The sequence below is a fragment of the Rhipicephalus microplus genome, chromosome X (genome assembly GCF_043290135.1).
Source record: "Rhipicephalus microplus isolate Deutch F79 chromosome X, USDA_Rmic, whole genome shotgun sequence".
In the NCBI taxonomy this organism is placed as follows: domain Eukaryota; kingdom Metazoa; phylum Arthropoda; class Arachnida; order Ixodida; family Ixodidae; genus Rhipicephalus; species Rhipicephalus microplus.
In genome coordinates, this window is record NC_134710.1 from 327,921,787 (window position 1) to 328,065,965 (window position 144,179).

At 47.1% G+C, this 144,179-nt stretch overlaps 1 long non-coding RNA gene across 1 annotated transcript; it reads right to left on the minus strand.

The window, feature by feature from the left end:
- Positions 1-3,798: 3,798 nt before the first annotated feature.
- On the minus strand, positions 3,799-102,616 carry LOC142777244 (uncharacterized). Its single transcript, XR_012887987.1, has 2 exons — positions 101,854-102,616; positions 3,799-4,532 (listed from the first exon to the last, which is right to left on the minus strand). It is a non-coding gene; the product is annotated as an uncharacterized LOC142777244 (long non-coding RNA).
- Positions 102,617-144,179: the final 41,563 nt, after the last annotated feature.

A 144,179-nucleotide genomic window follows, 5' to 3' on the forward strand; every position in this document is an offset into this window, starting at 1 on the left:
ACCAGATTTAAATATCAGTACTACATGAGCAGATTTTCAGTTGCCTGGTTATTGAGCAGAGTCAAGAAATGGCTTAAAAATGAATGCAAGCCAGTTATCTGAATGCTGTCAGGTTTGTTTAAGCACTTTGGCACTGATGCCATAGGGACCGGGACTGGTATTGAAAGGAAGCCGAATAATTGAGCTAGCTTCTCCATTCTCCGTTATTAGGAGTGCTGGAAAAAGGTGTTGAAATGCCAGTTTTGGCAGGGAAAGAGAATCGTTCAGAGGAAGTTCATCAGTGAATGCTTCAGTAAAGTGCTTATTAAACTTTTCTGGAGAGTGTTCTACAGATAAGATGCTGCCGTCTTGCCTCAATAATAGTGGTGTTGAGTGGTCACTTTTAGGGTTCACAATTTTGCAAAATTTTCATGGTCTGTTTTCGTGAGGTTAGGTAGCGTGTCATTAAAGCATTTGTCTTTCGCTGGAAAAATGGCACGTTTTGTGTGAGCTAAAACGTTTTAGTAATCTTTAGGAATATCCAGGACAGTTCGAGTGACCAGCGTTTCTGTAAACCCTTTTATTTTTGTTTAAGGCATGTTTTACGTCTCGTGTGAACCATGGGTAATCTGATCTAGAACTGATTGTTAGTTTCGGGACGCAGGCAGCTTCCATTTTCGTCGTAAGATTGTCTCGGAACAAACAGTAGCTTTTATTAATTGTACGGTCGTCACGGCGTTCAAAAAAAAAACAGCTGCAAAAGTCTGTAACATACTCTTCATTTTTGTTACGTTGGTACGCGCATAGTTTAGGTTATTGTTTTTTAGTTTTGAATTTTTTTGCAACGGGAAGCGAAACCAAGTAATGGAGAGCCCCGTGATCACTGATTTCTTTCAGCACGCGTGTGCTACAGATCTCAGGGTTGTTAGTTTGGACTAAGTCTAAAACCCGATCCTTTCGCGTCGGTTTATGTATAAGTTGGGTTAAATTGTGTTAAAGAAGCAGCTGAAGGAAACAAATGCAGTAAGATAGATTGTTGTGATGAAGGGCAGACAAAGTGGGCAGTCAATTTCTGGGTAATTAAAGTCACCACCTAAGAATAGGAGTGAATGAGAAAATTTGTGTGTAACTTGCTCAATGGCGTCACCAAGAAGTTCTGAAAACTCTGAACTGCTGTCGGAGGATCGATAACAGCCGCCAATAATGCAAGCGACATGACCGATGTGACATGAGGCCCAGGTTACTTCAAGGGGTGATTCTACTGGAATTTGAGACGGGTGGTATAATTCCTTCATCGCGTCAAGCACACCGCCACCTCGGGAGCCATTTCTGTCTTTGCGGAAGATGACGAATGAAGATGGTAACGAATGTTCGCTGCTTGTAATATCCTCCGATAGCCACGTTTCGGTACTGATAACAATTTATGCAGAGCAGGTCTGCATAATGGCTTTTAAGATGTTGGTTTTATGGTATATGCGATGAAAGTTATTCAAAAGCATCAAAAATGAACCAATAGGTGGAGGACGCTCATCGAGGGCCGCTGAACATGATTTGGCAGATCGTTTGGATCTGAAGATGCCTGTACAACCAAACCAGTCGCTTGATCAAACTGATAAACCTTTCCTTGAAGGTGAAGCTTGTTAAAACATACTGAAAATTGGGCGTTATCAGGGCGGTTGCTCCTGGCGAAGTCCCGAAGCTTTCCGCTTGCGATCTGAACACTCGGTGAAAAATTTTCAAGTCAAAGTTTTGGTGTCGCCAGGTTTTTAAGCTTGTACGAATTGCGCGGGGCATCCATTTTAGATATAAAGTTCAGAAACTTAATTATGATCGGACGCTGAAAGCCGGGACGGTGTTGGCCAAAGTGGTGTGCTCGTTTGATAACTCCAGCGGTAATCTTAAGGTGACCAGTGAACGAATTTTGGACGATTCGTTCTGTCTCTGTGTAACCATCGCAATCACCTTCAGGAAGGCCTTTGACTATAAGGTTGTTCGTTCTCATTCTGTAGTTGACATGCTCAACTACTTCAACTAGCTGTCTGCTTGTCCTGCTTATATTCGACTTGACTTCATTCACAGGTTAGGTGACAGCGTCAAAGTTGTATTTGAACTTTGCCACGCTGTTCAAAGTATTTTTAATGCTTGTGACACGGGTCTTCAGGGCTATAAAGCGCTGTTTGATATCATTTAAGCTTTGGGTTGTCTTGTCGTGACATTCCTTTATGAGGGTAAGCACTTCATCATTTCTGGGACCTGGATTAGATTATACGTCTCCCGCTCAAAGTAAAAGCAAAGTAAGACACGTTGACGCTAAGAAGAGAGACGGTCTTTCGCATAGCGTAGTAACAACGGTTAGTTTCACATGATACTGAGTGTGGTGGAAGCTTTTGACACGGTGCAAGCTGTAAACGTACCGATTCAAGCATGATAAGAACATAAGTCAACACCGATTGGTACAAGAAGTACGGGAATTTACAGTCACAGAAGTTATTAACAAAAAGATTAACCAAATAAAAAGGCTGCCTACAACAGTAGAAGGCACAAGTTAGGCATCTGTCACTCGTGGCCGCGAATTTTAAGTGCGAACAGTCTGTTCAGCGTTAATAAGGGTGATGGTGGCGCTGCTACTTTGTGATGTCAGGGAATGCGTCACAGTCCTTTCCGTTCCCTGCAGGGCCCTGCATGAGCACAGAAGCTTTGAGGGCCCTGCACGAGGACAGAGGCAAGTGGCAGCGTGGCGGGAAGAAGGGAAAACGCGTGACGTACGGGACGGTTTTTTTTTGCAAGTCGATTCGTTTCGCCCACGTGGCCATTTTGGTGACATCACCAAAACACCTTGATTGCCACGGAGCAGTTTTTTTGTTTTTATCCGCAATCCGCTTTAAAGCTAGACAAGCTGGGGCGAAGTAAAAACTGTGAACGTTACGGCTGATGAGATGGCCTAAAGAGCAGTCCCCTGAAAAAGCCTCGGATATGAACATTCCTTCCTCCGTGGAACAAACGAACGTCCGCAAGAAGCTCGTTTTGTGTCTTATCCGTCGGCATCAGGTTTTTGATTGTTAAGAGGTAATTGCAATTTGTTTCGCGTCAATATTTCGCGCATAGAAAGATGTAGAGGTCATTTCGATGGCACAGTGGTTTGTGCTTCTTATTTTGTTAAATCTCCTCACTATTGGATAGCCTGCCCAGTGCCATAAAGTCGGGTGTTGAGACCCTTTATTCCTTATGTTTACTGTTGGCAAACGACTGCATCCGTAGCTCTTAGTTTGTATGAACAAGTACGTAGTATGCGTGCTGCTTATGTAAGTAAAATATGTTGGTGTGGTTTGTGATGAAATTGTACAAAAACAGAACTATGTAGTTCACTTGCTTGCCTGTCATTTATGGTGACAACAAGTTATATCTGTAGACAAGTTATTGCGTTAGTGCTGCAAAACATCCGTGCATGTTCAATTAGTTTGGCCTGGACAGGCAGTGCGAACGCATTGTTCCGTGTATTTTTGAGCTTTCAACTTTATAAGCAAACTCGCCTGTGTCTTGATTACCATGTAGGTGGTTGTTTTTATTGGTATCCCTTTGGTCCTTTTCCCATTTCCCAGTACAGCACGCGAAATCATTGAATCACAAAAAGAGAGCAAGACAGTTTTCTCTGTACGTTTTCCTGTGTCATGTTCGTGTTATAGTGCCCGCAACAGCCTACTCTCTTGCTCGTGGTATTTATAGCACCATATGACAATTCATGACAATGCAAACTGTCATGCAATCATGCTGTGGGCAAATGTGGGCACAGCTTAGCCAGACGGACACAGGAAACACCCATAGATGAAGAGACACCACTTTATATACATATCGACACAGACGCGGGACTACACTACATGACATATATACATGTACATAAAACTAGCAATGTTCCACACTCACACCACAGCAGTTAATGTCGGTGCTTTAGGCGTGGAGTTTTCGAAGAGCGAAGCTCCGAGCTCTCGTCCGGCGCACCCCGAACAAGGGTCGGTTTGCAATGGTGCACGTAGCCAAGTCGGTGGTTCAGGCCGTGTGGTCGAGATCTCAGTGGGCCGGAAGAGGGCCACATGAACTCGGCGCCAGGACGGGAGTAAAAAGCCTCCTCTGGGTCAGTACCGGTACATGGCCCGGCTCATCTGATACATTCCAGGGAGAAACCCAGTGCAGCAGTGTTGGCGCTGGTACAGCACCGGGGTCGTCAACAGAAACAGTGCCACGAAAGGTGGCTTGAACGGTACCAGCCAAGAACGGCTACCAGCCAAGAACAGCGACAGGCCAGTACCAGGGACAACGCCAGCCACTCGCCAGGCACCTCGCGGGGGAATCGCAGCCGTGTACAGGTGGGGTGATGCCGGGCCCAGTAGTCCCTCGCAATCGTGGAAGCCGGGATGGGCCCCTGAATAGCAGCGTCACATCGAGACGTCGGGACATGGCCCGCTGCTCGACCGCCTGATGCGTTTCTCTGCGGCTCACCAAGAGATTACGTCGCTCGAGATCTTCGCTCGATCACCGCGCACACCATCGTCGCCTTCCTGCGCTTCACCACAATCATCATTATTTGCAATCACGGCGATAACTGCGCACCTAAAATCGGCTTTTTCGGTTGTGGTAAATAGTCTCTTACCACACATGCGTACATTTTTTAACGTTACACCTGTTTGTGATACGCTTTTCAGAAAAGCTGGCTTTCCAAAAATATTTCAGCAATAAGCCAGCCCGACACTAGCTCTGAAATGTGTTTAGGGGCAGTGAACAAATGAACTAAGAGACACGCTGAAAAGGGTATGTCAGGAGGGCCATCTACTATTGTGCACACAAAAACACTTTCGGAACGCCAGAGTGCACCAAACTTTACCTGTTGACACTTGTATCACGAGTGTTTGTATGCAGCAGCCTATATTGAGTCTGAGTGTTTTTTTATTTGTCGAGTAGCCAGATTGGAAGATGTGTATTTGAGGATGCCATTGGTGTAGCACTGAATTTGCAGCGGGACTGTGCGAAAATTAATTCCTAGGTAGTCTGAACTGCCGTATCTCACACGACACTCTTTCCCCCTAGCCAATAAACAAGCTTAACCAAGGCAGCTTTAAAAGCAACTTTTAGGTGCCTGTTCCTGCGCTAAGCGACATCGCCGCCAGTGGCATAAGCGCGCAAACGAATGCATGCCACAGAAATTCAGCAAGCAAAGAAAAGGATTGGTGTATGTAGTAATGAGTCATGCTGCAGACATCAGCAGGCATCATTCTCGCAAAAGTGTAGACAATGACTTCAGATCCTGCCTCAGGAAACCCTATTCGGACAACACTAGCTGGAGATTTTCATTGGTTGCAGTCTCAGAAACTGTAAACGGTAAAGTGCGACAACATGATTGAGCAGACACACTTCTTATCGATTTATGTTCCTTCCCTTGACGCTCATGACAAGAAGATACTTCACAATCTTTTTTTTTGCTCTATAATTTGTCGAGGTAACAACGAACCTGCTGAAAGATGGCGGACAAGTTGTGTTAGAAAAATTCACCATCTTCCAAACAAAGTGTCTTTTGATAGGAAGGGTACCAGAATCTTGGAATAACTCCAATGTTACCTTAATTCATAAGAAAGCGAACGTCAAGGGCTTCTTTAATTATTGGCCGATCAGCTTACTGTCCGTTCTTTACAATCATTAAAAAATATTAGCTAATATAATTAAGGCGACATTAAAGTTCAATCAACCAAACCACCAAGCCGGATTTCGTACAAGCTACTCCACAACAGACCATAATCATACTATGTATCGGGTAATAGAGAAATGCACGGAATACAATCAACCCGATTTAGGGCTTGCATAGATTACGAAAAGGAGTTTGTCGCAGTCGTGACATCAGCAGTAATGCAGACAGTACGGAATCAGGGCATCGACGAACCCTACAATAAAATACTGGAAGAATTCTAGAATAGATTCACGGCCACCGTAGTTCTCCATAAAGAACACGACAGAATCCCAACAAAAAAAAGAGTGTAAAGCAGGGAGACACAAGCGGAACCATCAGAGTTAAATAACTAGAAGAATGAGGATGGGGTGGATAATATTCGGCAAACATTGTCAAATTATGAATGGTAATCTACTGCTAACGCTCAATAGGAAGGTATTGCCACGTTTCTGCAATTCCTCAAGTTTTGTTATCACCCCGCTACACTACGTTCAGCGCAAACCACGCATATGATGCTCGAGAAGCTTCGAGGCTTTAGTACATCATTTTGTCAAGATTACGCCTGCTTTGGGAACGTCACAGATTATTTGGGAATCGACGTCGCCACTAGTGATAACGCTAGAATATTTGATGGCAAGGGTATAAATGCCGACACGCTTCGCTGCTTGTCAGTTCATCGACGGCCGACGCTCTGTTTGCCGCTGTCAGTGCGAGTCTGTCGCTGCAATCTTACTCTCCTTTTACATGGTCACAGGTTCTGTCGAATAAATAGATTATTCTTCAAAGTACTGTCGGGTTCTTTAGGTTGATGACCCCATGACATCTGGTGTAGGTGCTTACCGGCCCATGAACAGAACGCCCCTCTCCAACCGTGAGCAAAACCCACATCGTGAATACGACGTCGAAGCTTACCTCTATCAGCAAGCTAGCCGCAGGCAGTGAGGGCTACATCAAGGGTAAGGGGCAATGCCAGATAACATTCGCAAGCCCAATGCCCCCAACTCTACAGCGAGCACCATGACTGCTCCTGTGCCAATGCCCGCCACAGTGGTAATGCACCAGCCGAGATAGCCACCGACCTTCCATGGATCATCATGTGAAAAAGCGGAGATGTGGCTGGAGACGTATGACCGAGTGACTGCCTTGAACCAGTGATACCCGGAAGAAAAAATACGTCGCGTGTACTTTTACCTGAAAGATGTGGCGCGGACTTGATTAGAAAAAAATGAGTCGTCACTTCTAACTAGGGACCTCTTTCGCAGTGCAATTTTTGAAACGTTCACGAGCGTCACCCGAAAAGAGGGGGCCGCTTGTTTGCTGGAAAGATGGGCGCAGCTGCCGAACGAAAGCGTCACAATTTTTGCGGAAAAGATGATTCGTCTGTTGTGGCTCACCGACCCTGACATGACCGAGGAGAAGAAGGTTGGTTTGCTCATGCGAGGAGGAAAGCAAAGCCTCTTCACTGGGATGGTGCGGAACCCACCCAAAACAGTCCGAAAATTTATGTCGGAGGCCATGATAAATTGAGAAAACGCTTTAAATGCCTACCCGCCAGTACAATCGCCGATCGACGCAAGACAGTGCCACTGTTCACGCCCTCGGCTCCAATGGCATAAGTCAAGCGATCCGGCAGATTGTGCAGAAGGAGCTGCGAAAGTTCGCTAATCGCTTGGAGTTTCCGAAGCCCCGTCGCCTCAGCCGCACGCAATGAACTACGCCGCTGTAGCCCACCGCTACATCCCGCCTCCGCGCCCACACCAAAATGCCGCACCACCGAATTTCCGTCGCCAGACGCCGCCGCCACCACCATCACCCACGCCCTCGCGTTCTCCTCTTGGCCAGCGCTACACACTAAGGAAAACGACCGTTTGGGGCGCCCCAGACAAACCACCGCTATGCTACCACTGCGGGGAGGCGGGCCACACCTACAGCCACTACCAGTACCAACAGATGGTGTTCCAGCGATTTTCCATCAACGAGCCGAGTCCGCAGCTGGGTGAAACGCCTCGTGACATCGCCGATTACGTACCCGGAACACAGTGGCAAGAATGACGATCATACCGTTCCCCATCGCCTGGCCGCTACAGCTCACCGCACCACCCGCCGTACTTTGGACAATCCGCGGCCGGTCGCTTATAGCCCGCATCTTTCGGAAAACTGAGGGCAGCAACCGATGGAGGGGTAGTTGCAGTACGACGAACTCCCGAAGATCCTCCACCGCCAACGACAACGCAATGACGAAACCTTAAAAACATGGTGGCATGCCGAACGATCCCTGACTTCACAAGCTCACGTACTGAAGACAACCTAATTACGCAACACGAAATAATCGGAACAAGCCGACGTAGTCGTGACCTGACGCCGCAGCCCAACTGCAACGCAAGACAACGAACTAGCGACCTCGACGTTCTTATCGACACCCACAATGTCACAGCTCTCGTCGACACCGGAGTCGACTATTCCGTCATCACCGGAGTGTTGTCCCCGAAGTTCAAGAAAATGAAGACCGCGTGGGAAGGCCCTGAGATTCGCACAGCTGTAGGTCACATAGTAACGCCAGCAGGATTCTGCCCACCGACAGTCTCCATCAACAAACTGATTTACCCCGCAAGCTTTGTAGTCCTACAACTTTGCTCCAGAGACACCATTCTTGGTCTGGACTTCTGAGCCCTTCACGGGGCAGTGATCAACCTCAGATCAAAGTCGATAACCACAGAAAAAACCACAACACACGTCAGCAGAAAAGTGCGTCTTAAATGTGCTGGAAGAACGAGTCACCATCCTCCCCCGCTCTAGCTTCAGCATTTCTGTCAGCACACAGATACCAACAAATATGCGAGGCGTCGTTAAAGGCAACAAATACCTGCTGTTCAACCACGAGATTTGTGTCGCCAGAGGAATAGCCGAGCTGCGAGGAAGAAAAGCTATAGCGATGCTTTCGAACTTCAGCAACGAGTGCAAGCCCGTGAGCAAAGGCATCATGGTTGCCTACATCGAAGACATAGTGGAAGCCAGTAACGATTTCACCCTTGCCGAGTCTACCGGAGCTTCTGAGACAAACCAAGTTTGTCATCTAGCTGTCGACGTTAGCGCAAGCTTTCCGATGCATAAGCAAGAACAGCTCAAAACTCTTCTTCGACAATACAAGGAGTGTTTTTCGTCTTCGTCGAAAATTCGACAGATCCGGCCCTGCTGCAAAACATTGCATCCTAACAAAAGAGAGTGCCAGGCCCCTCCGCCACAGACCATACAGAGTGTCGACGCGAGAACGCGATGCTATAAAGAAGCAAGACGACGAAATGCTACGTGACGACATTATTCAGCCTTCAAAGAGTCCATGGACGTTACCCGTTGTGTTAGTGAAGAAGGAGAGAACCCTACGCTTCTGCATTGACTATTGCTGCCTGAACAAGGTTACGAAGGACGTGTATCTTCTTCCCCGCATAGACGACACCCTGAATCGACTTCACACTTCGAGGTTCTTTTCTTCGATGGATCTCAGACTTGCTACGGGCAGATGGAAGTCGATGAGAGGGACCGAGAAACAAACTGCCTTTATTACACCATACGGCCTGTTCGAGTTTAACGTCATGTCCTTAGGTATTTGCTCGGCACCCGCGACTTCCCGACGTGTTGTGGATTCAGCACTGGCCGGCTTTAAGTGGCAGGCGCGCCTTAATTGTGCACCTGAATGACGTTGTTGTGTTTTTCTCAAACTTCGACGAACACGTCCGGTGCCATAAAGCTGTACTGTAAGCAATCAAGAACTCCGGACTCGCCCTCAAGGCCGAAAAGTGCCGCTCTGCATACAAGGAGCTCTTGTTTTTGGGCAACGTCATCAACAAGCCCGGCGTTTGCCCCGACCCGCAGAAAACAGCTTCCATCGCCACCTTTTCGCCGCCTACCGACAAGAAGGCCATTCGTTGATTTCCTTGCCTATATGTCTATTAGAGGTGGTTCGTCGAAAACTTCGCCCGCATTGCAGAGCCCCTCACTAACATTACCAGGATTGACGTGGAGTTTAAGTGGGAAACGCTGAAGGAGGAAGCATTTCAGGAACTGAAACGACGCCTGCAGACGCATCCGCTACTCGAACACTTTGACGAATTCGCTGAGACAGAAATACACACAGACGTAAGCAGTGTAGGACTCGGCGCCATTCTTGTGCAGAGGACTAACAGACTGGAAAGAGTCATCAGTTATGCTAGCCGGTCGCTATCAAAGGCAGAATCTAATTATTCTACAGTAGAAAACGAATGCCTTGCAATCATCTGGGCTACATAAAAGTTCCTTCCCTACCTTGGCAGGCCCTACAAAGTTGTCAGCTACCACAACGCCTTGACTAGCTAACTTGAAAGACCCTTCAAGTCGACTTGCATGATGGAGCCTAAAACTTCAGCCATTCGACGTACTGTAGTTTACAAGTCTGAAAAAAAAAACACTCTGACGCCGACTGCCTGTCTAGTGCCCCTGTCGAACCACCACCGAAGGGCGACCCGAACGATGACTGTTTCTTAGGAACCATAAGTCCCGACGATTTCGCCAAGCAGCAGAGAGCTGACCCGGAACTCAGCAAGGAGCCTTGTAGAATACCTCGAGGGCAAGGCCGTTGCCCCAAAAGTATTCAAATGAGGAGTTCAGTTGTTTTTCTTGCGGATCGGCGTTCTCCTGAAGAAAAACTTCTCGCCACTTCGGGCCTGCTACCTCGCCGTAGTACCTACAGTGTTACATCCAGAAGTTTGGATGCTCTGCACGACGACCCAATGGCTGGACACCTCGGTGCTTTCCGTATGCTCCCAAGAATACAGGAGAAGTACAACTGGCCACGTCTTTTCACTGACGTAACTCGTTATGTGAAGAGGCGGCGGTACTGTCAACGACGAAAGACACCACCTACGAATGGGCCAGTCAAACTTCCTCAGCCCATCGCGCCATCTCACTGGCCATTCCAGCAAATCAGCATGGACATTTTGGGAACAAATGGATCGTCGTAGCCACCGACTATCTAATGTGCTACGCCGAGACAAGGACCCTGCCCAAAGGCAGTGCCGCTGAGGTAGCAAATTTCCTCATCGAAAAAATCGTCCTGCGAACGGAGCTCCACAGGTTCTCATTACCGAGAGAAGTACGGCCTTTACAGCGGACTTGACTCAGGCCATCCAGAGGTAGAGCCGGACAAGTCAACGCCGGACCACTGCTTACCATCCACAGAGCAATGGCCTCACTGAGCGTCCTAATAAGGCCATCGCCGATATGCTGGCTATGTACATCGACGTCGAGCACAAGGCGTGGGATGAAATCTTTCCGTAGATGACCTTCGCGTACAATATGGGCGTCCAAGAAACGACACAGATGACGCCGTACGAGTCGGTCTATGGAAGGAGCCCAGCAACGACGCTCGACGCTATGCGTCTAAACGTCAACGACGAAGAGAACCTCGTCGCGTTGTGTGTCACGTTGCGGCCTAGCGAAAGGCATGCGCATCTCGGCCGGCCGCAGAAGCAGAGGAAAGGAACTGAGCCGCTTCCGATGTGGGCGAGATAACATCAACCAGCCTTTATTCCATGGAAGCAGCATACATATATAGCAGACACTCATGTGACCCATGACGTCACGTACAAGCAACACTTTGCAGTTGTGGGTGATAGCACCTTATATCGTGGACACTTGACCCGCATAAGCACTATCACCACATCTCTCCTTCTTTAATAATACGCTGACAGTTGGAACCAACTTAGCAGCACTGCCGGCGAAAAAACACTTTACAGAAACAACAATGCGCAAGAAACAATACAGTCAATTGCTGAACCAGTAGCGGTCCGGCTGTCAAACACGACGACCAGGTCGCGTTCGGTTGTCAGTAAGGTCAGTTGCTGTCAAGAAAGTGCTAGATAGATCGTCAGGTGCTATGCTGTCTGTAACGCGATTAGATTTCTGTTCCGTTTCTACGCGACTATCATTTGCCTGAGGAAAATCATAGATACCCCCATTATTTTTCTTTTGGCTGTGAAACAAAGCGAACCAAGGATGTTCTGTTTCTTCCTAAAACTACACCAGTAGAAGTTCTAACCACATATGACCTCGGCCGCCCAGCAAGTCGCAAGATTCGCGATTTGGCTTTGCAGTCCGTAACCCACACTTCCGCGCCCGGTTAGAGTGCTCGTAACGAAGTAGCCCTATGACGACGGTTGGAGCTCCTACGGTGTCGCTGTGGGGCGGTTATATCACGGCTTTCGAACTTCCTCAATTTAACCATTTTAGGCAGAAGGCTGGTGGGATGGACAGGCACGGTTGTGCATAGCCGCCTGCCCATTATAAGTTCTGTAGGGCCTTTCCCAAGTAGCCCCGGAGGGTACCTGTACGCTAGGAAAGAAAGATATGGGTTCGTCGCCTTTCTAATGAGATCTTTGTCTGAACCATTCTCTCTACTTCACCATTTGCCTGGGCGTACCTGGGGCTAACCGTCAGAGTGCAAAAACCGTACTTGCGAGCAAACAACTTGTATTCCTGCGACAAAAATTGCGCTCCGTTATCAGATATGACGAACTCTGGTATATCATGTCTTGCAAAGAAACTTTTAAGGTGCGCAATGACAGTGGAACACGTTGTAGATGATAACAAAGCAATCTCTGGGTACCTAGAAAAATATTCCACAACCACCAAGTACCATCTTCCTTGAATATAGCAGATATCAGCGCCTAGTTTTTGCCAAGGATGCTGTGGAATGGCTGTCGAGATCATTGGTTTTGAGTTTTGGTGTCTGTGCTCGGCGCATACGCGGCAATCGGTAACCAAAGCTCTCAAATGACAACTCAATCTAGGTTACCATACCAACTCTTTCACTCGAGCTCCACGTTTTCCGATCGCAAGGTTACTCTCGTGCAAGTGTATCAAGACCTCTGAGCGCAATTTTCGAGTAGTGACTAACCTCGCGCCTTTAAACAGCACGCCTTCAGCAACTGTAAGCATTGCTATTTCCTGCCAATATGGACGCAAGACCATCGGAAGAGATGAGAATTTTCGCCACCCTTTCTCACTGAGTTTTACGAGTGCTTGAAAAACTTTGTCAGCAGCTTTTTCAGCTTTCACTCTCTCGAAAAGGCTGGCCCTGTCCGCGTTTGACAAGCATCCTGAAACGTGCCTGCTGACGTTACTAACGGTCAATGCATTATCACTTCCTTTTTTACGAATAGTGGTCCTTGACAATGCATCTGCAGTAACTAGGCTCTCCCGGGACATGCACAACTTCATAGCTGAACCGCATGAGCCTCATGCGAAAACGTTGAATGCGAGGTGTAAAACATCTAAAGGAGATTTTCCTAGCGAGGTTACAAGAGGTCGGTGGTCGGTTTCACAAACAATTTCAAGGCTTTTGATGTACCCTTCGAATCGCTCTGCCACCCACGTCCTTGCTAGTGCTTCTTTTTCAATCTGGGATTATTTAGTTTCGGCAGGCGTCAACGAGTGCAGTGCAAAGACAACGGGTCTTTTTTTGTTGTTTGGTTGGACTTGCATCAGTACCGACCCCTAACAGAATGATGACGTATCGGCGGAAAGAATCGTAGGGTACTTTGCATCGTAGTTAGCCATGACGCGCGCCGAACCAATAACGTCTTTAACGTATAACAGCGCTTGCTCTTGGCCTGGTCCCTAGGTTCATTCAGAACTCTTCAAAAGCAAGTGACGTAACAACGCCGTTTTTGAAGTCAAATCTGCTACTGATCTTGTGAGATGATTAGTCATACCGAGCAGCCGCCGAACGTCAGACACGTTATTCGGCGTCGGCAGTTCATTGATGGCCCGGACCTTTTCAGGGTCCGGCCCGATTCTGTCTCGGCTCAGAACACAACCAAGAAACTTTAAATCGGCTGCTCCAAAGCAACTTTTCTTTGTTTAGTATAACGCCAGACTCATGAGACGGTATATATAGCGTAAGACGCAGACGCTCATGTTGAGCTTGATTGCAGTCATAAATGGGCAAATCATTCATCATGTTTACCACGCCTGGGATTCCTTCCAGAATCTGCGACATTTTCTTTTGGAAAAACTCAGATGCTGACGTTATTCCAAATGGTAACTTCTGAAAACCGTATTACCCAATGGTGTAAAGAAGGTAGTTAACAATTGGCTTTTCGGCGACAACTTGATCTGATAAAATCCAGAATTAGGGTCCAGCTCAGAAAAACTGATGCCCCACTTAACAGACCAAGTCTATCTTGAACAGTCGGCATAACATTGCACTCGCGAAGTACACTTTTATATAATTGCGTCAAGTCGACGCAAATACGAACGTCTCTGGAAGGTTTCAGTACTGGTACAATGTCCGTGCACCATTTTGTTGGTTCGTTCGCTTTCGCTCCACACGCTCGAGCTCCATGCTCACCTCGGTCCTGCAGGGGTAAGGCAATGCGACGAGCGACCTGAATAGCAAAGGATACAAAGTTCGACTTCAGTCTGATATTGTACTCGCCTTTGATAGCTCCCAGACTATCGAAAAGCTGAGGGTAGAAAGCGTCAATGGCTGTCGCACTACTGACCGAGTCAGCGAACTTTATCAGCTCAAGGGCTTCAAGAGCTGGTAGACCCAAAAGTATCGAGCGCAAAGCCGAAACTACGTACACGCTTTGTCGGATAATGTATTGTTTCCACTGGATAGTGGCAAGAAACTTTCCGAGAGCATGCAGAGGCTCATTTGCAGGGCCTGTTAAGGTTATGTCGCACTTCTCTAATTTGGTAGGTAATCCCGGAAACATTGAGGGTACAATGGACACTTCTGCACCCGAATCAGGTTTAGCGAACCCAGAAGTGTCGGTAATAGCAACTTGAGCATACCGAGAATTAAAGTGCCCCCCCCCCCCCCCATACCATGCCTACGAAATACACCCCCTTGTCCATATGGAGAGAAGATAGCTCTATCTTTGCTCGCTCGCTTGCAGCCTTTTTTCGACATACCACTGCAAAATGTCCGGAACAACCGCAGTAGTTGCATTTCGCAGCTCGTGCCAGGCAGGAGGTCCTCGGGTGCTCTCTTTGACCGCAGTTGGGGCATGGACTGGAGCTGAAAAGTCGGTAGGACTGTGATCTGGTGCGTTGACCTTGTGTGACAGGTGCACTGCTCCTTCACTAGGTGCCGGAACGCTGTCCTGTAGAATTCTTCCGGGGCTGCTGTTCTTTGTTGACCGTGTCCAGGTTCCTGGCTGGTGCTGCCAAAGGTTCGTCGCTAGTTTCTCGCAGGTGTTGCTGCTGTCGTTGGATGATCTCCTGCAAGCGAGCTTTTACCAAAGCGCTGGCGAGTGTCAAATTCGCAACCATTTGCAGAAACTCCGAGAGCTTGGCATCACTAATGCCGACTACAAACTGGGCGCGAATCATGCGTTCCTTTTCCTTGTAGTCGCACCGGTCCGCCAGTGTTCAACTCGGTGATGAATTGGTCGACTGACTCTCCAGGTTGTTGTATACGTCGGTGAAAACATGCGCTCTCGTAAATGAGGTTCCGTGCGGCCACGAAGTGATCGTCAAACTTTTTCCTGGTGACTTCCTGCTGCTTCTGCTGTTCGTCAGATAGTGCGAAGGTCGAAAAGATCTCTCTCGCTTGCCTGCCTATTGTGTAGAGTCCAGACTGGAGCTCCTTCACTTCGCTCATTTAGGCCAGAGGCAAAGTGGTAATCGTCGAATAGTTGGATCCAGGAAGGCCATTCACACGTCTGGTCAAAGTGAAAAATTGGCGAAGCTGGAACAGTGAACATGCCGTGAATCGGCTTGACTTCTTCGTCTTCTGACATGGTGCCGCTTGACAGAGTACTGCTGCAACGCCCCTCGATTATCAGGGACTGCCACTTTTGACACCATGTCGCGTTGCTGCCTAGCGAAAGGCCATGCGCATCCCGGCCGGCCGCAGAAGCAGAGAAAAGAAACTGAGCCGCTTCCGATGTGGGCGAGATAACTTCAACCAACCTTTATTCCATGCAACCAGCATTCATATATAGCAGACGCTCATGTGACCCTTGACGTCACGTAGAAGCAACACTTTAAAATTGGGGGTGATAGCACCTGATATCGCCGACACTTGACGTGCATAAGCGCTATCACCACAGTCACCGCCTACCTTCAGTGGGCGGAAGAAGCTCGTAAACTCGCCTGCCTTCGTATCAAGAACCAGCAGGCGACTGCCAGCCGCCGTTGCAATCTTCGACAAAGCTTCGTGCAGTACCAGCCCGGGGATTGTGTCTGGGTATGGACGCCGATGCGCCGACGTGGGCTCAGTGAAAAACTTTTGCGACGTTAATTGAGACCATACAGAGTAAGTAGTTCGGCGTCTCAGCCCACTCGACTACGAGGTTGTGCCCGATGGCATTACGAAGTCTCAATGGCGCCGTGCTTGACCAGAAGTCGGCCACGTTCGGCGCAAACAGCGCCTACGCTGTTTGAGAAGCTTTGAAGCTTTACTAGATCGTTTTGCTAAGATTACGCCCACTTCGGGAACGTCATAGATTATTCAGGAACCTACGTCGCTGCTAGTGATATAGTGATAACGCAAGAATATTTGATGGCAAGGGTATAAATGCCGACGCGCTTCGCCTCTTGTCACTTGATCGACGGCCGAGGCTATGTTCGCCGCTATCAGTGCCAGGGTCTCGCTGCAATCTTACTTTCCTTTTACGGGGCCACAGGTCCGGCTGAATAAATACATTATTCTTCAAAGTACTGTCTGCTCCCTTTCTTCGAAGTCACGACCCCGTGACAGTATATAACCACTGCATTTTGCCGGTACGTACCAATAGAGCAGAATACTAGTGGCTTACTAAAAGGGTTCAGCTTAAGGTTAGGACGGCGCAGCGAGCAATGGAAAAGGAAAAAAACAAAGGTTAAGTATTTCAAAGTGTAAATCAAGGGGAAGTAATGGACATGGGCTGTGAACCTAGGCAGTATGACCACTGGTAATCAAAGGTTACTGACTGGATTCGCAGAGGATGGAGACGCACGAATGGGAGACAAAGAGTCATTAGGTGGGCCGGTGAGATTAAAACGTTCCCACGAATAACGTGGCCGCAGAGAACACAAGACTGGGTTGGTTGACGGATCATTCTCCACAGTAGGCGTAGTCAGGCTGATCTTGATGATGTGGTCTGCCTCTCTGAAACGTGTGGATTCCAAAGAACCCATTAAAGTCAAGACTGGGTTGATTGACGGATCATTCTCCACAGTAGGCGTAGTGAGGCTGATCTTGACGATGATGTGCTCTGCCTCTCTGAAACGTGTGGATTCCAAAGAACCCATTAAAGTCGTACTCTGCCAGTACTGTTGTGCTGCTCGCATAGACTACCATAAAGCGCGAGCATGGTTATCTACTTGCGTATTCAGTGCCTCAGATGAAGTGGGTCAATTGTGTGCCGCAAAGTTGGCCAGGGCTTGCTGGTAGTAGCTGTGTTGTTTTCGCCCACCACGATTACCAAAAACGTTCATTTTCTGTGCCTCGCATTAACAGGACATCAATCCGCATCAACTTTAGCTGTAAGTCACTGTAATATAGACAAAAAGACAAACCAGACCTTTATGCTACTTATGCACGAGAACACCCCTTTCCTCTCCACTGTGAAAAGAATTCCACTGCTGCGCTTACCTGACGAAGCACTTGCAAAGACATCATCTTTGTGAACCAGGCAATGTTGTACAAACTGGATATATCTGACCCCACAAAGCTTCTTTCATTACAATAAAAGTCAGGCAGACATGCATTTTCTAGCGAGAGAGTTATGGAATATAGTGGTAAGCATCTTTACATTCATGCTTGTCTCTTACAAATTGTTCAATTGAACTTAGCGGAAAATCAAAACACCCAAACAGCTGCACGCAGAATTTGTTTATTTTAGGCAGTATTGTAATTGTCGGTGATATATTTTTTTACTGTAACACCAAGGCCGTTAAGGGTTCATTGCCAATGGAGTTTGATATTGTTACTGCACGACTCAAGCTCAAGTGGAAGGGTAATTTGGTGCACGGCGAGTGAGCTGCCTAAATTCAAGAAACGTTGCTTCCTGGTGGAGTAATTAATTTATTTTTAGTACTGCCAGTTTCATTTGAAAACCAAGGCAAGCGGGCATATCATAACAACATGAGCATGTAACAAAATACGCACATTGCCGAGTACATTGAATTTCTTACAACTAGGTGTGTTCATTTTATAACATCTTTAGTATTTACAACGAAACAGCCAAGCCTAGTACACTGTTACTCAACATAAAGAAGCCATGCAATACACAAAGATTAGCATAAAGATGACTTGTTTTTTTATACTGTTGGGGCTTATTTTTCATCCTGTCACCAAAAGTAAATGGTGACTCGATGCTTTTTATGGTTGGATCAAGACGGTTCAACTCCGTAACTGCAGTCAAAAATGAGCATTTATATGTGTTCGAGATGAAAGAGTACTCAGCGAAAGTAGTAATTTGTTAGAGTAGCAAAGGCATTCACTGCGCCCCCTGCTGAGGTGGTCTAGTGGCTAAGGTACTCGGATGCTGACCCGCAGGTTGCGGCATCAAATTGTGGCTACGGCGGCTGAATTTTCGATGGAGGCGGAAATGTTGTATGCCCGTGAGCTCTGATTGGGTGCATGGTAAAGAACCCCAGGTGGTTGAAACTTCCGGAACACTCCACTGTGGAGTGTCTCATAATCATATGATGATTTTGGGACGGTAAACCCTACATATCAATCAATCAAATGTATTCATTGCAATGATTTGCTCCGTTCAACATTACTACCTTGCTGAAGGGACGGGGCGATCCATGCACTTAACAAAGCAGTTGATTCATCACAAGATCTCACTGACCAAGCGTATTTGACAACGGGACGCTAGCACTGCAATATTTTGTTTTTCAATCCTCCTCACTGATGCAAGTCTGTTTGCGAATGTTTGCATGAAATGTGCTGACAGCTGCTACTTTATGACTATATATAGTATGTTAAACTATCACAATTGCAACGAAAATTGCAAAATAATTTCTGCAGAGCTGTGAAAAAAAACAGTAGCTTTTGCATGAGTACAAGACACAAACGACTCGCAGAGTTGCTCTGCAGCTGCCGTCCACTACGTAGTTGAATGTGTAGTTTCCATGTAGGGCCATCCTCTACATCAGATATTTTGATAAAAAGACTTCTTTCGGGATTAATGAGCAATCAATAACGCTGGTTTGATTTTTCATGATCTGAGCACGTTGCTTCAAAGGTTTCACGATTTACTATATTTACGAGGATGTTACATAAATGCAAAATATACAAGTCACGATAGACAGGCCCGTTTACACTCCGAGACACCTTTAAAAATAGGGTACGCCATGATGCCTAAAATAATCGAGAAACTCATGCTATATTCATGTCAAGACTGTGTTTGACATGAAGAGCAAACAATATACCAACATATGCAACTTTTTGTGCTTCCAAACCTGTCAAAGTCTACAGTACTTGGTTACAATATTATACTTCATTGTGGAGTTAACAAAGCAGTCTTGCTAAGCTGCTGCCTGCCTAGGGCTCAAAAAAGCTACTTATAGCATTCAATGTTACAAAGGTTTTTCTAAGCCTCCGTACGCACCTGTTGGGTGATCTTCGTCGCACCGAAACCAACCCCCACACACAGCAAAAGGCCAAGCAGGTAGTTAGCAAAGTCAGATGTTGGGCTAGTTGGTTTTTCATGACCGAGAAAAGTTGTGCAAAAATTGCTGCGGAAAACAAGATTAGGGAGGAGACAAAAAAGAAGTAGACAGTACAAGCGCAAAGCAGGTCGGCTTGCAGCTGGATTCACACTCTAAGGCAAGTGCTTGAAAATATGTATTTAAAGCATATGTGTAGTGATATTACTGATGGTTTCAGTAGCTATTCTCGTATGTTGTTGCTGGTCTTTACTAAAAAGAAAGATAATCCTCGTGGGCATTGAACACCAGTATAAATGGCACATCTAAGCGAAGGGGCACAGCAGAAACGTCCAGACACCGGCTGAAATATATATGTGCAGAAACAGAAGTAACGTTAGAAAATATATGTACGGTTGCATCCTAGTTTCAACTGTCATGCACTGTCATATGGTACAGTAAATCCCACAAAGAAGAGAGCAGGTTGTTGCAACACCTTTGATCAAATTGCAAACATCTCTGATCACATAAAAACCAAAAACCTTGATCACGACCATTCCGACAGGGAATGACCTTTTGCCAACGTTTGTTAGTTCGAGGGGGAACGAATGGTCATACTCTACGCTTTTTCAGAAAACTCTTCATCCTATCTATTCAGCCATGACGTTCACAGTTTTCGCCTCGCCCAGGCCTGTCTCTACTTCAAATGAACGGCGGAAGAAAAAAAACGCCGCGGGAGTCATGACATTTTGGTGACGTCGCCAAAACGGTCACGGGGGCGAAACGAATCGCCCGGAAATAAAAAAACCTTCCCACGGCGTACAGGTGTTCCAAAAGTAAAAGAAAGCACGCGAGCTCCGGCCAAGCTACACAAGAGTGAATGCCAGCGCGCTTCATCACAAAAGTGGTTCTTAATTTTTACGGGGAAATGATGGCAGTGACTTCTGGCACGTTTCCGTATCGAAATAAATACCTACTTCCTAAAGGAGCACGCTGGCATTCACTTTTCCGTAGCTTGGCCGGAGCTCGCGTGCTTCATTTACTTTTGGAGCACCTGTACATATCCAATTTCTATTTTTCTGCCATAAATGGTGCTGCCTGTCCGGAGTGGCAGCGCCACCCAGTGTTGGTTTGGGTTGCTACGATACTTAGAAGATACTTTGAAACTGACAATGTTATGCGCACAGACATTGGTTTTCTTACGGCTCCGTTGAAGAATCCGTTGTGAACCGAAGCCGGCTGAAAATTCAGGCCACAGTGTGCACTAGTCCTGATTACGTTGTCGCCATCTGCTTTGATTGCGAAGCTTAGGCGTCTTTGTCATTTTAGAGGGAGTCACAGCACTGTCGTCAAGCTTGTTGCGATCGGCTTCCACGATGAAGGCGCTGCCAAACACGTTATACATATCGCGCGTTTGCAGTTCGGCGTCGTCGTGATGGTTTTGCACGCTCGCACGGTTCACCCCAGTGCTGGAGTGCCAGCCCTCTTCCTGGTGCTGAATGACTACAGCGGTTTTGTTCAGCTCAGCTGCGCACGCAGTAAATAGCTGAAGCTTTTAAAATAATACAAGTAAAAGATGGGTGCGTGAGGCAGTCATCAACAGCTCTCAGTGATGCGGAGGCTTCATATCAATAATATGCACGATTGTAAGCTTTGTCAAGGGTGAAGAGGTGTTGTCAGTGCGCTCCTTTCTGTTTAAATATGAGACGTTCCTCGCTACCACCCATCAAAGTAAGGAAAAACCACTCAACCCTTTTTTTTCAGTTGCCCCATGGCTATGCGTCTGAATTACTTTCTACACACAGGAATTCGTCCTAGGGCCAGGAAGTAAGAGACGCTATGACATGTTCTCAATATAGATGCACTTAATTTACCACCACATGCTGCCAACGTTTACCACCACATGCTGCTTCACACATGCTGCCAACGTACAACAACCACTACACAAAACTATAAAACATTATTTTGACACTCACGTCGTGCGACACAGTATACATTAGGAAAATATCTGCGACAATACAGTGGCGCACAAATACAAATAAAAAGCACGATGGCGCGCACACGATGAAGTTATCAGTCATCAAAAATACACAATGCTTGAAATCATCGCCTCCATTCCCCCAAAGCTCATCTAAATAGGGTACATAAAGTTCGTCTCATGAAAGGTCCTTGTTGTCAGGGGCCTCGGAGCTGCCTATTTGAGCCGGAGCGCAGCGCTTCTTTCTGGAGTCACTGTCCAATTTTCGAAGGTCTTCATCGTCTCCATCATTGTTCCCTGCGTCGTTTCTCTCAGTAGTTTCCATCTTAGTCCTCTTTCATAACGTCCTAATCACTCGTCTCATCGTCTCCCATTTTTAACTTTCCGTCTGTCTACCCTCTCGATCTCACCGCACCGAAATATCTCAGTGAAAACAATGACATGCTAGGGACGTCAACGGAACATCTCTAACTGGATATTGGATATCCACTGCATTGTCAAAACAACAGCAGCGGACATCCCTTGCAGGTTAACTCTTTCGCTTTCCTGATAGCCCACCCTTTCATGTAAAAACCCTTCATTGTGCCTTTGAGGTATTGTAAATAAATAAACAAACCGAGGATTATTCCTTTCAAGTTCTAAACTAGTCCCGAAGGACACCTTGTACATGAGAAGGAGATTAAGGGATGTCTTTTATTGAGGGTGTCTTCTAAAAACAGCCTTCTATAGACTTTTTTACTCTGAAGTTTCAATATCAGAACTTCAAGGCATGAAATAAGCTTTCCTGTGCTTTCAAGTGCTAAATTAGTTGTTCTGGACATGCACTGAAATTATTGACATTAGACTAAAGCTCACACATTTTTTACCTAAGTGCATTTTGGAAAAGAACTAATGAAATTAGCACCTCGAAGCATATAAAAACTTCTGCGTGATTCGAACTTCTGAAATCGCAATACTTTCCTCAAATGAAACTCTACAGATGGCAACATAACATGCTAAACGTCCACTTGTGCTAGAGAAACACTGAATCAAGTGTATTGTATACAAACCTTTTTATTTAGGCACATAGCACAAAATCTCGTACATTGCGCACTGTGGCTAGATGTTGCATGCATGTATGTTTAGGTTGTGCATAAACTGGAATTCAATATTGAAAAATTATGTTTTGACAAGTATGGTAGATACTAAAAAATAAGGATAAAGAAGCTGAGATATAACAAAGAGCACATGGCACGCCCCTGGTGAATGTCATATTCAGTAGGGTCGTGTCTATACCATGTATTCAATTGGCGCCCCAATGTATTCATTTTTTGTTGAAGGTGACCTGTTAAATTAGGAGGTTTCCTTTAAGCAAATTCAAAAAAGCAAATGCCTCTTTAAAATGCTCTTTTCCCGCTACATGCATGTAGTTCACAGAAACTCTGTCAGAGAAAGCAAAAATTGTTAAAAGTAATTAACAAAACAAAATCCAAGCTTGCTGTGAATCGTACACTTTTAGAGAGTGGAAATTTCTACACAACATTGTATTTCTACATGGTGCACTGGCTCAGACAGCTAAGGCGATCTTATACTGAGCACGAAATGGCGGGATGAAGTCAGAGCTGATGGAGCCATATTTTGATAGAGATATAACAACAACTACAATAGTATTAATCATATGCCTTGATATGATTATCAGGTAGCCATAGTGGAGGGCTCTGGCAATTTTTACCATTTAGTGGTGTTAACGTAGACAGATTTCGCACATGGGCCTTTAGCATTTTGCCTCCATTCGAATGGGACCGCCAGTGCGAGGATCGCACCCACGATGTTCAGGTTAGCAGCCAAGTGACATTATTGCAGTGAACAGCCATAGTCCCATTGTGCCCACGTGCTTTCTTTGTAAAGCATATCATACTACCACGGAGTAAGAGCTAATATAAAGCCCTCTAATATAGCTCCTAATTCATTGTGGTGCCTGAAAGTAAAACTCCAGATTATAACATGCCAAATTTTGTTCTTTGACAAAACGTGAAGAGCAGTGTGTTATATGGCTCAAGACAGTGGGGGCTGGCAGCGTAAACTTCTGCACTGAATTAAAGAAGCCTACCAAGAACGGCAAAAAGGCAGAATATTGGCACGATTAAGAAAAGAATACAAAGAGTACCCTCCCTTGTTAGAGATAGTACACGTATTTGGCCGCACACAGCTTGTTTTTCTCACTGAAAGGCGGTCTCCACGAAAAACACATTGCCAATTTTATAAATCTGTCAAACTACAGATCTGGTTTTGTGCAACTGTAAGACGAAACCAATTGAAGTACTGAAGAGCATTTAGCAATGGGATAGGCAATTGTAAAGGGCTAGAACACATCTCTTGTGTAGGCACAGAGCAGAATGAAAACCACAACACAACACTACAGTCCCGGCATGCTGCAAAGGTGAGATATAAATTATTCTTCACCACACAGCTATCATATCTATCTATCTATCTATCTATCTATCTATCTATCTATCTATCTATCTATCTATCTATCTATCTATCTATCTATCTATCTATCTATCTATCTATCTATCTATCTAATCTATATATATATTATATATATATATATATATACATATATATATATATATATATATATATATATATATATATATATATATATATATATATATATATATATATATATATATATATACATATATATATATACAAACTTGGGTGGCCCGACACACGCCGAGAACTGACCAGCACGGGATTAGAACCGGATGTGGACGTACATGGACATTTGGTTTTGTTCTCAGTGTTGACAGTGGTTCTTCCTCTCTTTTACTTTCTTTTTTTCTTTTTTTCTTTCTTTCTTTCTTTAGTTTTTTCTCACTCTCGCAAACATCTTCCAAGGCGAGAGGGACAAGGCCGCAACGAAGTTTGGAAGTTCATGTTTCATGTTAGTATAACTCATTCCCTGATGAAGGGAGGGCCCCTCCCGAAACTGTTGGGAAATAAATATATTTATCCTTGTTGACAACGCTTCTGTTGTGCCATATTCTATATATATATATATATATATATATATATATATATATATATATATATATATATATATATATATATATATATATATATATATATATATATATATATATATATATTTATATATATATATATATAAATATATATATATATACATATATATATATATATATATATATATATATATATATATATAATGTCGCGAACCATGCATTGGATTTGTTTATTTGTGTTTTGTTTTTTCGGCCTGGCTGCGCCGGCCTGTGCTATCGCCGTTTTCACAGCGTTTCGAACAAACGCTATCGAACAACGCTTCAGGCGTTGTTCGATAGAAACAACGCTTCAAGCGTTGTTTGTTAGAAACGCTGTTCGAGCGAACAGCGTTTCTAACAAACGCTATCACGGCGTTCTCGATACAATTGGACTATTTGAGAAACCCTCGCGCCGAGGGATATAAATTCCCGCACAGCTGATGCGGCGTCATTCCATCGCCGACGCTCACTAGCGTGCCCGTCGTTTTGCTGGCCGCTGCTTCGCCACCTGTGTATTTTTTCAGTTGTTAGGGGAGCACAGGTTCGCTCCAATAAACTTGTTTTCCTCATAGACAACTGCGTCGTCCTTTGCGGCGTGAGATCTGGACAAATAAACAAATCCAATGCATGGTTTGCGGCATTGATAACGGGTTGGGACGGGTCGGGGTCGACGAGTAGCAGCGGAGTAGGTCATCGCTTTGGTTCGCAAGATGCTTCCGACGGCGTGGAATTCCCCAGTGCTTGCTGAACCTCCTCGCGGACGACGTCAGTGAGGGAGGCGACTTGGGGCTGCGGCGTTGCTGGGAACAATTTTCTCAGTTCCTCGCGAACGACGGCGCGGATGGTCTCCCGCAAGTCTTCCGTCGCCAATCCAGGGGCGTTTACCGGGTTCACCGAAAGGGTGTTGAGTGCTCTATCGTATTGCCGCGAACGCATATCCAAGGTCCTCTCGATCATCGAAGCCTCGGTGATGAACTCAGCGACGGTCTTATGGGGGTTGCGGATGAGTCCAGCGAAAAGCTCTTGTTGAACTCCCCGCATCAGAAAGTGCACCTTCTTCTCTTCTGCCATTTCGGGGTCAGCTCTCCGGAACAGCATCTTCATCTCCTCAGCGAACAGTACAACACCTTCGTTAGGGTGTTGCATTCGCGTCTCCAACAAAAAGGCGGCTCGTTCTTTCCGCACAACCGTAGCGAATGTTTTGAGGAATTCGCTCTTAAAGACAGTCCAGTCGGTTAGGGAGCCTTCATGGTTCTCAAACCACGTTCGAGCTGCATCCTTCAAATAGAAGACATGATGAAACGTTTCTTCGTTATCCCACCTGTTAAAAATGCGGTTGCGCTCCAGCTTCTCCAGCCACTCTTCCGGGTCTCCATTAGGAGATCCTCGGAATGATGGGGCTCACGAGGTTATTGCAGAACGACGGGAGGGTTGGTAGCGCTGGTCATGGTGCCTGCGTTGATCATCGTGGTTTTTACGTCTTCTTTCCTTTTTTTTATCCGGGAGCAGTCCAAACTCTGGCTGAAGGCCTTGCTGTCGGCGGCTGACATGAGTTGGGCGTGCTTGTCGGCTTGGCAATGGCTTAGGGTTCAAGTACCCTGCACCTCCACCAGATGTCACGCCGCAAAGGACGACGCAGTTGTCTATGAGGAAAACAAGTTTATTGGAGCGAACCTGTGCTCCCCTAAAAACTGAAAAAATACACAGGTGGCGAAGCAGCGGCCAGCAAAACGACGGGCACGCTAGTGAGCGTCGGCGATCGAATGACGCGGCATCGGCTGTGCGGGAATTTATATCCTTCGGCGCGAGGGTTTCTCGAATAGTTGAATTGTATCGAAAACGCCGTGATAGCGTTTTTTAAAAACGCTGTTCGTTCGAACAGCGTTACTAACAAACAACGCTTGAAGCGTTGTTTCTATCGAACAACGCCTGAAGCGTTGTTCGATAGCGTTTTTTCGAAACGCTGTGGTAGCATTTGTTCGGAACGCTGTGAAAACGGCGATAGTACAGACCGGCGCAGCCAGGCCGAAAAAACAAAAGACAAATAAACAAATCCAATGCATGGTTCGCGGCAATATATATAGGGAGAGAGCGAGCCAATACATCATCTGTGAATGTTGTCTCTCATGCATCATAGTTTGCTTGAAACTTTCGACCATGCTTTCTCTTGATCACAGAAAGAGTGCACGAACAACAAATGAACAACGGGCATTTGTCTGAACAACCAACTTGTCCTACTCACTGACGTTATAAGCTTTCTCTGCCACTGAAACATCAAAACTATTGATTTAAAAAGCACTCTTCTTTGTATTCCTAATTGCAGTTCACTTAAGCCACCATAATCACATCTCAACATTCAAGTGTTGAGCAGCTAAATATTTTGTCCAAGTATGCCAACAATAATGTAATGGGTGGTAGAGAAATTTCCTTGAAGAAATAAAGTAATGAAGAAAGAATACTACCAAGCAGGATTTGGAAGCATGCTGTCTTCAAAAGTGGCATATAACCGAATGTAATTTTTAGCCACCTTATCCAAAAGCACGTCTCTTTTCATTCTTTTCACCGTGTCTGCCAAGCCAACCTCACCAAATATTTTCGTGTTTTCTGTAAAAGCAACAAAACACAACACTTGCAGAGAAAGGCGACATGCTAGTACATGAATATATCCAGCTAAAAAATTACACATATGCATTTTAGAGCTACAATTGCGAACGATTTTTATCCACACGTCTGTTTGTCATTATAGAATTGTGTCCTGAAAGTCTCTGCAGTTTGAGACTTGTGCAACTTTATCCACAATTTGAGATAAACAGTCCCCTCCCCCAACTTCCCTATACCAGCAAAAAGTGATATCACGGTTTCTTAATTTTTTCGGACTCTTCTGCGCACCTTTCTCAGTGGCAGCCAAGAAAAGCATTAGAGTAAAAGCTTGTTAATTTGACAGTCACTGTACCAGCAAAATCATCCGAGTTAAACAAATGCTGGATTACCGAAAGCACGAAGAACACAGCGAACAACTCTAGTACAGATCACGTTTTGGTTTCCTCAATGAACACATAAATCCAGTGCCTACTTTGCATAAGTGCAATGTGAAAGCTGGCACTTCCGTCGTTTGCGGCATTCATCACATGAGTGCAGCTGAAGACCGCTGTCTTTATCGAAAGCGTGGTCTAACGACCACCACAATCAAGCGCATGGATCATTTTTCAGCAGGGACTGTTTGGCGTAGCATATCTCAGTTGCCAGTGCCAAACAGAACCTTGCCCATTTCTTTGCCACAATAATGGCTGCACACTGATTATTCATTCGAATAAATTTTCTACGACAGCACCGAACACCCACTACTTGACAACAGCTGAAGAGCCAGCGGAGAGCGATGATATCACGAGGCTAGGTGTGACACCTTCTCTCTAACATGGCACCAAAAAGAACGGGCCAACGAAATGCCTGCAAGTATCTTGTTTTGGCGTATGATGAACAGTGTACCGCAAGTTCGAATACGATGAACTTAGCTCTGAATCCGCTGAAAGACCTTTCGGAGTTCTTGACATCCACAGTATCACTGTACGGAAGTTGAACCACGGAAACGGGTGGGATCACACGCATCATCTGCTCAGCTCACGCGCACTAAGCTGCTTAGAGTAAAAGGCAAAACAACACTACTACAGCTGATTGTTATGCGAAAATTTAGTAAATGCAAAACTCATATGTCGCATTTAACAACAAGAATCTCACAAGTTCATTACTGAAATAGGTAACACCTAATTTTTTGCAATATTTTAGGTTTTAAAAGACTTATGAATTGACGTGGTGTTAAACAAATCAAACTGATCGGAATTTTTTTAATTCACTATCGTGCACAGCTTTCCCGTTTTGAAGACGTGAAATTTTGATTTCATACGTAATTTGTAAGCTGAAAATACACTTCATTATTGTTTATTCAATTTTACAATATTTACACTTTCCTCATTTTTTTACGTCACTCTATGATGATTTATGAGCTAAGCAAAATTTAGCTAGTTTCATATTGAGTGTGATTGGCGCCAAGCCGCAGTTCGAAGCAGGTTGAGAACACAAAATGCGTATGGAACTATATTTTTTGCGGAAGTCTGAGGCAGGAAATGTTTAGGATATTCCTTCTGGGACATATTTAACTCAAATCGTAGGGGGTGTCCATTTTCTATTCTTCGCAGGTTCATTTACGTCGGCGGATGTTAAGAGTTGTTTAGGATGTCCATCGGATATTGCGTTTTCATTAGGATCTTCCTTTTCCATTCCGTCTCTCTACCCATCTCCATCTCATCGCACCGTAATATTTTGTTTTTTTCATTTCGTTTTTCTACCATCTCGATCTCATTACACCGTAATATCTTCCTTTTCCATTCCGTCTCTCTACCATCTCGATCTCATCGCACCATAATATCTCCTTTTCTATTCCGTCTCTCTACTATCTCGACCTCATCGCACCATAATATCTTCCTTTTCTATTCCGTCTCTCTTCTATCTCGACCTCATCGCACCGCAATATATTCTTTTTCGATTCCGTCTCTCTACCATCTAGATCTCATCGCACCATAATATATTTTTTTCCATTCCGTCTTTCTACCATCTCGATCTCATCGCACCGTAATATCTTCAATTTTCATTCCGCCTCTCTACCATCTCGATCTCATCGCACCCTGTCCCATCCGTGGTCCCGCGGTTCCTTTTCGTAGGACCTAAGTCCATCTCTCCGAGGCACCTCTGTGGCACCTATGCCTCGGTTGATGCGACATATATCCCTGTTAGTCAGCTTGTGTCACCTTCGACGACTGCCTCCGCAGCCCACGTCAGTGGGAACCCCTCTCTCAAGCAAATTAAAGCAAGTAACATTGTACAAACTCCAAATTTAGAGAGAGAAATGGCGAGCTGTCTACTGACACGTGAATTATGGTCGACCAGGAGTCCCAACGCTCAGACAAAGCGCTGTCTCTAATGGCCGATGCGGGGAGTTTAGAGTACCGCACTGAAAAGTCCCTGGCCATCCCAATTGTCCCATATTGCCCGACGACCCGAAGTCCAGATCTAGTTTCGACGCCTCCAACCAGGTCTCTCCCACAGTCGCCACCACTTCGTCCGTCAACGCCGCAGGTGGTCATCCGGCGAGAACGCAGTATTGAGCTCGGGAGCCGCGGAGGCTGACGGAATGTCAGGCCTGACCCGGCACAGGCGCTGCAGCAGAGTCGCATTAAGAGAACCAACACAAAAGGCGCTTCGCTGCCCCCATGCCACAAATATAAAGGGCGTGCACTGTGCGCCGCCACCATAGTGTCCGTAGACATGAAGCCACCACACAGTCATGGCGTTCGCGCGCGGGGCCCGCGATACCGTGAACAGAATTTTTTAAGGAACTCCACTCCAAAATGCGCATTCGCTCCCCCAGTATTTTATTCTTTTTGCTGACGCGTTGGTTGAACAAACGATTGTAAACATCTTCAAAGACCCGGGGTCCAGTCCGCGTTTGCGGGGACGTCGCAATATGCCGCGTTTTAAGTCTGAATACAGTTTATAAGCGACCTCAAATCATCCACCGCCGTTGGCGGCGTCCGCAGTCTTCTCTCTATCTTTGAAAGAAAGAGGACTTGGCGGGCCGCAGCGCGACGCTCTACCGAATAAGCCACGGACGCGACGCTGATATCGGTGTCAGTAACGCGCCTTATACCCCCTCCCCCTTCGCTCGCTCCTCCGCTCTCCTCGCTCGCTGCAGCTGCGCGCACACCCCTCTCTCTCGCGCGCCCGCCTTCTCTCTCAGTCTCCCGTCGAGAGCGGGTCGTGAGGGGGAGTAAAGTTAAAATCCGATGGCATTCGCCAGTGAGCTAACGTAAACTCCCCCGTGTGATCAAATTGCGATTCCCAGGAACCATTACACCATAAAGGCACCATAGTGTGATTATAAATATAATAGTGCGAATTAATAAATACCCCTCATAGCATCACCCCGTGTATTCGCACTTAACCATGTTCACCCTCGGGGAAATGCTTGGGAGTTTTTTCATTAAAGTTTCATTTGATGGGCAGTGCTTATATTGGGTACTTTGTTGCCTTAGTGTATTGTGTGCGCTGACCGTAATGCCACTAACCAAAAAGGAGTTGTATAAAATTGTTATAAGAAGTATTCAAAAGAAGCGGATAAAAACTGACGCGAAAAAACGTACAATTGGAAGAATCAGCCGTTTAGTGTTCTGAACGCTTCAGAGGAATTACGTAGACCACCTAAAATAGTGCAGTGGTGCTCCAGAAGACAAACTTATTGTTCTTAAGGTTCTGATTATTCGTAAAGTTTACAAGATTTTATGTGAACACTGAATTCATAATCAATACCCTACACTGCAAGTGTGATGAGGCAAAGAAACGACAACAACGGCCCTCCCGGATTAGCGGTCGGTATTGCGAAGGCAAAAAATGTTACGAGAAAATAAATGCTCCTTTTTAACGCGATGGCGTAAAAGTGCTCGTTTAGTGTAATTTCCGGTGTCGGTGTCATTTTTCTTGAGCGAAATATGATCATCTTGTCCGTGATCCGGAAATTCAGAAAAGAGCAAAAAGAGTACACAATATTGCCGCGAACCATGCATTAGGTTTGTTTATTTGTGTTTTGTTTTTTCGGCCTGGCTGCGCCGGCCTGTGCTATCGCCGTTTTCACAGCGTTTCGAACAAATGCTACCACAGCGTTCCGAAAAAACGCTATCGAACAACGCTTCAGGCGTTGTTCGATAGAAACAACGCTTCAAGCGTTGTTTGTTAGAAACACTGTTCGAACGAACAGCGTTTTTAACAAACGCTATCATGGCGTTCCCGATACAATTCGACTATTCGAGAAACCCTCGCGCTGAGGGATATAAATTCCCGCACAGCCGATGCCGCGTCATTCGATCGCCGACGCTCACTAGCGTGCACGTCGTTTTGCCGGCCGCTGCTTCGCCGCCTGTGTATTCTTTCAGTTGTTAGGGGAGCACAGGTTCACTCCAATAAACTTGTTTTCCTTATAGACAACTTCGTCGTCCTTTGCTGCGTGACAATATTTCAGGTTAGAGTTAGCATTGAACCAAGGACCTCTGGGTGATAAGCAGGTTTTTTACCACAGCGTTACCGTATTTCTTAAAACTACTTCACTTGAAATAAAACATCACTACCATAGCCACAAAGTAAATGATGTTAGAGGAATCTTGGGGCTTACAGCGCGAAACACTCATACAAATACTGGAAGGGCTGCAAGCCACAATGAATATTCACAAACGAGCCCAGTTTTCTATTTTGCTTGATGTTAGAGAAGCATGCTCGGAGATGAACGGGTAACCCGCAAATCCTTCGTACAGATCTACCATCATTTGTAGACGTGGCAACAGGGTTATGTATGCTTTGCATACACAATGTTCATTAATTTAGTTTTGGATGCGCTGATTACAGTTTGATGAACAATATACATTATATATACTCCAGAGGTGTTCTTTTGCAAAGTGTGAAGGCGTCCATTGATGAGCTGGAGGACTCATTTCCTTTTAAAACTGATGGCTTTATGATGCGTGGACTATATACAATATATATACAGAGGAGATAGTATATTACGAAGTACACCACTAGCAGTACGCTCCACTTCTGTGGTGAAGACGACTTGAATGAATTCATTCATGTGCATGTTTCCAGCATTTCACGTCTCTGCGAAGCTGATCACGTCGGCTGCAGTAAGGACGGGATCTTGTTCGGTGTCCTTAACGTGGGCGTTGAGAGACCGCACATTGAGAAGAGCAAGGGTGAACTTGGTCGGGTGGTCGGCGTCTTCTCGCAGGGTACGAAAGAACCATTGCATTATCATGGGTAACCTGTGCTGCTCGACACGCCCAGACTCGTACAGCATGTCCTTGTGTGCGTTGGAGCTCTTGTGATAGAAATGTCGGTCCCCGCTGGCGTTGGCTAGGTATAAGTTGTCGACGTTGGTACAGCGATCGAGTGCCACGTACACGTGTCTACTGGTGCGTCTCGCTTTAATCGTATAGCACAAAGACATGTTCCCCCTTGAAACTTGAACGTGTATGACACTGCCTTTCACGAGGAAGAACTGCTCGCCCTTCTTGCGGTTGAGGGTGAGCGTGACCGTGCAGGGCTCGGTTGCTATCCAGGACCGTCCTACATTGTAACCTTTTCGTACGGCATCGCTGGCCCGCAGTTCGGGTTTTCTTGGCGGCGAGTCCACTTTGCTTCAGCTTCCCAGGCATTCAACGCAGGGTCTTGGCGGTGAGCCCGAGCAGCTGCTGCCTTCGCTGCTGAGGGGACCATGCTGCCAAGCGGTCACAAAGATTTTTAACTGTGTGAGCTCCCGGTGAATGGAAAAAAAGCACACGTGCTGAGAGTGGCGGCACGCACCACGCGCCGAGAGCATTTCTGAAATCCCGGGGAAATGTACACGCCGCTTCCAGGCATGGCGCGAGCACAAGACGCTTGCCAAACAAGCTCCTTAAGAAATATGTGGATGCCACGTATTGCGAGGAGTCCTATTAACACATCAAATATTGTAGTACAGAATCGTAGGATTACGCTAAGTGTGAAAACGTGTGAATTATACAAAAAGCGACTGTTTTAAAAATCCAACCGCTAAAAAACATTCTGAATGTTTCATCATCAGTTGCAAACCCAAGAACAATGAAACAACACTCATACAATTTGAGGAGTTCCAGCACTTGCAGTTCTCGTGGAACACCGCAAAATGTCTTTTCACGACAATGTGAGGTGACCCTCACAAACTTTCGCTGTAGAGCTCACCGGATGTGAAGTTGGCAATGAACCAGTAACAATACATCACTTCATTTTCTCATGCCACCACTTCGCTTCACTCCGCCGAATGTTTCTTTCTTTTTTCAAAGACTGACTCGCATGCTAGAATAAGCATTTAACACATCCAACCTGTTATCGTTTGGGGACAGTCTGCTACGGGCCGCAACGCTGTTCTGTTTGTGCTACATACATTCATTCAGGCAACCGGAAGGCTACTGTTACGTTCTGCCGCTCGTATGTAAGTTGTGCAGAATAGACAGGCTGCACGGTACGTTATACAACTTCTTCGGCACTGTTACGAAGGCCGTCTCCGACGACGTTACGAAGGCTGCCACGAAACTCGCCCCTGCCAAGGACACTGGGCGCGCCGACTGCGAAAGGGGTTCGAAGCAACGAGAGGCTTCCCTGACTCATAGGTCAGCTGCTCGCGACGCTCCGCGGGACTTTTTATAGACACTGGGTGGATTCTTTGAGTAACCAAATGTCCAACCAGAAGAACCGCTGGCCGTGATGTCGGAATCCTCCAATGGGGACCACCGCGGCGCGGGGTTGCACCAAGGACAAGGGATGTTGCCACGCATTGCGTAAGACTCGTGAGACTCGAAGGCGCTGATTGCTGTGCGTGGTTGCAGCCAAGGACGAGTGACGTTCCCCTGCATTGCGTAAGACTCGCCAGACTTGAAGGCGCCGGTAGCTTCAACGGACTCGCGGGCTGAGGGAGCTGGCGGTGCGTTCCGTGACAGGCTGGCGCCGCTGCTTCATGACGTCGTTGAGTTGATCACGTCAGGTGGGCTCGATTGCTGGCCTTGACACAGATTGCCTTTTGCCGAGGCATTGACGTTCGGTGTGGACTCGCAGGCGTAACAGCACTCTCTTAGTGCGGCCTTTTGACTGGCGCTAATCACTGAAGGGCGAAGGGCTTCCCTCGAACGGCTCGTTCCGGGGGCGGCGAGCTGCCAGTTCTCCGTGGTTGCGCTTACATGACCTTGCTAGTGCTTTCTCGAGGCAGGCTCGGGCTGAAGATCACGGCGCGGTGCCGCGTGGTCCGAGTGCGAGGGATATGATGACAGGCAAACATCTCTTGGTTCCCGTGACCATCCGAGAGGACAATGGCGGCTGGTTCACAATTATTTTTAACGACCGGCTATGCGGTTTTGTCTTGCTGAGTGTAGGAAGACGGCGCAAAGGCACAGGGCTACAACACCAACATCTAAGGCGTGGTATGCGAATCCGCTGTCACTTCTGGTGTTCGGTGCAAGTGTGCCTGCGGACACATGGAGCGGAATGTGTGAACGACTTCGCAATAAATCTGCGCAGCGAAAAACCACTGACAGCTTTTGAAGAAGACGGAGAGAGCCACAATGAGAAATAGTGCCGAGGCCTGGTGAAACTGTGAAAACATTGGTATTGAGGGAAGGTCAGCCCTAAAAGAAGTGGCTTAAGTTGGCTGAAAACAGATTGCCTAACAGAATGTTGAGGCGGACCAGCAGTGGTCACCTTCCCTTTTCTTTGTTTACCGCAACAGAATAAATACTGGATGAAATTCGCTTTCTTTCAGTCGAGGCTGCAATCACTTGACTGATAGATCAGCAAGCCTGCGTGCGATGTATCTTTTGTCCGGGCCGTAACCACTCAGTAGTCTATCAGGGAGACGAGGTTCTTTGTATGTAGTAACACTGATCTAGGCTCTAACTTAAAAGAGTTAAGTAGAAGAGTAGGATGCTCTTTAGATCTACGTTGTTGTCAATGTGCTTAGGCAAGCTGTGAATATCTGACTGTAAAGATTCTACTACAATATATATTCCAGTTTCAGTTTCTCCAACCTTCCTCTTCCTTCATCAACGCCGATAATTATCTCCCTGACGAGACTCCGATCTTTCTCCAGGAGAATACGAAACAAACAAACACAGCTGCTACTTTGCACATGGATACAATTCTTTTCCCCCTTTTTCTATATTTTCTCTTTGGCTTTTTGCATCCTTTTGCCCTTTTTACTTTCCTAATTACATTGCATTTCATCTTTATCTGTGTTTTTTAATTGTGGCATAGTCTGTAAGGTCCGTATGCACAAATGAAACTTATTCTCAACGTGTGACTCAAGTAACCGATCAGCACTTGACGTGTTTCACAGAGCTATCTCGTACCTAACGTAAGCTTAAATCTGCACTTCAATACCAGGAAGTAAAGTACTACTGATTACCCTAAAATCTAGTGCCACTGTTTTTTATCAAAGGATATGGCCGACCACTACGGCAGTGCCACCGACTTCACCGATTTGGTGGCGGTGTGGAATAAACTATACAAGAATAAGCATGTCGTTACGTGCCGCCATTACGTCGAGCGCTTAAGGATCGGCAAAAACCCATCGAGGCGTATAAATATTCGGGATAGCTGTCGGGGTAGCCCCGCCGTGGTGGTCTAGTGGCTGAGGTACTCGACTGCTTACCCGCAGGTCGCGCGATCGAATCCCGGCGGCGGCGGCTGCATTTCTGATGGAGGCGGAAGTGTTGTGGGCCAGTTTGCTCAGATTTGGTTGCACGTTACAGAATCCCAGGTGGCCGAATTTCTGGAGCCCCCCCCACTACAGCGTCTCTCATATTATTATAGTGGTTTTGGAACATTAAACCCCTTATAGCAATCAATTAGCTGTCGTGGTACGCTTTTCTAAGCTAGTGATCATATGCATATTGTACCCAATGAACTACGCCTGTCGCGAATACTACCGCTGGGTTCAAATAACAACGAACATGGCCAAGCACTTTCGTCACTGCATGCCGGCCACACGATCGAAACATATTTGAGAGGTGAGGCTCTTTCGCTTGCATTATTATACACTTAAGACGTTCACAGCATCTCGGTCGACGCAAACTTCGATGGCAGCTCACGTCTATATACAGGTTGTCCCACGTAACTTAAGCCAGAGTTTGAAAATATGCCTAACACGTAATAGCAACACGAGCGCATGCATGTTGCTCACCATTGCGTGGAGTTAGAAAATTTTTTTGTGTTCTCAAATATTGTTTACTTAGATCTGTCGAATTACCTAACCTTTGAAAGAACAAAGATGGATAAAAAAATCAATGAGAAAGTTGTTGATCGGTTTGAAAAACGGCCAAATAGACAATTTTGAACTTTATATCTATAAAGTATTAGTGTTTTTCTGCTAATTACAAATGCCCGAGAAATAGAAAAAAAAACCACGTGACAGACCCGCTCGCGTTTAAGTGCGCACGATGATTTTAGTGCTTCCTAACGTTCCGCATACAAACGACACTCTTCCCTCACAACGGTTCATGCCAGCGATAAGGAGTCACCACGGTTATTTTTTTTTGGCCGATAGTAAAACGTGTTAATCGTAAAGCCACCACCATCGTTGCGACCCTGCCGAGACAGCACAATGGGACAAATGCTATGGTCGTTCCTACGCAGAACGTTATGGAGCACTAGAATCATTGTGTGCACTAGCGCACGAGCGGGTTTGTCACGTGGTATTTTTTGTATTTCGCAGGCATTTGTAATTAGGAGAAAAAGTTATACCTAACAGATATAAAGTTCAAAACTGTCTAATCGGACGTTTCGCAAACTGATCTGCAACTTTCTTATTGAAATTTTTTATCTATTTTAGTTTCGTGGCAAAGTTAGTTAATTAATCATATTAACTAAACAATATTTGAGAACACAAAAAACAGTCTGACTACCTGCTGGCAATAGTGGGCAACATGCGTTTGGTCACGTCGTTATCGCGTGTGCCGGCATAGTTTCAAACTCTGCCGAAAGTTACCTGGGACACTCTGTATAAAGCTGCTCAAGCTGCCCAATCACAAATAACGACAGCTTTTGTCCGCGGCACAGCAGTGGGCGCCGGAATTACCTGTGTAACGAAGCAAGTGACAGCCGCTCACCAGTTTTTTTTAACCATTGGTTCTGTTAATATAGAAACACTCCCATTATTAAGATGAACGAGAGCGCTCACGGCTACTCTGCAAATTAAGTAAGTTGAAGAAGAAAAAAAGTGCCAGGCCTGCGTGTAAGGTGCAGCACAGTCACAGCGAAGGCTATAGAAGTGGCCTGTAAGAGCCTTTTACGAACACTCATTAGGTAACTACGGCAAGCACGCTTGCTGCGAACCCACTATGGCTATAATATTAACAGTTTTTTGGTGGTTTGTCGGGATTCGCTATGCTATTTTTCGTCATTCTTCTGAGAAGCATGGTATCCGCTAAACACTTACAAAAAGTTCTGTACAAATTATTGATGCGGTGGCTAATGACGATGAGAAATTTTGAGTGAAGTGTGTATACGCCACTGTTAATGGGTGAACAAGAACGAGCTTTCGTAATGAGTTGAGCATTGGACGACGCACTCGTTATGCTATTCGCCATGTGCGGCGACTCCTTGTTCTTTCGCTGTTTTAAAACGCTTTATAAGTTGTAAAGCGATTGTTTTCCCGAAATCAAGCCTACCTGAGGCAAGTTTGCCAACAAGTCCCAAGCAGCGGTGTGGCTCTGTGGTGAAATACTGGGCTGGTACCCAGCAGACTTGGGTTGGAGCCCCATTGTGTCATTGGTACTAAGTATTTTTCATAATTTCTTGCACTGGTGGACAGTGCTGGTGGTGGCGGCGGACAACTACGGCGCTGTGGCTGACCCTAGTATATATCTCATGACAGCTTTTCTGTAAAACACCAAACGCCTTGTGGGTATGAGCCATGTTCTTTTGGATGACAAAACCAACAAAACAGGTTACACGGAGGAAAAAAAAACATATTAGGAGAGACCTTCACCTCACTCGTTGTGAAGCCGTTGTGAAGCCGGAAGTTGGCCATATTGACTGGGCAAATTCTCTTCGCTTGTTTACATCCGAATGTAAAGCAGAAGACGCAACTCTCTCTCCGGCAGGAAAGCACGTGGGCTACGCAGCGCGCGTGTCGTGACGATCCGAAACCAATGGAACGGGGCTCAGATATCTGGGCCAATGCGACACCTTTTGCGAAATCATTTCGTCCGACTATTAACAGCGAGTAACAGCTTGCTGACAATGAAGCAAGAACAACAAAACGCGTGCTAGATGCACCGACAACGGCTAGTGCTTTCAAGTCATTATTTCAGACACTGTACAGACAACACGTTTGGCCGTGCCCCTTCTTCTATGGTTGCAGTGCGCCACGCGGCCGACACGTAGCCCGGTCACTGTGCCCGTGTTTCGCGGGAAACTCACCAGCGTCGGCATTTTATGACCGTGGTGATTTTCAGCATGGTGCAAGTGACACTTGAACGCGGTTACTCTAACACTCAGATTACAATGTTGGGTGCGAGTATAACAAGCCGAACAAGAAATGTGTTTTAATACGCACATGCAAGTTGTTAGTGTACACATACCGAACACAAAACTACGTATGTGCACATGGTCCTCAATGCGTCTTGCTGGGCACAACAATTTCATCCGTTGTAACTAGCACGAGCACTGCACAACCGTCACTGACCTGCAAGGCGTTCGTCATCGTTCCGCTTCGTCATGGTGCCCAACCCAATTTCTCTGAACACTTATATGCTTCATCCGCGTCATCCACCGCCCCACATGTAGATATGCACTCGTTCTAGGCTCTGTTGAGGCCCCGTGGTAGACAAAGGATTTGGTAAACGTTGCTAAGACTACAGTAACTGCTAGGAGAACACTGCGTAACCAATAACGCGGTCCATAGCACGTATATTGTCCGCTACGGCCCAGGACAAGATCTGCAAAGGCACACACGCACTCGCCAGCCGCGGCCGCTCACTGCTAGACAAACTACACTGCGCAACGCGTAACCATAGCAACGCACCATTGTTCCCAGTGAAAAAGGCCGCCATGATGTCAATCCCTCCACAATTTTCACGTAGCACGCCGGCTGCGCATGCCCTCTCCTATCTTTCCTTCCTCCGTGACAGGTGAGCAGCAGCGTGCATTCACGTGTTGCTTTACGCAGGCGTAATGAGCCCTTCGCTGACTCGCAATTAGGAATAATTGTGGCGTAGTGGGCACTTGACTGCACTTTCAGTAGTCACTCAATGATGCTTCGAAACGGCCAGTTACAGTCGTTAGTTTTCTACGGCAAGTTTCGGCATAAAAAGAGAACTGAGGAGAGGCTAGAGCATGAGACGGAAAAACGCCCGGGGCCCCGATTACCCTGTCGCATTATACTATTGAAGGCGAAGTTTCAGCGTCCTCGAAGGTTTTCTTTACGACTTCCGTTATCAATACAGAGACATTAGTTAGACAACCCAAATTTATTGAGGCGATTGTTCAGGAGTGCAACTTTTCCGCAAAAGCTTCCTTCAGTCGTCTATTCTTACGCAGACCTCATTCAGAAACTCAAGCTGGATTTTGGCGTTTGCAATGCTGTATTGGAACTGCAACCATCGTTTTTTACTTTTCTCCTTTTTTGAAATACGCGGCCGCCAATGCCAACCACAAGGCAGAACAGTCGTTCAACCACAAAGATATTGGGATATTAGCTACGAAATAAACTAGAATCAATCGTTTTGTTTTTCTTTTTTATTGGTTAAACTCCCTCTTTTTTTGCAGTCGCGACTTCCAACCCAGGCGGCGTAACACAGAAGGAAAAAAGAAACAAAGCACACGCCCACACACATACTGCCCGTTGCCCGAAGTTGTCTTCAGAGATGACTCGCGTGACTGGCCACACCCAACCAAGTTTTGGAGGCGGCAGGCGCTGTCAGGCATGATTTTGTCCGTAAACAGCACTTTCACGGTCGTATTGTCTCGCCTCCATTGCACAAGAGTCATGAAGCGGACACTGAGGAGCAGGCAGCCAAAGCCAATCCAGAAGACAGAAAAAATGAACAGGGCTGAGGCTAGTGATGATGTCGGAAGCCACGATTTGGTGCCGAACTCGAACAGGACGTACATCCATGCCATCGTGATCACGCCGATGTTACCCAGATTGAAGACCATGTAGACCAAAAAGAGAAAAGCGTCCTCACGCGACTCTTTATCCCAGAAGCTCAGCCAAAGCGGCTTGGTCTGGCGCCGCACTGGGTAACGAGTGTCGCACACTGGGCACACGCCGCCATCAGGCCCTTGGTACAAAAGCTGCTCCAGACAAGACCAGTGAACGAACGTGTCAGTGCAGCGGCACGGGCCCCGGTAGAGTGGTTCCTCCGGCGCACTTCCGTCCTCGGAGCACAGTCGGCATGACAGGTGGGCCATCGCCCTTTCCGCTTCGTCAGTGTGCGAGGATGACGTGGATGTGGTGGCGTCACTCACCCTGCTGCTCCTCTCAGCACTACTGGTGCTGCTAGTGGTGCTGGTAGTATCGTCTTCCATGCCTCCATCCTGGTTAACCAAGTTCACCTCCCCGTTCTCTCGCTCATCAGCACTCTTCTCGGTAGTGCTGGTGTCTTCCGTGGTGGTTGACCCCCGGCTGAGAACGTCCAGCTCAATTTCTTCGTTCGCTCGAGCCTCGACGCTGTCCACAACCTTTGCGTTAACGAAGAAAGACATTAGATCCGTGGGCAATCACTGCGTCTCAGAGAGAACGGCGTCAGCACACGTTGGTGATGCCTAGAGGAAAAAAGCTTCGCCGGGCGCTGGCCACGTTGATGCTGATGCTGATGACCTTTGATGGATGGCGCTTACCCACAAAGGGGGATGGGCCAAGAACCGGGCGGCAGGATACTTAAATGAAACTAAACTAAAAATGAAGCCAATCTGAAAAAGTAGCTTAAAATAATACTACCAAAAAAATGTGTGCTGAGCAAGCGGTCAAACCATCTTTTGTTTTTGAAAGACATAACTACGAATTATAAACTAAAGATCTGAAAAGGTAGTGGTTCACTAGCATGGTAATCTTTTAGTTGCGTTGATGTAATCAAACACAGCGGAGCATACATCCCTGTGGCAGTAACCAAATGAAGTTCCGCCAAGTGATAAAATTACTGGTAAATTTACTTGTATTCCTAGCTTTTGTAATGGGGCTACTAAAAATCTTTTTCTCTGATAAGAATAACGATGACAGAATAAAAAGAAATGTTCAATTATTTCAATTTCGTTGCACCAAATGCATAGCGGTGACGCCTTGAGCTGAGCCTCATTAAGGTAATAATTTAGTTGTGGAACTGCACAGCGCAATCTGGTATAAGTGACCTCTAACTGGCGAGATACACACCACTGTTTATTCCAGCAATAGCTGAAATGCTCGAAATCTTTAAATTTATCCAAATTACCTTTTCCCCATTGCAGGCAAGCATTTCGGAACCTTAGCGCGGTTACGTAAGCCGTATCTGGCAAAACTGGGATGGTGGGCCCACCCAGGGATACTGCTGCTAAAGAGTCCGCCATTTCGTTCAAATATAATCCGCAGTGGCCTGGTACCCATAGCAAATGCAGTTTTTTTACGTTATTCGGTACTAAATGCCGAAACGTATTCATCAGCTCTGAATTTACTGCCGTCGAAAGTGCATTACAAACTGATAACGAATCTGTAATGATAACTGCTAATGATTCGCTTGAGGATAATTTGCGTAGGGCAAGAACAATGGCCAATAATTCTGCCATGAATACCGGGGTATAATCTGGGAGTTGAATCGAAAAAGACCAGTCCAAAGAAGGAGAGAAGATGCCAACCCCAGCCTTTTCTTTTGACACAGATGCATCAGTCGCTATGATATTGCTTATCTCTAGGTGGGCTAGATAATCTGCTAACTGGTCATTTAAATACCTATATGCCAATTGTTTCGCGTTATGAGGAAATATATCATCGAATTGTATGCTAAGCATTGACTTTAGGTTGTGTATTGGACCAAGATGTCTAATTTTTACATTCAGTTGCTTTAGTAGCGCTTGTGCAAATACTATTTGCGGGGTGTGTAGTCGCGACCAATGGGTTTCGAAAAATAAAGTCGGTTCTTGAATGAAAGCGTAAAATGAGAGTCTTTGATGTGAACTGTATATCTTTAAGAATGCTTGCACAGTAAGAATTTTAAACCTATTTAGCAGAGAAGGTAGGCGAGCTTCCATATACAACACGTTATTTGCAACAAACTTTGGTAGACCCAGACACAAACGCAACGCTTCTCTTTCCAGCAGTATTAGGGGTCTCATTTTATAGGCTGCGCTGCCAGAAAATAGTACACATCCGAATTCCATGATGGGCCGCACATAAAGTTTATATATCATTATTAGCACATCTCTTCTTAAACCCGCTTTACGGTTTGCAAGCTTCCGTAGCCACGTAATGCTTCGTTGCGTGCAACCTCGTTGTCTTCTGCGCTCGATTCACGAGCTGCCGAGATATAGGAAACCACAGTGTTTCCGATGAAGAAATATAGAAATGAAATGTGCCTCAAAAATACTTCCTTTATTTAAATGCTTCAATTCTTCAATGAACCATTAGCTTTTTCTCCGTTGTGGATGACTGGGCAGTCGTTCTAAAATAAAAAAAGCAGTGCGTACTCGTAGGTAAGCCTACAGGTGGAATAACAGCACTTCTTGGCACCCTCATGAAGGATCTCACTCCAAAAGTGCGAAAGGTTTAACGCGAATTTACTCCCTCAAAGCCATCGTACAAAGAAGGGACATGGTATATATAATTACAAATTTGGTGCTGCTCTTGAATCTAAGCAAACAAATGGCGTAGTTACCTTTTTCGGAACGATGAAGCAACAGTATTCAAATGAATGAGCCTATTTATTACAATCTTTATTATTCAAAATCATTACATAAGAGCTGTAGCGGCGAAAGACATGAATGTCTATAGCCTGCTACTTTTGAGAATGATGGTGATGATATTATAAAATATAACCTACGGCCTCCTTCTTCTTCCTCGTTCTCTATAATCGGGCTTAAAGGTCTACCTCCTCTCTTAAGAAAACTGGGCACCCATAAGCTTTGCCTTTTAATGTTGTACGCGATAGGAATATCCTGTCATTAGTGCATACTTCAAGCACTTAGTGAATATTTTGAATTGTTTTGCCTTCGGGCTTCATTGAAGACACGAGGCGTTGTAAAAATAAACATAATTTACCTAAGCTCATATACTCGCATGCCACACAGGCTACACAAGCGGCACGCGGGTGAACAGCACGTAAGTTTCTCCCGTGAACGTCGTCGTCTCCCACTAGCCAAAGCAGGACATGTGGTTCTCCTGGAGGCGCTAGCAATATGACTGAAACATATGAGGTTACTCCAGAACTCCAGAACAGCAGCGGAGGTGGCAAGATTTTTCATCGAAAATATTGTACTGAGGCATGGTGCACCAACCGTCGTGATCACAGACAGAGGAACCACATTTACGGCAGCTCTTTTGGATCACGTCCTGATGCTGAGTGGAACAACGCATCGTAAGACCACTGCCTACCACCCACAAACAAACGGGCTGACGGAGCGTCTGAACAAAACCATTGAAGACATGCTTTCAATGTACGTAGACATTGAACACAAAAATTGGGATGAAATCTTGCCATACATAACGTTTGCGTACAACACGGCCAAGCAAAAAACGACCCGCATGACCCCGTTCAGCCTCGTTCATGGACGAGAAGTACGAACTATGTTAGATGCGATGCTGCTGCACGAAAGTGACGACATCGACCCAGACGCCAACACGTTTACGGAACGCGCGGAAGAAGCTAGACAACTGGCACGTTTACGGATCCGCCAGCAGCAAGAGTACGATGCAGGCCGCTACAATGCTCACCGCAGAGCAGTTGTCTATCAAACTGGCGACAAAGTATGGATTTGGACACCCGTACGGAAACGAGGACTATCAGAAAAGCTCTTAAGAAGATACTTTGGGCCATGCCGAGTACTGCGACAACTGAGTGACGTCACTTACGAAGTTGTTCCCGACAATTCGTGTAGTACCAATCGTCGCCAGCACCATCCTGAACTCGTTCACGTTGTGCGCATGAAGCCTTACGTCAGCGAGTGATTGCGTGAGACTTATATTTTAACAAAAACTGCATTATTGACTTCGCATCGGGTCGATGCTCTTAGAGAGGCAGGCAAATGACCCGTGTCTACATGTGGACAAAAACGATGATGGGGGGGATTTAGCGGACACCAGGTAGTGGGCCTCTGGCTTGACGCGAGAACGAAGAAGATCTTGTGGCTCAGCTGTTGAGAACACGCTGCTTTCGCTGCCTCAAGGTGTACTTGTGCTTTGTTCGCGTTGTACTGCGACAATATTGTGTATTACTACGATGTAATCGATAAAGATAGCAGTGTCTTCTTTCAGTGAAGGATTAACATATGACTCAATTTTATGTAAAGGGTAGCATACTTTAGATCGCGAGCAATTTAAAGGAGACTGTCGACCACACAAAAAATTGTGATTGTAACGAAAATGGTGAGATCGTTATCACATAAATGGCAACGACCATGCATGCCTGTGTGGCCACGGATAGTTAGAATGGACATTAAAAATTTTTAATAGCTTCGAAGTCATGATATTGATTGATATGTGGGGTTTAACGTCCCAAAACCACCATATGATTATGAGAGACGCCGTAGTGGAGGGCTCCGGAAATTTCGACCACCTGGGGTTCTTTAACGTGCACCCAAATCTGAGCACACGGGCCTACAACATTTCCGCCTCCATCGGAAATGCAGCCGCCGCAGCCGGGATACGAACCCGCGACCTGCGGGTCAGTAGCCGAGTACCTTAGCCACTAGACCACCGCGGCGGGGCAGCTTCGAAGTCATTGTGAGATTGTTGGCAATGAATGTGTCGATTGAGCTACCTGGTCTGCCTATACAGAAAACAACCAAATATCATTTCCGCTCTCCAGAATTGACGCTGCATGAAAACTCCGCATGCTTGCTCGCGAATGCACATGACATAGGGGAACGAGCCGCATATCACGCACGAACGATTATATGCCCTATACTCAACCCCGTCTTCAGATTTTGCCAGGACTTTGACAAAGTGGCGCTACCCTTTACTGTGCTAAGGTTGGTTGTCGCATTTGTCGGCCAGAACGTTACGGTGCGGTCGAAGGGTCGACCGCCGTACTTGTGGCGTCTTTGCAGGGATTCCTCAACGCCAGGCACCGTTTCCTGAGCATGGCCATTGGTAGTCGGGGAATGGGGCCGTTTCGACGCTGCGGCCAAATTTGTAGATGTGTGTACGCTGCCTTTTTCGGAGTGTGGCTCCTTTGAACTTCTAAGATCACCGCACTTGGACGCTGGTTGGCTCTCAGCCGCTTTTCCCGTTGTCACCGCTGACCAATTCACGTCACCCACCACTTTTCGCAGAGCTGGTACATCACCTTCGGCGGCATCACCTCCTGTAGCCGCTGGCTCAACATGTGCTGCTGCTGGCTGGGTGCACGTTGTTTTCGGATGCTGGTTGTTGGCCCACCGGAGAATCCCGTTTCAGTGCTTCACTCTCAGAAGGCACAGACGAATGCTGTGGCCCCACCTGCTTTTTTTTAGGTAGGAAGCAGCTCCTTCACTAGCTTACAAAACGCTGTCCCTCCGTCCGCACTGCTGCCCTTGCTGCAGTGCGTTATCACGTCTTTCTCCCTCGCCTGCCACGCACTAACCATATGTCAGCTTTTCCTCGCCTAACCTTTTGCACCGCTCGTAACGCTCCAGCAGACTTCTTACGTGGGAATCATCTCATCTGTTCTACATCCCTCCATCTGTCAGCAAGAAACCGCGAGCTGGCAGGTGCGCGCACTTCGAGAATCTCGCGGGGCCGCCAATATGGGCAGCGCACCGCTGCTTGCCCATATTGCAGCGCGCCGCTGCTTGTTTCGCTGCTTGCGATCACGCCGACAGGCGGGACGCGGTCGCGGCATGCCTCGCGCTAGTGTGCACGTACCTTTCCCGACTTTTGCCTGCATTGCGAGGGGTAGTTAAGCCGATTGCGTTCGTGAATGGTGATGCAACACCGACGAAGCATGAGCCAGGGAAGCCGAATGCAAGCGTCGGCAGTGGAAGACCAGCGAAACCGATGAGGTGCGAGTAAGAACACCGATATGTTCGAGAATAGAGACAGTGCGTCATAGGCGTATCAGCCCGGACGGGGCGCAACGGGGGTGCCCGCCCCCCTCCCACAGAAAAGTTGGGGGGGGGCGCTGAGTCTCCACCCCCCCTTTCAAAAGTGCATCATGGTCACTCTTGGCTGCATGCTCGGGAAACTAACAAGTAAAGCGAAGTTTTCAGTCACAACAGTAATTAATCAAATTTGTTATTACGGGGAATGAAAATGTTATGAGGCAATCATTGCAAGAGAGCGAAATTTCACCAACAATAGCACTGTGGTGATTGTCCTTGTAGGCTCTTTGCGCCGTGATTCGCCTGTGCGACGCTTTCGCATCTTCTCCTGTAGTATTGCACATCTGGCAAGCGCTGAGCAGTGGCCCTACAAAATTACATCAGTTCTTCATGTTTTAATTCTGCTGTGACTTGTTGATGCAGTTACGGTTGGAAACGAGCAAACTCTTTAAAAACCAGTCAAAGCATTCGTTGCTTCCGGAAAAGAATTTTCTTCGAAAAGAATATACTATCGCCTTCTGCTCTGTCGAAGCTAGTGCAAGTCGTCGAGTGGGACGAATAGTTTTTTGTGGTTACGTTTTTCTATACTTAGAGGTTAAAATTTTTCCTGCTTTAGTCTATGATAAACCTGATCAGCCTTGCTTATGCTAACTTGGAGGCATAGTGGCATATTGCAATGTGACCACAAATAAAGCAGTGAACTTGAGCTCAATAGGAGACTCAGCTTTTAAGCTTGAAAAGAATTTGATCCACCGGACCAGCGAGAAGGTTACCTACCATCGTTTCACAGCGAAAACTGTTCAGACTAAAACTTGGGTGATGCGCGGCGCCGTAGTTGTCCCACGCTGCCGTCGCCGGTGTCCGTAACCACATCGCACGAAATTAGAAAAAAAACCAAGTATCGTTGACACAGTGGGGATCGAACCCGAGTTCGCTGGGTGCCTGCCCAATATGCTACCCCTGAGACACGTTGGTGCTTGGGATTTGTTGGAAATCTTGCCTTGGGTAGGCTTGACGTCGGGAAAGCAGTCAGGTTAATATGATTTATAAGACGTTTTAGAACATCGAAATAAAGACCAGTTTTCGCACAATGCGGATTGCGTAAAGAGTGGGTCATGAAATGCTCCAATTCATTGCAAAAAGTGGGTATTGTTCTCCTAAAAACTGTGGCGGATACCCACTTCAGACATAAATAGCAAAGTGAATGCCAGCCTACTACCCAAAAAGATTTATTATTAATGCCTTATTGCATATCAAGCGTCTGTGCTTGCAGCAGCTACGCAATGAGTGTTTAGAAGAGGCTTTGAAAGACCACTCTTCTAGCTTCCGCTGTCACTGTGCTGCGCCATCCGCGCAGGCGTGGCATTTTTTAGCACTATAGAGGCTTCAATAGGAATCGGGCTAGTTGGTTTTTACTGAATTTGAATTGTCCTTTACAGCTCAAAATACATCTCGGAGACCAAACAAGCACACTGGTGCAGTGCTGCTTATTTCTCTCTACTTCTCTTTTTCTCAGCAAGTATGAGCTCACAGAGATGAGTAAAACTCGACCTTCCACCCACTCCCTCTGTTCCCTTGAGCAGAGCTCTCTCAGCTGCGTAGCCGCTGTTGCTGTAGAAGGGAGTGGAAGGTTGGTTGCTTTGTGTCCATCTTGTCTTGTCGTAGCTGCTGCTGCTTGTAAAGGATCGAGACCAGCACCTTTCGATAGGTTGCAACAACTCGACTTTATGTATAGGAACTTATGTGCATATTTACAAGACTCTTTCACTGTTGGAACCGTCGCATGTTGCCTCGGCAGAGGCGATAGTGCAAAGCACTTTTTGCGGCGACCAGAACCACCACGAGGTGTCGGGAGCCAGTTTTTTACCCCCCCCCCCCCATATTGCCCCTCCCAATTCTCCTCACGACCAACCAAAACGATTCAGTCCGTTTATTCGACAGACTAAACATTTGTTGCCGTCCTCTCCTCTCGCTCTCCTATTCAAGCACTCGACCGCTCGGTTGGAGAGAGAGAGATTACAGGACCGGCCTGCACACTACGTTCCGCGAGCTGTGCGAAAGCACACAATGGTGGCGCCGTTCAGCTGCAAGCCTCCTGCTATTACTGCGAGATGACTACGCTGGCCAGCGTGACAACCGTCCCGCGAACTCTATCCCTGATGGATGGGTGCCGACATACCGGCTGTCCTCACGTCGCCCACCGGCAGTTCGCTGGCCGGGGACTACCTAGCTGGTTGTCGAAAGCGGCGACCGACCGCGGTCTTCTTGCCAGAATGGGCGTGCTTACGCCGAAATTATCGTCTCCCGAAAATCGGCACTTTGGGAAGCGCGCCCTTTTGCAACAAAGAAGACTCACTGCCCTGGCCTGCCACGTAAGACCTTACACGCACTTCCCAAGATTCGCGCAAGCGCTCAAATGCAGCTACGCGAATAACAACAATATAAAGGAATGGCGCCGAACGTCCCCAGCCTTGCGGCCGCACTTCGCAGTTCCTTGAACGACAGAGGCGTTTCTGCAACGCGTGCAATATTCTTTCTGCTTAAACCTTGGGGCCCCACCAAATGGGCGCTGCCACAAAGCAACCGAAATGAGAAAACCTACATGAGGTCACTGTGTACTCAAGTACAATCTATAAAGCAGGCAAATCAAACAACAAAACTCCTGCATGCCTACAGTAGTACATATACACAAGGCATTTCACTGAAACACACACACCCTTTCACGCATGGCGCCGTTCAAGTCAAACAAAGAATACCTTAACTCATGCGTGCTTACAGACACACATAAAATGCACTTCACTGAGATCCACACAAATTTCTACACATGGCGCTGTTCAAGTGTCTCCAGGTTCGCGCTCGTCACTCTTAACTAAAGGAGTGTCCCACCACGTGCCTAGTCCTCTATTGTCTCAACGGCCCCTGATGCGCCGCTGCCATTTCCCGAGAAACTATTAGGTGCCTTCGACAGTGTGCATGCGTTGCCAACAATAGTGGCTGGCGGCCACAGACCATGGTCACCAGTGCGCTGAAGGGCCGGAAATCGAACGCTCCCGAACTCCAGCTGACTGACAAAGAATCGCGGCATTGAGTTGTAGAAAACCCGTGCCATGCAAACGCGATCGATGCCCGATCAACCCCTGATCGACCGCAAGTTCCTCACCATCAGGCACCTTATAAAGGGAACCTGCAACACGCCCCAAGTAGCTCTCCAAATGACTCTCGCAAGACTGTCCCCACTCGAAAAGTCTTCCCACATTCCTTTTTACGCTTCTATGTAGATGCGAGTTCTTTCGGGTTAACTTCTCCTCTTCAAGGGCTTCTAGTTGTCGCACCGAAGTCGCATTAGGTTGGCTGCTGAACGGCACCCTGTGCTTACTAAAATTGTCAAGGTCTCGTTTTCCGGCATCGGCCAAGCGATCGGAACCTGGGCAAGTACCTGCGGCACATGCTGCTGCCGGCCACGGTTCATAATCAGCATCGCTAAATTCCACGCCTTGCTCAAACGATACGCCAACAGGCCTAACTTTTGGGCAACAAAGCCGCAATTCACTCGCGTCCGCTAGCTCTTGAGGCTACGCCGGCCTTTGTGCCACGCACAAACGCTCGCGTTGTCGCTCAACAATGCCTTCCGCTTCCGCGCCCTCCCCGGCTATCTGCGGCTTTACTTCGGTATGCTCCTTTGCGCGGAACCCCTAGGGTGCGCATGTATCTTTCCAGCCCGCCGCTTGCGATACATCGGGCGACGCGCAGCTGCCCAAAAGTTTGTCGTCATGCTCACTCTCTATGACAACATGGGTGATCATACCCTTTATAGTCGTGGTTTTCCCCTGACTTTCAGGGCTCTTGGCCTCTAATTTACGCACTTTGCCCGCGTTCACCGGGCCACTCTTTGGCGTCAGCTGTGGGCCGCCTGTCTCCTCTGCGCCTTTCGACATGCTCTCGGAAGCGCACTAATCTTTAAGCAATTTCCACGCTTTTAGGAGCGAAGCTCCTTAAGGCGTGGGCTGTGCGTCCCCTGTATGTAGCCACCTCTCGTTCAGTTCTAAGTATTACGCTAGCCACCGCCCGATCTAAAGGGTACAGCCATATCCATCCGTCCATCCGTCCATCCGTCCGTCCATCCATCCATCCATCCATCCATCCATCCATCCATCCATCCATCCATCCATCCATCCATCCGTCCGTCCGTCCGTCCGTCCGTCCGTCCATCCATCCGTCCATCCGTCCGTCCGTCCGTCCGTCCATCCATCCATCCGTCCATCCGTCCGTCCGTCCGTCCATCCATCCATCCGTCCGCCCGTCCGCCCGCCCGTCCGTCCGTCCGTCCGTCCGTCCGTCCGTCCATCCATCCATCCATCCATCCATCCATCCATCCATCCATCCATCCATCCATCCATCCATCCGTCCATCCGTCCATCCGTCCATCCGTCCGTCCGTCCGTCCGTCCAAAAGATGCAAGATGTTATAAACTAGACGGCGGTACGTGTAGTTGATTATGAAAGATGCGAGGTGTTATAAAATAGGAATGATGCCACATATGGCGCGTGTCATCGTTCGATATAGTGCGGCGACGTACGCTAGGGGACCGTTGCAATAACATCGAGTGGGCAACATGTACGGAGGATTCATGATTTACCAGGTTTACCTCCGGAGCTTCACCCACTCATCATCATTCACTTCGTGGATATGGCGGCATTTTTTATGACAGCAGGCAATCCGCTCGTCCTGTCAGTCGGTCAGTTAACGGGCAAAGCATGGGAACCGTTCCCTTTAGGTCAGCGCTAACGCCGATTTCGCTTAACATCGTCAACTGGACTACCGCGAGTTTGCCTTCAATGTACCACCGAACGCAGACGTTAAGGAAATAGTGCCTTGCAGCTTAACTATCTTCAGTGGAATCGCGCTCTCCCGCAACAAAGTGATCTCCGCCTCCGTTTCCAAAACCACTCCTATATGCTCATTCCCACAATCTAGTGACATGCCGATAAGGTCACTGCGTGCTACAACCGGTTCTCTCATTGAAATGCGTGCCGCGAAGCGCTCGCTCTCAGCGCTTGGAACCCCTCAGTCGGCTGTTTCTGGCGCTAAGGGCAATTCCATTTTTGGTTCCCTGCGCTACCGCAACTGTAGCATGCCCTGGACTTACGATTTCATTCTGCGCCTAGGCTTTCTTCGCACCGCTTCTCTTCGCAGTCTCATTCTGAGCTCCAGATTTGCTCGCGCCCTGCAATTTCGATGGCTTTTGATTCGCCTGTCTCGCAACGCTGTTCGCACCCTGCGCTTCCTCAAACTTTCGCAGCAACGCGGATATCTCCGGTGCGCTCATCCACGTTCTCCCTTCCTTGAGTGTCACATACCGCATGGCCTCCTCTGAGAAATTTTTCTTTAATTAGTCGGCAACCAGAAGCTTAACCAGGCCTTCGAATGTCGACACCCCCTGGCCTCAAGGCAAAAGTGGAGGTAGTTCTCTAAATGTGTCGAAAAAGGTCTCCACTTTTCATTGGCACGCTTCCCTGACCCCAAGAATCGTCTTAGATACTCCCCTTCCAAAAGTTTGAGCTCGTCAAGCACCATTTGCTTGACTACCTGGTAATCTCTATGCTTTGTTGGGCTTAGTCGCGTGGACAAAATGGGACTCTCTCTGCTACCAACGAAAAAACCAACCATCCCCAAAACTCCCCTGGTACCTCGTACGCTTCTAGGGCGCTCTCCACGGACTCAAACAACACCGGCGCTTCAGCCTCGACAGGGTATTTGGGTAACGCCCCTGTGAAGAATTTTGAGTAGCGTCTTCATTTCATTTCATTTCATTTCATTTTATTATACCCCTCAGGGCCAGAGGCATTACAGAGGGGGAGTGGTAAAAGCACAAAAAGGTAACAAAATAAAAGGAACAAAATATGCAAGTACAATAGAGACGCACTATAAGTTAGAAAGAGCCTGAGTATACAATATTAGCTACAGAATTGCGAAAATGTTTACAGTTATTAATGTTTACAATGTCAGCGGGAAGGCCATTCCAATCGCGAAAGGTTCGTGGTAGAAATGATTGATAAAAGTACTCAGTATTACATGAAGCGAATCCAACTTTGTGACGATGATCAGTGCGATGGGATACATAAGATGGGTGAGGGATGAGTCGATCGCGCAGATCAGGATGATGATACATTTTATGAAACAAGGCAATGCGTGACACTTTTCTGCGCAGTGATAATGATGGGAGGGAAAGGTCTGATTTCATAGAAGTTATGCTGGCGGTGCGACTGTAATTAGCGCGAATGAAACGTACAGAGTTGTTCTGAACCATCTCTAGAGCAGTAATTAAGTTGATATGGGTGGGATCCCACACCGATGTAGCATACTCTAATTTCGATCGGATTAGTGTTTTATAGAGCAGGAGTTTCAAGGAGGAAGGAACGTGATAAAAATTTCGACGAAGATAGCCTAACATGCGGTTAGCTTTGTTAATTAAGTGCTCGATATGAGCAGACCAGTTTAGGTTTGCAGTAATGTAAACACCGAGGTATTTATATGAAGTTACTGATTCTAAATGAATGTTATCAATGTGGTATGGTGGTGGACGGGAAGATTTTCTGGAAACACGCATGACTTTACATTTATTAATATTTAGTTGCATTAGCCATTCACTGCACCAGTCTGCGATTGCGCCAAGATCAGACTGAAGTGAGGCAACATCATTAGAGTTCGTTATCTCTCTAAAAACAACACAGTCATCCGCGAATAGGAGAATATTAGAGTTAACAATGGAAGGAAGATCATTAATATAAATTAGGAATAATAAAGGCCCAAGGACTGAACCTTGAGGAACTCCCGAATAGACATCTGTAAACTCTGAGTTAAAGCCATTAAAAGAAACAAATTGTGAGCGGTTTAAAAGGAAGCACTCAATCCATTTCAGTAAATTAATACCAATATTAAGCGTGTTTAGTTTAAGCAGTAGCAATTTATGACAAACCTTGTCGAATGCCTTAGAAAAATCTAAAAATATGCAGTCAATGATCGATGATCGATCTAGTACTTGATGTAGCGCATGAGTAAAGGTTATTAGCTGAGTTTCACATGAGTAATGTTTTCTAAAACCGTGTTGTGCTGAACAGAAAAAAGAGTTGGATTCTAGAAAACCGACAAGGTTAGTGAAAATAATATGCTCAAACATTTTACAACATGTGCTGGTTAAGGAAATGGGGCGATAGTTAAGTGGAGATGTCTTGCTTCCAGACTTGTGAATTGGAATGACCTTCCCAATTTTCCACTCATTTGGAAGAATGGACTGATCAAGAGACTGTTGAAAAAGTTTAGTTAAGATTAACGCAGCGTAGGCCGAAGTGTTTTTCAAGAACTTGTTACTAATATTATCACAGCCGGGAGCTGAATGAAGGCTAAGTCCACCAATGAGCTCAAGAACACCAAGTGTACTGATTAGTATAGGTGGCATACTTTCAAAGGTATGGCTGTTTGTTGTGGGGTTATTAACAGCAGAATGGGCAGAAAAGTTCTCAGCAAATGTACGGTTAAAAACTGAGGCACAAATATCAGATGAAATGGGGTCGCCAGAGGAATCGGTCAGTGTGATAGCGTCATCGGTTGAGGGATTAAAAGTTCGCCAGAATTTCTTAACATTTGTGGTTAACATGGAAGGTAGTACATGGGAATGAAAATGTTTTTTTGCATCTCGAAGGGCTTGAATGTACAACGTAGACGCTGTTGCATATAAAGCCCAACGTTCATTAGAAGGCGAAAGTTTTGCGGCGCGAAAGAAACGCTTTTTCCTGTTTGACAAACGCCGGATATGGCTGTTGTACCAGGGTGCATTTGAGTTGTTGGTTACACTGCGGTGTGGGATGTACTGTTCAGTGAGTTGAATTATTTTATCTGAAAACATATTCCAATTAGTTTGTACACTGCGATCGTCAAAACCGTCGAGAAAAAGATCAGTGAAGGTAGAAAGGTCATTGTTGATTGCCTCAAAGTCACCTCTGTTATAGTCACGAATGATTTTCTTCTTTTTCTTTGTTTTCGGGTGGGCTAAGTTAATGGAAAAATGTAGAAGCAAATGATTGCTAAGACCCGGAAGGTACGTTATGGGCGATATTATATCGGAACTGTTTGTTAGAATTAAGTCTAATGTGTTTGCAGCGTGAGCTACTATTCTGGTTGCTTGTGTACACATTTGCTGTAAGGAAAATACCGAGCAAACGTCTAAAAATTCGCGAGCTTGGGACGAAAGCGGAAATATTAAAGGGGAATGGGAATTCCAGGTTATGTTGGGAAAATTGAAATCACCCAGCAAGAGCAACGGCGATGTAGGGAAACGCGTACTAACAACGTTTATGGCATCTTGAAGTTCGCTACTGAATGTAGGCGAGGGTGAGGGTGGGCGGTAGCATACCCCGATGACTACATTCTGGTGACTAAGCGTTACCACAGCCCATATCATTTCTAGATTAGTATGAACGTGTACAGATGATGATGGGATATCGCTGGAAATAGCCAGAAGTACGCCACCGCCTCTCTGTGTGCCACGGTCGCGACGAAAAAGTGAGAAGCGATGAGCGTTTAAAAATATCTCGGAGCCGCACACTTGCCCGCAGAGCCAAGTTTCAGTTAACGCGATAATTTTAGCGGAGCATGTGTCGATCGCTGATGATAGAGAGTTATACTTGTTAAGAACACTTCTGATATTAGTAAACAGGACCGATATGGAAGCTACAGTCACATGACCACTGCCCCTCGCGCTTTCCTAGGGCTTGGAAGTTGCAGGCGGGGCAATGGTTAGTTCGCTACACGAATCCCGCCTGCCGAACTTAGGTCCACTCCACCGAGAGCTTCCACCCATCATCTGCGATAGTCTCTTCATCTCCAACCGCAACTCCTGCAGTCTATGCTCCGGCGTGAGACTTCCGAAACGGTTATCTCTCTCGCTCTTCCTCGCACTACCCTCTTCCGGGATCACCACATCGCTCTCGCCTCCTGACTCACGACTCATGGCCTGCGCTGGCCTGTCCCGGTTTAAGTGGGCAAACCTCCTGTCCATAGGACACCTAAAGACTCAAGAAAGGCAGCAGCACCCCTGAGATGAAAGAACGCCAGAGGACTCACGACTTTTGAAGTTGCTGCTCACTGTTCTCTTGTCTTGCCCGCCGTCAGATCCTCGACAATGCCCGAAGTCACCTGGGTTGTCACCGAATCGATTGATTGGGATGGCAGCTGCCAAACCGTTGACATCCTCGGGTCGATGGCTGCCGCACCGCAACATCCTCAGCTCGGTGGCTTGCTTCTTCGTTGGACAAGCCGATGTCTTGGCTTTCGTTTTGCGTGTCCTGCGCAACCCGACGAACTCCTTGGTTCGCAGAGCGTTCCCTGTCGTCGTCGTTTCAATCCTGTCTGACAGCGCCAGTAAAACTCCACCTTCTACCCACTCCCTCTGTTCCCTTGAGCAGAGCTCTCTCAGCTTCGTAGCAGCTGTTGCTGTAGGACGAAGTGGAAGATTCGTTGCTTGGTGTCCATCTCGTCTTGTTGTAGCTGCTGCTGCTTGTAAAGGATGGAGACAAGCGCCTTTCGATACGGTGCAAGAACTCGACTTTATGTACAAGAAATTATGTACATATTCACAAGACTCTTTCACCGTTGAAACCGTCGCATGTTGCCTCGGCATAGCCGATAGTGCAGCGCACTTTTAGCTGCGACGAAAACCACCACGAGGAGTTGCGAGCCAGGTTTTAACGCCTTCGTTGCCCCTCCCGATTCTCCTCACGGCCAAGCAAAACAATTCAGTCCATTTATTGGACAGACTAAGCACTTGTTGCCGTCCACTCCTCCCGCTCTCCTATTCAAGCACTCGACCGCTCGGTCGGAGTGAGACAGATGTCAGGACCGGCCTGCACACTACGTTTCGCGAACTGTACGAACGCACACAATGGTGGTGCCATTCGGCTGCAGGCCTCCTCTTATTACCGCGAGATGACTACGCTATCCAGCGTGGCAGCCGTCCCACGGGCTCTAACGCTGACAGATGGGTGTCTACATACCGGGCTGTCCTCACGTCGCCCGCAGGCACTTCGCTGGCCGGGGACCATCTAGCTGGTTGTCAAAAGCGGCGACCGACAGCGGTCTTCTTGCCAGAACGGGCGTGCTTACGCCGAGATTATCGTCTCCCGAGAATCGGCACCTTGGGAAGCGCACCCTTTTGCAACAAAGAAGACTCACTCCACTGGACTGCGACGCCCGACCTTACAAGATGTATACGAGTACAAACTACTAACAACCATTATGATGCATGTGGAAATATTTCGTTAAACTCGTAGTCCATCTCGCCAGCTGCTACATGTAGCCGATGCTCTTGTGATCGGCAGCTAGCCTACTTGAAATATATTTTGAAAGAGATGCTCTCCGGCTTCGTGATGTCTTATAACAAGCAGACAATTTTGTTGCACACCAAAAATTTTGAAAAGCCGACGAACCAATGAAACATGGTGTGCCGTATTGAAAATAGTTTATTCTCATTTTTGATTTGGTCCTGCATAAGTGAATGACGCGATGGGTCATTTTCGCATCATTCGTTGCCTCAAGTAACAAGCTGGTGCAGTGTGCATGACAAAGATTGTTTACACAAATATCTATCTCTTAAGGTTCCCTTCAAGCAGCCCAGTGAAGCTTTTTCGCCTGGTCTCCGCGTAACCTTGTTGCACAATAAACTTAATTGAATGCAATATACAGCTAACGACCATTTCGGAAGGAAGCAACGAGGGATACTTTAACGTTATAATCAGCCTCATTTTGTTCTTTCAAAGAAAAACTTTGTTCACGCCGTTTGTTAAGTGTACTTACGCGGCCACCTGGGGGCCAGTTTAGAAATTTTGACACAAATACAATAAATGTAAACAATGCACTACACCTCTAACACCATAAATGATACATTTTGAAAGAAAAGGGTTGAGAAGTTAGGCCAAATTATCATACGCGCATGCCTGAATATATGCAAGAACGAGTATTGCTCATGACAAAATATAACAACAGTTATTCCTTGAAAAACATGGTTATCGCCTCCGTCAGAGGCATCGGCATATAACACGAAAGTAAAACGCGCCTTTACAGGGGTAATCAAATGTTTACTGTACATTGATTAGGGAGCACCGGTTTGCGGAATGTATGTTTCGGTGTTTGGCAGCTATAGCCCCATTCAAGGCAGATGTGTCCTCGTTGACGCCTAGTACAACTCTATGCCGACAATTACCATTCATAAAAGTTAAATAAACTTTTGTGGTATCTGTAGATGTAAATCGCCAAAGCATAGTTTGAGAAAGAGGCGTGATACCAGAATGAGCGTCGCATATTGGACGCTGAATTTGGGCAAGGGGCTCCATTCCTCGACCAGTTATGATTGAAGTTCGTGATATGTAGGAATGAGCGTCGTGTCACCCCTTTATATGCAAATTTATACCAAAGTGCGAGTGCGTCGGTAAAGTTGTCTCTCTTGCTATATATATATATATATATATATATATATATATATATATATATATATATGTATATATATATATATATTGACGCGTGTGTACTGGTGGACAGAAACGAGGATAAGAAGATTCAGCAGACACCCGGTGCTGGAGCTCTGGCTGGTCGAAGATAAAAAAGGTGATCTTGCTGTTCGGCTGCTGAGAATCGCTCTGTCAACGTCTATCTGCATTTTGTTCGCGTTGTACCGTGACACTTGTGAATGTGCTGGACCGCGACCCTGCACGATGCTCCACACTCCCACTGGGAGCCGTTCATCAAGCCCGGACGCATTGCTACCTATTGCAACTCCCGTGCACCGATTCAGTTGGCGGCTGCTAGGCGTCGCGCTAGAGTTATCTCCTTCCCCGGAACCTCCCAGGCGCAGCTTGCCTCCCTAAAAGGCCAACGCTAGTCCGCAACAGGTGTCCCAAGGCCCCCCGCCGACACACCCTTCACCAGTAACCATCTTTCAACCGCTGTTTCCTGATCACTTTAGTGGTGCCGCCCATGAAGACGTTGACGGCTGGCTTGAGTACTATGAGCGTGTTTACAAGATCCAACTGTGGTCTGAACAAGAATAGCTCTTACATGCCTGATTCTACCTTGAAGGCGGTGCGTCTATTTAGTATGAAAACAGAGAAGCAAGTCTGTCGACTTGGGGCGACTTCCGACAACAGCTTGTTAACACGTTCGCAAATGTCAATCGGCGGGACCGTGCGCAGCAGCTGTTGGAGCTATGGGTTCAAAAACCCCATGAAACCGTTGCGATGCTCACTGAGGTATGACTCGTGTTTTTCATCGAGCTGACCCGATCATGACTGAAAATAGGAAGCTTACCTACCTGGTGCACGGCGTTAAAGAGCAACTTTTCGCCGCGCTAGTGCGCCACCCACCAAGTACCGCAATTGACTTTATCAAGATGGGTACGGCTATTGAGTGGGCCCTCCATCAACAATGCAGGCAGTATGATCGAATGCCTAGCGGCGCCCCAATCAATGCTGCCGCCATACCTGAGAACCAATGCCCCCTGTAAGACCTCATTAGGGAAAAAGTTCGCGAAGAACTACAAAAGTTCCAGGGTCCGCTTGCTCAAACTCCCATTGCGTCCGTCGCTGAACTGTCACGCGACGAAATCCGCCACGCAATTTCTACCACTGGTCCTGCTGAAGAGCACCATCCCATGAGCTAAGTCGACGCTCTCCGACGTCCATTGTCTGCTATATCGCCGCCATACCACCCAGTGACAATGGCCCCTTGGTCACCGCCACAAGAGCAGACCCTGAGCCGACCGTGAAGCCTACCGACGTACCACCAGCCGTCCACAGCAGCACCATAGACATCGTCGCAAGATGGGAGGCTCAGACGTCCACCGCTCCAAATAACAGTTACGTGGCGAAGAATCGATGGACATCCACTATGCTTTAGCGCAGGTGCAGGTCATATTCCCCGTCATTGCTGGCACTGCAGTGATTCGTTCCGCTCTCTTCGACTATGGTCTGACAGTACACATGTAAGACGAATAGATAACACGCCAGGAGGACGCTTCTTTCCAAGCAGCCTGTTCTCACTTTTACGACCACCGTACTTCTGACGAGGAGGCAGTACCTACTCACCAGCCAGGTTTGGGACTTCGATCCCGCTCTCTTTCTCCCGTGCATTCGCCTTCGTCACACCGACGTACCTCCGCGGACATTAACGCAAGAAGGTCACCCAGACCATGCCGGTGAAACTGAGGGTGGTCACTTCCGGTGGTAAGGTTGCATGCCATGAAGATGATGATGAAAAGCCTCCATGTTAACGACGCTGTAAAGCCAACAAGACGTGAGAGCGACGACATTGTGACTACCGACCTGAGTGTTTTTCTTGACAGCCAGAAAGTGACAGCCTTAGTCGACAGTGGTGCTGACTTTTCTATTTTCAGTCAGGACGTCGCCATCCGCTTCAAGAAAGTGAAGACACCTTGGACAGGCCTTCAAATAACGACGGCTAGTGGACAGTTATTGATGCCTTCTGGAAGACGCACAGCGAGAATTGACATCGAAGGTTCTTTTTTCGTTGCGTCGTTCGTCGTTCTCGCCGTATGGGCTAAGGATAAAATCACTGGTAATAAATTCCTTACGAAAATACGGTACCGTCATTATTATCGCAGATAGTTTCAGCACGTTCTGAAGCAGTCCGGACGCAACTAATTGACCACAGACGCGACGAAACCAATTGCGTCCAACTGATGACGATGTAGTTCCCCCTCCTTGGTCATGCACGCTTGTTTCTCTGACAGCCGTTGTTCAGTTTGACGGCGAAGGAGTTGCAGACCGAATAAGCTCGCTCCTCCTTACACACGGCATTTCCATCGCAAGAGCTATCGTCAGTGTTGCCGCTGGACGCACACTTTAGTGCTGAGCGCCTCCACCTTCCAAACCTTCCAAAAGGCATTACCGTCGCTTACTTCGACGATATCATAGACGCAGAAGGCTCCTTGGCAGTAGTTGACGAGGCGCCAAAACTTGATTCAACACCAGTTCTCGACGTTAGGACTACTTTGCCTAAGGACGAGCGAAAGAGGCTTCTTGAGCTGCAGGCCGAATTCAAAGACTGCTTTTAGACAACATCAAGAGTTGGCCGCATGCCTGTAACCAAGCATCGAATAATTACCGAGGACATGGCGAGGCCAATTCACCGAAACCCTTATCGCATGGCTCCAAAGAAACGTGAAGTGATACAAGAGCAAGTCGACAAAATGCTATAAGATGACGTCATGCACCTCTTAAAGAGCCCCTGGAGGTCACCTGCAGTCTTCATTAAAAAGACGTCACCCTGCGCTTCTGTGTAGATTACAGAAAGCTCAATCCGGTGACAAAGAGAAATGTGTATCCACTTCCTCGTATAGATGAATCACTCGACAGAGTTTTAAATGCTGGTTACTTTGCATCGATGTACTTGAGGAGTGGATATTGGCAAATCAAAGTAGACGCAAGAGAACGCGAGAAGACTGCTTTTATGACCCCAGATGGCTCATATGAATTGCCCTTTTGTTTATGCTCAGCGCCTGCTACCTTTCAAAGTCTTATGGATACCGCGATTTCTGGGTTGAAGTGGCAAACCTGCTTGGTCTACCTTGATGATGTTAGTTTTCGCCGCAACATTTGACGAGCACCTTAGACGGTTTAAGGTGGTTTCACAAGCCATACGATCCGCGGGCTTGATGTTGAAGCCTGAAAAGTGCTGCTTTTGCTATGAAGAACTGCAATTTCTTGGCCACTTCGTCAGTGACGCAGGCGTTCGTCCTGATCCTGAAAAAATTGCACCCATTGCACAGTTCCCCGAGCCGTCTGATAAAAAGGCTGTGCGACGCTTCCTCGACCTACATGCGTATTATAGGCGATTTATCGTGGACTTCACATGCATCGCATCACCGTCGACCCGCCTCACGAGAGAAGACGTTGCCTTCCAATGGTACAACGAAGAGGAAGCTGTTTTCAAGAACCTGTGCCAGCGACTACAGACGCCTCCAGTGCTTGCCCACTTTGATGAGAAAGCCCCAACGATGCTACACACTGATGCCAGCAGTGTTGATGGGGAAGCTGCGCTTGTACAGCTGCAAGAAGACACAGAAAGAGTAGTCGCACATGCAAGCCGAACACTAACACACGGTGTGGCTAATTACTCCACCACTGAGAAAGAATGCCTCGCCGTGATATGGGTGGTCACAAAATTTCGCCCGTATTTTACGGCTGCCCTTTCAAAGTCATCAGCGACCACTATTCACTGTGTTGATTGACAAATCTTAACGATCCTATCGGGCGATGAGAGCGTTGCAGTCTCAGACTGCAAAAATACAAGACGGTCGTAGACAAGTCAGAAACCACCATATGGACGCTGACTGTCTATCCCACTCACCCATTAAATCGGCGACTCTTCCAGATGAGTAGGAAACAGCATTCCTCGGTGTGCTCGACACGACCGCCATTGCGCAGCACCAACGTTGCGACCCTGAGTTACTTACCCTGATCAATTACCTTCACGGCAGATCTTAGAGAGCACGAACTGTTTTCGTAAAAGCGCTGTCATCATTTTGCTTACGGGGCGGAGTGCTATACGAAACAAACTTTTCTTCGACGGGATCCGCCTATTTACTCGTAATCCCCGGAGCCCTTCACTCCGAAGTACCCGAAGCATGTCACAATGAGGTGACTTCAAGCGACTTAGGTTACACGAGAACGTTGGCCAGAGTACGCCATTGGTACTATTGGCCAAGACTGACCATAGATACAAAGCACCAAGTTCGTACTTAGCTCGACTGCAAGGCGACGGAAGTCACTGCCGACTAAACCAGCTGGCCTCCTGTAGCCCGTGCAGGTCCAAACAACACCATTCGACCGGATTGGCATGGATATTTTGGGCTCACTTCCTACTTCCTCTGCCGGGAACCACTGGCTTGTCGTCCCAACTGAATGCCTTAGCCGTTATGCTGAAACAAAGGCTATCCAGCAAGGTACAGCAGCGGAGGCAGCACACTTTTTCATCGAGAATGTTTTACTGAGGCATGATGCACCAAGCATCATAATCACAGACAGAGGAACCACATTTACGGCAGCTCTTTCGGATCGAGTCCTGATGCTGAGTGAAAGAACCCACCGTAAAATACAATCTACCACCCGCAAACGAGCGGGCTTACAGGGCGTCTGAACAAAACATTTGAAGACAACCTTTAAATGTACGTAGATGTCTAACACAAAAATTGGGACGAAATCTTGTTATATATCACGTTTGCGTACAACACAACCAGGCAAGGAACAGCCCGGATGACCCCGTTCATCCTAATTCACAGACGAGAAGTACGAACCATGTTAGATGCAATGCTAGTGCATGAATGTAGTGACATTGACCCCGACGCCGAGATGTTTACAGAACGAACGGAAAAAGCGAGACAACTAGCATGCTTGAGAATCCACCAGCAGAAACAGTTTGACGCAGGCCATTACTTGTAGTTTCAAGTGAATTCTGCGTTTTGTTGCTTCATTGTTTTTGTTACATTGCATTGCATTGTATGTGCGTGAGCATTCTTTTTTTCTGCCCGTCCTGCTTGGACCATTAAATTGGTCTGCAGTATTGTATAAATAAATAAAAATAAATAAATTACAATGCTCGCCGCAAAACAGTCATTTACCAGACCAGCGACAGAGTATGAGTGTGGACGCCCATACGGAAACAAGGACTCTCCTAAAAGTTGGTAAGGAGATACTTTTGGCCATGCCTAGTACTGCGACGACTGATTTATGTTACGTACGAGGTTGATCAATTCATATGTGGCATTATAGGTTCCAAAACCACCATATGATTATGAGAGAGGCCGTAGTTGAGGGCTCCAGAAATTTCGATAGATAGATAGATAGATAGATAGATGGATAGGTATGTGGGGTTTAACGTCCCAAAACCACTATATGATTATGACAGACGCCCTAGTGGAGGGCTCCGGAAATTTCGACCACCTGGGGTTCATTAACGTGCACCCAAATCTGAGCACACGGGCCTACAACATTTCCGCCTCCATCAGAAATGCAGCCGCGCAGCCGGGATTCAAACCCGCGACCTGCGGGTCAGCAGCCGAGTACCTTAGCCACTAGACCACCGCGGCGGGGCGGCTCCAGAGCCTTTCTGGCTCCAGAAATTTCGACCATCTAGGATTGCTTGAAGGAGTACTGACACTTTTTTCGAAGGCGAGTTCGTTCTGCCATAAAAATCTCCTGTATACAGAGATCACTCTGAGGAAGTCGGAAGCTCAGCAAATGCGGATATTCTATTTTGATCTTTAAGTGAAATTTTTCTCAGCAATCCTATTGACATCAACACTAGCTTGACGTTAGGCTACAGTACTAATTTTGATGACTTCACGCAGCAGTGTGGCAAGATAGGTGTCGTCAGGCACCAAAAAACAACAGATGGAAGCTTGGCTGCGCGTCGCTTTCTCGGTCGTCTGCTTGCTGCGTGCGGTCGCTATATTGCAGCGAACCTGTGAGGGAAGCGAGTGGAGCCTAGAGTATTGTGCGTCCTCATGCGTACAGAATATACTCTGTTCAGAAATTAAGGGAGCGATTTCATCTGAGTCGGTCGCCATGGCATCGATATTTTGCCCTGTAAAGTCCAGCGCTAGTTAAACGGGCGATAGGTGAGAGTTCCACTGATTCCCGTCCGACCCGGCACTGAGACAAGCATGGGTCGACTTCGTGCGCCGCGTCCGAGGTGTAGACTAGCTTGAAGCCGACGAAGGGGAGTTTGCTCTGTTCACTCCACTTCACTGCAGACGCGTACACGTACAGCATGCAGTTGATGACCAATTTCGGATTGTGAAAAAAGAATCTGCGCCTCATATGTGATGCCGTCCGAACGTGTCACCCTGCCGCAACAGCGCGTCACGATGCTTTGGCAGGCTGTCCTAAAAGGGAGTGCAAGGGCAACAACTTGAAGCGTGTGTGCGAAACCGAGGTGCGTGCTCCAACGGAGATCCCTGCCACAACCACATGGCGCGATGCGGAACTGCACAAAACGGAGGCCTCAAGCACCAATTGTTCTCGAAGAGATCCCAAAGTTCGCATCGATTGCTGGCCGCGTTGTACGTGGCACACGTACTTGTGTTCACCTGTCTCGATGCTGCACGTGCGGCGCACAGCAGACGACAACTTCATGAGTCACGGGTGCCCGGGGATTCATCACGATAACTTGCGCACGCACATATCAACGCATCGGGGCGCTGCTCACACCACGTCATGACGTCATGGTACAGCTTAGAATAAAACTACCTTTTAAAAACAGCTTGTAATTATTTTTCCGGGCGCACTGCTAACAGGTACAATTCCAGGCTCTTGGGGCCTTGGCCTACGATTTAACGCGAAAAACAATAACCGAAAAATTCCGTGTAAGTACTACTTTTATGTGCACAAAATCTGAGCACACGGGCCTAGAACCTTTCCGCCTCAATCGGATATGCAGCCGCCGCAGCCGGGATCCGATCCCACGACCTACGGGTCAGCAGCCGAGTACCTTAGCCACTAGACCACCATAGCAAGGCTACTTACAAGGTCGTTCCCGGCAGTTCGTGTAGTATATACGAGGCGTCACCAGCATCGTCCTGAACTTGTTCACATAGAGCGCATGAAGCCTTATGTCCGCTGGACAAAAACAACGATAAGAGGATTTGGCGGACACCAAGTAGTGGAGCTCAACTTCATATATATATATATATATATATATATATATATATATATATATATATATATATATATATATATATATATATATATATATATATATATATATATATATATATATATATATATTGTAGAGAAGCTTCTGAACACTGAAATGCGTCGAACTCTCAAGTGCTTTCTAGTGGGTCTACCAAAAATGAACGCCGCTCACACTGAGGGTCCGTGCTCGGCTGTTACTGTCGCCATTGTGTATGTTTTTTGTGTGCCAGCTAATAAACGCCCTAACAAATTGGTTGAGAGAGCTACGATCCCCTTCGATGCCCTTGCAACTACGATCACGTACCCTGCCATCTACCATGTCCCAGGACGTCTCTCCGGAAACGCCTCCTCCCGTGTCACCCCCTTGTCCCAGTGTGCCCAGGATCCGTGATCCACCCATCTCCACGGGCGCCGATGGCAGTGACGTGGAGGACTGGCTCGCCATTTACGAGCGCGTGAGCGTCCCCAACAAATGGGACGAGGACGGGAAGTTAACAAACTTGGTGTCTTGGTGTTCTACCTTGCGGGCGTTTCAAGTTTGTCGTACAATAACCACGTGGCCGATTTCGCAATCTCATCCGACTTTAAAACTGCTATCAGCAACGTTTTTGGCCGCCCTGCTGTTTGTAAGCTGCAAGCCGAGCAGCGCTTACGCGAACGCGCTCAGCAGGCTGGTGAATCATTCACCAATTACCGCATGTCCAATGACAGCATGTCCGAATCTGACAAGATTCAGAACGTCATGAAAGGCATTGACAATGATGCCTTCACGATGCTGCTTGCCGAAAACCCAGGCACAGTGGCCGAGGTCATCAGGCTGTGCCAGAACTACGAGGAGCTCCGCCGACAGCGTTCGATGACCCGTTGCTCTTCACCACAAGATGCAGGGCTTGCTGGCTTGGAGGCGAGCTGTGATGAGGTGGCGCTGCTGGCATACCTCAAGTTTTTCATACGTAAGGAAATCCCGCGCCACTTCCCTCTCCTGCCCTTTGCCCACCCACTGGCTGTTCAACAATCAGCCGCTACCATTCTTCCACCCATCCGACGAGCGATTGAGCAGGAAATATATTGTAATATATTGTTAGCTGGTGATTTTCATATTCCTCAAGTTAATTGGGACGCGGACTTCCCGGAACCACTTTCTAGTGCTGCTGAGCCCTTGGTCGACATTGTTCTTTTTCATGACTTAACACAGTTAGTAAAACAACCCAGCCGTGTTCAAAGTAACGCACAATGTATTTTGGATCTTTTTCTTGTGAGTGACAGAATACTTCGTCGAAATCCTGCTTTGTGCGTCTATAACGGTGTATCCGACTATCGATTGTTATCCTTAAGCATTCCAATCCACAAAAGAAAAGAAGTGAAGTAAAAACGCGTAGTGCCAAATTTCTTTCGTGCTAATGACGTCGCCGTTCTTGACCTGTTAGATATATCGTTTTCCGATTTCGGTGATATGTATGAATCAAGTAGTTTCTCTCGAAGCTTTGTGGTGTTTCTTCAAGAATCTTGCTATGAAATGCGTCTCAAGTCATGTCCCCTCAAAGATTATCAGAACGCAATCTGCTCGCCCTTGGACGACGAGGGAAGTAGTGCGAGCGGGACGCAAACTAAAGAAGATGCGCAAAAAACTGCGCCAGAACCCGTCATCTTCTCATGTATCAAAATTTTCTAATATGCGTTTGCAGTAAATGAAACCATGAAGATTGATTGATATGTGGGGTTTAACGTCCCAAAACCACTATATGATTATGAGAGACGCCGTAGTGGAGGGCTCCGGAAATTTAGACCACCTGAGGTTCTTTAACGTGCACTCAAATCTGAGCACACGGGCCTACAACGTTTCCGCCTCCATCGGAAATGCTGAAACCATGAAGAAGGCAAAAGACTACTTTTTCAACATATCTTTGAAAAACTTCTTGCGCTCTGCTCCTGCAAAGTTCTGGCGACACTTGTCACCTAGGAAGCAACAGGCATATAAAGACCTCATTAATGGAGAATTGGTAACTGATGAATCACTCCTTGCGTCATCGTTTAACAAGTTCTTCTGTTCAGTCTACACAAATGACGATGGGAAACAACCAAATTTTGCGATTTCTCAGGTCGTACCCTAAATTTCTGACCTAATGATAACTGAAGAGGATGTCTTATTACTGCTGCTTAAAATCAATATAAAGAAATCACCAGGAATTGAATGCATACCGAGCGCATTTCTAGTAAGGTATGCAGAATAGTGTTTACAGTATTTATCTATTATATTCAAAAAACATTGTCCACTGCAGAACTCACGAGAGATTGGAAGCATGCGAAGGTTGTTCGGATCCCTAAGGTGGAAAATCCTTCACTAATTACGTCATACAGACCAATATCTTTACTGTGTACCTGCTCAAAATTGTTATAACATATTATTTTCACGCACTTGTTCAATTTTCTGAAACAAAATAAATTGATTCAGTGCCGCCAACAAGGTTTCCATTAGGGAATGTCGACGGTTACCCAACTCCTTGAGAAAATGCACGAGTTTGCCTCAGCCTTAGATAAACAGAGTCAAATCGATATAAATTTTTTTGTTTTCCAGAAGGCATTTGATCGCGTCTCGCACCATAAGCTTTTGTTAAAATTAAAACTAATACTACAACATATCTCACTTCTCTCATGGATAGAGTCATACTTATCGTCTTGGAGTCAATGCGTATCAGTTGGCGGCTCGTGTTCACGCCCGACGCCCGTGCAATTAGGCATTCCCCAAGGGTCGGTTCTCGGGCCACTATTCTGTTTAGTTTATATAAATGATATTGTAAACAATATACCTGTCAAAATCAAACTGTCCGCGGACGATTGCACCCTTTATCAGGAAGTAAACACACCTGCCGACCAGGCATTATTAAGTAGTGCCCTGGACAAACTACATATTTGTTGTGAAAAATGGCAGATGAGCATCAAAACAACAAAAACCGTCTCAATGACAATTTCAAGAAAGAAGGCACCACTTACTTTCTAGTATTCAATAAATGGTCGCTAGCTTAGTGCTGTAAATCGTTATAAATACTCAGGTTTAATAATCACTTCAGACCTCCGGTGGAATGAGCATATCACTTTTCTAGAAAAGAAAGCCATGAAAAAGCTTGGATATATTAGAAGATTGTTACGACAGTCAACGCAAGAAATAAAACTATGAGCATATAAAACCTACATTCGTCCCCTTTTGGAATATGCCGGCGTGGTCTGGGACCCATACACAAAGAAAAATATTGATAAACTAGAAAACCTGCAAAGAAAATCTGCTCGATTTATCTTTCGCTCATACTATCACCTTACGTCAGTCACTGCTTTGCTTCAGACAGCGAACTTGGAAGCTTTACAATTGCGGCGATATCGCGAATAACTAAAATATATGTATCTGCTCTACCACGATAAGCTTGGCATTGATGCAAGTGCGTATATAGAAAAAGTCGTGCGACGACCCATGCGTGCGGATCACTCAAAAAAGTTACAGGAATTTTCTTGCAGAACGAACTTGTACATGGGCTCTTTTTTCCCACGAACTGTACGCGAGTGGAATCGCCTCCCTGGTGGGATTGTGGAGGCAGCGACAGTGGCGTCATTCTTATCGGAGCTAAAAAACTTACAGCATGTCTTCCTGTCATATTTCTACTCTTTGTTTTGTGACGTTGCATTGTTAATACACAAGTGATGTTAGTACGCACCTATATAGGTATTATGCTATGCGCAATTGCATGTCTTGCACTGTATATTTTTCTTTTTACCTGTGTGTCCGCGGCATTCTCTGTGCGTAATATATTGTGAAAATGTTCAGTGTGCTATAATTATATGTTACCCACTCCTGCTTATGGCTTCACTTTGAAGCCAACAGAAATCCTGTAAATAAATAAATAAATAGCGGAGGTCATGCCTGCATGCCACCCACAACAACTTTCGGCCCCTGCGGCCGCAAGTTATGCCTAAGTGATCGCCAGGCCGCCTCCAGTTGTTCAAGCGCCCGCCCCACTGACTTACGCCGAAGCTGCCGCACGACCTCCGTCCTTTTCAGCGGGTATGCCGGCTACATATGTTGATGTGACCCCTCAGACTCAGCTCCAGCCCAACCTGCAGCATTTCCAGCCACCGTTCCATCTGTCGGCTCTTGCGACATGGACAAAACCTACCCCGGCGAACCGATGGCGCACACCCGACAACCGGCCAATCTGCTTTGCCTGCGGTTACGCCGGCCATGTAGCATGTTATTGCTCTCGCGTACAGCCGGCTCCCATTTCTTCGCCTGCTGCTGGTCAGCTCAGCCATCCTTATCACGACGAACCACCGTCTATGCCACCGCCGTCTCGCCCACGTTCATCTCCTCCAATGTCGCCGTCTCCCCGACGTGTTCCTTGTCCCCCATGCGGCCAAGTTCGGCTGCTAATGAGCGAGAAAACTAGTCGTTGCAGTCCCCGAGGCAAGTACTGCGACGCTATTGCAAAGTGAAAGCCCTCAGAACAGCCCCTCGAATGTTATTGACGTGTTTGTGGACGGTGTTCGTGCATCAGCTGTTATTGACACTGAAGCTGCTATATCAGTTATGGACGAAAAACTTTGCTGCTTACTTGGAAAAGTGATGACACCACTTTCTGAGTTGTCCCTCCATATTGTTAGCTCACATGGTATTCATCCTACAGCAGGGTGCACAGCTCGCGTTGTCACTCAGAACATTCTGTATGTCGCCCAGTTCATCATCATTCCGGCATGCTCTCATGACGTTATCCTGAGATGCGATTTTCTATCTCATCACGACGCCGTCATCCATTGTGCCTCCGCTGAAATTGAACTCTCACCCTACTCGCTTTGACGCCAGAAGACAGTCCCTTGAAGCTGAGTATGATTCTCGTTAAAGACAACACCATAGTGCCTCGAAGCTCGACGACGGGTGTATCGGTCTACTGCGCCGGTCTCTCCGAGACAATTGCACTTGTTTCGCCATCCGACCGTGCTTGCAGAAAGAAAGGGTCGCTAATACCTTTCGCGACCATTCAAATCACCCAGGGCAACGCCGCTATTTTTGTCACCAACCCAACTCCGTACACCGTTACCTTGGTTCGAGGGGAATGTCTCGGCAGAGTGGAACCAGTCGATGACGCACAAGTCCTGGACGTACCCCATGACTCGCGTTGTCCCGATTCGCCTACCATCAGTACTGTTTACACTTCTGATCCATCTTGTCTTGATGTATTTGGCCCCTACATTGAAGACAACCTTACGTCGGTACAGCGTTCCCAGCTTCTGGACCTGTTGCAAGAATATCGCTCTTCGTTCGATCTCGGGCGAAGTTCTCTCGGTCGTGCGTGAGCTGTTACGCATCGTATCGACACTGGTGCCCATCCACCATTACTGCAACGTCTATACCGCGTGTCGCCTGCTGAACGTCGGGAAATTAATGAGCAGTTAACGATATGTTCCGACGCGACGTTATTCGGCCCTCGGACAGTCCATGGGCGTCTCCTGTTGTTGTTGTTGTTGCGAAGAAAGATGGTTCTGTGTGGACTTCAGAAGGCTCAATGAGGTCACTCGCAAGGATGTTTACCCACTTCCGTGCATCGATGACGCAACTGACAGCCTTCACGAAGCCGACTTTTTTTCTCCTCTCGATCTGCGCTCGGGGTACTGGCAAGTACCCATGGCTGATGACGCTAGACCGAACACTCTCTTCATCACACCCGACGGCATGTACGAATTCAACGTCATGCTGTTTGGTCTATGTAATGAACCTGCCACATTTGAGGACATGATGGATACCGTTCTGCGCAACTTGAAATGACACACGCGCTTGTGTTACCTCGATGACGTGTTTGTTTTTGCTCCAGATTTCTCCACGCATCTCCAACGTTTGAAAGAAGTTTTTGCACGTGTGAGCGATGCCTGTTTGCAAATAATTCTGAAGAAGTGCCGCTTTGCAGCATAGCAACTCACCGTCCTAGGGTACGTTGTGTCTAAGGATGGCATTTATCATGACCCAGCCAAGCTTCGGGCCGTGTCCGAGTACTCCAAACCTGCGTCCGTCAAAGAACCGCGTAGTTTCGTGGGCCTGTGCTCAAACTTCCGACGCTTGATACGAAACGTTGCCACGACTATATCACCGCTGACGAAGCTCCTTGAAAGTAACGGGCCCCTTAATTCTTGGTCATCCGAGTGCGACGACGCGTTCGAAAAGCTCCGCCATTTGTTGATGTCTCCTCCCATTCTACGCCACTACGACTCTACGGCCCCAACGGATGTGCACGCGGACGCCAGCGGTGTAGGCCTCGGCGCTGTCCTGGCGCAGCGCAAACCTGGATTCTCTGAATATGTTGTAGCATACGCAAGCCGTACACTCACGAGAGCCGAGACAAACTACACCGTCACGGAGAAAGAGTGCCTGGCGATCGTCTGGGCCCTTACAAAGTTTTGACCTTATTTGCATGGTCACCTATTCGATGTCGTCACCGACCGTCATGCACTATGTGGGCTGTCCTCATTGAAGGATGTCTCAGGCTGTCTCGCCCGTTAGGCTCTTCACTTACAAGACTACAATATCCGCGTGCTGTACCGCAATGGACGATAGCATGCTGACGCCGATGCTTTCTTGCGCTTCCCTCTGCCTGAAGATGACGGGCTCTGCTCAGTATCCTCAGTTGCTGTTTCTGCCATTGATGTTGACATAATCGCTACCAAACAGCGAAATGATAATTGGATCGCCCCGCTAATCGACTTGCTCTCTGATCCGTCCGCGACGCCATCAACGCGTACCTTGCGTCGTCGAGCTCACTATTTCGCCATTCGTAACGGCCTCCTACACCGATGCAATTACGACGCCGATGGCCGGCAGTGGTTACTCGTGATACCCTGCAGTCTGCGGTCAGAGATATGTGAATCCTTCTATTCTGGAAGAATTCACACAATGGGGTATTCAAAACCTACCATTGCATTCGACAACGCTACTTCTGGCGCGGGATGTACCGCTACGTGCAGCACTTCGTTCACTCCTGTCTCGCTCGCCAACGCTGCCAGCCGGTCTGCAACCGTTACCTTGCCCTGACCGTCCCTTTGGGCGCATAGGTATCGTTTCATATGGACCACTTCTTTTGACGTCGGCTGGTAGCCACTGGATCATCGTCATTGTAGATCAATAAACGCGATACGCCGAAACCACCGCTCTACCGGCGGCTACTGCACGTGAAGTTGCGTCCTTCGTACTGCATCGTTTCATACTGCGCCACGGTCCACCTCAGGAGCTTCTCAGCGATTGAGGCCGTGTCTTCTTGTCAGAAGTGGTCGAAGCCATTCTCATGGAGCGCCGCTCTGTTCACCGCAAAACTACTGCTTACCACCATCTCCGGTTAACTATCTCATCGAACCAATTGAACCATCCTCGGACATGCGCCGTCGCGGGCGCGACATAGTCAACATGGAGTGCCTGAAGGCTTACTATGACCCGCTTTTACTGACAAGCTGTTAGGTCACCAGGCGTCCCCCTTTTCGACCCTGGGGTAATTGTAGAGAAGCCTGCAAACACTGAAATAAGTTGACTCTCAAGTACTTTTTAGTGGGTCTACCACAAAAAAGGACGCCGCTCACGCTGAGGGTCCGTGCTTGGCCGTTACTGTCACCATTGTGTGTGCTCGCTGTGTGCCAGCTAATAAACGCCCTAACAAAATGGTGGAGAGTGCTACGATCCCCTTCGATGCCCTTCGAACTACGATCACGTACCCTGCCATCTATCATGTCTCACGACGTCTCTCAGCAAACGCCTCCTCCCGTGTCACCACCTTGTCCCGGTGCACTCACACAAACACACACAAATATATATATATATATATATATATATATATATATATATATATATATATATATATATATATATATATATATAAATAGCGAGTGAGGTAGGTTTGCTCCCCCACTCGCGAAAGAACCACGACGAGACACGAGGCAAGCAAGCACAGCACAAGTGTCTTATACGTGTCCTGTTTCCAGTGTCTCTGCGTTTCAAACAAATGTTTAGTCGAGTAAACGCTACACCGAGTTTGGCTTAAAACTGCTCATCAACCACCCGTGTCGATGCCTGTTTCCATCGGGTGCACGCCATTCGCACCACTGCTTTTTGCATCCCATTAGAATTCGTTTCGGGGAAGTGCTCGATAGCTTTTGTTTCGTCGGTCCCCATAGCTGGTTCCTCCATCTCGATGACGTTAATCAGTTCGTCATGTTCGTCCACCCTTGGAAGCCCGGTCGCCGACGCGTAGTTACGCGCAGTCCGTGTGTCCATAACGCGGGCACTGCGTACACCGGGGCACCCTTTAATTTCGGCGCTTTCGCGCCCTTTCACTATTTCTCCACACCAGCCATCGTGGAGGCGGTCGGCGAGCTGTGCATGGTGAATCACGCAAGCGTCGCTCAGATCCCGGGGGGGGGGGGGTGATGGCTTCACCTACCAGATGCTCCGAAACTTGGATGCCAGCCAGCTTCCAAACTCCTCGATGGCTTAAAAACCACCTGGCACACAGGGGCGCTGCCATCGTCAAGGAGTGAAGCGTTGATGATTCCCGCCCACAAGAAGGTGAAGCCAGAATCCGAGCTGGCATCTTATCGGCATGTTTCGCTTACTTCGGCCGCGGGGAAAACGTTCGAGGATATGGTGGTCTGATGCCTCCAGTAGATCACTGCTGCACTAGATATCCTGGCAGCAGAACAGTCCGGCTTCAGAGCCCATGGAGCGACGGCGCAGTCAATTTCTAGCGTCGTAAGCCTTCTTGAGGAGGCCAAGCACCGCGATGAGATGGAATATTCTGTCATCTTCAACTTGAGGAGTGCCTTTCTCTCGCTCCCACACCACACAATCATGGACGCCTTCCGTGAGACTTGTTTGTGCGGGAACACGCTCGGATACGTTGAGGCATTCCTCAGCGGCTGATCGCTCCGTGTGCGCCTGTCAGCAGGTGTGCCGCAGGGCACTGTGTGGGGCCCTTTCTTGTTGAACGCAGCCCTCGCACGCATCATCGAACAAATCCCGTGCACCACATCCTACGGGGTACGTGCTGCTGTCTACGCCGATGACACTGCGCTCTTCACAAGTAGTTCCACCCTTCGGGGCCTCCAGGTGGCGAGGGGCTCTTGGCTTTCATTAATGCAGTGAACGGCTTCATCTGGGGCATCGGGCTCGAGCTTTCCGTCGCCAAGACAGATGCTCTGCTCGTCCATCTGAAGCCTCGGGGTGACTCGAAGTCCCGAACCTCGTCTTTCGCGGACACTAGCTGCCGTGGAAGCACAGAGTGCGCTACTTTGGTCTCACCATCGACCACCGGCTCAGCTGAAAGCCCGCGATTACGTCTATTCGCAAAGACTCGCGCAGGATTGGTGGCATGGCCTCCTGCATTTTCTCCGGTGGCAGGGGATGCTCCCCGCTAACCGCGCTCCGGTTATTTAAAGCGGTAGCTTCTGCCAGGGTTCTCTAGATGGTCCCGCTCGTTGCGCTAAAACCCTCGCATTGGGACACGCTGGATGCCCATCGCCATGGTGTCGTTCGCCACCTTTACGGTGTGCCGCGCTCATCCCCGATTGGCCCCACCCTGGTGGAGGCCGGCCAGACGTTCCTATCGCTTCGTACTAGAGGTGGCGCGCTGCGTCACGTTCATCGAATGCACCTCATGCCCGAGGGACGATGCCTGACCACTCGACTCCTTGATCATCTGCACTCGGGCATGAGCCAGCGTGCCTTGAAGTACGCTGTGCTCGTGCCCGAACCACCCTACTGCGGCTGGCTTTCCCTCCTGCGCACCAGGATCGTGGACTCTTGATCACAACCACAGTTCCCGGCATTCGAACAAAAAGGAGCACTCCCAATTTGTCTTGCAACAACAAACGGCCGCGATCATCAAGAAGGAGCGGCTCGCCGATCAAGTCCTCGTGTACACCGATGGCTCGGACAGCGGATCGGTCGGCGGCAGCCACTAGCTTCGTTCCATCTCCCAGCCTCCGTGGGAAGTGCCAGCTCCCTATCAGTGCTTCCTCCACTGCAGCTGAACTTGCTGAGATCGACCTCGTGGTGAATCAACTCACCAATTTCCTGCCGCGGTCGGCGACATTGTCGTATGGCTCGCGCATCGCCCTTCTCAAACTTGCACGGGGAGAGGGCAGCGACCCCGTTACGCAACGGCTCACGCGGAAGTTCGCGGTGATCGTGTGGAGTGGGTGTGATGTTGTCTTTCAATGGGTACCGTCTCACGTGGTAATTCACGGCAATGAATCAGTGGGCGCCCTCGTCAAGGAGGCTCACCACCACAGCACACCCATCTCGGCGTTGATCCACGCGGCTGACGTCGCGCATCTCCGTATTGCGAGCCATATGTGCCCATTACATCCCGACTCACTTGTGGCGGGATACCCCCCCCCCCCCCCCAAAGAGCGCTTCCAAGGACCGGCATCGGCAGGCACACCCGGGCCTTCCTGCTTCAGCTCTGCACCTACTGTTCTCGCACCACTGAGAAGATTTCGCATCACCAACAGCTGAACCCTTTCGTGTGCCGATTGTCCGGCGTTGGAGACGGACGAGCACATACTCTTGCACTGCCCTGGCAACGCTGATCAACGCTGGCGACTATTCCACGCCTACTGTCATCTCGGACTGCCACACGAGAGTCTCGGCCACCTACGGTTTCCCCAGGCCCACCGCTCAAAGCTTGTGCAGGCCTTCTACGCCCTGCTCAACTTTTTCGGCGATGCCAAACTCATCACGCGTTTCTAGCGTGGGAGCGGACAGTGATTCCTAAAAAACGTGAGCAACTGTCTCTCAAGGGGAGGACACCTCAACAGTAGCTTACGAGGAAGGGGGGTAAGGAGGTATAAAAAGATAGAGAGGAATTAAGTGTATAGGGTAGAAAGAGGCGCAGGGACAGAGAGACCACATACGGAAATAAGGAGAAAATAGGAAATGCAGTCACGGTTGCAGGAGTCGGAAGACGAGGCACAACTCAGCGAGAGCTCTTGTCGGCGTCAGAATATGGCGTAGGGCGAGCCAGTCGATGATCGCGGGACACGAAATCCAGTGACCGATTGGCACGAAATTCAGAAACGCTCGTACCCTCGTGTTCGGGTTCGTTTACATCTATAGCCCTGCCCGCTCCCCCTGACTCCCGTCGCGTGGTACTCCCAGTCACATCCCCCTGCTGGCTTGCCTGATGGCATACTTTTTTCCGGCGGCAGCGTGGGCCCGCATGCGTGCAACAGTTTGAATGCAATACTTTTTCCCATTCTTTCCTCCTGCTTTTTTTATTACCACCCCGTCGTGGTGTTTCGGTGGCTAAGGTACTCGGCTGCTGACCCGCAGGTCGGGGGATTGAATCCCGGCTGCGGCGGCTGCTTTTCGGATGGAGGCCGAAATGTTGTAGGCCCATGTGCTCAGATTTGGGTGCACGATAAAAAACCCCGCGTGGTCGAAATTTCCAGAGCCCTCCACTACGGCGTCTCTCTCATAGTCATATGGTGGTTTCGGGTTGCTAAACCCCACATATCAATCAATTTTTCATTACCGCTCTCCCATCCCCTGCACGTAGCCGTGTAGGTGACTTCCTTGTAAAAGACAGTATCAGCTCCGCGCGTATTTTTTTAATTTTTTTCCTTGAACAGTCTAAACCGCAGTCTCTGCGCACCTGACCCGGGCCATAGCAGCAGGCACTGCATCACCCGCTTGGGCGTCACCAAGAGGACCAGTTCACCGACGACCCGAACATGGTGGGGCAGGTCATTCACCTTGACTGGGGGCTTCAATTTCAGCAGCACGGTCCTTGTGGTTGAACCTTTTTAACACATGTCGTGCATTCGCCAGTGCTCCCGCATCATCTCAGTCATGGTCGAGAAGGCTGTGAAAGTGGTCCAGGTGTCCTCATCTTGGACACCATGAAGCATCCAGTGCAGACGAAGTTTCACCTGCTTGTTTTCGAGGTCGAGCACAAGATACCAGCGGCCCTTGACCTGCAGCTCTTTCACCACAGCCAGTTGCTTCATTGCTTCTCTGCTGGTGAGGGTGGCGGTCCAGACGTGGTCATGTGGTACGCTCCTAAAGTGACGACATTGGGCAGCACACCAGCCATCGCAAGGGCGGCTCTGAAATCCTCGACCTTGAACGGTCACTCACACACAACACTGTGCAACAATGACGTGTTGTGAACAACACGGCCAACCGGCAAAGTAGGCAGCACAATCTCTTATTCACCGTCGCCATCGGCAGCCATCCTATTTCCGTGGCTTCCCCAGGCCGCTATTATCACTCCATTATAGCACATGAGTACACGACCGTCCGCTTGCGCTTCCAGAAGAAGAATGATACCGCAAACACGCAAGAAGCACGAGTGCAGACGGAGTCGTTGCACAGTCCCTGTGAGCTGGACCGTGGTTACTGTGAACACTTAAACGAATGAAATATAGCGTCATATGTGCCGCAAAGTTTTTTTATCCGTGGGAGCTCTAACAGCGGGAGGGGCTTTTTAATGGGCGCCTGTTTTGCGTAGGAAAAGCTAAGAAACGTTCGGCTGTTTCGGAGACATGACTTATATCTATATAATTACTTGATGTGATTACTCTAGAGGTCCTGAGATTATGTTCTTACACTCGTAAGAGAATAATGACTAAAAGTTAGGGAGTAAGCTGTTTATGTTTCCAGACGCGTCCTGAAAAAAACTTTGAGCCTGCCAAGGATCGAACGTGGGACTTTCCGCGTGTAGAGCGGGCGAGATAACCACCACACCACAGACACCCATGACGAAGGGGTATTCGCGCAGTCGTTGTGTGCGAGATCGATTATCCTGAATAATATATTGAACCATTCTGTGAACATCCCAAAAATAGCATCCAATAAATAAATGATGGTGGCTGTAACAACGGCGTTGATAACGGGAAACCCTGTTTTTTCGCCACTTCGTGGGCTTGCTGGGTGGCCCAAAGTTGATTCTGGAGGTTGGAGCTGCGCAGCCGTTTACCGTGCATAGCCTCATCTGATGAGAGTGAATTTTCTTCCGGTAAAGCAGCACATTCCAGCGAATGTGCCTAAGTGATGATTGAGTCCAGCCGCACTATTTGCAAGTATCATCTGGAAAGACATGTGGGTATATCATTTTAAAATGAATTGGGTTTAGAAGGTATGGGTTTGTAATTGCCTCGAATCTGCCACTTCGGATCTGTTGAGTTTGGAGCTTGGTAGTGGATAAGTACAGCTACATTTTTTTGTAAAATTTATGATTTCACAGTATTAGGCCAATCGTTTCCTCTCTGTGCAGCCCTCTACGGGACGCCCACCTCCTGAAGAAGACATCTCTACGTGGGCGCAGAACGCGAGACATCACGCTACGCTATGGATCTCCCATTTGAGGTTGGGCACGGGTGTGTGTGTGAGGGGGGGGGGACGTGTGAGCCGGGAACCATATAGTACGTCCTTATGCCGTGTCTTCAAAGAATACATTTTTTTTGCATTTGCTTTAAAGACAACCGCGGCCTCTGGCGAAATCGGGCCTTGTGCACATTTGTCCATTTGCGGAAGAGGGAGCGCCCCTTTTTGTGTAAATTGGAAAGCTTCTCTCGTGCTTCTGGTCGAAAAACTTCTTTGCAAACTAACACGCTCAAGGCAGTGTTTAGCTGTTCAGGTGGGCCTGTTTTGTTGTTTAGGGCCAAATTCGCTTGCCCACACTCTAAAAAAAGGGAGCGAGAATGGAGAAATGGGCTCCGTTCCTCCTTCGGCGCAGTGACTTCCTCCCTTCCGGGCGCTTTACCCGTCGCACCCTCTCGCGACAAGGGCCAAAGGAGCAACGTTCCTCCTTCAGCGTTCAAGTTTCTCCTCAGTCACGGGGGTCTTGCTTGCGCGCATGCGCACGCCAAGCCTATAGCCGGCCGCGAGCGATTGCTTTTACCTAAGATTGTTGTAAGCAATGCAGGAGTGACGTTTTCTTTTCTTTTATTAGTGTAGAGTAAAAGCCTCTTTTTTTATCGTCAGGCACTCGCACGATGCTCCGCACACTTCCACGTGTGTCTCGTGTTGTTTCATACTACTGATTTGTCACAAATACAAGGAGCTCTGCTTCCGAAGCAGTCTTGCTTTATCGATTATCTTAAAGTGTAAAAAAAATGAATTTTTTCGGTGTCGACATACTAGGTAAGCCCACGCATTTTTAGTTTCACATAACAGCACTCATGAATCTAACGAGGCGCGTAAAAAAGCATCACACTTAATTTTTCAACATTCTAGGAGACCTGATACCACTCTACAGTCTATGCGTGAAAGTACGATCATATACAATTGATAGGGTTATACGTGCCACTACCGCCATATGGATGTTCTTTGCAGTTGACCCTCATTCAAATACGGCCGCCGTGGCTGGAAGTCGAACCTGCGTCCTCCAGCACAGTCACACGACACCCAATAAGGCTATGCTGCCACGGCGGGTGAAAGCACAAAGGGAAACAGGTTGCGAAGTTTCACCGAGCGTTTATTCGCCAGACTAAATTACAACCATCAGAAACTTTTTAAACATCATCATAACTAAACTTTTGTGAAAAGTGAACCAATGACTTCTGTGGGTTAAACCAAATTCTCAATCGCATTCGTTTTCAATGGCCCATGCCAGCACTGAGAAGCAGGGAGGAATTATGCACGCGAGAGTATGCCTTTCTCGTCCATGATTCTCCTTTGTCGTGAGAAACTCAACACAAAATGCACTTCTAGTAACAGTTGTGCATAGCAAGTAAGTACTAACGCTGACTCACCTTTGTGAATAGAGTATTCCGAATTCAGAGTAATAACCACCACAGCCACAGCGCTAACAACAAAACTGTGGCACGCGCTATGATTGCAAGTTGACACGCGAGGCGAATCGCGAGAGGCATCTGAAGCAGAAAAGTATGCAGGCACAACATTCTATAAAGTTATAGTAAACTTGCGCACTGCAGCGATAGTTCCTCCACTCAAGTATTAGAGCTGCCGCGACGCCAACAGCCTTTGCCATAGCTCATGAAAAAATACCGTCGGATGGGAGGTCATCGCTTATTTCTCTCGCAAGACCCGCGTTGTAAAGTACGTATACACTGCTAGGACGGTCGTTACCGCATCAAAAACATTGTCATTGAAGGGCTAGTGGTGTACTATATCCCTGGCTAACGGTCACACTTGTGGTACGCACGTAAAAAAAATATAAGCAAACGTCAAGACGAAACAACTAAACGTGGTCGACGTGACCACAGAACACCTACCACGACGGAGACAAAATTTGGTCTGCATGCTGCGCCTTCTCCAAGTAACAAGAAGGGCTGCGGCGGCTGCATTTCCGATGGAGGCGGAAATGTTGTAGGCCCGTGTGCTCAGATTTGGGCGCACGTTAAAGAACCTCAGGTGGTCTAAATTTCCGGAGCCCTCCACTACGGCGTCTCTCATAATCATATCGTGGTTTTGGGACGTTAAACCCCACAAATCAATCAATCAAGTAACAAGAAGAAAAAAAAACGTGACCTCCGAAACGGCTAACGCGCGGCAAGTGTTTGCCCTCTCAGAGGCTTCAAGAAAAACAGTAACTGTGGCAGTCGTCGAGAGATGGCGCAGCAATCAGAATGCCGTTGGAATTCTATGCATGGCTTGGGGATAAAACCTGATAAGCTTTAGTAATGATTCCGTTCATTATTGCGCAACCATTGATAAACTAAAGTTTGTCTAAGCATCAGATACAATATATTTACTTGTGCGCATGTTGTGGTATTTATACAAAACGTAAAGAAAGTGTAAAAAAACCTACTTGTAAGCTGTGCCACTCTGGTCAGTCGAAATTCATCGCTATATAAGGTGGTGCGCTCTCATAGTACGGTGGGAGTAAAGACGTCGAGGTGTGGGCCGTTGATGCGAATGGTTGATTGCGCTCTTGTTGCGTACTTGTTAGCGTATATGTTAGTGTATTTGTTGCGTACTTTATGTGTACTATGTGACCATGTGTGCATGTGTAGCTGTATGAATCACCTCAGCACAAGTTAGGCTTCCGGTGTCCGTGAATAATCCCGAAAGGGTTGAGGCGTAAACAATTTGCAAGAGAGCCGTGATAGTGGGTAATAACACCGCACGTCGCGGCAGGCAACTTTTTTTAGTTTCGTTTAATCTCTCTAGATGGCGCCAGCTACCACCCACTTCATTGCTATGACGCTCGCACACCTCCAGCTACTTATATAACGTTGAACATCTATCTATCAAAGCTGCACTACGGATTCGGAATGGTTTCGCTGTGAACAAGTGTACAGTTGAGGCACATCTCGTGACCTGCGGACCCGTAAACGCATGGATAACGTTGCTACACTATGTGAATCTGCGAGAAATAAATACAGCAAGCCTAGCATGCACTCTTCAGGTGAGGGCTCTGCAGAAACCGTGTCTTTCGGAGTGAACGTGGCTTCGCTGACCGAACGAAACGTACTTGCTCCGCCGTTCTCTTTCGCGATGTGTTCACCGCCACAGGTTCGTCTGCTTGTTTTTATAATCATTTCGTGCAATATCAAGCTCAGCGGGACCGTTTTTTGTAACCTCAGTGCCGTGTACTTCTTACCAGTCGAGAATCGTTGCATTTGCTTAGCCTACTCGCTTCACCGGGGGGCAGCCATTTTGATTTTCATAAGGAGGAACGTGTTTCTCCGTGGATGAGGGAGCAATGTTTCTCTATTTAAAGACGAACATCGGGGACATCGCTGTTCCTCCCTAAATGGAGAGAACGTCACTCCATTTTTAAGAGTGCACTATTGAAACAAGACGATAAGGAAGGAAAAAATTCTGTCTAGGCTTGTATAAGCAGTGTAAAACGTGTATTTCTCGCGTTTCAGCCCGATAAACAAAAAAGTGAGGTGATAGCTGTACTCCGCCACCTCGACTGTGTGCCAGGCTCAGCGCACCTGCTCCTTCAAGAAAGAACAATACTCTTTCACTTGAAGGTGACTATTGAAACGTCTGACGATGAACTAGGTTCGGTCAGGGCGACTCGCGCACCGTCTGTGGTGTGCGGTGTTTGCGGGAAAGCGGCAGTGTTCGCCCTACGGGTCACATCGTTGGAACGCACTGTGACTATGTTACCAGCCGAGATATTTTTTATATATATAGGTAGTGCGTACTACAGGCGTTTCTAGTACACTCTAATAGAAGTGCCTCTAGTTGAAATCGCCAAAGTGTCATATGACGATGTAAATAATGTGAATTCTCCTAATATGCTACAGTCGATTTTTTCATGTAATACGAGTTTCTCCTAAAGAGACTACAGATGCAGCTGCCACTATTGTGATTATTATATTACTGTGATTCTGCCCTTTGGGTCAGTATATGCATCCATATCTTCTATGAGCGCATTCATATCTCCTAATATAATTACCTCGCACCCTTCTCCTAGTTCGTATGTCATTTTCTATGCACTGCACTATTTGTTGGTTTTACTTTCTGTCTTTTACTCCTGTCCACAAGTATACATAAGCCAGGAGCGTCATTTCCCCTGCCACTTTTCCTTTTAGCCTTAAATGTTTCTTGCACTCCTGCTTGAACCTTTGCTTGTCTGTACATTCATGAATGAATGCCTCCATACCACCACCCCTTTCTGCTGCCTTCTGTTGAATTACAATATTTCCACGCGTAGTCTGAATTGTTAGAAGGTTGTTGCATGTCCCTAAGATGTGCTTCTACAAAACCATATAGCATCGGCCTTTCCTTCCTTCGCTGTTCTTCTATCTCTTCCCACTTCAGTCTATTCTTGCCAACCTGCATGTTAATATACCCTACGTACTGAATTGGCTCGGCCGTCGTGGCCACGCCGATTTCTGCCCCACACTCTACGTGTCTGAAATATTAGTGCCACTTTGGAATCGTATATGTATATACCACTTGTCAAAAAGTCCCCCTGGTTGTTTTGCTCATTATTAGCTATCCTGGACCCCCAAGGGCCCACGTGCCCCCAAAAAAGCTACAGCGCGTCCTGAAAGTGGCCAACCCACCTCATGACCTAGCCTCCCATCAAAGTGACTTCTGTCTCGTTGAAGACCACCCCACCTATGCCCCTCTCTGTTTATTTCTATCACCTCAAAGCCTTTCTCTCAACTCATCCGCTACATCTCTTGGTTTGCGTTGACAACCGCTCTTTGCAGGTTGCTGTCACGCACCGGTATCTCCAGTATCGTGCATATCACTACCTGTACCCGAGGAGATGAGGAGCGCATGTCATCGAGCCCCTCGCCAGTGTGGCCACTAGTCCTGCCGTATCTTAATTTAAGACATCTTTCGAACCACCTGCAATTATCACGAGGTTTCGTCCATCAGCTGTAGTTTTGAGTTATGCAATCGCTTGCCTAATGACTGCTTCCAGCTTGCGCCCTGGGAACATCCCTACAGCAATCATCTTGTTACCTCTTACTCTCTTTTTGATTGCTTCTGCGCATCGATTTAAATTCGAGTCCCCGGCGATTAGCCCTTCTGTCACTTTTTAGCTGGAGCATGCTGCACCTGAGGGTTTCTTGCACCTGTGAAGCCAGCGGCTTTGTACCCTCCCAACCGCACCAATATTTCGCTGAAGCTAGGTGTTGGGACCATTCAACTGGCTGAACCTTTTTTTCTGAGCTTGCTTGCTCTTTCTTTTCTGCCACTCTGGTGGCCGGTGCCCACCGTTCTCTCAGTCGGCCGCTCCTTTGTTCATCTTCGCTTGTGCTTCCTCAGTGGACCTGAGCATTTCTTCCATAGTCCTCGTTTTTTCTTGTCTGTCACGATCCAGTCTCCAGTTCGGCGACTCTCATCAGCAGTTCCCTCGGAGCAATCATAATTTTCTCCAGTTTTTCCTCGACTTCACAGTTCCTACACTCCGCGTCAGCCTCCACTTGATTCGCGTCGGCACTTAGGTCCACTTTCAAACCCACCCCGCATCCTGAACATCTTACAGGTTTTTAATCATGTCTTTTTGACACGAATTGTCCTTATAGATTTTCCCACTCGAAAATTACAAAACACGGCGTATGACGAATCCTGCCCTAAGAAAAAAGAAAGTCTAGGCTCTACAACAAAACTTTGCGTGTTCGGTGCATGGGCACCTCTCCCACTAGGGTGGCAAGAGAAAAAAACACAAACAGACAAAACACACACACATAAATACCTGCTGACTGACCCCCGAAAAAGCCGTACAATGTAATGGGTGCTACAAATGTTTAAACTGCTACCTTATTAATTATAAAAGCAAGCTCGAAACATGTAAATCCACTTACCTTTGCAGTCGATCGGGCGCTCAAAAAACACGTCCATCCGCCATGCCAGTCTGAACTGAAGCAAGCGTGGAGAAACGCGCCACATTTGGGTGGCCACTAAAACCAGTGGGCAATTGACGCCTCACAGAACACTGCGCATCGCTGCTATGGCGGATACCACGTGCTGCTCGTTAGCCGTAAAATGGCAAAAATATGCTTGTTGCACTTCATTTTTATAGTCATTCAGAAATGTAATATTTTTTGTTGCAACACGTGCCTTACGCGAACAACTTCATTATTAACCTTGTTACCTGGCGAGCAACGTCTTTCTGTTTAAAGCTCGTTCTTGACAAGACAGAGCAAGACAGCCTGAGCATCTATGAATTGCGAAGTACGACTTGGGCGTTTCGAAGTCCGCTGCTTGCTTCATGCCGACTTACTCAAGTCAACTCGAAGGCACGAGCCCAGTAACATCTCTGCATTCGGGGGAACACTCTAATTCCCCTTAGGGTTCTTCGATGCGCGCGCCCTCCTCTACCCCTCAAAGTGAATAACCATAACCAAACAGAATAACCATACTGTTGTTTAGACAACACCTATGGTTATTCTAATGACTATACAACAGCATTGACTGCTACGGCGTCCGCCATTACGATGCCCTATACGCATGCCGCCGATTGGCCACGAGATCGAGCAGAGTCGCCACCTGGCGGCAACTGGCTGAAGCGCTCAAGTGTTGATTGTTTCTCGTGTCGTCTGCTAGCCACGTCTTGTTTCTACAAGTGCGTACGTCACGCATGTTCTCAAAGTGTGGTTTGTCCGGTCATGGCAGCTCGAGTGTAACTGTTTCTACGTGTGCCTGAAACGACGTACGAAAGCATTTGCTCTTGCTCCGCTGCTAATGCATGTATTACGATCGGCGAGTGCAACTTTCCAGAGTGCTCATGCCCTCCAATGACCAGAACCATTTGAAAGTGAAAGGCACTTTCTGTTTCAAGTACATCGCAAAATGCTCTTGGCTTCCTCCCAAACATGAGTACTAATTAAATGCTGTGTGAATGCAGCGTTTTATAGTGACTCGGTTGCAAAAAAAAAACTTGCTCTGGGTCATGCACTAACGCACTATTGGTAGGTGTACAACTACGGCAATAGTTTATCAATCATGCGAAGAGCCGTATTTGTGTTTATCTGGCCATGGTTCTACTACATAGAAATATTACAATCGCATGAACTTTGAGACTTCGGTACTTACAATGTACTTGAAACAGAGTTACCATGCGCAAGCATGTGCTTAGATTTAAGAACGCTTCAAAGAGTCCAAATGTTGAAAATAGTTAAGACGGCATGCCTTATATATAATGTCGTATAATTTCACTCAAAATTTTATTTTTTACATTGTTTTTAGCATTTCTGGGGCATTGTTAGGGTCTGATTTAAGTGGTAATTTTTTCTCTGAAAAAAGTTAAACAAGCTTGCCCCATTACCCAGGCCTTTGTTGTAGCAGCATGATGCACGTAATTCATCGATGAAAGCTTTCTGCTGAACTATTATATAAGATTTTCACTGATGCAAGAACATGTGTGTGCACGTGGTAAATGCAAAAAAAAAATCGAAAGTTTGGCTAGTTGGATATCAATGGTAAAACTGTCGTTCAAGCGCAGAATAAACACAAACGAAGAGAGGACAAGTGCTTTCTCGCAACTAAACGATTTATTTGTGAGAGAAGAAAATATAGGCAGGCATTAAAAGACAACGCATGTGTGTGCAGGCAAAAAGTACACCCGTTGCCACTCGAGACCACAGAATAAAAGCAGAAAGATTATCCAGAAACATAACCTAGAAAAGCGAACTCTTCATCGTGCAGCAAAACCAAAGACTGGCTGATGCATTGTTCTCCTCTTTTTCTTAAGTGAATAGCTTCCGTTGATTCACGAGTTAATGGGTTGTTATATCGAAATGGTTTTTCAGTCTAACAATCAATTATCTCGTTTTCGGTGCCCGAGTTTTGGCGCCAAATTGATGCACAAAGAACGAGCCGCCGTTCCCCCGTTGAAGCCCACCGTCGACCTTTTCTTTATTCTTTGCTCTGATCTAGGTCTTAGCCTAATGATTATAGTGTCATTCGGCGTCTTCTACACAATAATCAACACGGGTAGCTTGCAATTTGGGCCAATGCGAGCCATCGCCGACGCCTGTGCCACCATGTTGAATCTGCAGTAGGATCCCTTGGTTTGATGTAGCGCATGCCAAGGCTGTGACCGGAAAGCAGATCCGATATCACATTGCGGAAAAATGGTCTTGGAGTGATTGTTTTGCGCCAGCCGCATGGCGTGGTTTTCTGGTAACTTGGGTGGCGAAACGAGCCATTTTCAGGAGTGTTTCATCGGTTTCATACTATTCGAGGCCAAGTGTGAACGCGCACTAAACGTAAAACCAAATCCGGTTTCCGCTTCACTGACTTAGCTGCGCTCATGAAAGAAGGCCGTCACTAGACCTGTTCTCGCATACGAAGACGCAGCAAGCACTCACGGCAACGAACAGTGACGGTGAAAAGCATTTCAAAGCACAGCACGCAAGAAAGAACGAGTTCGTATTCTTCAAAACAGAAGCGCTGTGCCATAAGAAGTCTGCGCCTCGCGAGCAAAGATGGTTGTCGGGAGTGACTGTAAACAAACGAACACTGCGAGTTATCTCACGTGATGGCATCTGGCCAAAACCGACGCGGCACCGGCCTTGAAGAGGCATGAGGAGGATAAAAGGACAGGAGGCGCGTGAATAACCACATACGTCGCTACTTTGCGATGTTTTATTGGCTTTATAAGTGACAACTTTATACAGCTTTTGAGAGAAATGTACCAAGAAAATACAGTTGGCAAAGTATGGGAAAGAATAAGTAGCAATGACAGCATTGAAACTAACAAGGAGGTGAGACAGGAAAGTATTTTGTCCCTGCTATTATTCATGCTGTACATAGTGAGGATGAAAAAAGCGCTAGAAGGAAGCAAGATTGTGTGTAATCTGTAACAAACAGGCTGGCGCGATAGTTGAGCCGAAGCTTCTAGGTGTAATTGCTGCAGACGATATTGACCTATTTGCGATCAGTCAAGATGATATACAGCCGCTGCAAGATATATGCGGAAGGGAAGGTGAGTCTCTCGGACAGCGAAATCAGGATATATATAATTTAATAATGACGAAGAACAGGCGGCTTCAATACAGGCCCAAGAAATACCGAGGATGAGCCAGTACAAGTACCTCACAGTATAGATAAACAAGGGATATATATATATATATATATGCAAGAAAGAGACGACGAAACTTTCCCGGAAGCGTCTTTACTAAACGTTTTCAGCTGGTGGACCAGCTGAAAACGATTAGTAAAGACGCTTCCGGGAAAGTTTCGTCGTCTCTTTCTTGCATACAATACGTCGGGTCCAGCGTGAATGACGTTCAAAGAAGGTGGTACATATATATATATATATATATATATATATATATATATATATATATATATATATATATATATATATATATAGGCAGGCATGGTGGTTGAGTGGCCGTAGCGTTGCATATAGTCTAGTAGATCCTCCGTGAGCGGTCACAACGTGGTTTATTTCGACGTTTCGGCCTAGAGTCTGGCCTTCATCAGGAATAAAGATACAGTTTGTCGGTGCTCAGCTTTATACAATCTCAAATCAGAGGGCAAGGTAAGAGGGAAAGAAAAAAAAAGAAAAGAAAAAAAAGAAAAGAAAAGGAAAGAAAAAAAAGGAGAAAAATAATATACGGTGAACGCCCCTCGGGTGCCCCCCTTCCACTTTTCCCTCCACTCCCCCCCATCTCTCTCCCCCCCCCCCCTTCACCTTTCTGATGTCAGCGGTCTGTGTATGTTTCCGTTCACTAGCGCATTCCTCCCGATCAGACGGTCCCTCCTGGCACTGGCGGTTCGGTGTGGGGCAAAAAAGAGCTTTTCAGGAAGTCCTAAGCCTTTAACTGCTCGGGGTCCCGTAAACAATTCGTCGTAGAAGGACGGGGGCCGCGTATTGTGGCAGAGGCTGGTCAGCGGGCATTTTAGGAAGTTCTAAGCCTTTAAATACTCCGCGCCCTGTCAACATTTCGTCGTAAAAATAGGGGTGCCCCGTATTGCGGTAGGCTGTGCAAGCGCGTGCAATGCGAATTCCTGGCCCGCTTCTAAATTACGCGTGTCGTGGGGGCCTCCCGGCTGTGCACATGGTTGCTGTTGGGCATGTCGTGCATGGCACAATTGATTGGGTAGTAAAATAAAACAGAAAACAGACGACAGCTGCACTTAGGAAGAGTAGTTACACTTGCAATTGTTTTAGGTTGTCCAGTGCCCTTCGCAGCTGCAGTGCCGTGAACTCAGTTACTATTTTCATCGTTGCCGTTATTGTTTTCTAATGCTTTAATTGCTGCAAGTCTACCAGGATTCTCATTTATTCCTCTATCGAGGGTGTTAAATCGGTGGATAAGGTATGACTCTCGTTGTTCACGTTCTCGATTTGATTTAAATCCCGTCTCTAAGAGCGTTACTGATAGTTTGTCGAATGCATGGTCGGGAAGATTGAGATGTTTTGATAGAGGTAGACTTGGGGCTGATTTCGCATGGGCTCTGTGATTATTGAAGCGAATCCTAAATGGTGTTTCTGTTTGTCCGATGTACTGCATACCACACACGTTGCATTCGAGTAGGTACACCACATTAGAAGAATCGCATGTTAGGTTTCCTCGTATGTTAATCGAAAACTTGGATTGCGTGCTGGTTGCTTTGTCTGTTTCTCGCATCGCCTTACATACAAGACATCGTGGCTTTAAGCAAGGGCGGCATGAATTATTGGGGGGTGATGTGTTAATTTGGGAGTGGACAAGGGTGTCTTTGAGGTTACGTGGTCGTCGGTAAACGACGCCTGGAGCGGATGGGAATGCGCGTTTCAGACGTTCACTTTCTTCCAGAATGTTGTAATGTCGTTTAAGGATTTTGTTTACATTGGGGAAGTTTGTGCTGTAAGTCAAGCAGAGGTTTGTTCGTTGTGGGTCTTCTCGTGGTGGTCGCTTCATAAGTAAGTCTTCACGCTTTAGTTTTCTCGCTTTTTGAACAGCGTCATTAATTACATGTGGGGGGTATTTTTGTTGCTCGAGCATAAGTTTTAGCCTCTGTGAGCTCGTGTCAAAGTCAGCGTCTCTAGAGCAGATTCGCTTAAACCGGTGAGCCTGGCTGTATGGAATACTGTTTTTACAGTGGCGTGGGTGATCGCTTTGGTAATGAAGGTATTGTTGTCGATCCGTTGGTTTGCGATATAGGGTTGTAGAGAGCTTCTCTTCTTCTATCGTTATGGTAACATCAAGAAAATTTACGGTAACTTGCGAGTATGTGTGTGTGAAGTGTATGTTCGGGTGTACAGCATTGTAAGTGTCTATAAAGCTGAGAAGTTCGTCCTCGCTGTGGGTCCAAATAAGAAAGATGTCGTCTATGTATCTTCTGTATAACATTGGTTTCAAGGAACTTTGTGCAAGAAATTCAGATTCTAGCTTTCCCATAAATATGTTGGCATAATTAGGTGCCATTTTGGTGCCCATAGCGGTCCCGCTGATTTGTCGAAAATACTCTTGGTTAAACTCGAATGAATTTAATTCGAGGACCATCCTCGTCAATGTTGCAATGGCAGAGAAATCTGGGGTGTTAGATTGTCTATGGTTTGTGTACATGTTTCTTAGTGCAGCTATGCCGTCATCGTGAGGAATATTTGTATATAATGAAGAGACATCAAGGGTAACCAAGTACGAGTTTTTCGGCACACAGATACCCGCAATGTCTCGAAGAAAATGTGTGGTGTCTTTTATGTACGGCGCGAGGGTGCATGGAATGTGGCTTATTAGTTTGTCCACGTACCCTGATATGGGTTCAGTTATTGTACCGATGCCTGATATGATTGGTCGACCTGGGTTACCGGGTTTATGAATTTTTGGGAGGATGTAGAAGCGACCTGGACGAGGGTATGCTGCTTGCATCAGTTTGTGGTCAGTGTTGGTTATCTTTTCTGCGTCCAATAGTTTCTTTAGTTCTGTTGATACGATACGTTTGTATTCGTCTGTCGGATCACCTGGGAGGCGTTCGTAAAATCTTGAGTCGTCTAGTTGGCGGTATGCTTCTTGTAGGTAGTTGGTTGTATTAAGGACTACAATTGCTCCTCCTTTGTCAGCGAGTTTTATTGTTATGTCTGTCCTAGACGCCAAATTTTTCATGCTTATTTTTTCAGATTTGGTCAAGTTTTCTCGGTTTCCTTTCTGTCTGTGGTATTCGTGTACTATATCTTTCTGTACTGCGGTGATATAAAGGTCCAAGCACTTGTCTCGATTACTGTTCGGTGTCCAATCATTTGATTTACGACGGTGAATTGTTTTGTGGTTAGAAGGCCTATCTAAGAAATATTCGCGCAACCTTAAGCTTCGAGCGAAGTTGTCGAGGTCTCGGAGTAAGTGGAATTCATCGAAAAATTTTGTGGTCGGGCAGAAGCTTAGTCCCTTAGATAGCAGTTTTACTTCGTCAGGTGACAAGCTCGTGTCCGATAAGTTTACAACCACAGTGTCACACGGTGTGTTCCTAGATGGGTGCTCGTTTGTACCATTAGTGTTTTCCTGGGTGGTGGTGTTGTAATGATAAGGCACTGTATCAGGGAAAGCGGGTTTGGGCACATGGTCTCTTTCGAGTTTATGAAGTTTTGTGGCCCTGATGGCTTGGTATTTATTCTGCTCAAATTCTGTTAATCGCGTGATTTCTTCGTTCGATAAAGTGTTGTGGCGGAGAATGGTGTTGGTCATAACGACCAGTTTCTTTACCTGCTTGTCACTATGATTAAGAGCAATTTCTGTTAATTTAAGGAATGCCTCAAGGAGGACGTTTTTCCATGTTATTTGGTCGTGTTTATCTAGATTTGTAGCGGCTGGTGTGAGGGAGAGTGTCATACCCTTGGGGGCTATTCTAGCACGAAGGTACACTTGCAATGTTGATTTATGCATTTCATGTCTAATTCGTTTGTCAGCAAGTTTTCGTACTTTAAAGAAAGTGGCACTGCAACTGGGAAGTGATGAGCTGGACTTACATTTCAGAAGTCAATCTTCTTTTGGGTGCGGGGATGGCACTGATGAGGTGCGCAGGTTGTAGTTATGTCCGGCAGGCCTTCGTCGTTGTGGGGAGAATTTCGGCGTTGGGCTCCCGGCGAACGTGTTCGTTGGCAGTTCCGGGGTCCGTAATAGGGGGACGCGGTTCCGTAGTTCGGCAGACTTCCCTTTGAGGAGTGGTGTAGTGGTGTTGTCGTGTAGTGCTTCTGGTCTCGACATCCGCAATGGAGGGACGCGTGTTGGCTGTTCTGCAGACTTCCCCCCTAGTAGTGGTGCGCTGTTGATGATGGTGAGGGGGTGCTTGAGGCTCGCGGGAGTCACAGTTTCGTTGATCGTCGGGAACTCATCTGTGGTTTTGGGTGGGTGTGGGGCTCCTGGTGTATGTTGATATGCAGAAGTCTTCTCGTGGGTGTCTTGTTGTGTTGAACGTATATTCACGGGAGCTGCTGGTTGAGTCGACCACCCCGTTGTAGATTCAAGATCTCCACGACCGAGTGCTTTCTTGAGGGTTTCGGCAATCAAAGCGACACCCATAAAACTCGGATGAAGCCCATCCGCAGCAAGAAAGCGTCTTGGTGGCAACTGCTCGAATTGGTAGTCGATGTATGACACCTTGCTGGGTCTCCGGCAGTAGGCCTTGACTGTCTCGTTGAATTGACGAGCGTCCCGGTTGAAGCGGTGCACGAATTGTTCGTTCGATCGTTGCAGGTGTAGGTTGAGGTACCGGGGCAACACGCATGAAACAACGAGCCTTTCGAGTTCCTGGCGTGTCCTAAGCGTGTTGTTCACTAGGCGGCGAAGGCGGCGTAGTGATTCGTCTAGTCCGTACGACGCCAGCTCACTCGTACCGACGTGAAAAACGAGCGTGGTCACAGATCGTGGTATGCCAGCAAGCTCTTTCTCGATGTCGAATGTAGAGGCTCCGCGGATGGAAATGATTGCAGGTGTCGTCTTCTCATGTGGGTTGAAATGCCGATGTAAATACCTTGTTTGCGAGTTTCCGATAATGGCTGTAGTTGGTGCATGTTTAGGGAAATTCCGTGAGACCTGCTCGACGGGAGGTGCGCCTGTGGCCGGTCTTGTGTAGGCAGGCATGGTGGTTGAGTGGCCGTAGCGTTGCATATAGTCTAGTAGATCCTCCGTGAGCGGTCACAACGTGGTTTATTTCGACGTTTCGGCCTAGAGTCTGGCCTGATGAAGGCCAGACTCTAGGCCGAAACGTCGAAATAAACCACGTTGTGACCGCTCACGGAGGATCTACTAGACTATATGCAACGCTACGGCCACTCAACCACCATGCCTGCCTACACAAGACCGGCCACAGGCGCACCTCCCGTCGAGCAGGTCTCACGGAATTTCCCTAAACATGCACCAACTACAGCCATCATCGGAAACTCGCAAACAAGGTATTTACATCGGCATTTCAACCCACATGAGAAGACGACACCTGCAATCATTTCCATCCGCGGAGCCTCTACATTCGACATCGAGAAAGAGCTTGCTGGCATACCACGATCTGTGACCACGCTCGTTTTTCACGTCGGTACGAGTGAGCTGGCGTCGTACGGACTAGACGAATCACTACGCCGCCTTCGCCGCCTAGTGAACAACACGCTTAGGACACGCCAGGAACTCGAAAGGCTCGTTGTTTCATGCGTGTTGCCCCGGTACCTCAACCTACACCTGCAACGATCGAACGAACAATTCGTGCACCGCTTCAACCGGGACGCTCGTCAATTCAACGAGACAGTCAAGGCCTACTGCCGGAGACCCAGCAAGGTGTCATACATCGACTACCAATTCGAGCAGTTGCCACCAAGACGCTTTCTTGCTGCGGATGGGCTTCATCCGAGTTTTATGGGTGTCGCTTTGATTGCCGAAACCCTCAAGAAAGCACTCGGTCGTGGAGATCTTGAATCTACAACGGGGTGGTCGACTCAACCAGCAGCTCCCGTGAATATACGTTCAACACAACAAGACACCCACGAGAAGACTTCTGCATATCAACATACACCAGGAGCCCCACACCCACCCAACACCACAGATGAGTTCCCGACGATCAACGAAACTGTGACTCCCGCGAGCCTCAAGCACCCCCTCACCATCATCAACAGCGCACCACTACTAGGGGGGAAGTCTGCAGAACAGCCAACACGCGTCCCTCCATTGCGGATGTCGAGACCAGAAGCACTACACGACAGCACCACTACACCACTCCTCAAAGGGAAGTCTGCCGAACTACGGAACCGCGTCCCCCTATTACGGACCCCGGAACTGCCAACGAACACGTTCGCCGGGAGCCCAACGCCGAAATTCTCCCCACAACGACGAAGGCCTGCCGGACATAACTACAACCTGCGCACCTCATCAGTGCCATCCCCGCACCCAAAAGAAGATTGACTTCTGAAATGTAAGTCCAGCTCATCACTTCCCAGTTGCAGTGCCACTTTCCTTAAAGTACGAAAACTTGCTGACAAACGAATTAGACATGAAATGCATAAATCAACATTGCAAGTGTACCTTCGTGCTAGAATAGCCCCCAAGGGTATGACACTCTCCCTCACACCAGCCGCTACAAATCTAGATAAACACGACCAAATAACATGGAAAAACGTCCTCCTTGAGGCATTCCTTAAATTAACAGAAATCGCTCTTAATCATAGTGACAAGCAGGTAAAGAAACTGGTCGTTATGACCAACACCATTCTCCGCCACAACACTTTATCGAACGAAGAAATCACGCGATTAACAGAATTTGAGCAGAATAAATACCAAGCCATCAGGGCCACAAAACTTCATAAACTCGAAAGAGACCATGTGCCCAAACCCGCTTTCCCTGATACAGTGCCTTATCATTACAACACCACCACCCAGGAAAACACTAATGGTACAAACGAGCACCCATCTAGGAAAACACCGTGTGACACTGTGGTTGTAAACTTATCGGACACGAGCTTGTCACCTGACGAAGTAAAACTGCTATCTAAGGGACTAAGCTTCTGCCCGACCACAAAATTTTTCGATGAATTCCACTTACTCCGAGACCTCGACAACTTCGCTCGAAGCTTAAGGTTGCGCGAATATTTCTTAGATAGGCCTTCTAACCACAAAACAATTCACCGTCGTAAATCAAATGATTGGACACCGAACAGTAATCGAGACAAGTGCTTGGACCTTTATATCACCGCAGTACAGAAAGATATAGTACATGAATACCACAGACAGAAAGGAAACCGAGAAAACTTGACCAAATCTGAAAAAATAAGCATGAAAAATTTGGCGTCTAGGACAGACATAACAATAAAACTCGCTGACAAAGGAGGAGCAATTGTAGTCCTTAATACAACCAACTACCTACAAGAAGCATACCGCCAACTAGACGACTCAAGATTTTACGAACGCCTCCCAGGTGATCCGACAGACGAATACAAACGTATCGTATCAACAGAACTAAAGAAACTATTGGACGCAGAAAAGATAACCAACACTGACCACAAACTGATGCAAGCAGCATACCCTCGTCCAGGTCGCTTCTACATCCTCCCAAAAATTCATAAACCCGGTAACCCAGGTCGACCAATCATATCAGGCATCGGTACAATAACTGAACCCATATCAGGGTACGTGGACAAACTAATAAGCCACATTCCATGCACCCTCGCGTCGTACATAAAAGACACCACACATTTTCTTCGAGACATTGCGGGTATCTGTGTGCCGAAAAACTCGTACTTGGTTACCCTTGATGTCTCTTCATTATATACAAATATTCCTCACGATGACGGCATAGCTGCACTAAGAAACATGTACACAAACCATAGACAATCTAACACCCCAGATTTCTCTGCCATTGCAACATTGACGAGGATGGTCCTCGAATTAAATTCATTCGAGTTTAACCAAGAGTATTTTCGACAAATCAGCGGGACCGCTATGGGCACCAAATTGGCACCTAATTATGCCAACATATTTATGGGAAAGCTAGAATCTGAATTTCTTGCACAAAGTTCCTTGAAACCAATGTTATACAGAAGATACATAGACGACATCTTTCTTATTTGGACCCACAGCGAGGACGAACTTCTCAGCTTTATAGACACTTACAATGCTGTACACCCGAACATACACTTCACACACACATACTCGCAAGTTACCGTAAATTTTCTTGATGTTACCATAACGATAGAAGAAGAGAAGCTCTCTACAACCCTATATCGCAAACCAACGGATCGACAACAATACCTTCATTACCAAAGCGATCACCCACGCCACTGTAAAAACAGTATTCCATACAGCCAGGCTCACCGGTTTAAGCGAATCTGCTCTAGAGACGCTGACTTTGACACGAGCTCACAGAGGCTAAAACTTATGCTCGAGCAACAAAAATACCCCCCACATGTAATTAATGACGCTGTTCAAAAAGCGAGAAAACTAAAGCGTGAAGACTTACTTATGAAGCGACCACCACGAGAAGACCCACAACGAACAAACCTCTGCTTGACTTACAGCACAAACTTCCCCAATGTAAACAAAATCCTTAAACGACATTACAACATTCTGGAAGAAAGTGAACGTCTGAAACGCGCATTCCCATCCGCTCCAGGCGTCGTTTACCGACGACCACGTAACCTCAAAGACACCCTTGTCCACTCCCAAATTAACACATCACCCCCCAATAATTCATGCCGCCCTTGCTTAAAGCCACGATGTCTTGTATGTAAGGCGATGCGAGAAACAGACAAAGCAACCAGCACGCAATCCAAGTTTTCGATTAACATACGAGGAAACCTAACATGCGATTCTTCTAATGTGGTGTACCTACTCGAATGCAACGTGTGTGGTATGCAGTACATCGGACAAACAGAAACACCATTTAGGATTCGCTTCAATAATCACAGAGCCCATGCGAAATCAGCCCCAAGTCTACCTCTATCAAAACATCTCAATCTTCCCGACCATGCATTCGACAAACTATCAGTAACGCTCTTAGAGACGGGATTTAAATCAAATCGAGAACGTGAACAACGAGAGTCATACCTTATCCACCGATTTAACACCCTCGATAGAGGAATAAATGAGAATCCTGGTAGACTTGCAGCAATTAAAGCATTAGAAAACAATAACGGCAACGATGAAAATAGTAACTGAGTTCACGGCACTGCAGCTGCGAAGGGCACTGGACAACCTAAAACAATTCCAAGTGTAACTACTCTTCCTAAGTGCAGCTGTCGTCTGTTTTCTGTTTTATTTTACTACCCAATCAATTGCGCCATGCACGACATGCCCAACAGCAACCATGTGCACAGCCGGGAGGCCCCCACGACACGCGTAATTTAGAAGCGGGCCAGGAATTCGCATTGCACGCGCTTGCACAGCCTACCGCAATACGGGGCACCCCTATTTTTACGACGAAATGTTGACAGGGCGCGGAGTAGTTAAAGGCTTAGAACTTCCTAAAATGCCCGCTGACCAGCCTCTGCCACAATACGCGGCCCCCGTCCTTCTACGACGAATGGTTTACGGGACCCCGAGCAGTTAAAGGCTTAGGACTTCCTGAAAAGCTCTTTTTTGCCCCACACCGAACCGCCAGTGCCAGGAGGGACCGTCTGATCGGGAGGAATGCGCTAGTGAACGGAAACATACACAGACCGCTGACATCAGAAAGGTGAAGGGGGGGGAGAGAGATGGGGGGGAGTGGAGGGAAAAGTGGAAGGGGGGCACCCGAGGGGCGTTCACCGTATATTATTTTTCTCCTTTTTTTTTCTTTCCTTTTCTTTTCTTTTTTTTCTTTTCTTTTTTTTTCTTTCCCTCTTACCTTGCCCTCTGATTTGAGATTGTATAAAGCTGAGCACCGACAAACTGTATCTTTATTCCTGATGAAGGCCAGACTCTAGGCCGAAACGTCGAAATAAACCACGTTGTGACCGCTCACGGAGGATCTACTAGACTATATATATATATATATATATATATATATATATATATATATATATATATATATATATATATATATATATATATATATATATATATATATATATATATATATATATATATATATATATATATATATATATATATGAATTACCCGCTCGTTTCCGGCGGCTCTCCGTCGCTCCTGTCTAGTTCCCCTCCTTCTGCTTCTTGTTGTCTGTTGCTACCTCGTTCGCCCGTTTGTCTCGTTTTTTTTTTTTGGAGGCTCTTCAAACTGTGAGGGTGACCCTCTTCTACGGGAACTTGTACCATTTCACTTACATCCTGCGAAGAAGGCTGGTTCACCAGCCGAAACTGTTAGGAATAAATAAATATTTTACTGTTTTGTTTCCTATGCTGCACTATTTTCGAAGTTTAATATATATATATATATATATATATATATATATATATATATATATATATATATATATATATATATATATATATATATATATATATATATATATATATATATATATACGTGTGTGTGTGTGTGTGTGTGTGTATGTGTGTGTATGGAGGTACAGAAAAAACAGCAGAAAAGAGAAAGAGAAATGCTGCAGTTATTAAGCACAGATGACGATACAATGGGTGCTAATGTTTTCGAGGTCTGTGAAAATGTATAATGGTTCCAGGGCTTGGATTTGGAATCTGAGTGGTGTGGATAAAGTGACAGGTGAAATCAGGAATGAATGCAAATCAAAAGACTATGGGACGCCTCGTGAGGGCGCTAACGAGAAGACGACGAATGAGGCTGTAACGGGGGATATGGGATGGACAGGCTTTGAAGTTAGGGACGCTCAGAGCAAAATGAGATTTGAAGAGAGGTTTAAGAAAATCAAGGAGAGTAGATGGGCTGGGAAAGTGTTCAGATATTTGTATAAGAAGAGCGTGAAGACAAAGTGGAGAAAAAGAACTAGGAGGCTCACCAGTTACTAAACGGCTGGCAGTGTGGGTGATACGATAACAAGAAGTATTAAGTGAAAAATAAGAAGGGCGGAGAGGATTTATTGGACCATAGCGAAGAAAAAGGAAAAGAGCAAGAACGAAATAAGGCGGGAGAGGTTTTATTATAGTTCAAGGTGAAGCGCTTTACTGTATGAAGCTGGGTCGGGCTGCCTTAAAACGCGTAGTCATGAAGCAAGGTTCAAAAAAGAAGAAGAATATTATATGTACATGTTGTGAGGAGCTCGGGAAAGAATGGAACTTGTTCGGATTGAATGTGGTGATATACAGCGAGGTATGCGTGTAGGTACAAGCCTACACGAGGCTATGGGCTTCAGGTACAAACATGAAAAGCTGAACATGTCCCTGATAGAAGCAAGGAAGAGATGATTCGAGCGTAGGGAGCAGAGAAGTAGAGATAAAGAGCAGAAATAGTGAAAAAATGAAGTCATTCTGCCTGACGAGGCAGAGAAACGAAGCAAAAATTTATATTTTTTGTTATAATAAGATCGATTTAGTCATAGTAGATGAGGCATTAGGCTAACATGGAAGGAAAACTTTCTTTTCAGTTTTTTTTTTCTTGTGAGTCATGGTGGCCCCCATGCAGGGACGCTCATAGCTTTCATTCATCCATCCGACCACGCAAAAATTAATTTTTTGAACCACTCGCACCATTCCACATAGTAACGTCCGATGGCTATTTTTTTCATGAATGAAACATAAACGAAGAAGGAGCATTTTATTGCGTTTCTTTGTGCATGGAAGGTTACTTATTTAGTGCAGCTAGATCAATTACTAGTGATTATTTGTAGGTAGTTCGTCAGACGTCATCGAGATCATTTTGAGAATGCCGTACTGCGGCACATGTATTATTGTGCATTTACTTTAATTTCTGTACAAGTAGGTCACTGCTGTTGATAATATTGTCATTTCATATTTCATACATTGTCATTTCACACAGACATAAATTGATCTTTGACTTTAGTGTCTCTTCAAAAGACCTTCAGTAAAAAGAACCACTCACCGGACCCACTAACAAGTTTTAGTTAGACCATGGAAGCTGTGGAGTGTCCGAAGAACAGCATTATGCCACAATTTTTTTTGAATCAGTTAATTACGCGCTGATGATATTTTTTTTTCTTTTTTGAAGCGGAGCGAAGGGAAGATGTGAGTTGGCGAGCTTGAAACTTTTGCCTCTCACCCCACATAGCCTTCGCAAGCCAAATCTTTTCCCTACCCTCTCCAGTATCCGACCAAGAGTTAACATGCGCATGACGTGCCCGAACAAGTTCAACCCCTGAGCACACGACCGGCGTTGTTTTTTTACCAGCGTTATCTTGAGGTCTACTAATATGGTTCCTAGGGACCATACCACTGCCTGTTTTTTGAAAGATGATTTAGACGCTTAGACGTGGTAAAATAGATGAGCATAATGAGTTCTCAAACACTCAAGGCTATTACTTTCTTTTCCAGAACAGGTGTCTTCTTGATGGGCTAACCACGGGGACACAAACGGATGCATAGAGTTCATATACAGAATGTATATTACCTCTATGAGCGCATTAGCCTCGCATCTCGTTGCAATTCATGGGGAAAAAACGAAAAATACGCGCACGTTCTTCTATGGTGTCTAATTATTATATTAGGTTCCTTCATCGATTCAAGCAACAAGTTACATGAACTACACATGTTGTGTTAAATAATTTTCACCATGTCGCGTGCTACTGTTGGTAATGTAAGAGCACAGTCGTTTACATAGAGGACTAACATCACAGCACTGCCGTCGACATACAGAGAAATTCTGACGTGAACATTATCTCCTCATTCTCTGGGCGCGCGCCTCCGAAAGGAAGAAAGAGCAGCGTTCATCTTGAAATTTGACCAGTTGCCGCGGTGCGTAGCGCTGCGAATTACGACAGGTGGGGTCGTGAACGGCCCTTTACAAAGTTGACCTAAGATGTTAACGGACTACGCGCGCGTGCAGCCGAAAGCCTCTTCGCGACACTTCAACTGCGTCAGCGGCAATTGAAAGGACTACAGCACCCGAGGCGAAACACTCAGCATGCGGTGCAACAACGCGGCAGCCGGAGTGATCACGTTACGTGAAGTTTCGTTGTTTATCATCGCATTGGGCCACTGTGTCGCCGCTCCAGCGTGTATCAAACCAGCCAGATATTTTCATCGCCGCATCGCACCGCCACTTGGCCAGCCAATCCCAGCGCAAGCAGACGAGCGGTGTCTCTGCTGGTGGCCTCATCTCCCTGTCGTCGCTTCCATCGCCCGTAATCCAGGCCTGGCGAATTAAGACGAGTCGATGAAGTGGCGCGAGTTATAGGGGCTTTAGTCACCTATGCCCGATTCTGCCCCACTGCAGAAGTCTGGTGGCTAGGGTACTCGGCTGCTGACCCGCAGGTCGCGGGATCGAATCCCGGCTGCACAGGCTGCATTTTTTATAGAGGCAAAAATGCTGTAGGCCAGTGTGTTCAGATTTTGGTACACGTTAAAGAACCCCTGGTGGTCGAAATATTCGGAGCGGTCTTCACTAGAGCGTCTCTCATAATCATATGGTGGTTTTGGGACGTTAAATCTCACATATCAATCAATCCATATGCCCACTTCCTTCAATACTTCTCACAAAATTTCCTGATTAACGTTTTCATACGCACCAGGGATGTCTAGATAAGATACGTATAATGCCATGCTTTCCTCTTTTGATATTTCTATACACAGAGTAAGAACAAACAGTTTATCGTCTAACCACCTGTCGATAGTGATCGATTCTGAACTTCCTACATCACCAACCTGTATAGCACAGATGCAATGGTTAGCGGTTTATATGAGTGAATGTTAACCTTTTCTCCCTTGCTTTTGTAGATGAAGTTAATTCTACTTTCCCGCCAAGTGTCTGGTATTTGCTTTCTGCTAAGCACTTTTCTACAATTTTCAGCAGTGCTTCTTCAGTACTATTCCTAGTTCTAGTTTATTATTGAGGCAGACGGGAAGCCAACTAAGCCCGGAGCACTTAGGAATTTTTTCTGCGGCCTTCTTCCAACCGGACCGGTCAGTTTAAAGTGGACAGGTTGTGCCATCTAGTGGAGCCCAGTTGAATCAAAACACGTCTGCCATCTCAGAGCCTATGGCAGGAAATTGGTCAATGGCCGTTAAGGCTGCTGTGGCTCCCGCTGCTTTTTTTCTGCTGTCAGCGGCCGCGCAGTAAATCCGCGCAACGTTGTGCACTCCAACAGTGACGCGAGACGTTCCACTTTTTGAGGCGGGTAACTTGCAAGTGGGCTTACCCAGAGCGGACCAATAAGACGGGATTTTATTTCAAAACAAGCCCTTTATTGGCACAAAAGTATTACTTCGAAAGTTTCTGGGCCGCTATTTCAACAATAAACGTCGACATATAAAGTGCCTTTACTGTCCCTTTAAGCGTAGCTATGCTGAAAGACAGGGTCAGTGTCATGGTGAATTATTCGTTATTAAGAGTAGGCCCAGAGCCTGATGCTTAATTTTCACAACCAGCCCTCGGCTAGCCACCTCCCAGACCATCCTGCTTCCCGGTGCTGTTGTCGTTCGCTTTGTCCGCCAGTCTCGTGTCTGTAGGTATTTTCGGCTTAGGTTGGAGACTAAGTCACCTACCTTGCGGTGTCTTGGCAGGTGGCTCCTCGCTGTTGGTGGACGATGCCCTGTCCTGCAGCACCGAGTCATGGAGAGAACGCTTTAGCGTAGCACTGGTCCTCGTGGCACTCGCTGTCCAGCGCCGTCTTTCCCTGGCCCTCCGTAGTGTCAGTTGCCCTGACGGGAACCACGTACATCTCGACCCACTCAGGCTCAACCGCGGACGGCGTGCTGGCCGCTGTAGTCAACTGCTGAAGAGCCTCCGTTACTTTTGGCGTGTCTGCCGGCGCCGCCCATCCAGTAGTCAGAGGGCCCAATGGGCTTCCGACCCCTTATGCGGCGTCCTCTGCCTCGCCCGCTTTCCTGAAGTGCTCTGCTATTGCCTCATTCATCGCTGGCTCTTTGCTTTGGCATACGTTCTATTGTAAAGGCTTCGACACGTACGAAGCGTTTGCAGCGTGAGCAACAGGGTACCTTGCACTCTCGGTGGACGTGCCCTGTGCCTTGGCAGCGCAAGCATTGCATCAGCCGACCAGGTGTATAAGCAGCATGGTCAGTTCTCATTCGATGCTGATCTGGTACAGAAGTTCTTCAACCTTGACGCCAAGTTTCTGCTTCAGGAGCGCTGTCCTTGTGGTTGAACGTGTCAGAAATGCCCGGGACACGCCATCTTTCGTGGCTCACCTCCACCATTTTGCCGAAAGCAGCGAGTACCGTCTGTACTTCGTCGCTCACGCCATGCAACAGACAGTGTATTCGATGCCGCACCTGCTGATACTGTGGGTCAACGACGACGCAGCACCGCCCCTTCGCCTGCAGCTCCTTCAAGGCGAGCAGGCGTTGCGTGGGTGCGGCATCATTGAATGTCACCGTCTACACGTGGTTAGCCTTGTACGCACCGAGGCTTACAGGTATATACCCGGAAGCGTCAATACGTTCCATAAGTTGGCGTCAATGCGCCCTTGAAATCTTCGCACTTGTACGGCCTTGCACGTATACATCACCGCGTAAAAACACGGTGTTGATAGCAAGTAGTTCTTTTGGCAGTTGCGGCAAAAGAAACCGGTATTTATTATCACTGCTTCTGATTCGCGGGTAAGACTGGCCGCTATAGCCACTCCATTGGAGCCCATGACCGCGCATGCGATCCGTCGAGCACGGATGCGGAAAACAGAACAACCACAAGCATGAGTGAAGACACAGTCACCGTGAGCTAGACCGCGGTTACTGAAAACTCTTAAGAGAATGAGATATTCGGTCATATGTGTTGAAAAGTTTCTTTATTCGCACGGACTGGAAGAGCTAGTTGGCCATTTAAAATGGCCCCCTATTTTGCGTAATAAAACCGAATAAGTATTGGACTCTTTTCGAAGACATTCTTGACGTTTACGTCATTACTTGGTTTGATTATTCTAGAGGTCCTGAGACTAGGTTCTTACACTCGTAAGAGAATAATGGCGAAAGATTATGAAGTAACCTGATTATGTGTATAGATGCGCCCTGAAAAAGAATTTCTGCCTGCCAGGGATCGAACATGGGACCTTCCACGTGTAAAGTGGATGTGATTACCACTACATCACAAGTACCTGTGATAGACAGTATTCGTAGAGTAATCGTGTGCGAGACCAATTATTTAAAGCAAAATTTTGAACGTAACTTGGCACAATGTTTTTCAATTTTGTGGGCTGAGGCAGTTAGAGGACTACTTCAATGCGACTCTGTTTTTTAATTGTAATGTGAAGTTGAACGTCCCAAACGTACCATATGATTATTAGAGACGCCGTAGTGGAGGGCTCCGGAAATTTCGACCACCTGGGGTTCTTTAACGTTCACCCTAATTTGAGCCCACGGGCCTACAACATTTCCGCCTCCATCGAAAATGCAGCCACTGAAGCCCGGATTGGAACCCGCGACCTGCGGGTCAACAGCCGGGTGCCTTAGTGACTAGACCACTGAGGCTACTCGGCTGCTGACCCGCACGTCGCGGGTTCGAATCCCGGCTGCGGCGGCTGCATTTCCGATGGAGGCGGAAATGTTGTAGGCCCGTGTACTCAGATTTGGGTGCACGTTAAAGAACCCCCGGTGGTCAAAATCTGCGGAGCCCTCCACTACGGCGTCTCTCATAATTATATGGTGGTTTTGGGACGTTAAACCCCACATATCAATCAATTAGACCACTGAGGCGGGGCTAATGTGACCCAGTGTTGCGTATTAAAAGTTCAAGATGATTGTGCTGTCCATGTAACTGTCGTGTGATGCTTGTCGCAGAGAATCTGACGTCGTATACATATCGACATTTCTACATTATATTGGTACAGACTTACATTTGCAACAGAGAAAAGATAGCAAAATTAACCGGTGGCTGGAGCGGGGAATTTACGGCCCACGGTGGTGTTACCCGCGAACACGCCGACAGTGGGATAGCCAAGAACATTTAAATTTTCAAAGCAGGGATGGAGATATACTTTTCGTTGAATAAGGACAGAAAAGGAGATAGTACAGAATGGTGGACAGCCTATGTTCACCACTTCCCTCACGTTTTCTCAATGCCAATGAAAATGTCTACGCTGGTTACCCAGTACAAGAGTTACAAAAAAAAGGTCCCTTTGAAGACAACGCTAAAATTCATATCTGCCACACAATTAGTATCGGTACGAAATTTCGCCTGCCACAGACCAAATTTCATGCCGATACTGAAGAATGAGCCTACACACTACTTACATTCACTGTAGGCTCTTGAAAAAAAGAGAATGATAAAGTAGCACGCACATCACACATTCCTGCTCTGATTCAGTTAAGGCTGTCACGCTGCCTAGTGGAATTCAAGAGCATCCTCTAGATCATCATCAGTAGACCAACCCTCCCTTGTTCGGCGGTGCTAGCTTTTGTGATAATGCGTTAACAAGAAAGGAACACGAACCACTTTGTAAGTTTTGTGCATAAGTGAATATACCCGACCATTCGTTACGCAATAAATATTATTCCTTCTACTGAGACGGGAAGCTATCGTAAAAATGCGTGGAAACTCCTGCCTTCGAATGTAGCCCGTAGAGTGCACATATATTTTTGGCAAGATTTTCTGCAGCCACGTTGGATAATTTATTATTATCGTCTGGCGATTGCACTTTAAACTCCCCGTGGTTTACGTGCGTATGACACTCTTCAGTGCTTTTGTAGTGCATGAATCCCGTAAATAACATTCATTATAGGCGGAAAGGAACGCAGGCTCGTAATTTGCTCTTCCAAATCTTGGCTAACGCTGCGCTGCTTGATTTTTACATTTGTTGATAGATGGCAGCACATTGCAAGCGATTCAGTTCTTGCCGGGTGTCAGAGCCAATTGTTTTCCGCGACCAAACAAACGTTGTGAACGACGCCGTGTGGGTGTTGGGGGGGGGGGGTTAAATGACGCCTTGTAGGTGTTATAGAAGTCTTTTGGCAGAGATATTTCCTCATATTACATTGAGCAGTCATGTTCGAAGAAACATTGATTATGATATATGGAGTTTTTTGGCGCAAGGGCCATTTGATGGCCAAAGAGCGCCAGTTCATGGCGCTCTTTTAAGTTACATTTATTTTCACGCAGTGGGAAAAAAATAGGAAAATATAATGGTCAGGAACAAATATATTTAGACATAAATTCAGCCAAATCAATAATAAAGTAACTCTAAAATATAAATTGATTTTTCAGTAAATATATATACATACATAAATACCTACGTACTAACAATCATACATTGATGTGTAAATATTATAATGAACGGCTATAAAACAACAATTCTAATACACTCATTTTATGTTTGATGTTTTGTGGCCCAAGGGCTATTTCACGGCCGATGAGCGCCAGTTAATCTTACTAGAAATATGGACAATGATTGTGATTAGCGGCTGTATAAGGGCCATAAAATTCCTCGCAATAAAGCGGGTAAAAACATACAAGTAATAAAATCATGACCATGTCGTGAAAGGTGTGTGTGATGTGAATAGGTGACAAAATTTAGTGATAATAAAAAACGATGGTGGACATGCATGGCATTAGCACAAGTACCTCACTCGTTCATACCCTTGCGTCCAAGGGCCGTGAGGCAAGTGCTTTCCTGTGTAGCCACCGCAGCAAAAACCTCTCTAGAGAGGTCGTGCTACGGTATGCCCGGGTATATGATATGAAAGTTATGAATTACCTTTAAAAACGCTAATAACGATTTATGACTAAAAAACGGTTCCCTACCGACGAACATTGAAGGGTGTAAAGGTATATGTTGTCGGAAGGGTAATGGAAAGTGTTGTCTTCTTATAGTGTCCAATTGTTGGCACTGAATTAAAACGTGAAGAACTGTTAATGCCTCACCACATTTATCACACAATGGTGGATCACCACCGGACAAAAGATGTGTGTGTATCGTGTATGTGTGTCCTATCCTGAGTCTTGTTAGTGTTACCTCTGTTAGACGGGATTTTGATACTGGTGGCCAATGGCCAAGGTGTGGCTTGATAACGTGTAGTTTGTTTTGTGTGTGTGTATCCCACTTGCTCTGCCAGAAGTCCCTGAGTTTTCGTTTGAGAGACGGCTTAAGATCAAGGGCCGGGATAGATATGGATGTAATGGCGGTGCTCTCGTGGACGGATGCAGCGAGCTGATCTGCCCTCACGTTGCCTTGGATCTCACGGTACCCTGGCACCCAGTACACTACAACATGTTGTTTGAGTGTGTAGAGTGTGCACAAAATGGAGTAAAGTGAGACAAGGACCGGGTTTTTTGTTTTTTAAGACTGTGCAGAGCCGTTACCACACTGAGGGAGTCTGTATAAATTAGTGCTTTTTGTATTTGTAATTGTTTGATGTGTTTAGCTGCCACAAGTATCGCGTAAGCTTCCGCTGTGAAGATATTTGTGCGTGGATGTAGAGGGCCAGCATCCGAAAAGAATGGGCCGACAGCAGCGTAGGACACAGAGGAGTTAGTCTTGGAGGCATCTGTGAAGAACTCAGGACGTGTGTATTTGTGTTGAAGTTCCAAAAAGTATGTTCGGATATGGGCAATAGGTGCATGTTTTGTAACTTCTAGGAAAGACACATCGCAGTCTATAGTCTGCCACTGCCACGGTGGTGGGTATGCTACAGGAGCCATTAAACTGTGTTCAAGTGACACTGCAGTTTCTTCAGCTAGACACTTCAGGCGAACTGAGAAGGGCTGCCTCATCGAAGGCCTGTTTTGAAACAGAGTTGAGCTCGAGAAATCATTAATTGTAGAGTATGAGGGGTGCTTTTTGTCTGCTTTCGCCTTAAGGAAATAAACAAAGGACATGTAAGTTCTCTGCAGATGAAGCGACCACTCATTTGACTCAACATAAAGGCTTTCTACGGGGCTGGTGCGAAAAGCACCCGTAGAAAGGCGGATGCCCAAATGGTGCACGGGGTCCAGCATCTTCAAGGCACTTTGAGTGGCAGACTGATAGACAACGGCCCCATAATCTAAGCGGGTGCGAATGAGGCTTCTATAGAGGTTCATGAGGCATTGCCTATCACTACTCCACGAAGTACGTGACAACACTTTTATAACACTCACGGCTTTTAAACATTTTGTTTTTAAATACTTGATGTATGGTACGAAGGTCAACTTGTTGTCCAAGATCAAGCCTAAGAATTTATGCTCGCCTTTGACGGACAGACGTTGCCCGTTCACTCGAATGTCAGGTTCCGAGTGCATGCCTCTCTTTCGAGAGAACAAGACACACGTGCTTTTTTGTGGGTTAAGTCGAAATCCGTTTTCATCTGCCCATTTGGAGACCTTATTTAAACCCAGCTGAACCTGCCGCTCACACATGGCCAAGTTGCATGACTTGAAGCCAAGCTGAACGTCGTCGACATATGTACAATAGAACATATTGCGGGGAATGGACAAGTGCAAAGAACTCATTTTGATGAGAAAAAGTGTGCAGCTAAGTACACCACCTTGTGGCACGCCTGTTTCCTGGACAAATGTCTGGGAAAGAACCGTGCCCACTCGGACACGGAATGTCCGGTTTGACAGGTAACTTTCGATTATGTGAAACATTCTTCCACGCACACCAAGGTGGGACAGGTCTCTTAGAATTCCAAAACGCCATGTTGTATCATAAGCCATTTCGATATCGAGGAACACAGAAAGAAAATATTGTTTATGGACGAAGGCGTCTCTGATCTGTGCCTCGATACGAACAAGGTGGTCTGTGGTGAATCTACTTTCTCGAAAACAGCACTGAAATGGGTCGAGAAAATTGTTTGTTTCAAGGATATGTACAAGTCGGCAGTTTATCATTTTTTCGAAGACTTTGCACAAGCAGCTTGTAAGTGCAATAGACCTATAACTTGAAGCTAAAGAAGGGTTTTTGCCCTCTTTCAAAATGGGAATAATAATAGCCTCTTTCCAGGAGGTAGGGATAGTGCCAGCAAACCAGATGGCGTTGTACAAACAGAGTAAGGTTTTTCGTGTTTCTGCTGGTAGGTTTTTTAACATTTCATACACCACACGGTCAGAACCTGGGGCAGAAGTGCTGCAGGAGTTTAGAGATGTTCGGAGCTCAGCTAGACTGAAAGCTTGGTTATATGCTTCGTATCTAGTGGATTTGTGTTCGAGTTTCTGCTTTTCTATTCTTGTTCTGTATTTTTGGAAAGTGTCAGTATAGTGAGATGAGCCGGATACCCGTTCAAAGTGTGCACCGAGGAAGTTTGCCTGATCTTCCAAGGTATCACCTTGAGTGTTTACGAGTGGGAGTGAGTGTACTTTTCTTACTGCTACCCTACGAACCATGTTCCAGACTTTGGCCTCTTGTGTATACGAATTTATCCCTGATAAAAACTTGCGCCAACTTTCTCTTCTGGCCTGCCGACGCGTTCTCCTTCCTTGAGACTCTATTTTCTTGGAGGTGTCAAGATTTTCGGCTGTTGGTGAGTTCCGCAGCAACCTCCATGCCCTGTTCTGTTCCTTTCGCGCATTACGACACTCTGTGTTCCACCATGGGACGTGTCGTTTGCCGGGCATTCCAGATGTTTGCGGTATGCACTTGGCTGCTGCGTCAGTTAGAAAAGCTGTGAAATACTGCACAGCTTCATCTATGTTTAACCTACATATGTCTGTCCAACGCAAACGTGTAGTGTTATGAAACTGTTCCCAGTCTGCTTTGTTTATCAGCCATTTAGGTACGTGTAGAAGACCTTCATATGTTGTTTGTGAACTCAACACTACAGGAAAATGGTCACTACCATATAGATTATTTATGATTTTCCATTTGAGTAGGGGTAGGAGTAAAGGTGATACGATACTGAGGTCGATAGACGAGTAAGTTTTGTTGGCAACGTTATAGTATGTTGGCTCTTTCCTATTCAACCAACAGGCACCGGAAGAGAAGAGAAATTGTTCAATGAGACGACCTCGTGCATCACAGCGAGAATCGCCCCACAGTCCACTATGTGCATTTAGGTCCCCAAGAAGCAAATAAGGTTCTGGCAGTTCGTCTATTAAAGACTGAAATTCACGTCTTTCAAGACGGTGGTGGGGAGGTACATACAAAGAGCAGATGGTGACGAGTTTGTTTAAAAGTACCGCTCGAACAGCCACCGCCTCAAGAGATGTCTGGAGTGGTAAATGTGTACACGCTACTCCTTGGTTAATAATAATGGCTACGCCACCGGATGACGCCACAGCATCATCTCGGTCCTTTCGGTATATGACGTAAGCACGTAAAAAATTTGTATTGGAGGATTTTAGGTGTGTTTCTTGTACACACAGCACTTGAGGTGAGTATTTGTATAAAAGCTCTTGTACGTCGTCGAGGTTCTTAAGCAGTCCTCTGACGTTCCAATGTATAATTTGTGTGTCCATATTGGAAGTAAAGTAGTGCTGTGTGTACGTTAAGGGAGTGACTTGTTTAAGCTGAAAGGTCGAGGTCAAGTACCAGGGCCATTGTCAGGCCCTGTTATGAGCTTTTTAGTTTTCTTGACGCGCTCCAGAGAGCCGCGCCGTTCTTTTGGCACCAGGGGTGCCACCGTATCCATTGCCTTCTCGGAGGCACTGAATGCCCGCTCATGCGAGCTGGTTTTTCGAAGCTTGGGCCTCGCCTGGCGAGGTGAGGCCTTGAGACCCGAGGACCCTGGAGTCCCTGGTCTTTGTTCAATAGTAGGCGGAGTAGACACAACTACTGCCGCCTTGGGGGCAGGCGCCACAGCCAATGGCTCGCTCTGCGCAGGCCGAAGGAGTGGTGAGGGCTGGTGCGACACTGCCTCCTGGCGCGCCGCATCAGCATATGTGGGGCCATAAAATGACGAGACTCTTTTTCTTACTTCTTTAAATGTAATGTTTTCTTTTATCTTTAAAGTGATGATCTCTTTTTCTTTTTTCCAGAAAGAACGTGAACGTGAGTACGCGGCATGATTTCCACCACAGTTCACACAGTGTGATGGTTTTTCGCAATTGTCAGAATTGTGGCCTGACACTCCACATTGTGCACAAGTTTGGTGACCACGACAGCTTTGTGAGCCGTGGCCATACTTCTGGCATTTAAAACAACGACGCGGGTTAGGTATGTATGGTCTGATCGACGTCTTTGTGTACCCTGTTTGAATACTTTCTGGCAGATTACTGGAAGCGAACGTGAGTATCAGGTGTTTCGTTGGTGTTACCTTGTTGTCTCTTCTAATGGTGATCCTTTGTACATTGGTCACATTCTGACTCTTCCACCCCTCCAGAAGTTCCTCTTCAGTCAAGCCTAGCAAATCAGCATCAGATACTACTCCACAGGTAGTGTTCATCTATCTGTGTGGCGTTAAAGTGATGGGAGTGTCACCAAAAGTTGATAGATTCTGTAGCTTTTCAAACTGTTCTTTTTCTCGAACTTCAAGGAGGAGGTCTCCGCTGGCCATTTTGATAACTTTGTACCCGGCTCCAAGAGTTTCTGTGAGACATCTGGCTACTACAAAGGGGGATACAGTTCTGGCTTGCTTGCTGCTTATCTCACTATGTATAACATGAAAATGGGGGAAGTTTTCACTTGATCGGTTGAAAAATCCTAAGTCTTCGGTGCGTACACGCTTTAAGTTGGTACGATCACTTAATAAGGAAAATGCTCTATGCATGCCAGTTTAATTTTCTTCAGAAGCGTTGGCGGCCACCCACCACGGAGCCCAACGAGGGGACGCTACAAGTTTGTGGATGCTAAAACCTGCAGACGCCAGCCGTACAGCGCAACTATAACCCAATGCGCCTAGACCAAGGTAGGCTATTTGCACAGGGTTAACCCTAGCCGCCAGGAAGTTTGGAAGTAAACGGAAGAGAGTAGAAGACAGGACAGATAAATAGTAAGACATAAAGACGAAGATGTAGGGAGAGGGAGATAGGAAAAGGCGACTGCCGATTTCCCCTGGGTGGGTCAGCCCAGGGGTGCCGTCTACGTGAAGCCGGGGTCAAAGGGGTGTGTCGCCTCTTCCGGGGGGCCTTAACGGTCCAATCACCCAGCGTCGGCTCAACCCCCAGAATCCCCTTTTCCCCGGACACGGCAAAGCCACGCACGGCTAGGCGTGGGAGGGAGTAGAAACTCCCCCGTTAGCTCGGGTCCGTGGTGTCGCTACACACCAAACGCCTACTTGCGCAGGCGCCCCTGCGGGGCGAAGAAACATTCCTCACGTCGAGGATTTTTAACTGGACGTAGAACGCAACGAGAGTGACAGCGACTATGAACGATCAGCTTCTAACTCACGAGCACCGAGTGGCCCTTTACGTCCCATCGTGCGTTAATGCATTGCCAAGCTCCGGAGCCAATTGGATTGTACTTATTTTAAATATCGTTAAGAGCTCTTAAAATAAAAAGCATAGTTTTTCTTGTGCATGGCATGTAGCTCAATTACAGTGGATATTACGGAGTGCCGCATGCCGCCAACATCCTCGAGCTCGACAAGCGAAGCGAAATGGTTTGAGCATGCATAATATGAAACGTGTAGTTACGAGTACGCAGTCCACACCTTCGTGCTATCTTCTCCTGCACTTCACCAGCGCCGTCTGAATGACGTCGTTTGACGAATCTTCCCAATTTCAACGTCGCTGCGAAAAGGGTACGCGTGTATTTGTTTCGCTATTCTTGTTGAGATCATGCTGAGAGAACTTGCAACATCCAAGTGCAGTGAATTGCGCAATGTTAGAGTCTAATCATGACTGTGACACAAGCGCTACTGAATAAGAAGGTAAATGCTTGTGTTTCGTTCAGGAAATAACTAAATGGTGCTAAGAGCGCAAGTAACGACGACGGCATATTGTGTTTGCGAACCATCGTTACGTTAACATTTGGTCCCGTTAGCCCAACGGCGCGCTCCTCGCTAGTGGCTCACAACTGCGGCGAATCTCTCAGGCATGCTCGGCACAAATTGTATCGGTGTGCCGTTCAGTTCACGCGCAGGATTATGGAAGGCATCGTTGATGCATACGCGGTCGATAAGATGACACTACCAGACTTCGCATTGCGGCAAGAAATGAGGTCGCGAACATTTAGCAGGTCCTATCTTATGGGAAAGTACTTTGGTCCAATATTCATTCATTTGACGATCAGGAGTTCATCTAGTCAAGCACGGCGCGTTTATCCGTGCGTCCTATCTATTCCTCTGCGAGTCCACGGGTTGATCATCCTATAGAGTTTCCAAATTATAGGCAACTCTTGCATCGTTATCTCTCTCTATAGGCAACTCTATGGATCATCCTCACACAGTCACCGAATGGATGAATGGATGTATATGGTTGTGCCTTATAGATCGGGCGGCGGCTGACGCCACCTAGCAAGAATGTTAAGTACCATCACTATGTAATGAAGGATTAATTTTCACTCGCGCCTTGATTGTAGCCATCAATCGGATAGCCTCCTCACGGTTATTTCTGCCCGTGTAAAGTCAATTTTGCCTGCGCTGTCCCTAAAGCCCAACGCTTTGAAAAGTTCCGCGCCATTCTCTTGGACTATAGGGTGGAGCTTTTTACATAACGTTATCAGATTGTGACGATGGAACGCGTTTATTTACAAGATGGGTAATGCAGAGGTCTAGCTCAGCGAAGGATCAACAGCGTCGCTCGCGATCCAGTCGAGTTTCTTCCTCCTCTTCGTCGAATCTTTGCTAGCGCGTTTCACTTCCCGGTTCGCAGACGATGCCCTCTGGGCGAGTCGCTCAGATTGTTGATGGTGACACGGTTTAAGGCGCGCAACGTGTGTCAGTTGTGTTTTGCTAGAGCGGCGACCATTGCTTGTCACGCTCGAGATTACGTACGTGACGTCGCGTAGGCGGTCAAGAATGACGAATGGACCGGAATAGTGGGCCAAGAACTTCTGGCACAAACCACGTTTGCGGACTGGTGTCCATCACCACGCAATATCGCCCTTACTATAAGATACGGAGCGATGGCAGGCGTCGTAACGTTTCTTAGAACGCTGCTGGGATGCCAAGGTTCGGAGGCGTTTGATGCGACGGGCTTCTTCTGCGCGGCAGAGCGTCTCGGCTATCGAGGTTTCTACGTCTAGTGTAAAAGGTAGTATATTGTCGAGACAAAATCGTGGGGAGCGAGTGTACAGCAGGTAAAATGGAGAGTAACCTGTAGTCTCATGCTTCGCGGTATTGTACGCGTACGTGATGTAAGGTAGCACTTCGTCCCAGTTTTTGTGCTTAGAATCGACATAAATAGACAGCATGTTCGTAAGAGTCCGGTTCATGCGCTCTACGAGACCATTGGTCTGCGGGTGATATGGTGTGGCATGGCGGAAATGGCAGGCAGACAGACGCAGGATCTCTTCAACGACGTCGGCAACGAATTGACGTCCGTGGTCGCTAATGACAACGCGTGGAGGACCATGGCGGAAAATTATACAGCGAAGCATAAACTGCGACACGTGCATGGCCGTTGCAGCAGGTATTGCAGCAGTTTCTGCGTAGCACGTTAGGTGGTCAACACAGACGACGACCCATCGATTGTTACTGCTCGATTGTGGAAATGGACCAAGCAGATCGACACCAACAGTCTCGAAGGAAGAGTTAGGAGGTGGAACAGGACGGAGAAGTCCTGGCGGCGTAGCCGTGGGACGTTTGTGTCGTTGGCATTGTTCGCATCCAGCAACGTATTTTTCTGTGTCGTGTCGCATCTTGAGCCAATAGAACCTTTGCTGGATTCGTTTAAGCATTCTGGTGAAGCCCATGTGGCCGCAGGTTGCGTCGTCATGTAAGGACCGAAAGACGTGAGCCCGTAAAGTGCGTGGAACAACTAGAAGCAGACGGGCGCCTTGTCCGGAATAATTCTTCTTGTAAAGGACGCCGTCATGGACCACAAAAGAGCTTGGGTTTGCGTGTTCATTTGCGGAGGCGAACAGAGAATTTAAGTAGTGGTCCTCTTGTTGGGCTGTCTGGAAAGTCGCGAGATCAGGGAACCCAGAGGCAATAGCGCCGATATACTGGTCGAAGTTTTCAGCGTCGCACTCAGTCGTCGGTAGAGGAAGGCGCAATAGGCAGTCGGCGTCTGCGTGCCGGTTACCGCTCTTGTAGCGTACTGTGAAGTCGAACTCCTGTAAGCGCAAAGCCCATCGCGGCAGTCGTCCAGATGGGTCTCGGAGGCCTACCAACCAGCATAGAGAATGATGGTCGGTGATTACCGAGAAGCGACGGCCGTAGATGTATGGGCGAAACTTGTGCAGGGCGAAAACGACTGCGAGGCACTCCTGTTCTGTGACTGTGTGAATTCGTTCTGCCTTGCTCAACGAACGACTCGCGTAAGCGACCACGTGTTCAGCATTGTCATGGCGCGGAACGAGCACTGCACCAAGGCCGATTTCACTGGCATCTGTGTGAATTTCCGCTTCAGCAGAAGGATCGAAATGGCGTAGTACCGGTCCTGAAGTCAGTATGAACCGAAGCTGCTTGAAGGCTGCTTCGCAATCCGGTGTCCAGTGGAAAGGGACATCCTTTTGCAGCAAGTCAGTCAGTGATTGTGCTTTATTCGCGAAATTCGGAACAAATCAACGAAAGTAAGAACACAGGCCCAGGAAGCTACGCAACTCCCTGGGGGACTGCGGCTGCTTGAAGTTGCTGACAGCGGCGACTTTCTGCGGGTCCGGTTTCACGCCATTTTTATTCACTAGGTGTACCAGAACCAAGGTTTCACGCTCTCCAAAGCGACATTTTTTTAGTTCAGTGTAAGCGCAGCTTCCTCGAGACATGTTAGAACGAGGTCAAGGCGATGATCATGCTCTTCAAATGTTCGGCCAAGAATCACCACATCGTCAAGGTAACACAGGCAAATTTCCCATTTGAGGCCCCGTAAAACGGTGTCCATATATCTTTCAAACGTGGCGGGGGCATTACACAAGCCGAATGGCATAACATTAAACCAAACAGACCGTCGGGTGTAACAAAGGCCGTATTTTCTTTGTCAGCCGGATCCATGGGGATCTGCCAATACCCGGATCGCAAGTCCACCGATGAAAAATAGGACGCTGAATGCAGGCAGTAGATGACATCATCGATGCGAGGAAGCGGGTAACGTCCTTCTTAGTTATAGAGTTGAGACGTCGGTAGTCAACGCAGAACCTCCAGGACCCATCTTTTTTCTTGACCAAGATAACAGGCGCGGCCCAGGGACTTGACGATTCTTGAATTACGCCAGAGGTTAGCATCTCGCTGACTTGCTCGAAATTACCTTGCATTCTGACGCAGAAACTCGATAAGGTTTCTGTCTGAGGGGGTGCGCAGATCCGGTGTCGATCTTGTGACGAGTGCGTGTGCTGGGCGTCTGAGGTCTATGCGACTTCCGTGCAAAATCAAATACTTTAGCGTGCCTGGCCAGCAGTGCAACCAACGCTTTGCGCTTATGCGAGGGAATAGACTTGCTAACCATCTTATAAAATTCGTATTCCGTGCTGGATACATCAGCATAGTCCGAATTTGCCGCATTGCAAAGAGCTCCTATGCAGATACTGCACTGCCCTTCAAACATGGCAAGGCGCATTCCCTCTGGTAGTACAACAGACTCGGATGAGCAGTTAACTACCCATAGTTTAGTTTTTCCCTCAGTGATAGACATAACGCACGCGGCAGAAAGATGTTTTTCTTCATGCAAGGCAAAGGCAACGGCTCAATCACAATATCAGGAGAACTGAAACTCGAGTCGGCATTCGAAGCAGCAACGAGCGCGCTGGCAGTAGACCATGCCGGTAGAATAGCGTCTTTAACTACAACGAGGTTGTCGTCTCCGCTACGCTGAGGCTGCTGGGCGAGGACGGACAACAGAACCTCGCCTGCCCTGCAGTCGACAGTCGCACGGCACTCTTGCAAGAAGTCAATTCCAAGGATAACGTCATGCCTGCAATGAGCGAGCACTGCGAATTCTGCCTTGAACGCTTTACCAGCAACACAAACAGACACAGTGCACGCACCTACTGGACAAAAAGCCATGCCGCTGACTGCTCGAAAAGTAGAAGATTTATCCCAATAAAACATAACCTTGCGGCCAAGTCTCTCCTTGAAAACTAAACTCATTACAGAAACTGTTGCACCGGTGTCTACCAGAGCCATCGTGGGAACATCGTCAATGAATACATGAACCTTGTTGTGAAGCATGTGAACTAATGGAGGCATACTTGTGTGCAAAGCGGTACGTCCAGCGACTTCGCCTCCATCGGCCACGCCGGCTAGTTTCAATAATAATAATAATAATAATAATAATAATAATAATAATAATAATAATAATAATAATAATAATAATAATAATAATAATAATAATAATAATAATAATAATAATAATAATATAAGTTTATTATATTATTATTATTATTATTATTATTATTATCATTATTATTATTATTATTATTATTATTATATAAATTATGAGCCATATCTTTATAAGTATACACCATAATGCAATTAGGATTTAAACACTGTGCCGCACCACCGCATCAACACCGTTGGTATGGTATTCGCGTCTTTATGGTATTCGCGGAATCCACTTGACTTTCTTCAACCTTACCTATCAAAAAGAAAGCAATAGGTAAATATAGATGACAGCTAACCTTCCTTACGAACCATAGCGTCAGGTTTACCTCAAGACAGCATATTAGGGCCCATAGTTTTCAATATTCATATTGTCACGGGTGTGGAAATACCGTCTCAGTGGAGCAGCTGAAATGGCACCTAATGAATGAAGATGATGACATTGGTGTTGTGAGGCTCAACTTGGGTGGCCCTGTTGTGTGGCATTATGTGTGCCCTGTGCACTGCGATTCCGCTCTCTAGCGGACTCACGACCCCTTAATAAATACTACCCATAACATAGTTTGGTGGGAGTGCTGGGTAACATCTTGAATCTGGATCTCCGTAGCGGACATCGCCTTCGTCCAGCCTGAAGGCAGTGCACCGTCCATCCAGTCCACGCCTGATTCGTCACCTGTGATTCCTTCCCATCTTCTAGGCCCCGGCTCATTTTCCGGAACGGACAAAACTGACGTTGAGGAATGGCTCGCCTTATACGAGCGCGTGAGCAAGCACTACAGGTGGGTTGACACGCTTATGCTTGCTCCTTTTTCTACCGACGGAATACGGCACGCGCGTGGTATGAGACCCACAAGGAAGACCTTACCAGCTGGGACGTGGCAAACAGAAGCTTTGCGATTTGTTCGGCTGGTGTCCTTCCTCGAGAAATGGCAGCCAGACAGGAACTCGCTTCGCGTGTTCGATCATCCACTGATTCTTACGTCGCCTACAAGCAGGACGAGCTCGCCCTGTGCCACAAGTTCAACAGAGACATGTCGGAGGCAGGCAAGGTCAACAATGTGTTGAAGGGCATAGCTAACGACGCCTTCAACATCCTCTAGTGTAAGAATTGTGCCACGATTGACTCCATCATCACCGAATGGCGCCGCTTCGAGCAAGCTTAAAGCAGGCGGATTACTCAGCGCTTCAACCGCCTTTCAAACACTACTGCGACTTTCTCGTGCGGATATCTTGCACTGCCACGCCAAAAAAGAATTGTACCATCACACGGATTGTTCGCGAGGAGCTAGAAACCATGGCCCCTGCTACCTGTACGCTCCCTACACAACAGCACTTGGCAACCGTTTCACTAATTCAAGCCGTCGTCCGGCAAGAGTTTGCCAACATGGGTGTGCTACCTTCCCCATCCGCTCGCCTTGAGCCCAAGTACATATAGACTCTCGACCAAAATGATGGCCACAACGCTGCCCCACTTGTTGCCGCATCCTCTTCGGTCCCACGATCCCCCCCACGATAACGCAATCCATCTGAGTGGCGAACCAATGATTATCAACCGATTTGTTTTTCTTGTTCTCGCGCAGGCCACTCTTACCATAATTTACGTAACAAATAGTATTCACAACAAATATATTCAAGTGACCACAGTCAGGATTGCGGAAAGTATTCTAGACCGTACTCCCCCGATGACCACCTTCAGAACAATCCACCACAACGCTCATTTCTTTGATCTCAGCCCACCTACGCGGATGTCGTCGCTCAGAGGAACTTCTCCAGCTGGTCGCCGTCATCTTAGGGTCGCCAATCGCGCTCTACTCGGCACAATAGCTCTCCGTCGCTGGCTCATTCTGTTCCCCTTGCTGAAAATTAACAAGTGCAGCTCCTGGAGGGGGCACTGCACTGACGACGAGCACCCGAAATCCTCTACCAACTCCCGATCCAAAACGAAATGTACTTGCTGTTCTATGTCGATGGCCTGGCCTTTACAGCACTGATCGACACTGGTGCTCATTTATCTGTGATGAGTTTTAAGCTTCGATGCCATCTCAAGAAGGTCCTAGTACCTTCTTTGTTCCCAACAGTGCGCGTTGCTAATGGAAGCCGAACACCAGTCCTTGGTATGTGCACTGCCTGTGCTACTGTTGCCTGCCACCAAACTTCAGTACAGTTTGCTCTTCTTGCCACTTGCCCACACCATGATATTCTTGGCATCGATTTCTTGGGCAGTCACTCTGTCCTCATCGATTGTTCATCAGATGTTTTAAGGCTCAAGTTGCCTTTGTATGACGATGCCCCTCCTGCAAGTTTCACGTGGCCATGGCCCACTGAGAATCCATGACTTCCACATCAGGCGGCTGTGTACGTCCTTATGTCGCCTTTTCCGTCAGTCCCTGATGGTGACTACTTGGTAGCTCCACTCGTTGACCTCACTCTTTCCCACAACATAGCCCTTCTACATAGTGTTGTGGTTGTCGCGAACAACAAGACGCTGTTTACTGTCCTAAACTTGTCCACGCCAGTCCAAGTTCGTCCCCAAGGCATCTAGCTAGCAAAGCTTTAAACTGTCGAAGTTTGCACAACTTCTTCATTCACTTCTGATGCAAACACTGTGATCAAAGGTGTCATAGAAGCCCACAACCAGACATTCGTAGACAAAATTATATCCAGAGACTTCTTTTCTTCCCAAGTTGAAGCCCTGCGCTGTGTTTTGCTTTTCTGTATCAATATTTTAACATTGACGACCGTCCACTAGGCCACACAAATGTCGTAGCACACCGTATCAACACCGGTGACGCCAGTCCCCTTCACAAACGCCCCTACCGTGTGTCACACGCTGAGCGCCAAGTAATTCGGAAGGAGGAAAAGAACATGCCCAAAAAAGACGTCATAGAGTCTTCATTCAGTGCTTGGGCATCAGCTGTTGTGCTAGTCAAGAAAAAAACACAACAGCTGGCGCTTTTGTGCCAACTATCGCCATCTAAATCAAATCACCATAAAGAACGTTTATCCCTTGCCTCGAATTGACGACACACTCGACTGTCTTATGGTGCCAACTATTTTGCGTCACTCGATCTTCGATCCAGATATTGGCAAATTTCAGTTGGTGACCACGATCGCGAGAAGACATCATTCATCACAGCTGATGGCCTTTACCAATTTAAGGTCATGCCGTTTGGGTTGTGCAACCCAAACGGCATGACCGTTTGCCAAACGGCAAACGGCTCCTGCAACTTTCGAACGCATGATGGACTCTCTCTTACGCGGTTTCAAAAGGTGAACCTGCCCTTGCTATTTGGACAATGTCATCGTGTTCTCACACACGTTTGAGAGTGATCTCTGGCATGTCTCGGCCATTCTTGACGTATTTCGCATGCTGACCTGTGGCTGAATTCGCCTAAGTGCACTTTTGAGTGTCGTCAAATTAAGCGACTTGGCCACCTTGTCGATGCTACTGGAGTCCAAACAGGCCCCGACAAAGTGTCCGCACTGTTCGTGAGTTCCCCGTTCCGCGTGCTACAAAAGAGGCCCGCAGCTTCGTGGGGCTGTGCACATACTTGCACTGAATTGTCGCCAACTTTGCGGATATTGCTCGACCCCTCTCATATCTCCTGAAAATGTACGTAGCTCTTTCCTGGAGTGCGAATCAAGCACATTTCTTCGCATCAACGATTTGCGCTCTCACTTCACCACCAGTGCTGGCCCACTTCGACCCAGCTGCACAAACAGAGCTTCGCACTGACGCAAGCGCCCATGGCATTGGGGCTGTACTCGCTCAGGTACAGAGTGGCACAAATCGTGTTATTGCATATGGCAGTCACCTTCTGTCAAAGTCGGAAAGAAATTATTCCTTTACCGAGCGGGAATGTTTAGCTCTCGTCAGTGCCGTCGCTAAATTTCACCCGTACCTGTATGGACACCCGTTTTCAGTCATCACAGATCATCACGCGTTGTGCTGACTGTCAACACTGAAGGACTCTACTGGAAGACTCGGCCGCTTGGCATTACGACTGCAGGAGTACACGTTCTCGGTATTGTACAAATCTGGGATAATGCACAGCAATGCCGACTGCTTATCCCGCCATCCGGTTGAACCAGCCTACTCCACTGAATTGGAAGCTGACACCTGTCTTTTCGCCATCACAGATTTTCTGCTCGTGGCAGATGAAGAACTGCGATATCCATCACTACTCCTCATCAATGACCGCAATCAAGCCGGCAGTGCTGATCCTTTCCTCAGCATGTTCTTGCTGCAAGACAACAATTTTTATCACCGTAATTTACACCCAGAGGGCGCAGAACTATTACTCGTCGTCCCACTTCATCTTCGCAAAGACGTCCTTCAAGAGCTTCACGACGCCCTCACTTCAGGACACATAGTCGTGACCTGAACCTACGACCCTGTTGGACGACGGTTTTTCTGGAAAGGCCTGTATCGGTCCGTTCGTCAGCACGTTGCTGCTTGCGATCTTTTCCAACGTCGAAAGAAAGCTACGACTCCCCCTGCCGGCCGCCTCCAGCCTATCAAAGTTGCAGCTGAGCCTTTTTGTCGACTGGGATTGGACTTTATTGGTTCTTTTCCAACTTCGGCAAATAGAAACAAATGAATCGCAGTACTCACGAATTATGCCACTCAATACGCAATCACCCGAGCGCTACCGACCAGTTTGCGACTGATGTTGCTGATATCCTCCAATACGACGTCAGTCTTCAGCATAGTGCTCCTTCTCACATACTCAAAGACCGTGGTCGCTTCTTCCTCTCTCGGGTAGTCGACGATATAGTGCGATCTTGTGCTACTCGTCATAACTTTAGCACGTATTATTATTACCAGACTAACGGGCTGACAGAGCGCCTCAACCATACCCGGACAGACATGCTTTCAATGTACGTTTCCGACGACCACACCTATTGGGACAATGCCCTCCCGTTCATCACCTTTGCCCATAATTCATCACGCCACGAAACACGAAACTGCGTGCCACTCAGCTTTTTATTTTCTCTTTGGGTGTGTTGCTTTGTTACCATTTGATACTCTGCTTCCATGTGATCCAACATCAACGACTTCATACACTCAAGGTGCCATCATCCGAGCTCTCATCGCACGCACGGTAGCCCGCAATCGGCTCTCACTGTCCCAGGCTACACAAAAGACCCTGTATGATAGTCGACACCAAGACGCTGATTTTCCTCCGGGCCCTCTCGTTCTACTGTGGCTCCCATCTCGTCATGTTGGCCTCAGCGAGAAGCTTCTATAGCGATACGTCGGGCCCTACCAAGTAATGCACCAGGTGACACCTGTCAGCTATGAATTTTTTCCGGAAACCAAACCATCGAACTCATCGACTACTACTCTTATAAGCGACATAGTCCATGTCTCTCGCCTGAGGGCCTGCAATGGTGACACGCCCTTCTAGTCATAGCTGGCACCGATACGGTGGCTTTTCAGGCCGGGGTAATGCCGCGGGTGTGGAAATACCTCTCCAGTGGAGCACCTGAAATGGCACCAAATGAAAGAAGACGATGCCATAGTGTTGTATCGCGGCGGAAGCAGTGGAAAAACGACAAAGCGACCACTGTCGTCGACCACCACAAACCAGAACTCAGTTTTATTCAGAGGTATGAATATATGTACAGAAGTCACCTGATGGCAAGTAAAAACGACCAACTAAATGAAAACCAAAGCTGAAAACACTTCTTATACCCCCTCCTTAAAAAGAACAGTGTTAGTAATTGTTAGTAGATTACTATTAGTATGAAAATATACAATATTTACCAGTATTTACAACCACGCATGGAATGTGCGCTTCAAAATAATGTCTGATTTATAACTGTGCAGCATATATTCGTCGACTGCTTAATAACAACCCAATTCAGGAACCAAAAACAAGAATGCTTGCAGAACAACTGAAACGTCTGCACAAAGTCTACGTAGCACTCAAGTTGTCACTGCACCAGTCTACACGCAAACACCAGCTACACACTGTGCCCGTATCGATCCGGAGGTCTTCTGTTCCTCTGTGGCTGGACCCGACGTTGAGGTACCGGGTGCTTCGATGCAACTGGCGCTGTTGCTTGTAGCCTGAGCGTATCTGGTGAAGCTTTGGACTGCGCTATTGAGGAGCGATCCTTGGGCCGCTCAGGCACCGAAGGCGGGGTTGCAGATTCGAAGGCAGCGTTTTGATACCGATTCCACGCAGCTGATGGCGCAGGTACCTTCGATAATTTTGAAGCGTTCCAAGTTCGTCCATCGTCAAGCCGGAACGTGGATGGGCCTTGTTGGTGGACAACTTTGTGTGGGTGGCTAAACGTGAGGTGGCATTTAACAGATATTCCGGGTTTCTTAACTCCCACGAAATCACCAACTGACCCTGTTGTCTTCTTGGCTTTCCTGCGACGGTTTGTGAACTCTTTGCTGTATCCTTGTTTGCTCTTCACGCGTTGGCGTAGACGACAGAGTTCGGAAGCAGGATCCGTAAAGAAGGTTGATGATGGGTGGCCCACAACGTCAAGAGGTGTTCTCAGTAGCCGCCCGTGTAGGAGAACGGATGGTGCAACATCCGTAGTGGCATGTGGCGTGTAGCGATATATAGCCAAATAGTCTGTTACCATTTGACGAAGCGAATGCTGCTTTAACATTGCAACCTGCACAAAATCCTTGAAGACACGGTTGAACTGCTATACAAATCGGTTCGTTTGAGGATAGTAAATGGAAGAGTGCACGAGGCGGATGGCGCGATCATTGAGGAACTTTGTGAACTCCGCTGAGGTGAACTGGGGCCCATTGTCGCATACTATTACGTCGGTCACGCTCTTACTTGTGGCCCTTCCGACTTTTGTAGTTCAAGATGAGGACATGATTTTCTGACGTGACGTGATTGGACATGACTTCAAATGTGCTTGGTCTAAAAGATGATGGCGGGTAACCTTCACGGGAGAACACTGAAAGCAAAACGTTTATGACGGCGCGGGATGACACTTCACTGCAGAATTGAACTCCTGGCCATTTCGAAAAGTTATCGATGAGTGTAATGGCATATCTGCAGTTGTGAGGCACTCTCTGCAGAGGGCCGACAATGTCAATGGCCAGCTTCTCCCATGGGCGTTCTGGCAGGGGTGCTTGCTGCAAAGGAGTAGCAGCAGTTTTCGCACTTTTGTCAGCCATCTAACTTATTCTGCAGTTCTGGGTGGAAAGTTCCACCTATCTATCCTTGCCTGGCCACCGGAACCTTTTTTTTAGTCGAGCTTTTGTGCGAGCTATACCCAGGGGAGCATTGTGGGCAGCAGCGATTACTTGCAGCGTGAGAGACAACAGAACGACGATTCGTTCTCCGCGCACGAGCAAGTTGTCAACGACCGACAATTCTTCACGCAACAAGAATAAAGGCTGAAGTTCACTTGATAGCGTCTTATGTGCAGGCCAAGACGTGGTGACATAAGTCGCGACTTGCTCCAACTTGCAGTCTTCCCGCTGGGTCTGTTGAAACAGCTCCTTGGTGAGGCAAGGTAATTCAACAAAAGACAAAACCTCCTCGAATGAAGCATCTTCTGACAGACACGAAACTAGAAGGCGGGAAAGGGCACCTGCCACCTGGTTTTCGGACCCTTTCCGATAATCTACAGTACAGTTGTATCGAAGCAGGTGTTCCGACCAGCGTGCGATGCGAAGAGGGCGGCGGCCAGTGCCATGCGAAGAGAGGAGAGAGACCAAGGCTTGGTGGTCTGTGCGCAACGTGAAATGCCGTCCCCACAAGTAAGTTTGCCAATGCTCGCATGTTCAAACGCACGCAAGCGCTTCACGCTCTCCCACTCCATATTTCCACTCCGCAGGTGAAAGCATTCGCGAAGCAAAGGAAACAGTTTGCAACCTATGGCCATCTACCTGTTGGAGAATGGTACCCAGTCCGCAGTCGGACGCAACAGTGGACACTACGACCGGAAGGGTCGCATCGAACATCTGCTGAACTTGGCTGGACGAGAGCAGAAACTTTATTCTGACGAAACTGGCGTCTACCGCATCCGTCCAAATGAATGTTTGGTTCTTTTGGAGAAGAGCTCGCATAGGTTCTACCACATCAGCAAGACTGGGAACAAACTTGGCGTAATACTCGACGAGACCAAGAAAGGAACGGAGGCTAGTAGCATCAGTTGGCGCAGGAGTATTTATAATGGAAGTAATTTTTTCCGGCAGTGGAGAAATGCCTTGTGCTTTGATCTTGTGTCCAAAGAAGGGAAGTTCCTGTACGCCAAATACGCACTTGTTGCTTAACTTGATCTCGGATTCTTTAATGCGCCGTGGTACAGCAATCAGGTTGGTCAAGTGTTCCTTTTGATTTTTCCCAAACAGAAGTCATCTATATAGAAGAGAACACCAGAGAATCCTTGAAGTATTTTGGACATCATTTGTTGAAATGCAGTGGGGGCGGACGCCAACCCGAAGCACACTCGTTTAAAGCGAACGAGGCCATCATGTGTAATGAAAGTGGTCAATTCATGGCTTTCAAGATCGAGCAAAACCTGGTGGTAGGCTGATGTGAGGTGAAGCTTGGAGAAATGAGTTGCCCCAACGAGACTGAGGAGGAGTTCTCCAGTGTGTGGAATAGGAAAGCTTTCTGTAACTACGGCCTTATTAGGATACCGTAAGTCGACACAAATACGAATGCCTCTATCCTTCTTTTGAACAACAACAATCGGGGAGACCCATTCTGACGCATTGATTCGCTCTTTCACATCTAACTGCTCGGGCCGACGAAGTTCATCTGATACCGGAGCTCGGAGTGAAAGGGGAAGGCGGCGCAGTTTTGCTACAGTAGATGGAACCGAGAGCCGAACTTTGCCACGATGCACAGAACCCTTCGCTAGGCCGAGGCTGGAGTCAAAAATGCACGCAAACTCATTGCGCAACTCTGCTGGAAGGCATGCAGTTAAAACTGTTTCCTAGCCTGGGGCTTGTACGTTGGTAGCACTGGTAGTTGACGTGGTAGTCTCAAGGCAGCGGAGGAACTGGCTGTCAATCTGTAGCTGAAGAGCCTTAATGGCGTCAATACCTAGCAGCGATGTGCCTTGCGAAACAACGTAGAACAGAATGGACGCTTCTGTTCTGTTCAGAATGGACGCTTGTATAAAACCGTCGATAGAAAGCATCGTCTCACAGGGATAGGCTGTTTCGAGTAATATAGCAGCTTCACACGGGGCGCAAGCAGCAGCGTATGGCCGGCAAAATGCCTATCGAAAAGATCACCTGCCAGAATGGAAACCAAGGAGCCCGAGTCGATAAGAAATGGTCACAGCGCACGCCCAACTATTACCTCGACATGAATTCCGGCACGGCTGGATGCGCTCACCGACAGAATGCTCATAGCTTTGTTGGGCAAATTCTGGTCGCTAAGCTCGTGAACACGAACGCCCTGTCACTTCTTTCTGCATACTGAACTAAAGTGCCCAATGAGCCCACAATTATAGCAACGCTAGCCTTTCGCTGAGCAGCGGGATGACGCGGCACGGTGCTGGCGGGAAGCGCAATGGTAGCAGTAAGAGAATGAAGTGGGTGGGCGCGCACAGGAAGCAGGTTGGTGGGTGTCAGAATGCGGGCGCGTTTCGGTACAAGGGGCAGACAGAGGCGCGTCGCTACGCGAAGGATGGTGGCAGTGTTCATTTCGACTGCGGTATTGCAGTGTTGAGCGAGAGCTTCTTGATATACGCTGCACGGTGCTTGAAGCAAATTCTCGAAGGTCCTCACTAGCCTGTTCAATTTGTGATGCTAATGGTATTGCTTGAAAGAACGAAAGGGTGGAGCCCTCAAAAAGAAGGCGTTCGCGAATGTGCTGGGACGAGATCCCTTTCACGAATTGGTCACGAAGCGAGTCTTCAGGGGAAGCAAAGGAACATGCAGCGGCAAGTGCACGTAGTGCGGCAACGTACTTCTGGACAGACTCCCCTGGGTGCTGAATGCGACGGTGAAAGCGGTGTCTTTCTATGACGACATTGCTTGAGCTTGCGAAATGTTGCGTTAAAGTCACTACAGCTTCGTCGTAAACAGAAGGCTGAACGGCGGCAGCCTTGCTAGCTTAAGTAAGCTTAAGTAGCTAGCTTAAGTAAGTCGGCGGTTGACTCACCGACCTGAGAGGCATCCGTTGGAAGCGATAGACTGGAGAAGACACGTTGACCCTCAACGCCGAGGCTGCGTAACAGCAGGACATTGCGACGTTCGGGCGGAAAGTCGGAGGCTCCGAATGTCAGTAGGTAGTTTTCGAAGATTTGGTGCCATTTCGTCCACGGAATAGCCGGGCGGCCGGGTTCAGGAAGGAACGGGGGTGGCTGAGCAAGCCCGATGCAGCTCATGGCGTCGAAAAGGTGCAGGCGTGGTTACGCCCCCCCCCCCTCGAAAAAGACGCACTCTAGTCGCCATTGTTCTATCGCGGCGGAAGCCGCAAAAGAACGACGAAGCGACCACTGTCATCGACGATCACAAACCAGAACTCAGTTTTATTCAGAGGTATGCATATATATACAGAAGTCACCTGGTGGCAGGTAAAAACAACATAAACTACATGAAAACCTAAACTTAAAACACTACACATAAGTGTTGTGGGGCTTAGCCTGGGTTGCCCTATTGTCTGGAATTCTGTGCACCTTGTGCACTGTGTTCCCGCTTTCCTATGGACTCACGATCCCTATATATATACTCCCCGTAACAATATAACCGACATAACAAGGATGAGGAGTAGCTTGGATTTTATAAATTATACAGATGATACCAGTATATTCTTTCATGGTAGTGATATGGGTAGGCTTGCAGATACAACCTAATGCATTATTTTCATATGAAATAAGCTATTTTAGTTTTGTGAGGGCAGATAAATCTAAAGAGAATTGAAATAAGATGTTTTTGTTGCAAAAAAAGCCATTCTTTGTGTTGTAAACTTACAAAATGTTGCACATAAGTGCTGTAGTCAAAGAATATATTTTCCTCATTGATAGAGTACTGAGTTTTTATAATATAATGAACTACGAGCAAAGCTTGCTGTCAAACACCACTTGCTTTCTTAAATTAGAGTAACCTTAGAAAAAGCTACACAATCCCATTACAGCATTAGGGAAAGGCCATCTTGGTTTCCACCATATTCTCGAACTAACTGTGGTTTAAAAAGGCTTGAACACTGCATTGTCGCTTGTTTTAACATGTTTGAAAATAAAACCATTGCCATCTTTGATATACGTAAAAAAACAATTTAAGAAGCTTCTCATACAGAATAGCGGCGTTCATGGTTATATTTCGCCTAGTGATTGGGCAGGAACACTGTGTCAAAAAATAAACACCCTATAATTGTGCTCATGTGTGTATTCATGTCTTCTGACGTTGTTGCTTATGTAAATGTTCTTTTTTATTTACAAGTAGAATATGCAACATTTTACTTATCTGTGTTTTCTATTGTGCCTCTTCAGAACTTATATTTTTCATATACCTAAATGTTGTACACATTTTTTATCATTTTGTAGTGTTTTCTCAGCCGCTTAGCAACACGCGTATTGTTTTAGTGATTGACGGTATGCTGTTTCATTGTTTTATTTTTTGTGTGTATGTGCGCTGATGCTTATTATGTAAATCTGAAACTCTGATGCAATGCGCTGTTTGGTTTTATTTCATGATTTCCTGAAGTTTGAAAATTGATGTCCGATAGTTCTCATATTTGTGCTTTGCGGTACCTCTGATGCTAAGTACAAGGGGGTAGGAGACTCGTCACGTTGCTAAAATAGCAGCTTTTTGCTCCCAACCTTGCGTTTTCTTTCCGCAATTCTGTAAAGAAAATACACAATAAAACTCAAAAATTGAAACACGTCATGGAGGGCTCGCATGCCATCTTAATACCTTAAACCGTAAACAGAAATTCGCTAAAAATTACGCAAGACATCACAGTCATCGACTAACACATCGCCTGGATAGTAGAATGACCATAGCTTTAAAACAAAGGCACTTGATTTGTAAATGTAACATTTAAATCAAACTTTCCAGCCTTATGCGCTAAATCGTTGGCATTAATGCACTCCGTACTGCACTCCGTATGATGCAACTTTTGTGTGGGCTGTTACCACTCAGAGGTCTATCAGTGAGACGACATTCTTTGTATGTAGAAACAGTGCTCCGGGCTCTAACTTGAAAGAGTTAAGTAGAAAAGTAAGACGTTGTTTACATCTGTGTTGTTGTCAGTGTGCTTCGGCACGCTGTAAATACCTGACTGTAACTTTTCTGTTACAATATATCTTCAAGTTTCCATGTCTCGAACCTGCCTCCTGCTTCATCAACGCCGATAATTATCGCCTTGACAAGACTTCGGTAGTCCTCAAGGAGAACTTACAACGAACAAACACAACTGCTATGTTGCACATGGATAAAATTCGTTTTTCCCCTTTTTTCTATATTTTGTCTCTGGCTTTTCGCATCCTTCTGCCTTTTTAACTTTTTACTTACATTGAGTTTCATCCTTTTCGGTGTTCTTTATGTGGCATTGTCTGTAAGGTACGTATTCACAAAGAAAACTTATGCTTAGCGTGTCACTCAAGTAACGGATCAGCACTTAACGTGTTTCACAGAGCTATCGTGTACTTAAGGTAAGCTTAAATTAGCACTTGAGTACCAAGTAGTAAAGTACATCTACTGGTTACCTTAAATGCTAGGTCACCGTTTTTCGTCATACAATATGGCCGACCACTACGGCAGTGTCACACTCTTCCCAGATTTGGTGGTGGTGTGGACGAAATTACACTAGATGAAACATGTCGTTACGTGCTGCCATTACGCCCAATGCTAATGAATCGGCTAAATCCCATCAAGGCGTGTATTAACGTGGGATAGCTGTCGGGGTGCCGGTTTTCTAAGCTAGTGATACTGCGCATGTAGTGTACCTAACAAACTACGCCTGTCGCGAATACTACAGCTGGGTTCAAAAAACAATGAACGTGGCCAAGCACTTCCACCACTGCATGCCCACAACACGAATGAAACATATTTTAGAGGTGAGGCTCTTCCGCTTGCATTATTAAACAATTAAGGCGTTCGCAGCATCTAGGCAGACGCAAACTTCGATGGCAGCTCGCGTCTATATACAGGGTGTCCCACGTAACTTTAGCCAGAGTTTGAAAATATGCTGAACACTTAATAACAACGCGACCGAATGCATGTTGCTCACCGTTGCGTGGAGTTAGAAAATTTTTTGTGTTCTCAAATATAGTTTATTTAGATCTGTTTAGTTAGCTAACCTTTGAAGGAACAAAGATGTATAAAAAATTTCAATGAGAAAGTTGTAGATCCGTTTGCAAAATGGCCAAATAGACAATATTGAACTTTATATCTTTAAAGTATTTGTGTTTTTCTGCTAATTACAAATGCCCGAGAAATAGAAAAAAAAAGATACCACGTAACAGACCCGCTGGCGCTTCAGTGCGCACGATGATTTTAGAGCTTCCTAACGTTCCACATATGAACGACACGCCTCCCTCGCAACGGTTCATGCCAGCAATAAGGAGTCGCCACGGTTATTTTTTGGTGGCTGATAGCAAAACGTGTTATTCGTAAAGCCACCACCATCGTTGCGACCCTGCCGAGACAGTACAATGGGGTGAATGCTATGGTCGTTCGTACGCAGAACATTGGGGAGCACTAGAATAATTGTGCGCACAGGCGCATTAGCGGGTTTGTCAAAGGGTATTTGGGTATTTCGCGGGCATTTGCAATTAGCAAAATGAAAACAGTAATACCTAACAGATATTAAGTTCAAAACTGTCTAATCGAACGTTCCGCACACTGATCTACAACTTTCCTATTTAAATTTTTATATATCTTCGTTTCGTAAAATGTTAGTTAAATAATCATAGCTAAATAAACAATATTTGAGAACACAAATAATAGTCTGACTAACTCAAAGCAACGGTGAGCAACATGCGTTTAGTCGCGTTGTAATTGCGTGTGCCGGCATAGTTTTAAACTCTGGCTAAAGTTACAAGGACATGTATAGAGTTTCTGAAGCCGCCAAACTACATAAAAAGGCAGCTTTCGCCCGCGGCACAGCTGTGGGCTTCCGAATGAACTGTGTACCGGAGCAAGTGGCAGCCACTCACCAGTTTCTTTTTCTTTTAAATTATTGGTTCCGGTCATATAGAAACACTCCCATTATAAATGAAAAAGAGAACGCTGATGGCTACTCAGCAAATAATAAGTTAGAAAAGAAAAAAAATCGGCCCCGTATCTGCATGTTAATCTGCTAATGACATCGAACTGAGACAATAATGTTGCATCTGGAGAGAGTGGACAAAACGTTTATTTGATGTCCTGGGGAAGAAAATTGGTGAATGGTATTCTTAAGGCGCTGCGTTAGAGCACCTCGCGCGTGCAGCGGAGGCGAACGAGTGTATCAAGTCATGTCACACGTGAGACATGAGCGCTATCTGGTAGTTATCTTGGAAAAGGAAGCGTGCGGCTCTGAGACAGGCGTGCGCGCCCGTCTTTAAGGTGATAAGCTGTAGAACGCAAGGGCATGGGTAGGCGCCACCACCGTGTCGTCTTAGCAAAGCGTTGAGAACACTTGCCTTTCGTCATAGCGTTGCAGGGTAAGCGCAGCGTGATAAATGCTATGGTTCTTATAATGACCTTGCATGCCTTTTCTAGTAAAAGACGCACTTAAGGAATATATACGCGTTGTTCTGGTGCCTTAGGTATGCGCAATAATTGCTTTTTAAGTGACAATTGCACAAGTATGAACGCTTATTCTTGGGCAACATTGGTGGGCCCTGCGGATGGGGTCGGCCGTCTGGGGTATCGGCTGGTGCCGCTTCGAGTACGCATATATTATTAAGGGTTGGCATAGAGACAATTGGACAGACAGACCAGACGTTTTGCGTCGAAGGTCCCCAAGAAAAGATATCGTCTTTACAAACGCCAGGCCTGCGCGTGAGACGCAGCACAGTCACACCGAAAGCTAGAAGAGCGGCCTTTTAGAGTCTCTTATGAACACTCATTAGGTAACTCTGCAAGCACGCTTGCTGCGAACTCACTACGGCTATATTATTAACAATTTCTTCGTAGTTGGCCGGCATTTGCGATGCTATTTGTTGTCATTCTTCTGAGAAGCATGGTATCCGTTAAACAATTGCAATGAATTCTGTACAAATTGTCCATGCAGTGGCTGATGAATAGAATTTTCGATTGAAGTGGGTATGCGCCAAAGTTAATAGGTGAACAAGAACAAGCTTTCGTAATGGGTTGGAGCATTGGACGATCCACACGTTACGCTATTCGACATGTGTGATGACTAGTTGTTCTTTCGTGGTTTTAAAACGCTTTATAAGTCGTAAAGCAATATCTTTCCCGACATTAAGCTTGCCTAAGGCAAGTTTGCCAGCCACTCCCAAGCACCGGCGTGGCTCTGTGGTAAAATATTGGGCTGGCACCCAGCGAACCATGGTTCGAGCCCAATTGTGTCATTGGTACTAGGTTCTTTTTTTCTAATTTCGTGCGGCAGCTGACACCGGCGATGGTGGTGGCGGCCGCGGCAGCGAACAACTACGGCGCTGCACGCGACCCGAGTTGTGATTTCCCAACAGCGTTCGCTGTAAAACACCAAACACTTTGTTGGCATGAGCCATGTTTTTTTGGTGACAAAACCAAGAAAACAGGTTACATGGAGGAAGGAAAAAACTTAGGAGAGGCCCTGACGTCACTCGTTGTGAAGCCGGAAGTCGGCCATATTGACTGGGTGAATTCTCCTCTCTTGTTTACACCCGAATGTAAAGGAGAAGGCGCGACTGTCTCTCTGGCTCGAAAAGCACGTGAGAGCGCAGTGCGCGTGTCATAACGATCAGAAACCAATTTAACGGGGCTCCACACTCTGTGCCAGTGCAACACTTTTGCCGAAATCATTTCGTCCGAGTAAAGTAGCGAGTAACAGCTTGCTGACAGCCCCACCGCGGTGGTCTTGTGGCTAAGGCACTCGGCTGATGACCCGCAGGTCGCGGGATGAAATCCCGGCTGTGGCGGCTGCATTTCCGATTGAGGCGGATATGTTGTAGGCCCGTGTACTCAGATTTTGGGTGCACGTTAAAGAACCCCAGTTGGTCGAAATTTCCGGAGCCCTCCACTACGGTGTCTCTCATAATCATATAGAGTTTAGGGACGTTAAACCTCACAAATCAATCATCAACAGCTTGCTGAAAACGAAGCAAGTACAAGAGAACGCGCGCTACACGCACCGACAATGGCGAGCGTTTTCACGTCATTAATTCAGCAACTGTACAGACAACACGATCGGTCATGCGCCTTTTATGGTTGCATTCACTCACGCAACTGACGCGGCGCAAGGCCACTGTGCCCGTTTTCCGCGTTAAACTCACAGGCGTCAGCATTGTGCAAGCGCAATGATCTTGAGCCCGGTATAAGTGACACTTCAACGTGGTTGCTTTAACGCTGAGATTACAATAGGGAGTTTTTATGCACCGTTTGCAAGCGCTGTGGACGTTGTGGGCGTAGGGGGTGCTATGTGAGTTTTATAATAGCGTTTTCCTTGCTGCAAACCGCAACGCACGGTCGCAGTGACGCCGTAGCCTCTAAACCCGCGCTTGCGGGCTACATGCGGGGCGCGACCGCCGCACGCAACTTCGGATTTTCTGCGTGCGATCCGCAAACGCTGACTCGCGTTACGACGCATGCGCAGTGGCAGTACGCAGAGGCCGTGCGCAGCGGTGCGCTATTCTAAAACTCCCTAATGTTGGGTGCGAGTATAACAAGCGTAACAGAAACGGTGTTTTAATGCGCACGTGCAAGTTGTTACTATACACACACCGAACACGAAACTACGTTTGTACACAAGGTCCTCATTGCGTCTTGCTGGTCACAAGATATTTGTCCATTGTCACAAGCAGGAGCACTGCGCAACCGTCACTGACCGGTAAGGCGTTTGTCGACGTTCCACGTCGTCATGATGCCCAACGCAATTATGTTAAAAACTTCAAATGCTTCATGCGCGTGATCCGCCGCCCGACACGTAGATAAGCGTTCGTTCTACGCGCCGTTGAGGCCCCGTGGTAAACAAAGGATTTGGTAAACGTTGCTGAGACTACAGTAACTGCTAGGAGAACACTGCGTAACCAATAACGCGGTCCATAGCACGTATATTGTCTGTCATGGCTCAGGACGAGATCTGCAAAGGCAAACATGCATCCGCCAGCCGCGGCGGCTCACTGCTAGACGAACTACACTGCGCTACACGTAACCATAGCAACGCCGCCATTGTTCCCAGTGAATATGGCCGCCGTGATGTCATTCCCTCCACACTTTTCACGTAGCACACCGCCTGCGCATGCCTTCTTCAATCTTTCCTTTCTTAGTGACAGGTGAGAAGCTGCGTGCGTTCACGTGTGGCTTTACGCGGACGTAGTGGGCCCTTCGCTGACTCGCAAAAAGGAATAATTGTGGCGTAGTGGGCACTTAACTGCACTTTCAGTAGCCACTCAATGATGCTTTGAAACGGCCAGTTACAGTCGTTCGTTTCCTACGGCACGTTTTCGGCATGAAACAAGAACTTAAGAGAGGCTAGAGCATGAGAAGGCAAAACGCCCGGGGCCCCGATTATCTTGTCGCATTGTACAATTGAAGAAGATGCTTGAGCGTCCTCCAAGGTTTTCTCTTCAACTTTCCTCATAACTACAGAGACATTAAACAACCCAAATTTATTAAGGCGATACTTCAAGCGTGCAACTCATCCGCAAATCTGCCTTCCATCGGCTATTCTTAGGCAGGCCTCATTCAGAAACTTGAGCTAGATTTTGTCGTTTCCAATGATGTTTCGGATCTGCCACGAACGTTTTCACTCCATTAAAAAAATACGCGGTCACCAATGCCAACCGCGAACTATAACAGTCATTAAAACACGAAGTTTTTAGGATATTAGATACAAAATAAACGAGAACCGATCTTTTTGCTTTTCCTTTTTATTGCTTTAACTCCCACTTTTTTTGCAGCCATGACTTCCAATTCAGGTGCCGTAAAACAGAAAGAAAAAAAGAAACAAAACACACGCCCACACACGTACTGCCCGTGACCCGCAGTTCTCTCTTCAGAGACGACTCACATGATTTTCCACACCCAACCAAGCTTCGAAGGCGGCAGGGGCTGTCAGGCCTAAGTGACTTTGTCCGTGAACAACACTTTCAGGGTCGTATTATCTCGCCTCCATTGCACAAGGGCCATGAAGCGGACACTGAGGCGCAGGCAGCCAAACCCAATCCAGAAGACAGAGAGAACGAAGAGGACTGAGCCTAGTGAGGCTGTCGGAAGCCATGATTTGGTGCTGAACTCGAACAGGACGTACATCCAAGCCATGGTGAGCACACCGATGTTACCCAGATTGAACACCAGGTAGGCCAAAAACACGTTGGCATCCTCACGCGACCCCTGATCCCAGAACCATAGCCAGAGCGGCTTGGTCTGGTGCCGCACTGGGTAACGAGTGTCGCACACTGGGCACACGCCGCCCTCAGGCCCTTGGTACAAAAGCTGCTCCAGGCAAGACCGGTGTACGAACGTGTCGGTGCAGCGGCACGGGCACCGGTAGAGTGGTTCCTCCGGCGCACTTCCGTCCTCGGAGCACAGTCGGCATGACAGGTGGGCCATCGCCCTTTCCGCTTCGTCAGTGTGCGAGGATGACGTGGATGTGGTGGCGTCACTCACCCTGCTGCTCCTCTCAGCACTACTGGTGCTGCTAGTGGTGCTGGTAGTATCGTCTTCCATGCCTCCATCCTGGTGAACCAAGTTCACCTCCCCGTTCTCTTGCTCATCGGCGCTCTTCTCGGTAGTGCTGGTGTCTTCCGTGGTGGTTGACCCCCGGCTGAGAACGTCCAGCTCAATTTCTTCGTTCGCTCGAGCTTCGACGCTGTCCACAACCTTTGCGTTAACAAAGAAAGACATTAGATCGGTGGGCAATCACTGCGTCTCAGAGAGAACGGCGTCAGCACACGTTGGTGATGCCTAGAGGAAAAAGCTTCGCCGGGCGCTGGCCACGTAATGCTTCGTTGCGTGCAACCTCGTTGTCTTCTGCGCTCGATTCACGAGCTGCCGAGATATAGGAAACCACAGTGTTTCCGATGAAGAAATATAGAAATGAAATGTGCCTCAAAAATACTTCCTTTATTTAAATGCTTCAATTCTTCAATGAACCATTAGCTTTTTCTCCGTTGTGGATGACTGGGCAGTCGTTCTAAAATAAAAAAAAGCAGTGCGTACTCGTAGATAAGCCTACAGGTGGAATAACAGCACTTCTCGGGGCCCTCATGAAGGTTCTCACTACAAAAGTGCGAAAAGTATAACACTAATTTACTCTCTTAAAGTCACAGTAGAGACATGGTATATATAACTACAAATTTGGTGCTGCTCTTGAGTCTAAGCAGACAAATGGCGTAGTGACTTTTTCGCAACGATGAAGCAAAAGCATTGAAATTGATGAACCTATTTAATGCAAATACTCTTTATTCACGAAATCTACTAGTTATGAAGAGCAGTAGGGGAGAAAGACATTTACGCCTATAGCCTGCAACTTTTAAGAATGATAGTGATTATACTAAAAAATGTTGCTTCTACGGCCTCTTTCTTCTTTCTAGTTCTCCATATTTGGGCCTATAGGTCTACCTCCTCTCACGAAAAAATTAGGGACCCTTGAGCTTTGCCTTTAAAAGTTGTACGCGATAGCATTGTCCTGTCCTGAGTTCATGTTTCAAGCGCTTAGTTAATATTTTAATTGTGTTGTCTTCGGGCTTCGTTGAAGACACGAGGTGTTGTAAAAGTAAAGATAATTTACTTCAACTCATATACTCGCATGCCACACAGGCTCCACAAGCGGCACGCGGGTGAACAGCACGTAAGTCTCTCTCGTGAACGTCATCGTCTTCCACTAGCCACAAAAGGACACGTACTTCTCCTGGAGGCGCTAGCAATGCGCCTGAAAAATATGAGGTTACTTTAGAACTTTACATTGTGTATTACTACGATGTAATCGATGAAGACAGCGGTGTCTTTTGTCAGTGAAGGTTTAGCATATGGCTGAATTCTATGTATAGGAAAGCATGGATTAAAGCGCAAGCAATTTTAAAGTGACTGTCTACCACGCCAAAAAAATGATTGTAACGAAAATGGAAAAATCGTTATCACATCGATTGCAACGAGCATGCATGCCTTTGTGGCAACGGCCATATAACTTAGAAGAGACTATAAATAGCCTTTGAATGGCTTCCAAGTCCTTGTAAGGCTTTTGGTAATGAATGGGTTGATCGAGTGACCCGGTCTGACTATACTAAAAACAATCAAATATCATTTCCACTCTCGAGAAATGCTGCATAGAAGCTCCGCATGCTTGCTCGCGAACGCACATGTCGCAGGGGAACGAACCACATATTACGCACGCACGATTATATGCCCCATACTCAACTCCGTCTTCGAATTCTACCAGGACTTCGCCGAGGTGACGCTACTCTATACTGTGCGTAGGTTGGGTGTCGCATTTGCGGTGCAAGGTTAGCGCGCGGGCGCAGGATGGACCGCAATACTTGTGGCGTCTTTGCAGGGGGTTCCTCGACACCATGCACTGTTTCCTGAGCATGGCCATTGTTGGTCGAGGAATGGGGTCGTTTCGACGCGGCGGCGAAATTGGTAGAGGCGTGTATGCCACTCTTCACGGAATGTGGCTTTTTTGAACTTCTAAGATCGCCGCCCTTTGACCTTAGTTGGTTCTCGGTCGCTTTCCCCGTCGTCCCGTGGCCGCATTCACGTAACCTACCACTCCTTGCAGCACTGGTACGTCACCTTCACTGGCGTCACCTCTTGTAGCCGCTGCCAGAACATGTGCTGCTGGCTGGTTGCACGTAGTTGTCAGCTTCAGGTTGTTGGCCTGGCGGAGGATACCGTTTCGGGGAATCACCGTCGGAAGGCGCCAACGAGTAATGTGGCCTCATCTGCTTTTTTTAGTTGTGAAGCAGCTCCTTGTAGTGCCTAAATAACGCTGTCCCTCCGTCCGCACTACTCCCCTCACCGCAGTGTGTGCTGACGTCTCTCTCTCTCGCCTGCCACGCACTCACCGCGTGTCAGCTTTTCCTCGCTTAATCCTCTCCACCGCTCACAACGCTCCAGCCCACTTCATACGTGGGCGTCATCTCAGCTGCTCTACCTCGATCTCTCGGCGAGAAGCGGTGAGCTGGCAGGTGCGCGCGCCTCAACAGTCTCGCGGGACCGACAAAGTGGACAGTTCGCCGCTGCTTGCCGCGTGACCACGCCGACGGGCGGGACGCGGTCACCGCATGCTTCGCGCTAGTGTGCACGTTGCGAGGGGTAGTAAAGGCGATCGCGTTCACAAATGGCGACATCAACACCTATGAAGTGTGAGCCAGGGAAGCCGAACGCAAGCGTCGGCAGAGAAAGCCTAGCGAAACCGATGAGGTGCGATTTAGAACAGCTATCGCGTCATGGAATGCAGACAGCGCGCCATAGGCGTGTTAGCCGGTGGGGGGCAATGGGGGTGCTAGCCACCCCCCCCCCCCCAACACTCATAAATGCTGGTGGGGGGCTGAGCACTCCCCCTTTTTCGACATTGCATCATGGTCACTCTTGGCGGCCCACTGGGGAAACTAACAAGTAAAACGAAGTTTTCTGTCACAACAGTATTGAGTCAATTTTGTTCTTACGGAGAATGAAAATCTTATGAGGCAATGTTGCAACAGAGTTAATTTTCAACAACTTTTTCTCTGTTATGATTGTACTTGTAGGCTCTTTGCGGTGCGAGTCACATGTGCGACGCTTTCGTGTCTTGTCCTGTAGTATCGCAGAGCAGGCAAGCGATGAATACTACATCACTTGTCACAATATTACATCACTTGTTCATGCTTTCATTCTTTTGTGACTTGTTGATGCAGTTACGGATGGGAACGAGGGAACTTTTTAATGACTGGTCGAAGCATTCGGTGCTTCCAGAAAATAACTTTCTTCTAAAAGAATATACCATCACCACTGGTCTGTCGAAGCCATTGCCAGCCGATGAGTGGGACGAATCGTTTTTATGTTATAGTTTTTCATACTGAGAAGCTAAAATTTTTTTCCGCTTTAGTCTATGATAAACCTTATCAGCCTTGCTTATGGTAACTTAGAGCCATTGCGGCATATTGCAAAGTGGCCACGGATAAAGCAGGGAACTCGAGCTCAGTAGGAAACTCAGCTTTTAAGCTTGCCCAACAACTTGATCCACCGGACCAGGAAAAAGGTTAAATACCGTGGTTTTACAGCGATAACTGTTGAGACTAAAATTCGGGTCACGCGCGGCGCCGTAGTTGTCCGCCGCCGCCGGTGCCCATAACCGTATGACACGAAATCAGAAAATAAGTAACCCAGTACCATTTACACAGTAGGGCTGGATGCCGCGTCTCCTCGGTGCCAGCCCAATATAGGAAATGTTTCCTTAGGCAGGCTTGACGTCGTGAAAGCAATGGCGTTATTACCACTAATTAAACGTTTTAAAGCCGCGAATGAACAACCACTCTTTGCACAGTGTGCATAGCGTGAAGAGTGGGTCGTAAAAAGCTCCGCAGAATTACAAAAACTTGTTCTTGTTCACCCATTAGCTGTGGCGCATACCCACTTCAGGTATAAATAGCAAAGCGAATGCCGGCCTACTACCCAAAAAGTTTCATTATCAATGCCGTAGTGGGTATTGAGCAAGTGTGCTTGCATCAGCTACCCAACGAATGTTAAGAAAAGGCTGTGAAAGACCGCTCTTCTAGCTTTCGCTGTGACTGTGCTGTGCCTTCCGTGTAGGCCTGGTATTTTTTAGCACTATAGAAGCTATGGTAGGAATCGGGCTATTCGGTTTTCACTCAACTTGATTTGTGCTTTACAGCTTAAAATAGATTTCGGACAGCAAAGAAGCGCACATGTGCAGCGCTGCTTATCTCTCTCTATTTTTCTTTTTCTCAGCAAGTATGAGCTCACAGAGATGTATGCGCGCACAAACTACTAAAAAAGCGTTATGCTTAATGTGCAAATATTTTATTAAACTCATAATTCATCTCGCCAGCTGCTACATGTAGCCGATGCTCATGTGATTGGCAGCTGGCCTGCTTAAATTACATTTTGAAGGTTATGCTTTCCAGCTTCGTGACGTCTTCTACCAAGCAGGCGATTTTGTGGCACACCGAAAGTTCTAAATGCCGATGAACCAACGAAAAATGATATGCCATATTGAAAATAGTTTTTGCTCCTTTTTTTCATGCGGTTGTACACAAGTGAATAACGCGATGGGTCATTTTCGCGTCATTCGTTGCCTCGCGTGACAAGCTGGTGCTGTGTGCATAACAAAGACTGTTTACACGAATATTCTCCCAAGGTTTCCTTGAAGCAGCTGAGTGAAGCTTTTTCGCTCGGTCTCTGCGTAACCTTGTTGCGCAATAAACTCAATTGAATGCAAAATACATCTAATGACCATTTCGTAAGGAAGCAACGAGGAATAGTTTAACGTTATAATCAGCCACATTTTCTTTTTTCAAAAAGAAAACTATGTTCACACCGTTTGTTAGGTGTATTTACGCGGCCACCTGGGGGCCAGTTAAAAAATTTTGATACAAACACAATAAGTGTAAACAACGTACTACCCTCTAACACCACAAGCGATACATTTTAAAAAAAGAAGGGTCGAGAAGTTGAGACTGTTAGCTAATAAGAAAAATATAATACACATAAGTCTGTATATATGCAAAAAAGTGTAATACTTATGAAAGAAATATAACTGTAATCTTTTCTTTAAAAACATGGTTATTCCCTCCGAAAGAGGCATCGGCATATAACACGAAAGTAAAACGCGCCTTCACAGGGGTAATCAAACGTTTACAGCACATTGATTAGGGAGCCCGGGTTTGCCGAATGTACGTTTCGGTGTTTGGCAGCTATAGCCCTGTTCAACGCGGTTGTATCCTCATTGACGCTTAGTACATCTCTATGCTGAGAATTACCATTCATGAAAAATAATTAAACTTTTGTGGTGTCTGTTGATGTAAACCGCCAAAACATAATCATAGAGAGAGGCGTGATAGCAAGATGAGCATCGGATATTGGACGCTGAAATTGGGCAAAGGGCTCCATTCCTCGACCTATGATTGAAGTTTGTGATATGTAAGAATAAGCGTCGTGTCGCCTCTGTATATGCAAATTTATACCGAAGTGCGAGCGCGTCAGTGAAGTTGCCTCTCCTGATATATATATATATATATATATATATATATATATATATATATATATATATATATATATATATATATATATATATATATATATATATATACTGACGCGTGTGTACTGGTGTGGACAAACACGACAACACGACGATAAGAAGGTTTGGCAGACACCGGATAGCGAACCTCTGGCTGGTCGAAAACAAAGAAGATGATTTTGCTTTTGGGCTGATGATAAACCCTGTGTCAACGTCTGTCTGCCTTTTGTTCACGTTGTACCGCAACACTGGTGGAGGTGCAGGACCGCAACCCTGCATGATGCTCCATATTCCCACTGGGAACCATTCATCTAGCCCGGACGCATTGCCATCTATTGCAACTCCATGCACCGGTTCAGATGGCGGCAGCTAGGCCTCGCGCCAGAGTTCATTCCTTCCCCGGAACCTCCCAGGCGCCGCTTACCTCACTGAATGGTCAACGCCAGTCCGCATCAGGCGACCCAATGACCCCCGCCGACACACCCTTCGTCGATCACCATCTTTCAACCGCTGGTTCCCGATAACTTTAGTGGCGGCGCCAATTAAGACGTTGACGTTTTGCTTGAGCACTAACAGCATGTTTCCCAGATCAATCTGTGGTCTGAACACGAAAAGCTCTGATGCGCCTATTCTTACCTTGACGGCACTGCGCGTATTTGGTATGAAAACAGAGAAGCCAGTCTGTCAACTTAGGGCGATTTCTGACAACAGCTTGTCGACACGTTCGCCAATGTTGATCAACGGGACCATGCGCAGCAGCTGTTGGAGCTACGGGTTCAAAGGCCCCATGAAACTGTTGCGATTTTCGCTGTGGATACGATTCGTCTTTTTCGTCGAGATGACTCGAACATGACGGAAGATAGGAAGTTGGGCTACCTCATGCGCGGCGTTAAAAAGCAACTTTTTGCGGGGCTACTACGCCACCCTACAAGTACCGTAGTTGACTTCATAAAGAAGTCTATGGCATTTGAGCGGGCCCTCCATCAACGATGCAGGCAGTATCGTCGAATGTCTAGCAGCACCCAAATCAATGGTGCCACCATACTTGAGAAACAAAGCTCCCTGCGAGACCTCATTAGAGATATAGTTCGCGAAGAACTACAGAAGTTCCGAACTCTGCTTCCTCAAACTATCGTTGCGTCCGACGCTCAACGCATTTTCTGCCGCTGGTTCTGATGACGAGCAGCGTCCCATGAGCTACGCCGACGCTCTCCGACGTTCACCATCTGCTATATGACCACCATACCGTCGCCCAGTGCCAACAGCCCCTTGGCCCCCGCTGCAAGAGCAGACACTGAGCCAACCGTCAAGACTACCAATGTACCACCAGCCGTCCACAGCAGCACCATGGACAGCGTCACAAGATGGAAGACTCAGACGTCTACTGCTCTGAAGAACAGATGCGTGGCGCACAATTGATCGACGTCCAGTACGCTTCAACTATGGAGGTGCAGGTCATATTGCCTGGAATTGCTGGCACCGCAGTGATTCGTTTCGCCCTCTTCTACCATAGTCTGACGGTCGACACATGAACGAAGATTACATATCACGCCTGGAGGACATCCCTTTCTCACTTTTACGACTACCGTACTTCTAACAAGGAGGCAGTACCTACTGAACAGCTAGGTTTAAGACGTCGATCCCGCTCTCCTTCTCCCGCGCAATTGCTTTCGTCACACCGAAGTACCTCCGCATACTTTAGAGAGATTTAGTGCTGGGTACCCAAGCTCCTGGGCTGCTGCGGGCGTGGGGGCGCGCGGCGTTGCGTACCCAACCCATACCCAACCGAAATGCCTTACAGCAGTGCGCTCGCAAACGCGAGCCGCACGAAGGTCACACGTGCTCGCAGCGCCATAGCGTCTTGCCATGTAGGTATTGTTTAGTTATTTTTACAATTTAAAATGTTGAATTAAACATACAGAGCAACATGAAGTAAACTGCTTTCAATAATTTATTTTTAAATGTAATGAGAGTTATCAGCACAAAAAAAAATTTTCGTATGTGCCACACTTGCGACTGCAGCCGGCACCGTTGATGCCAAGCAATCCAGACGGCCGGTCATAGTCTGACAAGCGCGACAACACAGCAACGGTGTAACGTGTTACTCCGTGTAACTTTTAGCTTATACTATACTTCTCTACGTTATCGTGTTACCGGATACAGGTTTTCGTTTACCGTATTACCGGAACGTGTGCCTTCCAACGTTTTGAGCTCGTCATACGTAAACGCTCACGTACGTACGTAAACATGTATGGTTAACGTTTTCGCAAACCATGAAGGGTGATGCCAAGTGCATTTAAACTGCATTTACCTTAAATAGGATTGAATCACCATTGTGGTTAAATCACGGGAATTGTTTTAACGTGTACAGTACCCTAATTTACGCAAAAAAGTGCAAAATGAAGGGTTACTGTAACGGTAGTGTCGACATCTTGTGACTTTTCGTGCAACCAGTCATGAACATGCTGGCCTACGCGTAATCTTTTTGAGGTGAAAATTAATAAATAGGTAACTCATTTGTAATAAAGCCGCTGCGTGGTTTTCGCACCAGACGTACAATGCACAATGTTTCTGCAATAACAATGTTGTGATATTCTGGTTAACTCTGGCTGCGCGAGATGGCGCCACCTATTTAACTGGTCAGGGGCTGGCATATTTTTGGTTTGTATGTTCCAGGCCATTCTAGCTTTGGTCTGGCTGAAACAATGTAATCGCTATTGGTGATCAGACTTTTGCTTATTTTAGCTCGACGGCTATAGCATCCACAGTGCAGATATCCTGAGTTCCTGCGAAGGTCGACCTTACAATGAGGCCGATTCTTGCTGTCCGAGATTTGGCGCCTTTGTGCCATGATATTTGTATAGTGGCTATCCACTATAGTATTTGGGCTTAAAACTTGAAAATCAAGGTGGTAGCTCTGACCAGGCTCGGGTCTGCTCGCCGTGAAGGTGAGTGACGTCACGGGCAACATGATGCGCCAGCATGTGCGCCAGGGCAGCCTATCTCCGCTAGGGGGCCAGTGGTGGCAGCGTTGTTTATGACCGCGTGGACAAAGGCCCCATCGCCCCAGCGATCTTGCGATGCATCTGTTTGGGGTTTCGCGCATGCGCAATACCACCACTCCAACATCCTGGGTACGCAAGCCGCTTGGGTACTCAGCACTAGAACTCCTTTTTAACGCAAGAAGGTCACCCAGCCCGCGCTGGAGAAGCTGAGGGCGGTGACCTCCGGGGGTAACGTTGTAGGTTATAAAGATGACGATGAAAAGCCCCTATTACACGACGCTGTAAAGCCGACAAGACGTGAGAG